This window comes from Thermobia domestica, chromosome 5 (genome assembly GCF_964235325.1).
Source record: "Thermobia domestica chromosome 5, izTheDome1.hap1.1, whole genome shotgun sequence".
In the NCBI taxonomy this organism is placed as follows: domain Eukaryota; kingdom Metazoa; phylum Arthropoda; class Insecta; order Zygentoma; family Lepismatidae; genus Thermobia; species Thermobia domestica.
In genome coordinates this window covers 216,508,380-216,652,558 of record NC_137458.1, presented here as the reverse complement: position 1 = coordinate 216,652,558, position 144,179 = coordinate 216,508,380, and the positions used below count along the sequence as shown (strand labels likewise).

The 144,179-nt window shown below is 35.9% G+C and overlaps 1 protein-coding gene across 1 annotated transcript; it reads right to left on the bottom strand.

The window, feature by feature from the left end:
- Positions 1-27,758: 27,758 nt before the first annotated feature.
- Positions 27,759-133,462, bottom strand: LOC145685388 (uncharacterized). Its single transcript, XM_081757781.1, has 5 exons — positions 133,451-133,462; positions 126,016-126,235; positions 106,863-111,925; positions 62,175-62,318; positions 27,759-29,051 (listed from the first exon to the last, which is right to left on the bottom strand). Exons 1-5 carry the CDS (start codon positions 133,460-133,462, stop codon positions 28,806-28,808), a joined length of 5,685 nt encoding a protein of 1,894 aa, XP_081613907.1. The 3' UTR covers positions 27,759-28,805.
- Positions 133,463-144,179: the final 10,717 nt, after the last annotated feature.

Sequence of the window (144,179 nt, the reverse complement as noted above, 5' to 3'; positions counted from 1 at the left end):
GCCCCCGAAGCCAAATCTGAAATGATCTAAATGACAATCCTGCTTCCTTTTAGTAGCATTTTCCCTTTTCTATTACTACAAAACATGAAAATATTATTTATTTTGATGATACTATTATTATTGTAAAACTACGAAAGACAACAAATACGAAATGAAATTAGATGACAAAAAGAATTACATAAAATTAATCTATATACATTGTACACCAAGATTGTACAGACTACTTCAAAATTTTTGTAGCACAACCTTTCCCAGAGTCCTCTTTTAAAATATTTCTTTTTTTCTCTTGTTACTTAACAAGTCAGTATGACATATGCACTTCGAGTCAAATGGAAATACGTTTTATTCATATAAGAGCAACACGAACTTTTATCAAGGCTGAACAGAAAATTTAAAAGAAAAAAGTATATATTACTTACCAATAGCAGGAGAGACCACATTCAGGATTATCACAATAAAGATCACTATCACTCTGTCAACGGCCTCATATTTGTGGTAACTAAAATCATTTCAGATTTCACTCACACAACTAAATTGTTTACTAAGTTTGATTTGAAGTACGAATTTCTATACTTTATTATTCATTATACGAATCACAGTTAATGAATTACTACTAATGCAGAAATTTTGCATATCTGGGAAGTTTGTTTGATAATGGCTCTTTTCAAAGTCACGTGGTTAAATTAAGAAAAACACTAAATTTGCTTCATCCAAATTACTCTAATAAATATTAAAACAAGATTCACATAGCACACGAATAATAACCAATCAATACTTTACATGCGTTACTTTCTGAACATAAATTGTACACGTCTTGGCTCTTTTCCGAAGGCATCCAACACGGCAGATATAAATTCTGTTTTGTTGTTTTGTACAGTTTCTCGATGGCGACTCATCATGCATAATCCTGTTAATCGTTTTTCAGACATGGTAGATTTTAACCAAATTTTAACTCGCGTTAATGTACTAAAACTTCTTTCAACGGTACAATTTGTAACAGGAAGTGTAATAGAAATTTGAATTGCCCCTTTTATTGCTGGGTAAAATGTAGATTGGTCCATCAAGTTGAAAAGAGTGAGTTTTTCTAAATTGGCAGAATCCAGATTTCTATGTCTCCACAAATCAAACCAGCATTCTGCCTGAGAAATGAAATTTTTTCTATCTTGTGCGCTCGGCTTACTTCTTCCATCTTCTGCAAGAACTGAGACTTAGAAAGATTTCTCATCTCGGATGGATTTAATGGAAACAGAGAAAAACCTGGACTATTATCCTCAGAAAATCTATTTAGTGACTGTAAAAGGGAATCGATTAATGGGACAAAAATTGCTCTACGATAATATTCTTCTGTGCAAGTAGAATTGGGATTAGCACGATGAACTTGTCGAGACGAAGTTCTTGGAACTGTTAAGTGAATATCAAGTTCTTTCGCTGCACTATTGCACTTTTGGAAAATCGCTTGAAAAGTTTCTTCTGCGTTTACTCTGTGATTTCTAAATATACCAATCAACTCATTGATATGAGACTTTGCTGCCATTAAGTTCAATTGGATTCCTTATATAATTTGCGCCACTGACTCAAGATAGGAAGAATAATTACTGATAATTACAAAAGAAACTATGAAACTACCTGTAGATCCTGTACAGAAAATGCGATAAGCATTGCTTCTTATATGTGAAGCAGGAGAATTTATAGGTCGATACTTACTACGAACCTAACTCCTCTTGTAGTTAGTTACTGTGCTAAGCAGTGATCAAGTATTGCAAACGTACTTGTGAGATCAGTGCAGATACCCTACATAGAAGATTGACAGAGGATCTTCATCTTCTGGAGGGTTTATCTTAAATTTTGAAGGTCATTGTTTGTGATCACACTTTGACCAACTCTTTTGTCGCTTTGTTAGGGCTACCTGTAGCACTATCTGAACGGGGTGTTGTTTACATCACTTTATGCGGTGCATATTTTTATCGCACCATGCATAAGCTACCGGGATTAGTTCAAGGTCCCACACCTAAAGCAGTGGATGATGCCAAACGCGATCCTCGAACCAATCGACGTACCCTTCAGCTCTCGGAGGGTAGTTTAGAATCGGCTGATAAGCGTTCCAGATCTCACTCTCCTACGTATATTCGTAAGTCGGAAGAATCGGAATCAATGCAGACGGCCGCTGGGGATCCTAGCACATCTACTGTTGGATTACAACCGTCATATGCAGCCACCCTTGCTCGTCCTAAATTGCATTCTTTCCTTCTAACTAACTTCGACCCAAAGTACAGTAACACCCGCCATATCTTTAATCAGATTATCAAGTATCTTCCAAGGTCCAGTATCCAACAGATAGTTTTCACCAGGGGCAGTGTTATTATTAAATCTCAGGATGAAAATCTTCGCATTACTCTTTGTAATAGGGCCAGTTACGAGATTTTTGGCAAAGCTGCACAACTGTCTAAGCTTCCTGACAAAATCAAGCAAACTCCTCTACCTTCGAGAACACCAATGATGTCAGTAGTTATTCGCGGAGTTTACCTGAAATAACAGATGATGAGGTGCTTGAGGAGCTAAAAACAGAGGGAATTGAAGTGACCAAATTCATACGTATCAGAAATAATAACGGTCCAACATATATGGTGAGAGTTCTGACTACTTCTCAATCCTCCATCGATGCCTTGTTACAAGATGGCGCATACATATTTAAGAAACGTCATAGGGTGGAACCTTCCCGAACAAGCTTCCCTCTTCCAATTAGATGTGAAAAGTGCCAGGTGTACAACCAACATATAACGGCTAAGTGTCCAAATGTCGTAAAATGCGGCTACTGTGCTGGCAACCATGATACTAAAAGAGTGTCCTAATACGGGAAAACCACCTCTATGCTCGACCTGTTCCAGTGACAAGCACCCAACTTATAGTTATAAATGTAAAGGCAAACCGACTCCAACTCCTGACCAACCGGAGATGACGGTACCGCTACGTACCATAGATTCTAACGTGTCTTTGTCACAGTCTATCACCTCTCCTCTTATTGTGGAAACTTGCTCCGCTACATAACACTCATATTACAAAATATTTTCCCATTCCAACGTCAACTTATACTAGATCATGTTATTGCAGCAGCCTCCGCTATATTTCAAGTTAACTTGTATGCTACATATTCTGGACCTTACGTTCACTTCCATATTGCTCCCCGAGACACTGCAGTTTAACTCCGTAATTTTGTGTATGAATATGGCTCTTACACTTCTTTTTCTAAACATTCGTTCTTTAGCGCAACACCGAATACTATTTGAGCAGTTACTGCTTGAGGAAAATATCGATTTATTTGTACTAAATGAGACTGCACTCAAACCTGCTACTTATGTCCGATTTCCTCGCTATCAATTTCTTCGCTGCGAGTACGCAGACAATAACGCACGAGCCCAAGGTGGCGCTGCAATTGGAGTTCGTAATAAACTTACTTATAGATGCAACTTTGTTCCGCAGCATATGCAGTTACCGGAACACCTAGTGACAACAGTTTATCTTCCTCACCTTAAATTAACAGTAGCTACAATATACGTTCGACCAGGTCATATCATTGCTCTTGCCTTCTTCACATATTTGTTTCACCACTTTAAACATCTTGTCATACTAGCCGACGTTAATATTCACAGTCGGTCTGCCCGTGATAAAGCGGAGTTTTTCGATCATATAACTCTTAATTTAAATGGGCATGTCCATCAATTGCCCAAACATACGCGACCGAGCAGTCAGAGTACACCCGATGTTGTTATTAGCACTGCCTCTATGGTCGATAAATGTAATATACATGTACTAGATTCTATCGGCAGCGACCATCTTCCGGTGAAAGTCGTTATCAACCATCAGAGAAGACAACTATCTGAATCAACTATGAGAACTATCATGTTATACGACAAGGCGAAATGGAATCAGTTTCGTACTGATATAGATGTTACTCTTGCCTCCTTTGTATCACCGACATCAGAGACCGATCTTAATAATACCGTCCATAGCATTAGCACAGCTATCACCAGTAGCGCCAACAAAAACATACCTACATATCGAGGCAAAACATATCAACCTATGCTACCTCCGCAGTACTTGGCTCTCGTCAAAAAGTCTCGCACTTACTTTAGAAAATACGAACAAACACGAAATCCAGAGTATTTGACTCAAGCAAGACGATGGCAGAGGACAGTTCATAACTATATTATTGCTCATAAACGGCTTACCTGGAGCAAAGCATGCAATCAATTAAATACAGAGTCACATCCCACGAGATATTGGAAAAAATTTCATCTTCTGACTGGACAGACAGTTAGTTCAGTTTATCCTCTCATACAGGATAATCAATCTCTAGGTACAGACCAAGCTAAAGCAGACGCTTTAGCCACACATCTTCAGTCAGTATTTACGCCCCCGCCTTGCACACATCGATTCAGCCCTAGAGTTTCTGAAGAGGCAATTGCACAATTACTTCAACCTTCTATCCATCACACTTTAGAAGCTGATAATCCTTTGACTCGTGAAATCACCTACGCGGAGATACAGTCCATCATCAAGCGGAAACGTAGTACAGCTCCAGGCTTTGACCAAATAACAGATTACTTAAGGAATGTTCGGTCAATTTTTTCATATTTCTAGCATCGATATATACATTTATCCTTCGAACTGGTTTCTATCCTCTCGATTGGAAGGTATCTAAAGTCTGTATGTTTCTGAAACCCAACAAACCACCGCATTCTGTACAGTCCTATCGTCCAATCCTGTTAACTTCCACGTTGGGTAAAGTCTTTGAAAAAATACTCGTATCTCGTTTACACCCATACATTATGGATCTACAACTTCTACCTCTCCATCAAACTGGATTTCGACCTCATTATAGCATAAATGATCAACTACTTCGTCTAACTACCATTATTACCAATCACTATAATAAGTCTCTTCCGTCCTGTCTCGTTTTAATGGATTTGGAAAAAGCTTTTGATCGGATTTGGCATTATGGATTATTTTATAAACTTCTTAAACTGGGTCTTCCTGTTACATACCTCCGAGTCATATTTTCTTTTATACTCAACCGAATAGCCTACGTCAGCATAAACAACTCATTATCACATCCAGTTTTTTCATACACAGGAGTACCGCAAGGTTCTAGTCTATCTCCTCTTTTATACATACTTTATGCTTCCGATTTACCGTCTCCATCGCCGAACATTTATCTCTTTCAATATGCTGATGATACAGCTTTTCTTACACTGGGAAACACGATACATCAGATTAATACAAACTTACAGACTACAATTACTAGCTTTCTGAATTGGTGTAGTTAATGGAGGCTTTCAGTTAATGAAGACAAAACACAAACACTTGTTATTTTACCTCCTAAATGCCGCAGCAAAGTTAGACGAAATCCAAATTTACTACAGATACGTGTGGGAGATCACTTTCTTCAACCAGCTAAAACGTAACATACTTAGGAATCATTTTTGACGATAAGTTGCGATGGACACCCTAGCTTCAGAAACTTGTTATCAAAGCAAAGAATCGCTTACAACTTCTTCGTTGTCTGGTTGGCCAGACCTGGGGTTTAAATTCCAAATTATTGCTTAAGACATACAAAGTATTTATGCGGAGAATACTTACATTTGGACACATAGCCTGGTGTTCAGCGCCTTCGAAATTTTACAATAGACTTGAAATTCTAGAGAGACATGCCATTCGTCTTGCATTTAGGATCAAACTTCCGTATCATAATACTGACTTGTATGACAAAAATTACCTTTCCCCCGCTTGTTTAACACATAGCACAATTGCGTCATAAGTTCATAACTACCAGTCTCCATGATCGTAAGGATATCTTTCTTGACACCATATTTACTGATTTACAACAAGAATCTCAATATAAGTACTGCTATACACTACTCAGAGTTTTGCTTTCCATATACATCCGCACTCTTCCAGCAGATCACCAGCATGCCACCTTCTTCCGTCACCAACTCATCCGTCAACATCTCCCACATCTTTTTCCATCATAGCACTTGTCTCTCTCCAACACTAATCTGGGCTTACCCCATGTTTCTCATCAGTCCTGAGAAGCCCCAGGACAGAAGATTAATCTGCATTTGTTTGTACTAACATCTATATGTTGTGCTGTGGCGTTACGAGCACCTCACTCATCATCATTTTTCCATTTTCTACGTTATTCATTAGTTTCAGTTTTTTCCGCACCTTTTTGTTATCTTTTGTATGTGCACCTTTCCTTACTAGTTTGTTATTATTCATATATTATTAATATTATTGTTGTTTAATATCTTTATCTTTTGATTTTTGTTAGGGTATAATAACAATAATTGTTTCACAGCTCTTTGACCAGCTATGAGTTTAATAAAGAATAATTGATGCTCCCACACCCCTGGCCAAGAGAGAGGGAGAAACCCTCTAGTGGCCGTTTCTTTACACCCATTCATTCCAAGTTCTTCAGCAATCAATAAATGTTTTACTCAAATTGATGCCCATCACCTTCCAACTCAATAAGTAAAGTACTGTTACTACCCATCACTCTAAAAAAAATATATAGGTAAGTGTTCTAATGCACGCATTATTTGAACAAAGTGTTCAGAAAATATTCTTATGCTATTGTATTTAGAAGTCCATCTAGTATCTGAAAGGAGTGGGATGCTAGGAATAATTTTCCTTTTGAATGGGCTTTCACGAAAGAAAGTAATGATTTCTTTAACAGTGTCGACGGTGTTGCGTATGTTGGAAACGGAACACAATTTGTTAACAACAAGATTTAACTTATGTGAAGCGCAGTGATAAAAAAATGTTTTTGGACATTTTTCTAATAATACTTTGCACTCCATTACTACACCCTGCCATGGTAGAATAGCCATCAAAGCCTTGTCCAACAAGTTCATATTCAGATAAACCTGTCTCTTCTAAAACCTTTAGAATTGTCTTAGCAATGTGTTCGGCACTGAACTCATCTAATGGAATGAATCCGATGAAATTTTCGCGTACCTTACTTTACTGGGGTCAGAAAATCGAATTCCTATCGATAATTGTGCTATACCCGCAATATCGGCTCTCTCGATTGCCAGCACACTGTAGTACTTGGAAGACATAATCTTAGGTTTTATATAATTTCGGAATAAAACATTACCGGCAATTGATATAAGCTCATTCTGAATACGTACTGACACATACTTGGCGTTTTCAGCGACAGTCCAAAGTGCTGTTTTAATAAACCATCCCCAGAATCCACCCTAAATTGGAGATCATCATAGAAATTGCCGGAATTGAAATCTTTCCCTCTCAAAGATAAGTCATGTGTTGCACAAAATACAATTGACTCAATAATAGATGATAGCTTTTTCCTGTTCTCCTCAACGTGTTTCTGAGCTGCTTCGTTTACTTTCTGTTCAACAGGTAAAGTTTTGTTAGTCATAACGTTTGAAAAAGCTTGAACACGTTCTGTGAATGCGATGTGCTATTCAGATTTTTCGTGTGAACGAGCACAGGCAAAAAAGTCATTGTACTTTTGGAATGGAGTTACAATAAAAGACCCCCTGAACCCCCTTTTTATAGGTGGCCGAAATAAAACACAATGCCTACATAGCCCTCCGTATAGCTTTCTAGACTATGAAAGCCAAGGTAACTGACTAAACCATTTTTATAGAAAAGGACGCTTTCCAGTCACAGCATCTTGTTTAAAATTAAAAGTGTGGCTACGCTGCCATGAAGATACTCGATCATACCTGTCAGTGTCCGACAAACATGCCTGGGAATTTAAATCAACATAATTCCCAATATCTTTGGGATCATAGCTGATCACGTCACTTATAACACTGTCAGAAAATGTGGAATCAAATTTTGGACATTTGGAGGAAAATACACTCACTTCGCTGTCATTTGTTAACTCCACTTCTCCACTATCACTTAACTCCACTTTTGCACCAACACTTACTGCAGAAGAAGTATCTTTAGAAAAGGTAGTTTCTTTTGAGAATATATCAATCTTTGTTTTTTTTTCCTTTTCCCGTCCATTGTCGGAGCAGAGTTAATTACACGCACAAATTAAAATTAATTGGAAACAAATATCAACAAACGGTTTGCACACAGTTAAGAACTTAACTGAATTAACTTGACCTCTTTTACTTGAAACTGACTAGCTACCACAAACAGAAATTTATAATGCCTAACTGGCAACAGATGGCGTATTTTGTTAGCATCCCTTCATAATCAGCCGAAAATAACATTCCATACAAAGGAAATTTGGTAGGCAGGTCATTTACCCAACCTTGAAATATGGATTAACGAGTAGTCATTATTGGTGACAAGTAGAAAGTCATAGATTTATGGGTCTTGCTTTGAATACGGTTAAGGGGGAGGAGAGAGGAAGGCAATAAATACCGTCTCTTTCCTAGTTTCAACAAAGAAAAAAAGAGCGAGCCAGTCCCAAGCCAGCGAACTCATGTCCCCCTTTATTTTTCAAGATGTTCCGTTTTGGATGCTTGTCCTTGTTCTCCTGGGAACACACAAACAACGCCTTTGTTCGATTTATAGAGGAAACCGCCCGCTGAGCTCAAATATTTATTTTTAATTGTGCACTTGACCCAACCCAAGTCACATGTTTGTAGGGATTTCATATAAGCAACGCAGAGATTGAGAGAGAGAGAGAGCAATGCATACTTTTAACGATGAGTGTGTCTCCTCCTCTTTCTTCGAAGAAGTTTTGGTCACTTAGGAAGACGGAGTAAGCTACCTTGTTTTCCTGACATTTGACTTGGAAGACCCACCAAGAGGTCTAGCAGGACAAAGTAATCTGTTCTTGAGTGCCAAGAAAATAATTTCAAGATATTGTCATAATAAACATTTTACATCTATAGATATAGATATAGATATATATGTATATAAACTAGCACACAAGTGGAAATGCGTAGATGAGATGTTTTATGTATTTAAGCAATATGAAGCTCCAGTTTTATAAACATCCTTCTTTCTTAAAAAAATACATTTTTCATTTGAAACAATTACTTCTTATTTTAGAGATATTAGCCTGTACTCATTAGATTCCAGGGGGGTCGGTCTACCAGTTCGATCCCCCCTGCGGACGCCCCTGTACACAAATCCAAATCCAAACCGTCACTTGACTCATTATGTTGTGCTTATTCCGTAAAAAATACTGTGAAGTAACCCATAGTTATGTGTACTTCCGTCATAATTTGTTAAATTTAATTATAATGATTTAATTAGCTTGTTTTCATTCTACAAGTAAATTTTAATAGAATTATTGAAATTTTCAAATTAATTGAGACAAAACTCTTACCCATGATGTACATTCACAGACAGTTTAAATATGCATGTATTTCCTCATTACAAAAGCTACTAATAAACATAAGACTAATTTCCCTTCCTGCGTTCATGCATTCCCTTCCGCCTAGCCTGATGCTTCCTAGTTCATTGTACGCAAGAGTCATCGCTTTCTGATTAAACAAAACCGTAGAGGACACGTTTACAAGCGGTATACATAATGAAGATTTGATAGAGGTTACATCGAGTGAAGAAGAGACCATTCTATTGGAGACATTTAGCTCCATGTTCTTTTGAATGCCATTCTGAAGGTTCATCGCCGCAGAAACACTTTGGCAAAACAAATAATTCATTGAGCAAAGATGAAGGAAACGTTCATCGCAGATTTGATTCAAGGCCCCTCGCAGTTTGACAGAATTTGGTTCCAGTTGTCAACTAGCTCCAATTTTTCCAGTCACCATCCAGAAAATGGAAGACGCAGGAAAGAAACATTCGTCATTCCAGACGACGAGGACAACGCCAATCACCCAGGAATTACACAGGCTAGTGCTCATTCTTTCATTCACATAACTTTACTCTTTTCACCTCACTTTTCAAACTAGTCACTTTTTACGAAATTGAATAATTTGAATTTTATTACATTCAAACATAACCCTATACAGTTAAGTTCCGTGCAGGGCATCAGTTTTCATGCCCATATTTTACACCCCAAAGTTTGGTATTAAGTAATCATAATCTGAGTTATTAACTGATGTTCCCATCACGGCACAATACGAAACTTCGATTTAGGGACCGTTCAAAAATTTTGTAGCCCCTGATCCAAAAACTAATTATTGGCCAAGACCGCAGTATTTAGATGCATTTCTTTGGATAATTCCTAAAATTCTTGATCAAGATCGCAATCTTTTGAATCATTTTTTCCGACCATTCTTAAAATTCTTGTTTTCCCTTAAGTTGGACCTAAAGACAGTATATAATACTCACATGTCCACACACGTAAAGACAATAGAACACCAATCAAAAAACTAAAATACTAAGACACTAACACTAAACATCCGAAATAAGCCTATATTATATTTTTATAAGTAATAAGCACTTTAATAGCCCAGTAAATTGCGAAAACTGAGAACTTTTTCGCTTGTAATTAAAAGCTCTCTTATCAGTAAGTTAGTTGTTCCCTCGGGAAGAATAAGGTTTATGAAATCCCTTTCTATCCCTTTGGATATATATTTTAATCAAAGAGAAGGGACAAATACACAAATCAACCCAAGAACTATCTATAATATTTTAAAAATTTCATTTCAAACGGTTCAGTCGTTTCCTCACATTTTATAATCACAAAACAGGAAAGAGACTTGTATAGAAATCACCCCTTTCCCCTTTAGAAGTAGTATTTTCGCAAACACTGAGACACATATTCACTTACTTCTAATTAGGAGTTTGTGTACCAGAGTTCAACTCCCTAACGTGGAGTGCTGGTAAGAATACTTAGTTTTTGGCATTGTAATTGGACCCTCTTTGTGTCATCTTAGGATTTACATATGAATCAAAATAACACGATATGAGCCCGGTTTGAGCTGAGTGATAAATGTATTCAAAAATTCATTTTAATCGGTTCAGCTATTTTCTCCTGAAAAGCGCCCTTTTAATTTTTGTTATACGTAGAACTAGCTGAACCTGCGCTCTCTACACAGCCCATCATTCACGTATGACCATGAATCTACTTGTCATTCCTCACAACATCTGTACATGTCCCTTTACAGAAACAAGTAAAAGACGTCTTGATGAAAAAAAAAAAAAAAAAAAAATAGGCAAAGGGTACCATAAAGTGGAGATTTTTTAATTATATTTTTCGATATCTCGCACCGTTTGTAAGATTGAGCTTACTTCCGGTTGGAGTTTGTAATTCATATATATATATATATATATATATATATATATATATATATATTAGGGATGGCCAATTCCGAAATTTTTACTTTCCGGAATCCGGAAAGTAAAATCGGAAAATTCCGGAATTCGGAAAAATTCCGGAATTCGGAAAAATTCCGGATTTCGGAAAAATTCCGGATTTCGGAAAAATTCCGGAATTCAGAAAAATTCCGGATTTCGGAAAAATTCCGGAATTCAGAAAAATTCCGGAATTCGGAAAAATTCCGGATTTCGGAAAAATTCCGGATTTCGGAAAAATTCCGGAATTCAGAAAAATTCCGGAATTCAGAAAAATTCCGGATTTTAGAAAAAATCCGGAATTCGGAAAAATTCCGGAATTCGGAAAAAATCCGGATTTCGGAAAAATTCCGGAATTCAGAAAAATTCCGGAATTCAGAAAAATTCCGGAATTCGGAAAAAATATTTTTTCTTTTTGTAATCCTAAGAATTTTGTTCAAATGCAAACGAACAAATTTCCTTTTTGTAATCCTAAGAATGTATGATGCAAGTTAAGCTGAAACTTACATCCTAAAGTATACACTACTCAATCTTCCCATGGTTAATGAGATGTAGTCCAAAAGTACGATGCACTCCTAATATTTAATTTTTGTTTTACTGTGATATTGTCCAGAGGTAATACATATATCACACTGAGATAAACAACTTGACAGAATGAAGATATCATACGTAGTTTTCCAGACAATCGTGAGAAACGAATTTTTATGAAGTTAAAATATGCGTCGCTTGTTGCCAGTGTGATGCAATTGATAACTTTTATGCTGGAATAGTCTTATTATTATTATTATTATTATTATTATTATTATTATTATTATTATTATTATTATTATTATTATTATTATTATCATTATTATTATTATTATTATTATTATTATTATTATTATTATTATTATTATTATTATTATTATTATTAATCGTTTGTGTACTGTAAAAGAAAAATATGAACCGTTAAGTAGTAGATTTTATCTGTTGTTTTTTGATATCTTCTAACAGTAATAACAAACTGCTTGTAAATACGCAATGATTATCAAGGACAATGGCAAATTAATGTAAGGACTACTCTGCAGACTAGCAATAAACAATAAACAATAACAGATAAACAATAGTTCCAAAAAAAAAGTAACTAACTTGGGCACGTCAGAATGTTCGCGAGAATATAGGGACCCATTGAGACTATACGTGGTGTAATTATTACTCAATGGGCCGTACAGTGGAGGCATTAACGTTAATGTTAATGGTACTAATGAGCACTTACTTGCTCTAACGGTTAACCTCATTTTTGAGATGATTCTTAGAAGTGGGCGTGTTGGCATGCAGTTAGAAGACATATCCATTATTTAAAAAGCACACGTTATCTGTGGAGTGCTAACGATTTGCGTCACTATCGAACACTAACATAGCACTAGCGACGTTTAAAGTCGAAATTGGAGTCTGACATAAGTGGCTTGTCAACTTCACGGACATTATATTTCCCTTGAATGCGAGAATTTTGCGCCCAGGAAATTTGCGCCCTACCACAAAAATAGGAAAAAATGCGCTCGCAATATATTTGTACTGGGATGTTTGCGCCCTACCGCAAAAAGAGGGGAAAATGCGCCGGCTATATATTTGCACTGGGATGTTAGCGCCCTACAATTCAACTTATTTTTGTACTGTGTAAAGTAACTTCCACTCACACTTGAACTAGGCTTGCCTCTCATCGTCTCAGTGAGTTACTCCATCCGTTATAATATTCCGAACAAATGAAAAAAAAATACAATTTTAGTTCACTGAAGGGCAATCCATACAAATACAATTTTTCAATATACTACAAAATTTACAATAAAAGTATAAATGACTGATATATAATTATTTATTAATATAATCAAAGAGTATAATTTAATCTACAAAAGGCTGTTTGGCTCTACCCAGATATCTCTGTTCACAATCCTTGCGAGTTGTTTGGCTTTTTAGGACACAAAATATAGAAAAGAAAATGTAAAGTGAATGTAAAATCAGTTCAGTAATATTATCAAGAAAACTATGTACAGTGTGTTTACTTGCTGGAATTACACTTTAAACACACAATTGCGTTCAGTCGTTCTTTCAGAAAAAATGTTCCGGGGGGCACACTTAGTATTCCGGAGGGGGTCACTGCTGGTACTATTCTATTTATTATTATATTATAGACGTATTATTTTGGTCTCCTCCGAGGGGGCACTTTGAGAGCTCTGGGGAGGCCAGTGTTCCCCAAAATCATCTCTGGAAGAAGCAGTGATTGCGTTGATCCGTTGTGTTCTTTTGGCTTATATTGAAGTTTATTCTCCCCTTATATAGCCACAATGAAAATAAATCACAAATGGCATGGTTGTGGGGGGAGGATTGTTTATGCTGTAATGTCAGCCCTTCCGAGCAAATGCGTAAGCTCGAATAGGTTCTTTTATTTCGCAGGGCTCAAACTTCCCGGTGGAGGTACATTGCAGGCGCAATTTTCCTTGTTCTTGAGGTAGGGCGCAAATTTCCCAGACGCAAAATTCTCGACACCGTTCGAATGACCTCGGAAGACTATATCTTTTTCAATACTTTTTTATAATTTTTTACTCGAGATATCTTCATAGCTTCTTATTAAAATACTTACTAATATATCCTCATTTTATTGTCCTAACCAATCAATATGGGTATGTTGTCAGTAAAATATTTAGATTGATCGAGCCTCTGGTGTGTAACCACAGTATTTCATATCATCCCTCCATTAGAAATCTTGGCTAAACGAACCAATATATGTTGCCAATAAAATAATTTAGAATGATTGAGCCCCTGGTAAATAACCACAGTATTTCGTGACAGACCCCCCTTCCTATTACCATATTCTAGCTACGTGCCTGACTCAGCTAATTCTCTACATTCTTTACCAAGCACACATTTTCTAAAGCGGAAAATGCTCTCTAAATACCTAAGCTCATTATTTTCAGCAGATGCACAAATTGGGTAACATTCTATCTACATGAATGTTATATATGTCGATTACTGGAAACCGTTTCTCGCTATCTATTACCATATTTACTATATAATGATTAACGTTAAAACCGGAAATGGTTGATTTGTACCGCTTCCGGTTTGAATATTACATTCATCAGGGAACTCGATTCTTAACTATTGACTCTGTACATCGTGGCCAAAATTGATGGTAATCCATCAGATAGTACTTGAGACTGTTTGTTTCACTGACGGACAGAATGAATATATGGCTATAGAGTTTTGATAAACTAAATTTGTTAATGAGTGATGATGGAACAAATATAAGAAAGGGAACCAAGAGTAGGCCTACCACCGAAAAAATTTTCGAACACAAAATTAGCCATCGAAAACCCACATGTCCTGGGTTAGAATACCATAGATGAAAACTCTACCACTGAGTCATCAATCACCCGCTTATTATTTTTATTAATTATTATATTAATATAAATTAATGAATGCCTGCTTATGTTAATTATTGAACAATTACATTGTATACTTCGTAAAGTCAAAAATTATAAATTTGTATTTACTGTACATACAGTGAGCGCAGAAAGTGTTCGTACACCTATGCTATTGAAACGAGAATGCTTGCGAAAAAGAACAGAAAATTTAAGAAGTGTAATAACACACACAATATGAATAATGAAAACTAAGCTTTATGAATATACCAATAAAGAACAAAAAGACAAGTTTAATGATCAGAAAGTAAATAAATTCCGTAGAAAGTGTATAGAGTAGACGCAAAAAGAGATCGTACACCTGACATACGAATACGAAACAAAGATACCACAACTGGGGTTCACTAGTATTCACCTGATTATACACCTCTGTTTATAGCATGACGAATAACAGAATGAGTTTAGTTGTGAATAGGAGTGAAAAAACTGCACGGTGGGCTGTACAACTGGGAAGCAACCGAACAGAAACAAATGAGGAGACAAGAAAAGTAATTATTAAATTGCATAAGAAGGGTAAATCTTTGAGAAAGATAGCAAACCTTGCAGACAGACCTCGTTCAACAGTACAAACAATAATTGCGATGTATAATGTTTCTATCACTGTGCGAAAAAAAAAAAAAAAAAAAAAAAAACTGGAAGACCAAGAGTGTTGAGTGAACAAGATAAACGTTACATTATTAGGGAAAGAAAAAAGGTTCCGAAAAGTAGTGCTGTGCAATTGGCAACGGATCTGGAAACACGCGGTGTTAAAGTATCAGCCAGTACAGTGCGGAATATTTGCAGGGTATCATGCTCGGATAGCCAGGAAAATGTTATGGGTGAACAAGACAAATCGTATAAAGAGATTAAAGTTTGAAAAAGAGTATAAAGATAAGGGATCAGGCTTCTTTCTGGAATAGGGTCATATTTTCGGACGAAAGTAAATTTAATCTTATCGAATCCAATGGGAGGCGTATGGTATGACGCAAGGTGAATACAGAGATGAATCCTCAAAATCTCGTCCCTAAAGTAAGACACGGAGGAGGGTCCGTGCTCGTCTGGGGTTGTATGAGTGCCTCAGGAGTGGGTCGTCTCCACTTTATCGATGGAGTGATGATCCACAAAGTGTATATTAACATATTAAAGGAAAATCTCCATACTAGTGCGCAGAAAACAATTTATTGTTCAGCAAGGCAACACCAAACATACAGTGGAAAATACTCGATTGTGGCTACTCTATAATACCTTGAAACAGCTTCGCACACCTCCCCAATCCCCAGACATGAACCCCATAGAACATCTATGGTCTGTTCTGGTGACAAGAATCAGAAGGCACAGCTTCTCTACTAAAGAAGGCCTGAGAAAAGCTATTCAAGAAGAATGGGACATATTCAGTCCCGAAGCTACTAACTAACTAACTCTATGGCCTATGGAACCCGGAGGTTCAATGCCGCGTTCACAAAAGCTCTCCACTGACTTTTATAGTCCCGAAGCTACAGAACTACGAACTACTACAGGTGAAATCAATGCCACGAAGACTACAGACAATCATTAACGCACAGGGTAATCCCACAAAATAATAAATAACGTAATATACTTTATAAGCATTAATTCAATCATAAGTGTACGGTGACTTTTTGCGTTTACAAAAAAGGAATTCTCTCTTTTCTTCTGAGCAAAACAGTGATTGTCTTTGTTTGGCCTTTCTCTTGTATATAGAAATAAAATGTATGAATATGTAGTCTTAATTCTGGTTATATGTATATTTTCCACCTCCCGTTCTCATGCTAGCTGTTTTCAATATAAAGTATGCATGGTGTACGAGCACTTTCTGCGCTCACTGTAGGTATGTTGACAATAAGCGAATGTTATTAGAATATTTGTTGAGATTTCTTTTCCTTCACTGCCTTTCGCCTGATTAAAAAGTAGTTTGCAGTGCTTTGGAGCAGCTGCAGGTGGGAACGCGATAATGTTTGAGACATACCGGCGACTTTTTTGTGTGTGAAAATAAGACCTTCTCATAAAGCAGTAAATAACTGCAGTAGCAATTGTGTACGTAAGTGATAAAAACATATCCAACTACAAGAAACTAATACAGTATATATATTCATTATTGTGTTTCTCTTTTAACAGCTACTAGCTAGGGATGGCCAATTCCAGAATGTTTACTTTCAGAATCCGGAAAGTAAAATCGGAAAAATTCCGGATCTCGGAAAAATTCCGATTTTTTCTAAATTCCGGATTTTTTCCGAATTCCAGATTTTTTCTGAATTCCGGAATTTTTCCGAAATCCGGAATTTTTCTGAATTCCGGATTTTTTCCGAAATCCGGAATTTTTCCGAATTCCGGATTTTTTCTGAATTCCGAATTTTTTCCGAATTCCGGAATTTTTCCGAATTCCGGATTTTTTCCGAATTCCGGAATTTTTCCGAAATCCGGAATTTTTCCGAATTCCGGAATTTTTCTGAATTCCGGATTTTTTCTGAATTCCGGAATTTTTCCGAATTCCGGAAAGTAAATTTTCCGATTCCGGAAAACAAAATTTCCGGAATCCGGATTCCGGAAAATTTTGGCCATCCCTAATATATATATATATATATATATATATAAATAATCATTGTTTTCTTTCTTCTTGCATGTAGTATGTGTATGTGTAAGTAAATACATTACATACACAATTAATTACAATGTCAGTGATACAGAGTGTTCATTGGACAAAATATTCCAAACAATAAATATTCATCTTAGACTGGAGAAATGATTATCCTTCGTTATTCATTATCATTTGGCTATGGAACAAACGCTTGTATACAAATATGTGTTGGAATGTAGATATAACTCGTAGGATATGATGCTTTACTTTTTTAAAATTTCAACACTTCCAATGTATCCCTAAAAATTGAACTAAAGAAATAAGGTCATGTTTTTAAAATATTCAATTAGAACTGGACAATCTACACAAAATTTGAAATCAACCAGCGAAAACGGCACGTTTCTAGCACTTGTGATTTTCGAGATCTCATTGTTGAAAGGATTAGAGACAAACATGTAAACTTTCCTTGACCACAAACATATAAACCTAGCATATAGATGTTCACCTGGTCTTATCGTGTCGTCATGCATAGCAACATCTTAAAATGGATCTCTGTGTCGCGTTAAGAGCTCCCATTGGCTAGACTACTATTGTGGGCGTACTAGCATTCGAGGTAGAAGTATTTTTCTTTTTTAATTAAAAAAGATGTACATATAGAAAATGCAAACGCTACTCTTTTCCTCTGTGCTGTGACAAACCCAAGAACAAAATTAGTATAAAGTTGATTTTGGTATCATTTGATGCAGAATCCATCCAAAACTGACACATTAAAGCGCATCGCTATTCAATTTGGGATAATGTATACAGGGTGATCCAAAGTTGCTGAAATTACCATGTAAAGTGCATATAATATTGTATAGATTAATATTGAATTGCGTCCATGCGCTAAAGGTGATACAAAATATTACATTGTTGTTTGAATGAAAAAAAAAAAAAACCGACGAGGAGTTAAAATTGTATTGAAATGAACAACACGAAAACCTTTACTATCCCAAAGTGAAAAATAAAGATATTGTCTCTTAATAGTCACTAATGCCTCGAACGCTGCTACGTTCACACTGTCATGTCTAATCACCTAAACTATTTTCATTTTAAGGTTATACGGTGTTTCTCAGGAAAAGGAGAATGTAAAAGAATCAATTTATCATGATTTATAATTAATCTGTTCGTTGATAACCACTTTACTGATTTGTCGGTAAAAATGGCAGATTTCCTCTCAACTTCTACTGATTTTCCTGATATAATCATACTGATGTCATCGGCGAGCCGAGCAGCTTCGGGTTGAGCCACATTGGCTCAGGACGACTCAACATGTACATAAAAAAAAATAACTTTGGCTCTCTTGAAGAAAAATTCCACCAGGAAGCAAAGGAATTTGCATTACAGGGTTTGGTCTTTGACTGTGGCTTCGATTTCCAGGTCGATACTTTAGTACTGAAAGTTTATGACAACCGATACTATTGCAGTAGGTACAGAATTGATTTTTATAGAATCGCTGATTTCATTATTAACAATCGGAGAAGAAGACTACCTTGGAAATTGACAAAGATGAGTTCAACGACAAAAGATTTTAAGACAGCTATTACTTACAATAATTAAAATAATCATAAATGTGTAGATTTTATCTTCTAATGAAATCTTTATTGAAGTTTTCACTTCACTTTACTAATAACACCATTGACATGCATAATGTTATTTAACAAACAAACAACTTTGCTATGCGCTTAATCGTCAATGAATGAAAAGAATCTGCCAAAACAAATCACCACAGCATCAAGAAATTGATTCAAGAACATCGAATATAGACAAAATTCAATATGATACTGTTTCGAAGCATATACATTAACTAGACGAATCATGGTCCGCTTCGAAGGAGTCATTCCGTACCAGTCTTCGCAAAATTCTTCATACAATTACGCAAAAACTGAAAAAAAAAAAATATATCATGCTGCTATCTGATTACTCAAACTAAGTCGTAAATTTTGCGTTGCTTTGACGAAAATCGTTACGTAGTGTACCTATCGGTCTGGTTCAGCACGATTCAGCTCTGGTGATTTCGCAGTAACGAAAATGTGTTGATTTGGGTCAACCCGGGGGGTGACATCCAGAAGTCCTAAAGTGCAGAAGTCCTAAAATGCAGAAGTCCTAAAAATATGGGCACTAGACCTAAATTTTAGGACTTCTGCACTTTAGGACTTCTGCACTTTAGGACTTCTGCATTTTAGGACTTCTGCACTTTAGGACTTCTGCATTTTAGGACTTCTGCACTTTAGGACTTCTGCCTTTTAGGACTTCTGCCGTTTAGGACTTCTGCCATTTAGGACTTGTGCCTTTATCATTCACTTGCTTTAGTTCTGAAATTCGCCACCACCACACGAAATTGGGACGATACAGCAACTAGTTGGCAATAATGTTACGAACGTATCTAATTCCAACAGTAACAGCTATATTTGTACTACTAAGATCGTTATTATCACTATCTGTTCTGCACTTATACACGAATTACATAATACAACCTATTTCATTCTAAGAATTAATTACATAATTTGTTAAGAAATTCGTTTCTTTCGAATGGAGATACGAGAATCCCAAGACAAATTCCTAAAACAAGAATAAATAAATAAATAAATAATAAAAAAATGTTTAAAAAGAATATTTTACCAGACTTCTGAAACCAAGCAAACATTCAGAATTGCAATATATACTGTGCGGAGCGTATTTTATTAAGAGTAGGACAAAAATCCACCAAAGTTTACTTAATTAGGACAAAAGCACACTAGACATTTCACGAGTGAACATTAAATACCAACTGTATACATAAAGAACGCAGTAAATTTAAAATTGAGCAAAGAACATTTATTATGCAATACAGTGGGTGACATTAATAAGTCTTAAATGGCACAAGTCCTAAAAATATAGGCATTAGACCTAAATTTTAGGTCCTGTGCCATTTTTGCAGAAATTACTACATAGTCATTTAGGGGTGTAGCCTGCAAATTTTTCTAGGGGAGCATGATTTTTATATATTAAAAGCAAATCAAAAGTTTATTTCCAGATTACGAAAGCTTCAATAAGACAATAAATTTATACATATTACACATGTACACAAATACATAATATTATTATATTTCCAGTTAGTTCCTTTTTGAAACCTGGACCTTGACAGAGCGTAAATTTAAAATCACAGCTTGTGGGAAATGTACGAATCAGGTAGTTATAAGAAATCGGAAACTGTTCATGGAAATCCATTTGTTTGACTGTATTTATCTTCTGTACTCTTATATAAAAGAGTAAAGATGAGTGATTTTTTGGGCATACTACTACAAGTAGAGTCGTTAAATTTTAATTATAAAATATAATTTTCTTATGAAAGCAGGACATAAGAAAGAATTTTTGGAAATAAGTATCGTAAAACGGGTGGGGCAAGATTTTTTTAAAGGGTAGTGTATCTCGCAAGTTTCTGAAGCTAGTAAAATGAAACTTGGCATATAATCTTTCCTGTTAAAAAAAAAAAAAAAAAAAACTGAAAATTGAACACATAAAAAGGAAAGAGCAAAGGGAGCACTTTTTTAATGTTCGAATTCCCCATTACTTACTCAGAAAATATGTAAATAAATTAAGGAAGGATTTGTTTAAGCTAGATGCGTGAAACTCGGTATTTGAACTTTTAACTAAAAGTAATAAAATACTATATGTTTCAGTATCTTGAAAATTACACTTCTAAGGGGAAGGAGGGTCAATTTCTATAATATTAAAATATCCCACTGCTTATAAGATTTGGGCAGAAAACTCTTTTCCTTTAGGCCTCGGTTATTCCAGTTAAGCAAATGAGAGTACAAAGTGGCTAATTAATTAGGTTCTTTTAATTATTTTAACATGTTGACGTAGTTTAATTCTTTTAAAACTGTATTCTTTCACATTCTATTATAAACATCCTTCATTTGCTGTAATTATTAAACACGTTTAAGAACAAAAGAGTAACTCATAATAGAAACAATTTCTGCAGGAACAACTGGTAGGATTCAGCCTCTTGTTGTGTTCTTTAGGCCATTAAAAATTTTCTTGAGACATTTTTCTGACACTGTCCTTCTCTACAACTATAACATGAATTTACATCTCCGTAATAATATAATTAAGATCTCATCACTGATTCATAATCAGTTTTCTTTTCCTAGATTTGCTAATCTTATTGAGTATGCATGATATAAAAGCGGTTATTGGAAGAAAACCATCTGTGTTTGAAAATTTTCTTTCAAAGATTGTGCAGCATTTTGCGATTTGTGCACAGTTATTGCCGTAATAAGGTGTGTGTGGTGTACACAATGTTTATGCATCACACACTTTTTTACTATATATCATTACCGTAAAACGTTTTCCCAATCAATTAATAATTATAACATTTGAGGATATAAGAAGTTCTGACATAGAGTGAAGCGAGGGGACTCACTATAAATAAGTAACCCTTGCCAATTACAGAAACATTTAATTTTTATTTTATTTATTAACTAGCAGCGTTCACCCCGCTTCGCTGCGGTCACCCCGGAACGCAATAAACTTTGTTACTTAGATAATTTTTACTTTTTCGCTTTCAAATTGCAGTAAATGTTAACATTATAGCGCCTGTCATTTATGTTAACCCGCCGAGTGACACGGTCATGCGGGTTGCATATAAATACGTTTATTTTCATACCTATGATGAACTAACAAAGGATTTGTACGTTATGGACACTTGAATGGTCAATTATCTCAAGACACTGGTAATTAAAAATTAAAGTGATATGATAAAAACCATCTAGGGTCCAAATCCTAATAACCCCCCAAAAATAAAAGAAATTGGTTCAGCCGTATTAGCGTGATGAGGGAACAAAGGATTTGTACGTTCTCTTTTATAATATAGATTTATATATTCTACTTCGTGAATTTATTTCTCCCTAACGAATAATTTTCATTTTGAAGAGTGGACGTTTCGGTGTAAACATTAGAACTTTTACACCGAACCAGCCTCACCTTAACCGGCGAACGTCCTTACACCGAGCAATCCGTACACCGAAACGCCCTGCACCAAAACGTCCTACACCGAAACAGCCGTATCCCAGGAGTAGTTAATTACGAATATGACAATTATTTGCTACAGAAAGACTTCTGTACAAGAAATATATGTGTAAAAATAATTTACTTCAAAACAACACAAGGAAAGCAAGTTACTAATATGAAGTCAATGGTGTGGAAATAGAGAAAAACAGACATTATGAAAGATCTGGGAATCACATTTGGTAGAAAGTTAAAATTTTGTCAACATAGAAATATATCATGGAAAGAGTAAGAAAGGACAATAGGCTTCGTTTATTTATTTATTTATTTATTATTTCAGAACGATAGAATATGTATTTATGCAAATAACTTGTAAGAACTAAGGCTCTGTAATATGAAACAGTATATCTAAAACTTGACTAACAGATTGACAGTATTCTTCTTACGGACGCGATGGTAGCGCCTCAAGAGATTTTTAGGACTTCTGCACTTTAGGACTTCTGGCTTTTAGGACTTCTGCATTTTAGGACTTCTGCACTTTAGGACTTCTGCATTTTAGGACTTCTGCACTTTAGGACTTCTGCACTTTAGGACTTCTGCCATTTAGGACTTGTGCCGCGAAATAATTTTTAGGACTTGTGCATTTTAGGTCTAATGCCGTTTAGGACTTCTGCATTTTAGGACTTCTGCCATTTAGGACTTCTGCCATTTAGGACTTCTGCCGCGTCCCCAACCCGGGATGTAGTCCCAATGTGAAAATGAATATGATGGACCTTTCCTATGATTGCAAACTGTTCAGTCCAAAAACTGTATTGTTGCATTGTGTATATCTACTGGTGTGCAGAGTGTTACATACTGTGAATATGGAAGACAAGCTTATCTGCTGGGAAAGATTATTTCCTAAGTAAACAAACAATACGCAGAAACGACCCATAGGAATAAATCAGCACGGAATATGTCCTGTTCTGATTAAGGACCGATTGGGGTTCAGAGAAGGATGGACATCTTCTCTTCCCGTCTCTCTGAACCACCCCAAGCATGTTTTATCGGATTGTGGTGAGTATCTTATTCCTCAAGGAGGTTAGACACAGCAGCTGTCTGATGTGGCAGATAAAAATGAAATTCGGACCCACAGCGCTATGGAAAAGGCGAACATGATGGAAGATTCGCCACATCAGACTTGTCACAGACCTTCGTTTCTGTAGCAGCAGCTCATTAAGGCCATTGATCATTATGTCGGCCCAGATAACAATGCTGCCAAATGTTTCGTTCCTTTCCACTACGTTTTCGTAGCTGTACCGAGTACCAACTCACATCAGATATACTGACGTCCAGAATTGACACTAGATTAAATCTGCTTTCATTCGTTAACATCACCGCACCTCATTCCTCATTTACCCAGGTAATGAAGCTTTGACATCATCGCAGCGCAGCCTATTTGTGACACACTTTAAAGGGATACATTTCACAAGGTAATCTGCATAAAGCTCTGTGTCATTCAGGCTCTTGTGAGAGTCCGACGCAATACACCTGTCCCAATACTGGCGTACATTAAATTATGCAGATGATCAGCCATGCTTCGACAATTCCATTTCCTTAAAGGTAACACTAAAAAAAAAAAAAAAAAAAAAAAAAAAAAGTTACCTGCTAGAGTGTTATTTCGTGGTCATCCTACTACGATAAATTTCAAATCATTTTCGGTTTTATAGTACTTTGACCACGATCTTAACACTACAATATGGTCAATTTTGATTTCATTTGCAGCACTGATCAGTTCGCTTTGCTTTCCAATTTACCAACAATATGACCACACTTGAATCATCATAAATAATGTCTTTGCGCCATGTCTACAGTACTTAGTAACTATGCGCGAGACCTCTCGAAACAAGCGGATACTGCTTGCCTGATTATAGGCCCTATCACAAATCATAGGAAACCAGAGCTTACGAACTTCACAAACGTTCACCGTCAAGTTTGTTTCTTTCACGAACGGGGTAGATAGATAAGAGTTCTGATTTTTCTCAGAAAATAACGTTTTTGTGTAAGTAGGTGCGGAAAACCTATCCCGTTTTTAAGTTTTGAAATGAAATGAACTTTTTAAGTTTTAAACACCAGCATGTATATACATAGATATGTTCAATCAGTTCTTTCATCCCTACACATGTAAGTTATTTTAAAATGTTTCCAACTGAGTATCAGATTGCAACAGTTAAACAAACCAGTTTTAAAATGTTTCTTCCTCGTATTATTTTTATTATTATGTAGTAATAATAATACTTGTTTTCTTTTACAGATATCAATACGTAACGCCTAGTGTTTGCTTGTGATGAATCAGACAGACATATATGAGATTGTCTCCGCGAATCAGACGGATGAGACAGTAAGATACCCGAAATCCACAACGTTACGTCCTTCACCTGAAGTCCTGGAAGACGGTAATCTGACACTAGTTATTGGACTGGGAATTTTAATTTTATTCATTGTGATTGGTATAGCAGCTAGTGTTTTTCTTTGTATAACACTAAAGAAGGACCCTTTATTGTGGGAAGTTGTGTTTGAAGGAGGTCACCAACAACAGCCTTCAGAAGGAGATGGAGCATCCAATTCTCAACAACACATGGATATATCTAAGCACCCTTCTACAAGTGGAGTTGCTTTCAACAAAACTAAATCGATTACTCTTCAGAAGTGATGGCTAACTTAGGCATATCATTCTTAAATAAAAATCTTAAGTGTAAACAGTTTGTTTTACTTATTTTGTATATTAATTCCATGTTTACTTTTCATGTTTTAGTGCTTTCTGTCACATAATAAAACTAATCTAAATTCCGTCATTAAACCAATAAAAGGATATTTCCAGATAGATGACATTTAATTGGGTGATGTAGGCCAACACATCGTTTCATATCAGTGTTATTGTTATTTATGGCTCTCTAAAACCCGAACTTCAAAATCTAATTTTAAGCAGTGCCTGAATTGCTTTGTTTAAGTAGTTCCTTACTTGCCTCAACATCCAACATTCAAAATCTCTGACCACCGGGAGTTAAACGTGTGACCTCACGTACACAAGCACATTTTCCAACTCCAACCTTTTAGCTACATGAGAGCTTTGTTACACGCGTTTGACACTGGAGACCTGGTTTTGATTCTTCGTGGGAGTTAATGTGGTTCGGACCTCACGTTAAGCTGTAGGAATACGTCTCCCAACCAATCAATGAGAGACGAGAGCCATTCCTTCCACAACATAGTTACACGCATAGCTAAAGTTCAAAATTTAAGCCGAAAATTTTAAATGGTGAAATTTGTGACTTCCCACAAAAAGAAGTTTTTGAATTAGTAGCTTGTGTTACCAAAATGTGGAAAAATCTATACTAGCGAAAATAAATAAAATAAAGATCGAAACAAACAAACAAAATATATGTTTAAATACGATAGATATATATACTCGTATTAAATACTGGTGTATGTAAACTGAGGAAGTGTCGATTCTTCCTGTCTCATTTCTCAAAGAAAGGAACAAACTTAATATATTTTCTAGCCTGGATTTCATACTTTGGTGTCGGTCATTTGTGAATACGAATTCTGTACTTACTAACTATCATAGGCATAACCAGGGGGAGGGGGCTTTAGAATTTTAATTTTGGGTAGGCCCGCTCCCTCGCTTATGGATACATATACACATTTGATTGATTAATACCAGTAGGAAATTACTTCTACAATAGTGGTTGCTACCATTAATATAAATAGTGGAAAATATATTTACTCTTTATTGTATCTTTTAGCGTTTATATATTTTTCAAAAATTTTGGGTGGGCCCGTGCTTACCCAGCCTGCCTGCTAAAGCCGCCACTGAGCATAACTAGGAGGCAAACCCCCTAGAACGCTATTGGCCCCCATAGTATACATTGAAGTAAAATAGAAGTACAAATAAGATTATTTCAATTTTCGGAAATAAAGGGTCATGGCCTACCCTAGCAAAACACCCTAGTTATGCCAATAGATACTGTATTGCCCCTTTAAAATTATATTTCTTTAATCGCAAAGCAGAGTACTAGAGTTTTGAAACTATGCAGTAATTAGATGTTTCTTATAAAACGACGGAAGAAGAGTAACTCTTTCTCATGAGCAACTGCAATAAAATATACGTGTGGAAAGAAGATCGGAAGATCCACCGGATTTCGAATTTCAATACAGTAGAGGAATAAAGAAGGAGACTAAACGCACTCTTGACACTAAATCCGTATCAAAAAAAGCATTTATCTCCAAGCCTTACGGTATTTGTTCTGATATCTGTTGACAGATAGACAGAGTGACGGATGGACAGTCGATGTACCGGTATAACACGTCTCAACTCACATTTATGCATACTAAGTTTGGAAGTTCAAAAAGGAGTTCCATTATCAATATACGTTTCTTAACTCTTGTGAAACAAGGCATTGAAAGTTAATTTTTACTACCTTAGATTCTACCTATGATAAATCCTGAACCGTCAGAATCAAGCACGCAGTCAGAATTTTTTTCGGGGGAGGGGGGGAGAGAACCAAGTTAAAAAGAATATATATATAACTGGGAATGAATGGATAACAATGCAAGTCCTGTAAGTCGTTCACCACCCATCTTGTTTCGGAGATATGATTTGATTCTTTTCAATGAAGAAAAGGATCTTTCTACTGATGCAGTTGAAACGGGCAAGTAAGCGAAAATTCGGAGTAGCTTGCTGATTGACGGAAAGAAGGCTGGATCACATGCATCCAATACATCCCATTGAATAGAGTGATAGGAAACTGTTGTTTACTTTCGAAGCAGCAGCAACGAAATCTTTGACACTGCAAACATATTTGTTGACTCAGTGCTAACGTCGTACATATTTCTATGTGTAAAATCTGTTTTTTTTTTTCCTACAGGCAAATTACAATTTAAATCAGTTATTTTTACCGGTATGCGATACCGGCAGATTTTCTAACTTTCGGATGCATAACCGGCTCACTTTAAGCACTGCTCGTTAGGCGAAAACAGTTGAATAGAAATCAAAACCAAGTAGCAACATCAAATTGACCAATAACAGCTATCACCAATTGGTATTCTTGAGCTTTGTTTTTGCACTCAAATATTTACTTACTGACCGGAGACGTAAACTGACTCTAAGTAAGTAAATAAAAATACAATGAAACAAAATAAAAATTAAAAAAAATAGGACCATGAAATATTAACCATGAGTCGCAACTTTAATAACATTATGTTCTGGGACTTGTTTTAGGCTAGAATTTAATACTAACTAAATTTTTAGTTCTTATACTCAGATGCAGCATTATAGTATCTGGGCAAATAGGAGTATAGAAATCAAAAAGAATCGACACAATTAGTTTGATTCTTGGTTTCTGCCCTGTTATCTTGTGATTTCTTCAGAATCACACAGTGAAGGTAAGATAAATTAAACAATACAATGTTTGGAAAATAATATGGTTTAATTGAAACAATTAACAAAATAGCACCAAATTGTGTTCTACAAATGGCTGAACAGCATGTAGAAAATATTGTTACACGCTCAAATGATGGTATATCTTAATGCCATTCCCTTAATTTATATTACATATAGTTCATATCTGTGTTAAAGATTACCTTTGCAATACTTATTTTATAGACACAAATATGACTTATAGAATAACTCATTGAGAGGCAAGCAATTACTATTTTCGTAATGAATTAGCACCACTTCTTAATTGCGCCAATTATTTTTTTTAATTACCGCTTTAAAAAATGAAAATTTGCTTGACTTGAGTACACGATTTTTGAATACGGAAATAGCTAATTTAACAATAGCCATTTAAGAAAATAAAAGCGATAAAACCATTGCAGAAATGGTGCATAAAATCACTTGTAAATACGTTCTCCGCTTAGGATACTTACAGAGAACAAAAGAGAAATAAAGAAGTACACTAATTTTATTATTTTAACCTAAACAAAATTATTTAAATGATTTTAGTCAAATAATATTAGATATTATGAGTTTCGAACAAGCATACTATTATGCCATTGTCCGATAAATTGAGAAATATGTTTAATAAAATAAATCTTTATCTTGGCTATCTAAAGGACAGCAAAGTATTTGAGTCTAATAATAAATATTAATACTAACGCCATATTTAGAAAATTTTATGTTAATTCATTACGGCATTCAATGTGTTACCTCTGAAGCCCACGTCTTTAAATCAAGTCTTTCCATATCCGGGTATACGTAATTTCTAATTTCACTCTATATTAGAATAATGCACTCGCGTTTTCATGACTAGTTTCTTTCTTACACAGATTATTGTAACTCATTTATGATATAGTTTTCAGTATTCACTTATGGACAATGTTATTTTAGATATGTATGTAATTATTTTTTGGGGAAAACCAACAACATTCCAATTAACAAGCTTGATCTTAGATAACAATACTACAAAACTTCACCTAAGTAAAACTACTTCATTCGTCGGGCCATTCATTCTTCAATCATTTGTTTGCTGGTCACTATTGTTGCCATCATTTGCCCTACTATCATCTAACTTGTCTGAAATGGTTCGACGTCCTCCAACAGTGGTGCTGTATGCCAGGTATTGAAGGGATGGATTTGTTTTAGTTTCGCTAGGACTGCCAGTAATATCAGAAAAAGTTGATTGTCCAAATTGTTCCTCCAACAATTTTGTGAATTTCTTCTCTAAAGCATTTGCATATTTTACCCAAATTGTACCTTCCTGAAATAATAATAATAATAATAATAATAATAATAATAATAATAATAATAATAATAATAATAATAATAATAATAATGGAAGTAATAACATACACAAATTAAATAATTCTACAGAGAAAATACCTAAGAGATAGTCCCGTTTTAATAATTATTTTAAACTGAAACTGCACTGATTTAAATCTAATTCTTGACACTTTTTTTTTTTTTTTTGTTAGAAAGTGAGAAATTGTAATTTACTCAGTTCTGGAAAAGTTATATGAAGTTATTCACATTACCTGATTGTATAATGTAGGATTAGAATATTAGAGATAGAAAATAAACACAAATGATACTAAATAATTTAGAGGACTGATAAATTAGGATAAAATTGAACAGGAGAGATTGGTTTATTTTACCAAATTGCGTTGCAACAATTGTGTGTATACTTGTATGTGGTACAAGTAGAAAAACATACAAAATGTACACACTATCATTATATTCATCATTATATGACACCAACTATGGCGAAAATTTGTGTACATATGGAAGTGTGTAGCCTGTCCAAAGATGTATGAAGTGAAGGTTTATAATTACCACAGTTGCACTTCTTGTTGCCACATAGTTCAGATTGCCTTTTATCTAGGTATACCTATCATGGTAACTTCGATTATTTCACGACCCATTAGAATTCTAATGAGCTGTTAACCTGTATACATTGATTTTTCTTTGGTCTGTTCTCTAAACTTACACAACAAATTTTCTGAGGTACAAGTAATGTCTGATTTCCCTTGTATTCTTTATTTAAAAAATATGCTATTTCGTAGTTTCTGTCACTATTGGAAATTGGATGTTGATATCCTTGATAGTCTTTTATTTTGAGAGCTCATTTTAGTAATTGAGTTTCCAGTCTAGCTGAGAAGAAACTTGGGACAACAGTTCGGTACAGAGTTCGAACCTTACTGATAGTGAAAAGAAATGTCTTGGATTCAAGCTCGAGTATTTGTCCTTATCTCGTCCTATAGAGGCTCGGTGTTGAAAAAGGACATTAAAATCCAATCAGTTAATCAATCCGAAAGCAGAGCGAGTACTCTCGATCTGTTTTGGTTGGTTTATTGTTGAAATGAATCAATCAATCTTAATTTATTTTTGTTCCAAAGAAACAAGGACCATGGGCTATTTTGTCCAATGTTATTTCTTCCTTTTATATTTTATTTTTATTTTTTTAGTTTAACGTGCCATAATAATGTACCGAGGCCATGGGAGACGGGAATGTTGATAACGAATCAAATGATGGAATGATCAAACTGAAGAAAATTCACATACACGGTATTTGTGCACCACAAAGTCAACTTGGCGCGTACTGGGATCAAACTAAGGACTCCAACATCAGAGGTGAGCGATCTACTACTCAGCCACCGCTATTCTATTTTGTGTTTGAAAAAGAGTTATCAACTTCGCAAAACTTGGAACGTATGAACGCGAACAAAAGTGCATTGATACTACCAATTTTCACATACTTCAACGCTAGATAACCAGCTTTGCAGTGATGTTGACTCAGCTGAGAACTAGGAAAGGCGATTCTATAAGTGCTATACTTTGTTCGAAAGATGTCAGTATAGCGAACTGCTAAAATGTAGAATAAAATCCATGCCTCTGCAACGAATAAACAATCGGGAAGAACACATCGTTTAGTATGTACAAAGCGATTTATATCGTGAGGCGGTTACATTATCTTATTTAACCTTAGACATACCAAAGAAAAATCAATGTTGTTCAAACATTCATTCTGTTTCACAGCGTACAATATTTAATAAAATCTTTGAATGTTTTACATTATTTGTTTCAACATTACCTTTATTGCTGTTAGTTTTAACATCTCTACTGAAACTTCATAAAACAATATCACGTCGTTAAGTGTGATTTGACTTCCATTTTTGTTTTGCGAAAATTTCTCGTATGCGCAAAACCATCGTATTTTCCATTTTAAAAATTATTATTATTATTATTATTATTATTATTATTATTATTATTATTATTATTATTATTATTATTATTATTATTATTATTATGTCACTTACACATTAAAGCCAATAAGAATACTTTCCGTTTTTCTACTATTGATTTCCAGGGTGTTCGAAAAATGAAATCGAAAAACCAAAGGACAATCTAAGAAAGTAAAAACGAGATGTGCAGTGTGTGACATTTTAATTTGTGAAAGCCATTGCATCAGTAGAAAACAAATCATACGTTTCAAATATAACAAATAGTAAAAACGTATATCTTTCAGTATTTGTGAGCATATAACACGAGTTTGTTTAATTTAATCTCCAATTAGTAATACATACATGTCTCCATTAGAAGCATTTACGAAATCAAAGGAACACAAGTTTTCTCTTGTAGAACGCCGTAACATATCTTTCACTATCCCTTGCTATATTCCAAGTAAACGAGAACTGTAATTTAGTAAAGAAATAAACAAAAACATAACCAAATATGAATATGGATTACTGTTCCTGATAATATTTCAATAAGATCTATCTCCATTCTCTCGGTTAACATGTGCATGATTATTGCATCTCATCACGAGATGGAGAACATTCAGCAAAGAGAACTTATCATTCACCTTGTAAGTGCAACTTAAATTTTAAAATATTACTGCACAGTAGAGTGGATTTGTACTGAAGATGTTGACATCACCACACCAGCGCCTATAATACATTGACTATTCTTCCATTGCTGGTGAAGTCTCCTAACTTGATAGTTGCCTTTGTAAAATGAAGGCCGGAGAGAGAGAGAGAGAGAGAGAGAGAGAGAGAGAGAGAGAGAGAGAGAGAATGAAATGTTTGTATGGAAAAAAGAACAAAAACAAACACAGATGGGTTTCTGTTCCCGAGTGAAGGTTTAAGTAGCCAAGTCTTGGTCTTCAGAACAACCCCTTGGAAACTAATAACCTAGCAGTAACCGGTTAAATCATACTATTTTTGTGATACTAATACCGAGAAAATTGGCAAAAATGTTTTCACTAACTTACTCGGTTACTTCAACCAAGAAAAATGAGGCGGTAAAATTGGTATGGTAGAAATTGGTATGTAGTGAGGCGGTAAAATTGGTATGGTAAAATTTTCTTCATAAATTGTGTTACATTAAATCACTATAACTATATGATATTGGGAAAATATTTGTAGTCATGCATTATACATGCAGGGGAGTAATTAGCAGGGTCCAATTCTGTTCAGACAAACCTGAAACCTTTTCAAACAATAACTCCAAAAACGATCGTAGATCCATTGCAGATCTGTACTGTGAACGGCACATGAACTGTGTTTTGATTAGATTTGCATAGTTAATTTTTTCATCAATTTATGAATATTTTACCATTTAATTAGGGATTTACATATGTAGTTTATTGGAATTTGCATACGTATCAGCGGGAGCATTTAACTTTTATTGGTATTTTGTGTATATATATTGTTTAATTTTGAGTATGTAAATGAACTTTGACTAACAACAGGACGGGACATCATATTAGAGCAACGATGTTTTAATATTATTTAATATTTACTTCGAAGAAGATAGAACATGCTAAAGCTTAGATACGCTATTTTGCGTGCAGAGAGGCAGAGAAGGCCTCACAGAAAAAAAAACTTAAAGAAAGCATGTGTTCCTAACGTAGCCTTGGTCTACCGCAGCGTGGGAAGAAATAGAGAATCAATGTGGCTATCTTTAGTTGGGTAGAATACCTATGAGCTCCATTCTTAGCATATATGTAGAGATAGTCTCAATTTCTAGTGTAGTTGTAGGTAGGAACATACACTGACACTACAGAGACACTGTGTCCGAAAACACAATGCTTTCAAAGCAATAAAATTTTTAGCGTATCTATGACAAAATTCAGGATACAAAGAGGTGTTAGATTTTCAAGACACGCCTACTTCTAGCATGTTACTCACTGGAAGCGTCCCTTGGTCAACGAACTACCGTCAGAGAGGAGGAAGTTGACAAATTTAAAAGTTTGGACGAGTTCATTATAGTTCTAGTTGTAGTCGTCCACAACCCTGTTGGTAATAGTACAGTGACATCCGCCAGATGTCTCTGTTAAAAGATCATTTTCGTCTGCTCCGCTGGTACATGATTTGTTATAATAGTATGCAATTTTGTTATGTAAATAAACTTTCTGGGTGTTCCCGTAGTATTTAGATATATTTAGCTCGACATATATTTTGATTACTACTAATGGCTTGTACTAATGGCAATTATAGGCCTAGTTGATGGTTGTGAGAAGTACCCAAAAGACTAACACAAACCTCAGTTTTTTTTTAAACATCGACGAGATTCACTACTGTTGAGGGAGAAGAGAACTCTCAAATAGTTTTATAATACTTATTTTGTTGTATCAGGCTACGACAGTCTTGTTTAGGGTTCATTTAACATATTAGTATTTGTGTAACATATTTAAATTGTGTAATTAACATGAGTAATTATATACTAATCAAAATCCTTCAATGCCTCAGTTTCAGTGGTATGCAATATTCAATGTCACTTGGACAAACAGTTACGGGTGTCACCACTAGGTGGCTCCACTTGTCAAGCTGAGTACGTGAACCTGTCGAGTGACCAAGTTCAAATAATTTTGTTGTTTATTTAAATATTGCTAATAAGTACAGCACAGTGTTAGTGAGTGTAATACATTAAATTAAAGCTTGATGAATAAGCTATCAAACTCATATAGTGCCTGTTAACGATGTAATTGGAGTGAGTTATAAAATGCAGAAGAACATGAAAAACTGTTCAATACCGGAAATAAATGGGTCACGGGAAGCCTACAGGTGAGTGATATTCCTTCCCCACCTATTGTGGGTGAAGCGGGCCATAGTGGTTTGGCCCAACTCAAAATTCCAGCAAACAATGAACTGCGAGCTGAATAAAACAGTACGGGACACAACCAGAGAGGCAGTCTTTCTTGAATATTCGAATAGTGAACATCGGCTACAAAACTCATAGTTTGAGTTTTAACCGGCAGTCTTTCTTAAATCTGGGAATCGTGAACATCGGACACGAAAATTCTTAGTGTTTTATTTTAACCAGCTGTTAACTTGAAATATTGAATCGACATTAGTCGCGTTCGGCTCTGTGGTAGAAATGACAGTGTTTTAGTTAAAAGCATATACGTTGAGCGAGTGTTATTCGAAATGAGCACTAAAAGCTAATTTGCCGCCAGTTAATCTTCGTTTACGCTGAACTCATATTCTTAGTGGAATGAGAGCGTAGGAGGTATTCCTAACAATTAATAAGGTGCGGTACTAGGAAATGTCAGCAAACTGATATTACATTTAGTGAAAAACGTACAAAAGTTACAAGTGTGAAGAGACAATGCTTCATCGTATATTTTGTGGAGTGCTTCGCACAAGTATTAACTTTTGCAGGAATACGTCAAGAGCGGTATCCCATGTTTAACGTGATTCACAGTGAATACTGAAGTTAATTTTAGCATTGGCAAAGACAAACTCTATGCCTGATTCTTTAGGCAATGTCTGATGCTAAATTATCGTACAGTTTAGTTAAATAACGTATGGTACAAGAGACAGAGCTTATAACCTTGTACGAATTAGGCGCGTTTAGCGTAATACAATTCCAGTGCGTCTTATAATGTCAGACTAGTGTGAACTTTCCTTACATATTCAACGATAAACTAGTACCATCGCACAGAGGACTACCCCGCTGAACCGCCACTGATGCAGCAGAACTCCAATGTAGGAGAGAATCGCCGGTGCAAGAGCCCAGCAGCACAACAGAGGAAGAAGGAGAATGGTCACCAACTACGGAAGAATCACTACAGTGAAGTGTGAGCCGTGTTGACCTGCAGAGACACTGCAAGAGAGAAGAGGTCAGCGCAATTACCATAACCGTGCACGAACAATTAAAAATGAGATCTCTAACAGTGTGATTGAAAATTTCAAAAGGAAATATTTTTATAAAAATTTTTTTTCTTTCTCTGGTCTCAGTGCGAGACCGCGCGCGCGTGTGCTCTTGTATATTACAATATTCTGTGCATTTGAAATGTGGAAGTGGTGCATTAAAAGGATTACCACCGGAATTTTGGGACACTTTTCTTTCTACAGTGTGGCCGTAAGGTATGTGTTACCCTTTTTGTCTATTTGTTTCCTTTTCAGGCCAGAGGCTGGGTTTATCAATGAATCGTGAATACGATGTACGTATTTTGGGTATCTTTCACATTCAGGATGGGTGTTAAAACTACGGGTTCCTTGAAAATTAGAGTTTCATGCTACTGAGAACCTTGTTTAACTTTTCCAAATTTTAATTTCTTGTAACTTAAGACTCTACCGACTGATCTAAATTTATTAAATTAACTTTGTGAGTGGAGGTTGCATTAAGATAGAGTAACTTTCAGTGTGCATGTGAAGTCTCCTCCCACATTTCCATTCTAGCATATTAATTATTTTGTTAATTTTATTCATCACATGCAGTCATCCTTCCTCCCGTTCACAAAGAACTTGGCTGCCGTGCGCGTGGGGCTCGGCACACACACCATCCTGAATGCAAGTTTTATAGAAACGTCCCTTGCAAAATTTTGTTTTCAGTATTAAATGTTGTGGCAAGAGAATTAAATTAAAGCCTTGTTTTCATTTTGTCTGTTCATCAAAATATGTTGCCACAAGAAATGAAAGTTACCCAACGTTTTCACGATAATTAGTACAAGCCAGACGCGGGTGTCAGTAAATGTTTTTCTTTCAGGTTGTCGCGCTGCCATCCAGAAAGTTTACCATTTATGTGTATGTTATTTTGTGTTATATGCATATATATATTTGAAGTGTGTTGAAAATTTTTAAACCTTTTGGAGGGGAATACTGTTTAGAGAATTCAGTTAGGCATATTAGAGCAAAATTTGTTTATTTATAACGCAGAATCACATTTATGGTAGTAACGCGTAGGCAAGCGAAGGCAATGGAAGGCTCTGCAGGCGACAGTGTAGTAAATGAACAATTTGCGCAAGTCATGGAGTTTCCATCGGAGTCTCAGGACACCGTGAGCGATTCTATAGGCGATGTAAACACCTCTCTCCAGGAAGTAGTTCCGCCTGGAGAAAGTACAGTTAGCAATGAAAGGGCGAATGAATTGGAGCAGGTTAGGGAACCGGTTCCTAGCACCTCAGCGCAAGTCACTACAATTACTGACCCGTGTCTCGCGTCTCTGTTTAGTATGTTAAGATAGATATCAGGCAAGCTAGAAACACAAGAAAAGAAACAAGAGAAGTCGTTAACAGAGATTTCGCATAAGTTAGAACAGCAAGAAAAGAAACAGGAAATATCACTTTTGGAAATTTCGAGTAAATTAGAAACGCAGGAAAAGACACATGAAAGAACGTTAGAGGAGTTAGCGAGTAGGCAGGAGAACTCTAGTAGAGCGATGCTAGAGAAGTTGAAGGCTGTCGAGAAGCAGATTACTGCCAGTTTTAGGCAGGAAATGCTTCAGAATGTAATAGAGCTAGAAGCAAGGATTGATTCCTCAGCGGAAGCTCTGGAATCTAAGATCGCAGCATCCTGCCAAGAGTTAAAGACATCAGTAGAGGCAAAAGAGAATAGAATTAGTGAATTGGAAGTACATACAGAGAATAAGATAGGCGAGATTTCTGAGGTCCTTGGTTCGGATCTCGCTCAGGTCTCTCGGGATGTCAGCAATTTACGTGGTGACATGGAGAGAGTGGGGGAAAATGTAGCCGCCGTTTCAAGTGAAATAGATCGTGTAAAGGCCACCATGGATAGTTCTGTGGGTCATCTGCAATCAAAACTACGTAGAGCAGAAATGAGATGGGAGGAACAGTTGGAACTGTTAAAGGAGTCGGTGAGAGAAAGCAGTTCCAGCTGTCAAAACACAGCCTCTGTCTCGCATGAGAGAGTTGACACGCCGGTCGCTGCACCGAGCCATGCGAGACAGTTCCCTGAGCTCCCCAGGCGTGAGAGTTCAGATGAGCAGGCTGCCCCTCCCCCCAACAACATCAACAACACAAGCAGTAGTAGTGGTAGTGTGTCTACCTGCCAAGTAGCTTCGGCGTTAGGGCTACTACACAGGGATCTTTCTCTTCCTGTATTTACGGGATGTGAAACCGAGGTCCAAGCCCACAACTTCGTAGTGGAATTGGAGAATTATTTTGAGTTAACGGGTGTGCCAGAGGAGAGACGGTTGGCATTTTCATCCCTCTGTTTTCGTGGCATCTCACGTCAGTGGGTGCAGGTCACTCTGAAGAAATGCAACACTTATCAGGATCTCGTGAAGCATTTCAAAGACGCCTATCTTAGTGAGGAGAAGCTCGCTAACCTCCGCGCCTCCATTCTGACGTCACGATTCGAGACACGGGGAAACAAGAAACCAACCGAATACTTGTTGGAGTTGCTACACACCAACAGTATTCTCGACCCCCCTTTGCCTCCCCAGGTACTTTTGAGAGTTTTGCCACGACAATTGCCTTTCTCAATCTATAGATGCATCGTTTCATCGAAACCTCGCACTATAGATGAGTTGTTAAGTATTGTTGGTGAGCTACAGTCCACTTACCAGCCACCAAATAACAATAATAGGAGGGGAATCAATGTTCTCACCGTAGAGGAAGAAGAAGAAGAAACAGGGCGATCTTCCCCCCCTCACGAAACAGTAGGCCGAGTAACCCCACTAGAGACAGAAGGTTCCACAGGGACAATGGGCCTTATCACAATAGGGGTACGAGAAGAGGCAATGGCAATAGGAATAATAATAATCATGGCAATTGGCGTTCGAGAAATTCCAATGGTCACTCTCGTGACACTGGAGGTTCTCGAACGGGAAATCAGAATAATCGGGGGCAAAGACGTGGCAGAAATATGGGTCGTGGTAACGCGCAGCAACGCAACAACAATCATAATAATGACTATGCTACAGAGGTAAACCAGCTCCAGGTTCATAACGAAAGGACTGCACAGTCCGCGAGACAAGTCTCGTCTCGAGGCAACTCTCGTGCGAACAGCCCAGGAACTAGTCAACACCACTGAGAACTGTCCGCATGTTCTCAGAGCGGTGACTTGAATACTTGCGTACTGGATATTCAGGTTCAACCGGCGAAATTTCTTTCTGAGAATATGCGTAATAGTGTTATAGAGCATAACAATGATTTAGAAGAAAAAGAAGAAGATAGTAGTGAGACACTTGTAAAGAGTATAGAGACACTTGAGAATGGGGATTGCGATACTTGTAAACGCATAATAAGCACCACACATTTCGATCGTGGAGGAAACAACGACATTCGTCATCCTGAAATTATGTTGTTACAGAGAAATGGGGACAAAATTAAAATAAACAGGAAATTGTTTGACGAGACGAATGCGATATTTAGGGACCTTTTAGAAACTTCAACCGAAAAACTACCCACTAATAATTTGGTGACACTTCCCGAGGTAGAAGTAGGTTTATTCGATAGTAAAATTCTGGCTTTATTGGATAGTGGAGCTAGCATATCGGCGATTTCGCTCCAATGTTGGGAAGTTATACGTCAGCGAGACACCCCACCAGCGTTCATCAAGTCATCGAATATACGAGTCAGTTCAGCGTTTGGTCGCTCCGTGGCGTCGATCATCGGCCAAGTATTGTTAGAACTAATTATTGCGGGTAAGGAGTTCTATACTTCGGCAATAATTGTGAAAGGGCTCAACCGTGAACTCATTTTGGGTTCACAGTTCTTTGTAGAGAGTAGAGCGATTTTGGATTATGAGAAAAACGTCCTTTTGCTAAATCACCCCCACCACATAGAAGTTTCTTTTCGAGACATAGAAGTAGAGGAAGAAGACCTATTCATAAGAAAATTATCATGGGAGTTCGAAGATGATGTGGTCGATTGTGAGAATCCCACAGTGAGTAGTATGTGCGTGTCAAGGAGAGGACCGCTGACTACGCCGCAGTTCGAGCGAGCGTCAGCAGGTGGAGGCCACCAGCAAGAGTTGGCTACCCTGCGCAGCCAGTTGGATGATGGGAAATTCCCAACTGCAGCCGAACTTGCGAATGTTGTTTACTCGCCACAGGAATGGGCGAAGGTTCGAACCCAGGCTACACCCGACGATATAAGAGATCATGTCGAAAAGTATACGGATTTGAGTGGGGATGAGAAGCAAAGGTTGTACGACGTGCTCTACAGACATCGATCCATATTTAATGAGAAGCCTGGTACAGTAAGGGGCTACTACCATTCAATTGAAGTGACCGATGACCGACCCATGAAGACCAGGATGTATCCTTATCCGCTTCGACATAGAACTGCTGTGAAGAATACTATTAGTCGATGGATGACGTGGGGATTCATAGAGAAGAATACCACTTCGTATAAGAGTCCGCTTGTAAAAGGGGCGCAAAGTAGTTTGGATTACTGCGCAATTGTAATTGAAAATAGCCAGAAATAATTAAGTTTCCTGCACGGTAGTATAGAATAGATAAATGAAGATAATTGAAAATTGCTTGTGAGCATGAAGCAGTGACGTGCTTTGATAGTGTGTGTGCATCTCAACCATCCGGGTTGATGAATAAAGAAAGTCTCAATTAGATATATTGTGAAATTAAGTCCCAGTAGTCTCTCATGCATGAAATAATAATAGCACATTTTGTCGGTACCAAGTAATGTCCAGTACGGAGTATTCAAGATAGCGCTGCCATAAATTAATTAATGATCCTGAGACGAGAGAAGTGATAATGAAGAGAAACGTGTTTCACCTGAAGAAATACGTACAGCGTGAAGCCACGCCTCCTCAGAAATCAGCTGACCTGATGACGTAGGAGAAGATGTATGTAAACACAGCACGTCATGCAGGAAGGAAAGCTGAAGATGTATACACTCACAGACGCACCTCGTTACTTCTGGCATAGTTGTTGCGCTGAGTAGTATTTTGCAGAGAAATAATGTTATAATGCAGAGAGATAATTTTAGTATAGAGAGACAATTGGTGATGTGATTATGACATATTAGTGATTAGTTTTCTATTTTATTATTGTTAGGATATATTCATGTAATTAGGGAAATTTTGTGTAAAGTATAGTATATACGGTGTATGTATGTTATTTACGTAAAGTGTATTGGTACCTCTTCTGAGAAAATGCAACGATTAAGCAATTAACGGTTGCATTTCCTTAGGAGGGGAATAATGTGAACGGCACATGAACTGAGTTTTGATTAGATTTGCATAGTTAATTTTTTCATCAATTTATGAATATTTTACCATTTAATTAGGGATTTACATATGTAGTTTATTGGAATTTGCATACGTATCAGCGGGAGCATTTAACTTTTATTGGTATTTTGTGTATATATATTGTTTAATTTTGAGTATGTAAATGAACTTTGACTAACAACAGGACGGGACATCATATTAGAGCAACGATGTTTTAATATTATTTATTATTTACTTCGAAGAAGATAGAACATGCTAAAGCTTAGATACGCTATTTTCCGTGCAGAGAGGCAGAGAAGGCCTCACAGAAAAAAAACTTAAAGAAAGCTTGTGTTCCTAACGTAGCCTTGGTCTACCGCAGCGTGGGAAGAAATAGAGAATCAATGTGGCTATCTTTAGTTGGGTAGAATACCTATGAGCTCCATTCTTAGCATATATGTAGAGATAGTCTCAATTTCTAGTGTAGTTGTAGGTAGGAACATACACTGACACTACAGAGACACTGTGTCCGAAAACACAATGCTTTCAAAGCAATAAAATTTTTAGCGTATCTATGACAAAATTCAGGATACAAAGAGGTGTTAGATTTTCAAGACACGCCTACTTCTAGCATGTTACTCACTGGAAGCGTCCCTTGGTCAACGAACTACCGTCAGAGAGGAGGAAGTTGACAAATTTAAAAGTTTGGACGAGTTCATTATAGTTCTAGTTGTAGTCGTCCACAACCCTGTTGGTAATAGTACAGTGACATCCGCCAGATGTCTCTGTTAAAAGATCATTTTCGTCTGCTCCGCTGGTACATGATTTGTTATAATAGTATGCAATTTTGTTATGTAAATAAACTTTCTGGGTGTTCCCGTAGTATTTAGATATATTTAGCTCGATATATATTTTGACTACTACTAATGGCTTGTACTAATGGCAATTATAGGCCTAGTTGATGGTTGTGAGAAGTACCCAAAAGACTAACACAAACCTCAGTTTTTTTTAAACATCGACGAGATTCACTACTGTTGAGGGAGAAGAGAACTCTCAAATAGTTTTATAATACTTATTTTGTTGTGTCAGGCTACGACAGTCTTGTTTAGGGTTCATTTAACATATTAGTATTTGTGTAACATATTTAAATTGTGTAATTAACATGAGTAATTATATACTAATTAAAATCCTTCAATGCCTCAGTTTCAGTGGTATGCAATATTCAATGTCACTTGGACAAACAGTTACGGGTGTCACCACTAGGTGGCTCCACTTGTCAAGCTGAGTACGTGAACCTGTCGAGTGACCAAGTTCAAATAATTTTGTTGTTTATTTAAATATTGCTAATAAGTACAGCACAGTGTTAGTGAGTGTAATACATTAAATTAAAGCTTGATGAATAAGCTATCAAACTCATATAGTGCCTGTTAACGATGTAATTGGAGTGAGTTATAAAATGCAGAAGAACATGAAAAACTGTTCAATACCGGAAATAAATGGGTCACGGGAAGCCTACAGGTGAGTGATATTCCTTCCCCACCTATTGTGGGTGAAGCGGGCCATAGTGGTTTGGCCCAACTCAAAATTCCAGCAAACAATGAACTGCGAGCTGAATAAAACAGTACGGGAGACAACCAGAGAGGCAGTCTTTCTTGAATATTCGAATAGTGAACATCGGCTACAAAACTCATAGTTTGAGTTTTAACCGGCAGTCTTTCTTAAATCTGGGAATCGTGAACATCGGACACGAAAATTCTTAGTGTTTTATTTTAACCAGCTGTTAACTTGAAATATTGAATCGACATTAGTCGCGTTCGGCTCTGTGGTAGAAATGACAGTGTTTTAGTTAAAAGCATATACGTTGAGCGAGTGTTATTCGAAATGAGCACTAAAAGCTAATTTGCCGCCAGTTAATCTTCGTTTACGCTGAACTCATATTCTTAGTGGAATGAGAGCGTAGGAGGTATTCCTAACAATTAATAAGGTGCGGTACTAGGAAATGTCAGCAAACTGATATTACATTTAGTGAAAAACGTACAAAAGTTACAAGTGTGAAGAGACAATGCTTCATCGTATATTTTGTGGAGTGCTTCGCACAAGTATTAACTTTTGCAGGAATACGTCAAGAGCGGTATCCCATGTTTAACGTGATTCACAGTGAATACTGAAGTTAATTTTAGCATTGGCAAAGACAAACTCTATGCCTGATTCTTTAGGCAATGTCTGATGCTAAATTATCGTACAGTTTAGTTAAATAACGTATGGTACAAGAGACAGAGCTTATAACCTTGTACGAATTAGGCGCGTTTAGCGTAATACAATTCCAGTGCGTCTTATAATGTCAGACTAGTGTGAACTTTCCTTACATATTCAACGATAAACTAGTACCATCGCACAGAGGACTACCCCGCTGAACCGCCACTGATGCAGCAGAACTCCAATGTAGGAGAGAATCGCCGGTGCAAGAGCCCAGCAGCACAACAGAGGAAGAAGGAGAATGGTCGCCAACTACGGAAGAATCACTACAGTGAAGTGTGAGCCGTGTTGACCTGCAGAGACACTGCAAGAGAGAAGAGGTCAGCGCAATTACCATAACCGTGCACGAACAATTAAAAATGAGATCTCTAACAGTGTGATTGAAAATTTCAAAAGGAAATATTTTTATAAAAATTTTTTTTCTTTCTCTGGTCTCAGTGCGAGACCGCGCGCGCGTGTGCTCTTGTATATTACAATATTCTGTGCATTTGAAATGTGGAAGTGGTGCATTAAAAGGATTACCACCGGAATTTTGGGACACTCTTTTCTTTCTACAGTGTGGCCGTAAGGTATGTGTTACCCTTTTTGTCTATTTGTTTCCTTTTCAGGCCAGAGGCTGGGTTTATCAATGAATCGTGAATACGATGTACGTATTTTGGGTATCTTTCACATTCAGGATGGGTGTTAAAACTACGGGTTCCTTGAAAATTAGAGTTTCATGCTACTGAGAACCTTGTTTAACTTTTCCAAATTTTAATTTTTTGTAACTTAAGACTCTACCGACTGATCTAAATTTATTAAATTAACTTTGTGAGTGGAGGTTGCATTAAGATAGAGTAACTTTCAGTGTGCATGTGAAGTCTCCTCCCACATTTCCATTCTAGCATATTAATTATTTTGTTAATTTTATTCATCACATGCAGTCATCCTTCCTCCCGTTCACAGTACAAAGGGAATTGCATTTTACCTTCGTTCCTATATAAATACTAGCTGCAATATGTACTTGGGCCTAGGTAGTTGAGTGTGATGAGGCACTAAGTCTTCGTAAACAACTTGTGAAACTTGAAGATCGAGGGTTCGAAACTCGGTGTCAGATACTTTTTTATTTTTTAAAAACATAAAGATATGATTGAATTAAAAGTGTAATATTTGTTACACTTATAAATTTCAAAGTTAATGCTTTGTTGTTAAAATATTTGTTTATTGCTATATTGCATTCTTCTTCTTCTTATTATTATTATTATTATTATTTATTTATTTCTTTTACTTTTAGTACCGAAACAAATACTTACAATACTACTCGATTTAAAACCTCTAGAATAATCAATGATACTTGGATATGTGTGAAATTAGACGAATATAAACATAAAGAAGCATGTTTACAAAATTAATACACCAAACTAATTTTATATCTGATAAAACACATTCCCACAGCAAACATTTTTGATAACCAATTAATCATACAATGTTGACAAATTGTAAAGAAATATAGACCAATTTATATATAAAATTGAAAATGACTACGTTTCTGACTTCGTTACTCTCGAACCACTTAATCGATCACGATCAAATTTTAAATATAGATGAGGGTTTTTATCTGGATCCCTGGAATGGATTTATCTCTTCACTCTCATGGTACAACTTAGGGAAGGGGGAAGTGGTGATGAAATGCATAAAAAAGATCGAAAATGACCGATATAAATATCGAATTCATAGTTTTGGGGTGGCTAAAATAAACAGTGACACTTCCAATGCCGTTCAAATCCAAATTGGTCCCCGCAACTAGGGGAAGGGGGGAGATAAATATATAGAAGTATAAGTAAAAATGAAAGTGACTACGTTCGCGACTTAGTAACTCTTGAACCACCTGACCGATCTCGATCAAATTTTCGATGTAAATGAGGTTCGAGCTTGGGATGGTTTTATCACTTCACTTTGATAGTGCAACTTACGGGAGAAAGTGGGGAGGGAGAGATACTTAAAAATGATCGAAAAGGACCGATATTGGTGTCGATCCCATAGTTTTCGGGGTCGCAGAGATGAACAGTGACAATTTTGATGGCGTTTAAATCCAAATTGAGCCTTATTGGTATTCCTAACGGAGATGGGGAAGTGGAAAAACAATTGAAGATGACCGACATATATGTTGAATTCATAGTTTTTGGGGCCCTAAGTTGATTGGTGACAGTTTTAATGCCTTTTATGTCCAAAACGAAATATATTCTCTTCCTGTGAAGAATGGGGATTCTGCTGGGTTTAGCTAAAATAACGCCCTTTCTTTATGTAAAAGAGTTAGGATTATTTACGAGTTCTAACGATATTTTAACGAAATATATAAATATATACAAAAATAGTAAGTGTAACGTGTTTAACAAACAATTGATGAATACATAAGGCACATACAAACGTTATTGTTTCCTAGCAATTGTGGAATTTTTGATAAGCTTCTACTTCTTCAACTACTAGAAATAATAATAATAATAATAATAATAATAATAATAATAATAATAATAATAATAATAATAATAATAATAATAATAATAATAATATTTTCGTTTGTCATTTCCAACACGTTCCATATATCCATTCTACCAAAATCTGTAAATCGGAATAACCCTTTACTATATTTGTATGTATATTTCGTTAAAACATCGTTATAACGCGTAAATAATCCTTAGTCTTTTACATAAAGAAAGGACGTTATTTTAAAACTAGAAGAATCACTGTTCTTCACAGGAAGAGAATACATTTCATTTTGGACATAAAGGGTATTGAAACTGTAACCAACCAAATTAGGGGTCCCTAAAACAATGAATTAAACACTAATGTTGGTCATCTATTATTTTCATGTCACCTTTTCCTTTTAGGAGTACCAATAGGGCTCAATTTGGAATTAAACGACATCGAAATTGTAACTGTTCATTTCAGTGATCCCAAAACTATGGATTCGACACTAATATCAATCATTTCCGATCATTTTTATAAATTTCTCCCGCCCCACCTCCCCCTTCCCTAACTTGCATCATGATAATATATCGATAAAAATCTTCCCAGGCCTGAACCTCATTCATGTTGAAGACTTGATGGAGTTCGGTAAAGTGGTTCAAGAGATATTTGATTTTACATTCCTTTTATGTATATAGGAGTGAAATTAAGCCTATATTTTTCAAATTTGTCAGTATCGAATGATTAATTGGTTATTGAATATGTTTGTAGTAGGAATGTATTTTATCGGGTATAAAATTAGCTTGGTGTATAAATTTCTAATTATGCTTCTTTATGTTTATTTCACTTTAATTTCTTACCCATCCAAGTTCACTGATTACTCTATAGATTTTAAACCGAGAAGTCTTGTATTTGATTTGGAACTAAAGGTAAAAAAACAAAGAAAGAATTGCGATATAGCAGTAAACAAATATTTTAACATCAAAACATTAAATTTGAAATTTACAAGTGTAACAAATATTACACTTTTAATTATTCAATCATATCTCCATGTTTAAAAAATAAATAAAACAACTGAGACGGATTTTCGAACCCTTGATCTTCAAGTTTCACAAGTTCCATACGAAGACTCAGACCCTCACCACGCTCGGGGAACGTCAGCACAAGTACGTCTTACAGCTAGTATTTATATAGGAACGAAGGTAAAATGCAATTCCATCTCTACAGATCTGCGATGAATCTACGCTCGTTTTTGGAGTTATTGTTTGAAAGGGTTTCAGGTTAGTCTGAACAGAATTGCCCTGCTAATTACTTCCCTGCATGTATAATGTATGATTACAAATACTTTCCCAATATCATATAGTGATTTAATGTAACACAATTTATTTATAAAGAAAATTTTAACATACCACGACTTGCCAAAAGTTACTTTGCTAATTTAACCAGTGGATGACCAAATACCTTTGAACTGAGAACTAAAACCTTAACGCCTCATTTTTTTTTTGGGGGGGGGGTTGAAGTAACCGAGTAAGTTAGTGAAAACATTTTCGCCAATTTTCTCGGTACTAGTATCACAAAAGTAGTATGATTTAACCGGTTACTGCTAGGTTATTAGTTTCCACGGGGTTGTTCTGAAGACCAAGACTTGGTTACTTAAACCTTCACTCGGGAACAGAAACCCATCTGTGTTTGTTTTTGTTCTTTTTTTCATACAAACATTTCATTCTCTCTCTCTCTCTGGCCTTCATTGTACAAAGCCAACTATCAAGTTAGGAGACTTTGCCAGCAATGGAAGAATAGTCGACGTATTAGAGGCGCCGGTTGTAGAGGGCCGATGCCCGTCTACATCATCTGCATATCAAAATGCAGATGAGAGGCACATTTGCATATGTATATGTAAATAGGATAATTTGTGATTTAATTATTTGCTTAATATTAGCATATTCTGTGCATATTTATTGGATATTATTAGTATTGATGTGTGAAACACCTAGCATAGTACGTAAATATTAATACAATATTGTAATATATTGTATTTATTTCATTGTGTTTTACTCCATTTATAAGCTTATATAATGTACTAATGGGTTGCAGATAATTACTTCATTGTTGCATAATGCATAACTAACAGGGGATGATGGAAGATAATGAATATAAAAGCAGAGATAAAGAATTAATTAAAGAGGAAATGAGGAGAATCTATAAGTTTCATACTTGATTTTCAGAACGCTTGGATGAGAGCTAGAGCTGAAAAAAAGTTTTTTTTTTCTTTCCCGACTGACTGTCGCCTATACTACAGGTTGGGAGGTCTATCTCAACTCAGCACGGAAAGAAAGACCCAGAATAGAAACAAAATAAGTATTGTATACACAGGAAGTAGCCGAGAGACTTCTGTTGGTGAATTTACACTGGGTTTGATACAATGTGTTGAAACACGGAGTTCTTATTGTTTAAAATGCCATAAACTTTTTCACGTCTACATGTGAAAATATTGGTTTCTATACGTGTGACTTCCACTGCATCCAGCGTCAGCGTCTCTTCCTCCCCCCCTGTTCACCAAAAACCAGTAACCTGGCTAGCGAGCCTCTTGCTAGGTTCCCAGTAGGCAACACCAATTTGAAAATGTATACTTTAATTTGACTCATTTTCTGTGTTTAATATTAATATTTACGTACTAAGCTATAATCGTTCTTGGAAAGACCGCATAAAATTCTGTTTATTTTTAACAACGTGTTTCCCTTATCGAGCAAGACACTTAGATCTTGTATTTGTGAAAATTAAATAATTATCAAAGATGTTTCCTTCAATCTCTCTCCAAGAAAGCATGGCTGCATTAGTAAGCAGACGGTTTGAACGACTGCCACAGTAATTGGGTAGAATGCTGCTTCTGGGAGAGATGTCAGTTAATAAATTGTATCAATATGTAATCCTTGTATGTTAAACTTTATTTTTATGTGTAATATCATATGTTTCTGTATTTCATTCATATGTAACTAGCAAAGGAAAACAAATGTAGGCGGAAATCATCCATAGTTTCTGCTGTGAGCATTAAGCTTCCGTGTTGTCCGCTATCAGGGAGGGGCAGCACGTATCAGCCGAGAAAGGTAAAGTTGGCTACGGATGGTAGCTGGAAGAAGGGCATTGACACGGGAGACCACCCGCAATATTCGCCGCAAGGCATGAACCCTTTGTCAAAGGGTGGTGGAAGAAGCGAGTTTCTTCGTTTCCTGTGTTTTGCCCGAAACATATACTCGTTTTCCGTGGAGAACGAGGTAGTTGAAGCTAGACTCGTGAAGTAACAAGAGGTAGTTTTGCAGTGTTAAAGGGAGTCATCCGACTTCCAGTACAGAGTTCAAGACCCAGGACGCGGTGAGAACAGTTTCGGTTCCCCGGGATTTGTCCTGTGAACTACAGTATCGCGAGTGAGTTGTACAAAATTACTCAAAAGCACATGAAATAGTACAGTGACAGACAGTGTATAACTTAACCTATTATTTTAGTTATACGTCAGTGGTGCTATTCTCTTCAGTGATAATGGAAATTTAATTTCTAAATCATTCTTAACATTCATCTATCTCTGAGTTCTTAGGACTCTCAGTGGAGATCATTTACTTTAAAATCTCTTCACAACCCCAGAGTTAATATGGGACAATTGCAGTTTCCCCAATATGGGAGAAAGATAGATCGTTACATATCTCAAATAGAGATACAACATAGAGGCCAGTAACGCCATTACACTGAGCCTGTCCTTGGACATTTTAGCACAAGGCTTACAAGTAACCATTTGCTTGTTTAAAATTGGAGCTACTGAACATTCCTTCATAGAATGCTTAACATTCAGTGTACCTTATCTTCTAGCAGAACATTTTCACGTGGTGGAATGATCATCTTGGAGGAGACTGTGTCAGTGAATTGGAACTTTGAGTACGTCGAGTAACATTTTGGAACAGTGCGTCAGAATTTAAAATTCTCTTTATTTTTTATCTTCACTCTGTGGTTTAAGTAACAAATAATAGTGAAATAGTTGTCATCAACAGTTTAATACATCTCTCCTCTAGAACTGTTAGAGACGAGAAACTAGATAAGTATGAGGAGATAAAATAATTCTGTAAACTCTTCTATATAAGTTTTTTTTTTATTTTTTTAAGGTCAGACAGACCTTTGCAGTTTATCAGTTTATTCTCATTCATTTTATTTTTTTTTTTAGTGTGTTAAATATCAAATATATCAAATATTAAGTATCGTGTCTCATGTGATAGTGCACTACAAAGGTGATAAGAATTAGTGTATAATGAGTGATATTATCTCATCTACTATGGTTGAGATGCCTGTTTTCGTCATGGAAAATAAATCTGTCAACTCTTACCGGAACAACTGTGTATTCAATTGCTGTAGGGTGAGTACCTGCACTAATGTCAATTTTGTTTCAGGAGTGTGATTCAAGGAGACAGTTTCCCCTTGATTGTGTATGTTGACCATCTCTCTGCATGGGGCTCAGAGAGAGAATACTGCCCAAAAGAACAACTAACAACCATGAAATAGTGAGATCATTTACAGGCTGCTACCTGTAAAATTTAAATTATAGATTGTTTTTTTTTTTTTTTTTAACATAACTTTGAAACTTATTACAGACTCACTATTTATAGCATCCTTGAACATGGTTGTTATGCAGATGGCCCTGAGATCTGCTGTTCTACATGAATACTAATATTTGCTCTACCGAATTCATAAGGGAGTGGCGGCCCTAACTGGAGAGAATCAAATCTCCAAGAGGGAATAAATAACTACGTTTATAGTATTTTTGATATTTGCATTTTATGTAAATCTTCAGTTAATTAAATATTCCCAGCCACTCACCTTCAACATTTTTTTTTTTTATTTATTGTGTTGGTGTCGTTAGGTAAATAGTAGCTTCGGCTCTGGCCACCTAGCACCTCACAAAAATAAGTGGCGACCCAGCTATCGGGCTGGAACTTCACGTGCTGTGTTAGCCACAAATATAAGTGGCTACCCAGCTGCAGGGCACGATTCTTCACGCTTCTGCGCCACATAATAAGTGGCGCCTTCAGCGTTAAGGGCAAGTGAGTATAATCCCATATACTCAAATGGTCAACATACGGCTTGTGTAAAATTTCGGTATATGTGTTGTTTTTCTCTCCCCGTTTCCAAGAACGTAGGTGTCTTGTGTTTTGGAATTTATTTATGTTTGAATATTTGTGTCTGAACATTACTAGAGAATTCAGTTTATTTAGAACTTTGGGGGGAAGAAACATTGTAATTCCGTTTTTCTCGTAAATGGTGATAACGCGAGCACAGGCTCGAAGAGTTAGAAACATGGATAACGAGTTCGTTTTTGAAGAGTTCGCTCAGAGAGCTGGGGAGCTCTCAGAGGAGAGTAATGGTATTGACGCGCAGAGCGCTAGCGAGCGTCCCATCAGCGTTGTGGGAGACGCTGATGCGGTAGAAACGGTTCCACCAGGCCCCAGTAGAGAACCGGAAGTACCATTGCGGGAGGACAGGGAAGAAACCGCAGAAATTACAGAACGAGGTGTTAGCCCAGCCATTAATGCATGTAGCTCTAAGGGAAGTAACGATCATTTAGCCGCAATGCTAAGTGAACTTTTTCAGGGATTAGAGAAAAAGTTAGAGTTGAAACTAGAGGAGAGTACAAGACGACAAGAAGAAAATAATCGAAGTTTAAAGGAGGATTTGAATTTAAAGTTAGTAGAAAGTTCTAAGGGTCTGGAAAAGCTAGAAAAGAAAATCGAGGAAAGTAATAGCACGCTAGAAACTAGTTATCTGAGACTAGAACAGGCGGTTGAGTCCAGTAATGCTCGTCTTGAACTCCAGATGGAGGCTGTGAGTTCAAGACTGGAGCAAAGTGAGCGTCAGCTGACGGAGCGCCTTGAGCTCACGACTGCAGAGCTTAGGGGGGAAATACACCAGGCCAGAGAAGAACTGTCTGCGCGTGTAACCGAAACTTCGAGCAGGATTGACGAAGTTCAAGAGAACGCTTCTAGCTTAGCCAGACAGTTAGATGAGAATTACACTGAACTAGCTGAGAGTGTTAGACAGGTCTCGTCTCGCGTCGAACAGACCACTCTTACCTTAAATAATCAGGTCAGGCGAGTGGAGGTGAATTTCACTTCCCAACTAGCTAGGATCCGGGGGGAACTAGAGCAGGAAACGCCACTCGATGAGATAAGGTCAGAATGTAACGGCAGCATCCAACAGATGCAAGAGACCGTTCATGACGTGTGTGCTCAGCTCGAGAAGAAAATGGAGGAGTGGAAGAGCTCCATCCAGAAGGAGACCAGTGAAGTGATAGAGGGGAGACTCGCTAACATCTCTGTCTCCGGCACACAGGAAAGGCCAACGTCACCAAATGACATCTCGAGTCGCGATCTGCCTGGTTCTCAACCTGGGAACCTTGCTATTTCCCGCGAGACAGAACCTGTCCCGTCGACGTCTCGCTCATGCAATCATGAGACGAGACAACACTTAGCAACAGCCTTTGGACTAATACACAGGGATGTCACCTTACCAGTGTATTCAGGGAACGAATCTGAGACAGAAACATACAACTTTCTCCAAGATCTCGACCGGTACTTTGAGGTCACTGGAGTACCAGACGAGATGAGGCTCAGCTTCATACCGCAAGCGATCCGTAATACTTGCTACCAATGGTTTCAAGTTAACCGGAGCAAGATCCATACATACGAAGACTTTGTACACAACTTCAAACAGTGCTATCTGAGTGAAGAACGACTGGCAAATCTTAGGGCAACGATCCTCACCTCCCACTTTGACACTCGTGTACACAAATCCCCAGCAGAGTATCTGCTGGATTTGTTACACAAAAACAGTATATTAGAGCCGAGGATGTCCGACGCGACATTGTTAAAGGTACTTCCGCGTCATTTCCCAAACTGGCTGTTTAGGGCGATAGTCTCTTCTCGCCCAAAGACAATAGCCGAGCTTTTAAATCTTGTGCAGGAACTGCAGTCGTCGATGACGAATCGCGACCAGTTCTTTCAGGGTAACCAGAGGAAAGGGGTCAACATGCTCCAAGTGAGCATCGAAAACGAGGACAATAACCCCTCTGGCCACAGTGGTAAACACGCTGCTCGTAAAAAGAATAGAACGAGAGAAAACCAGCGTCCTTACCAGAGAAAGAGACAGCAAAACACGAACCAAAACAACAACCACCAGCGATCCCCGCCTCGCCACCAGAGCAGCGGAAGTGGGTCGTCTGGCTGGTCACGTGGGGGGAACTCCCACTCCTCTCACAACAACAACGTTCGTGGAGCCCGAGGTAGGAGGGGAGGGATGCGCCAAACGGATAGACAGCAGGGAAATTCCTTCCGTCACGAGGACCAGGAAATCCAGCTGTTGGAGCACTATGACCGAGCACCTCCTCCTACCAGTCAGAATCATAACATGACCAGGAATAACCAATCCTCTTCTTCTGCTCCCAGAGAATGAGGATTGTCCGCATGTACTTTGGACAACGGTAGGATGACTATGGAGAACACGAGTACATCTGAGTTGACAAATAAAAATTCCAAGTATGTGCGTAACTTAGAAGAAAATGTAGAAAATATTCATTTATATGATAATACGTGTGAAACCGCAGTGAAAGAGATTTTTGACAATGTAGTAGAAAAAGAAGAAGAAAATTGTAATATTTGTTCAGATATAATAGCAAAGAAGCATTTTAGTGAAGGCATGTTCAAAAATAAGTTAACCTTGTTAAGTAGGACAGGAGAACACATCGATTTAGATAGGGCTGTATATGAAGAGGCCAATGGCATTTTTAAGAATTTATTTGATTCAAGTGATGAAGAACTACCCAGTAATAACGTCATCTCACTACCAGAGATTAATGTACTTTTGTTTGGAAAGGAAGTTAATTCATTATTAGATACAGGAGCTACTTGTTCTGCTATCTCTAAAGAAATTTGGGACTCCGTCTCAAATAGCCACCCCACACCCGCATTTTTGAGTGCTAAGAATATACGGGTTACGTCTGCTTTCGGAAGTAAATCAGCGACGATCATAGGCCAGACGCTGTTAGTCATTCAGATACATGGGAAGGAATTTCATACATTAGGCATCATTATATCAGGTCTGAACAGATCATTGATTTTAGGTTCCAACTTCTTTACAGAATCTCGTGCCGTGTTAGATTATGATACTGGCCTTCTACATCTCAAACATCCTCATGATGTAGAAGTCAAATTTAGATCTGTAGATTGCGAGACTGAGGATCTAGTAGTTCGATGTTTAGAATTGAATGGTGAGTGCGAGAAACCATATAGTTTCATTGAGGAGTTAGATAATTTTGAGTGTAATTTTTCCCCGTCAGATGAAGGACGGAAGGCCATACGGGTTAGCGCACAGGATGAGCATAAGACCTGCAGAGAAAAGGCTGCTCGTGCCCCGAACTTGGATGATGGGAGATTCCCAAGTGCCCAAGAAATGGCAGTTCATGTTTTCCCACCAGAAGAGTGGCGTAAAGTGAACACACGTGCCTCCCATTCAGATATTGAAGATTTTGTCGCGAACTACTCAGATCTCTCAGCCTCACAAAGAGAGAGTTTGAAAGCTGTTCTTTTAAAGCACCAGGCGCTTTTTGATATCAAGCCAGGTTGCATAACTAACTACGAGCACGAGGTTGGAGTAACGGACGAACGTCCTATAAAAACTAAATTGTATCCTTACCCAAAGAAATTCAGAAATTTAGTATCGAATGAAATTTCGCGTTGGGAGGCCTGGGGTGTGATCAAGAAGATGCCTACCGCTTTCATAAACCCTCTGGTAGTGACACCGAAGAGTGATGGACGTATTCGTGTCTGTATAGATGGCCGAGCTTTGGCTAAAATTTCAGGGGATCTCTCCGACAGACCTATGCCACCCCTATCTGTTCTCCAAGATATTTGCGACAACTCTTGGTTCAGCTGCGTGGATGCAACTGAGATGTTTTTACAAATTAAGGTCAAGGAAAGTGACCAGAAGTATCTTGGGTTCCTACATGAAGGCATTTCATATGTTTTTCAAAAACTACCGTTTGGGACAAAACAGAGCCTTGCTTCTTGCGTAAGAGCATTAGATATGATAATTGGATCAGAGGCTAGAGAGTACTGCGGCGCTTATGTAGATGATTTAATTCTAGCCGACAGGAGCTTCGAAGATCATTTGGTACACCTCGACAGAGTGTTGGGTTTACTCACTGCGGGCGGCCTAACTCTCAGGCTGAAAAAGTGTAATTTTGCGAGAAAATCACTTAACATACTTGGTTTCCATCTTTCGCAATCCGGTATCGGTAAAGATCCGGCGAAAGTGAAGGCGGTGTTAGATTTTAGGACACCACGGAACGTGAAGGAACTGCGTTCCTTCATTGGCTACTGCCAGTACTATCGTTGCTTTAGTAGGAAGTACTCGGAAGTTCTCCATCCGTTGTTCCAACTGCTAAAGAAGAATGTTAGATTCAAATGGGAGCCAGTACATCAGGCAGCGATGGACAGGATTAAGCAGATCTTCCAGGAGGAAGTAGTTCTGAAAACCGTCCTGCCTGACAAGCAACTGATTCTCGAATGTGATGCGTGTGATATTGCGTGTTCTTCGCTATTGTACCAGCGTGATGACAATGATGACATCCGTGTCATTGCCTTTACATCACGTGTGTTCAATGCCGCACAACGCAACTATTCTATAACGGAGAAGGAATTTTATGGACTCATAGATGGCGTTGTTAAGTTTAAGCAGTACTTAGTTGGTACTAAGTTCATAGTACGCAGTGACCACCTTGCTCTTAAATTTATTCTCTATTGTAGACTTACAAACCAGCGTATCACCCGGTGGGCGATGTTACTCTCAAATTTTAATTTTGAATTCCAGTTTGTCAAGTCCAATGAGAATCTGAGTGATTATCACTCTAGGTACCCTCCTCACACAGAAGAAGACCTCAGTGTTGCACGGAAGCCTATCCTCCAGGAGTCGCTGATGTCCATCCTGACAGAAATTCCATGTGAGTTGAGGAAGATGATAGCCATACTACCGGAGATGCAGTCTTCAGATCCTGTCTATGGCAAGATCAAGAAAGACGTCGAAGAGAAGACGGACTCACCAAAGGTGAACGGTGCTTGTCACCGTTTTGAAGTTTTGAACGGGCGCTTATGCAAGCGTGACCGGGAAGGAGTCCGAATTTGCATCCCAGAAGTGTTAGTAGTTCCACTGCTCGATTATTACCATTCAGATCGAGGGCACCTGTCGGCCAGTAAACTACTTCCGCTTCTAACAGAATTCTTCGTATGGCCAAAGATGAGAGCAAGTGTGAGGCGTTTTTGTGCTTCCTGCGAACTGTGCCAGAAAAGCAACCCCCCTCAATGTTATCGTCCGGGACCACTGAATCCCGTCGTAGTTGAGAAGCCAGGCTACTTGGTCTGCGCTGACTGGTTAGGGCCTCTAACCAAGGGAATTGGGGGAGTCCACTACGTATTAGTATTTTATGATGCTTTCTCCAAACTAATAGGATTGTATGCATGCAGAAAGGCAAACACTACCACTGCCATAAGGAAACTCAAGGAGTATCTGAAGGTTAATCCTAGTGTGGAACTAGTCTTAACAGACAGAGGGTCACCTTTCCAGTCTAACCGCTGGAAAACAGAATTAGCAGATCTTGGTATCAGGCACATCACTTCGACGCCATATTATCCGCAAGGAGAAATGGCAGAGGTAGCTGTCAAGGCTACAGTACGTTTGCTACGTAAATTGTGCCATGATAACCAAAGATTGTGGCCCAAATACTTGGAAAAGATAGAGAAGTGCTTGAATTCCGCCAAACACCTGACCACTGGCGTGTCAGCCTTTGAGTGCCACTTTGGGCAGTCTATGTCAAGAGACATAGCCAGGCTGTTTGATATCCCAGAAGTGGATAAGCGCCATGACGTGCAGTACTATGTAGAACTTGCTAGAAAGAACCATAAAAGGAATGCTGCTGCACGAAAACGCAATTTTGACAAGTCACACCGTACTGTAGAGTACAAAGTGGGTGATCTTGTTCTAACTAGAGTTTTCCCCAAGTCGGATGCTCTAGCAGGTGTATCGAAGAAGCTCTTGCTCTTGTACTCGGGACCGTGGCAGATTGTCGCCGCCACTGGTCGAAACATGTACACACTAGGGGATCCAGCGACTAAAGAAGTTAAGATGACAAGGAATGCGTTTCTATTGAAACCATACATCTCTAGAGACGAGAAGGACCAAAGTGGTACTGGTACATAGAGAAGACACAGATCACACAGTGATAGGCATCACGCAACCGGAAGTGACAACTAGTGTATATAGTGATAGTGTAAGTGTATATTTCAGTGTATTAGTGTAAGTGTATGTATTGGGAACTTATGTCATTTATTTTCATGTAATTCAGGGAACACTGAATTCTCTTATTTAGCTTTTGATTATTGATTTGCATTTATTATGTTTATTGTGTGTTTATATTGATTTTTTTTTTATTTTAAACCTTGGATGTATTGTGAAATTCTAATATTTCAGGAACGAAAATGTGCCCTCCGTATGATCTACGTCCTGTACTAGAAAGTACAGCACCTAGAATCATAGGGGGGAAATTTATGTAGAGGGCCGATGCCCGTCTACATCATCTGCATATCAAAATGCAGATGAGAGGCACATTTGCATATGTATATGTAAATAGGATAATTTGTGATTTAATTATTTGCTTAATATTAGCATATTCTGTGCATATTTATTGGATATTATTAGTATTGATGTGTGAAACACCTAGCATAGTACGTAAATATTAATACAATATTGTAATATATTGTATTTATTTCATTGTGTTTTACTCCATTTATAAGCTTATATAATGTACTAATGGGTTGCAGATAATTACTTCATTGTTGCATAATGCATAACTAACAGGGGATGATGGAAGATAATGAATATAAAAGCAGAGATAAAGAATTAATTAAAGAGGAAATGAGGAGAATCTATAAGTTTCATACTTGATTTTCAGAACGCTTGGATGAGAGCTAGAGCTGAAAAAAAGTTTTTTTTTTCTTTCCCGACTGACTGTCGCCTATACTACAGGTTGGGAGGTCTATCTCAACTCAGCACGGAAAGAAAGACCCAGAATAGAAACAAAATAAGTATTGTATACACAGGAAGTAGCCGAGAGACTTCTGTTGGTGAATTTACACTGGGTTTGATACAATGTGTTGAAACACGCAGTTCTTATTGTTTAAAATGCCATAAACTTTTTCACGTCTACATGTGAAAATATTGGTTTCTATACGTGTGACTTCCACTGCATCCAGCGTCAGCGTCTCTTCCTCCCCCCCTGTTCACCAAAAACCAGTAACCTGGCTAGCGAGCCTCTTGCTAGGTTCCCAGTAGGCAACACCAATTTGAAAATGTATACTTTAATTTGACTCATTTTCTGTGTTTAATATTAATATTTACGTACTAAGCTATAATCGTTCTTGGAAAGACCGCATAAAATTCTGTTTATTTTTAACAACGTGTTTCCCTTATCGAGCAAGACACTTAGATCTTGTATTTGTGAAAATTAAATAATTATCAAAGATGTTTCCTTCAATCTCTCTCCAAGAAAGCATGGCTGCATTAGTAAGCAGACGGTTTGAACGACTGCCACAGTAATTGGGTAGAATGCTGCTTCTGGGAGAGATGTCAGTTAATAAATTGTATCAATATGTAATCCTTGTATGTTAAACTTTATTTTTATGTGTAATATCATATGTTTCTGTATTTCATTCATATGTAACTAGCAAAGGAAAACAAATGTAGGCGGAAATCATCCATAGTTTCTGCTGTGAGCATTAAGCTTCCGTGTTGTCCGCTATCAGGGAGGGGCAGCACGTATCAGCCGAGAAAGGTAAAGTTGGCTACGGATGGTAGCTGGAAGAAGGGCATTGACACGGGAGACCACCCGCAATATTCGCCGCAAGGCATGAACCCTTTGTCAAAGGGTGGTGGAAGAAGCGAGTTTCTTCGTTTCCTGTGTTTTGCCCGAAACATATACTCGTTTTCCGTGGAGAACGAGGTAGTTGAAGCTAGACTCGTGAAGTAACAAGAGGTAGTTTTGCAGTGTTAAAGGGAGTCATCCGACTTCCAGTACAGAGTTCAAGACCCAGGACGCGGTGAGAACAGTTTCGGTTCCCCGGGATTTGTCCTGTGAACTACAGTATCGCGAGTGAGTTGTACAAAATTACTCAAAAGCACATGAAATAGTACAGTGACAGACAGTGTATAACTTAACCTATTATTTTAGTTATACGTCAGTGGTGCTATTCTCTTCAGTGATAATGGAAATTTAATTTCTAAATCATTCTTAACATTCATCTATCTCTGAGTTCTTAGGACTCTCAGTGGAGATCATTTACTTTAAAATCTCTTCACAACCCCAGAGTTAATATGGGACAATTGCAGTTTCCCCAATATGGGAGAAAGATAGATCGTTACATATCTCAAATAGAGATACAACATAGAGGCCAGTAACGCCATTACACTGAGCCTGTCCTTGGACATTTTAGCACAAGGCTTACAAGTAACCATTTGCTTGTTTAAAATTGGAGCTACTGAACATTCCTTCATAGAATGCTTAACATTCAGTGTACCTTATCTTCTAGCAGAACATTTTCACGTGGTGGAATGATCATCTTGGAGGAGACTGTGTCAGTGAATTGGAACTTTGAGTACGTCGAGTAACATTTTGGAACAGTGCGTCAGAATTTAAAATTCTCTTTATTTTTTATCTTCACTCTGTGGTTTAAGTAACAAATAATAGTGAAATAGTTGTCATCAACAGTTTAATACATCTCTCCTCTAGAACTGTTAGAGACGAGAAACTAGATAAGTATGAGGAGATAAAATAATTCTGTAAACTCTTCTATATAAGTTTTTTTTTTTATTTTTTTAAGGTCAGACAGACCTTTGCAGTTTATCAGTTTATTCTCATTCATTTTATTTTTTTTTTTAGTGTGTTAAATATCAAATATATCAAATATTAAGTATCGTGTCTCATGTGATAGTGCACTACAAAGGTGATAAGAATTAGTGTATAATGAGTGATATTATCTCATCTACTATGGTTGAGATGCCTGTTTTCGTCATGGAAAATAAATCTGTCAACTCTTACCGGAACAACTGTGTATTCAATTGCTGTAGGGTGAGTACCTGCACTAATGTCAATTTTGTTTCAGGAGTGTGATTCAAGGAGACAGTTTCCCCTTGATTGTGTATGTTGACCATCTCTCTGCATGGGGCTCAGAGAGAGAATACTGCCCAAAAGAACAACTAACAACCATGAAATAGTGAGATCATTTACAGGCTGCTACCTGTAAAATTTAAATTATAGATTGTTTTTTTTTTTTAACATAACTTTGAAACTTATTACAGACTCACTATTTATAGCATCCTTGAACATGGTTGTTATGCAGATGGCCCTGAGATCTGCTGTTCTACATGAATACTAATATTTGCTCTACCGAATTCATAAGGGAGTGGCGGCCCTAACTGGAGAGAATCAAATCTCCAAGAGGGAATAAATAACTACGTTTATAGTATTTTTGATATTTGCATTTTATGTAAATCTTCAGTTAATTAAATATTCCCAGCCACTCACCTTCAACATTTTTTTTTTATTTATTGTGTTGGTGTCGTTAGGTAAATAGTAGCTTCGGCTCTGGCCACCTAGCACCTCACACGGTGTGGTGATGTCAACATCTTCAGTACAAATCCACTCTACTGTGCAGTAATATTTTAAAATTTAAGTTGCACTTACAAGGTGAATGATAAGTTCTCTTTGCTGAATGTTCTCCATCTCGTGATGAGATGCAATAATCATGCACATGTTAACCGAGAGAATGGAGATAGATCTTATTAAAATATTATCAGGAACAGTTATTCATATTTATATTTGATTATGTTTTTGTTTATTTCTTTACTAAATTACAGTTCTCGTTTACTTGGAATATAGCAAGGGATAGTGAAAGATATGTTACGGCGTTCTACAAGAGAAAACTTGTGTTCCTTTGATTTCGTAAATGCTTCTAATGGAGACATGTATGTATTTCTAATTGGAGATTAAATTAAACAAACTCGTGTTATATGCTCACAAATACTGAAAGATATACGTTTTTACTATTTGTTATATTTGAAACGTATGATTTGTTTTCTACTGATACAATGGTTTTCACAAATTAAAATGTCACACACTGCACATCTCGTTTTTACTTTATTAGATTTTCCTTTTGTTTTCTAGATTTCATTTTTCGAAACTAATAATGTAAAAATGGAAAATATTCTTATTACCTTATGTGTAAATGACATAATAATAATAATAATAATAATAATAATAATAATAATAATAATAATAATAATAATAATAATAATAATAATAATAATAGTTTTTACAAAATGAAAAATACGATGGTTTTGCGTATAGAAGAAATTTTCGTGAAACAAAGGTGGAACTCGAATCACCCGAACACTTCACAAGGTGATATTTTCTCATAAAATTTCAGTAGAGATATTAAAACTTAAAACTAACAAAAGTGAAGGTAATGTTGAAACAAATAATGTAAAACACTCAAAGATTTCATTAGATATTGTATGCTGTAAAAAAGAATGAAAGTTTGGACAACGTTGATTTTCCTTGGTATGTCTAAGGGTAAATAGATCACTTTGTAACTTCCTCCGGATATCAATCGCTCTTTACATATTAAACGATGTGTTCTTCCGGATTGTTTATTCATTACAGAGGCATGGATTTTATTTTATATTTTAGTAGTTATCTACACTGACATCTTTCGAACAAAGTATAGCACTTATAGAATCGCCTTACCTAGTTCTCAACCCAGCCAACATCACTGCAAAGTTGGTTATCTAACGTTGAAGCACGTGAAAATTGTAAGTGTGAATGCACTTTTGTTCGCGTGTATACATATGACTTGGAATATACGTTAAATTATAGGTTTGTATCTCATACGGCCTTAGTGCAGAAAATTGACGTTAAGTTCCAAATAATTAATCATGCATCCTTTTACGATTATAAATACCGTAGATTGGGTTAGGTTAGGTAGATTATCTAATGCTATGAGTTTTAATACTATATTTAAGCTCCAAACCGGAAGTGGGCTTGTAATCCACATGAGAATGACTCATGACAATACCAATCAAATATGATGAGTCTATACTCAACGTTTTATTAATAACCTTTCTATAAGATGCATGGGACTTAAACTCAGCTCAATTAGTCTCCAGTACGTACAACATATAGAATTTAACCTTAACTTAAAAATTATCTTAATACTATACGTTATACAATTACCAAGGTTAGGATTTCTAAGGGAAGTTTTCATAGGAAAGAAGGAAGGGAAAGATACTACGGTTAAAAAGGAAGCAATAATGGCACTATCAATTATTTTCACAACTCGCTTCTTTCTAATTGAAAACAATATAAATTATGCACCTGTTTTTATTATACAGATATATTGAACAGATTACATGGATATATTAGGAAGGAAGATCATAAAGATATGTACTTATCAACGTTAAACATTTAAGTATCTAGACGTTGTTAAACACAAGTGAGTTTATACCTGGAGATAAAACGCATTTGTTGATGCTAAACTTCATTCTGCAATCACAGAGACCAGCAAGAAAAAATTCGTATTCAATCTGAATGGCAACTCTGTAGATGCTGCACATTACACAATAACCTCAAGCATTTCTTTTGTAAAATCATTTAACTGTTGTCTCATGAAAGAAGAAACTGTAGTCAATTTGTCTAATAGTTGTTCCTAGCTGTCACATACAAGTAACCGTAAATACAAAACAATTTTGTCTATAAATCATCCATGGCTGAAGAAATTGGTTTGCTTTGGATCCAGAGAAGTCATAAACTATTTGATATCGTTAAGAAGCTGATCTCAATCCACGATCATCAGGAAATTTAGAACAAATTTTGAAAAATAGCAGTAGAAGGAGAGGAAAGGAGATAAAAGAGGATTGGAGGAAGATTAAGGAAACGAAGGAATAAAAGGCCCAAAAATTGCGAAAAGATACTGGAAAATTATGTTTATTCCCAATCGGAGGCAGCATTTGATACCTCGGGTACTTTCGGAGGACTTGATTTTACTCTAAAAGAAAAAGTGCGCATCTAAAAATCCTAACCTTAGTAAATCATATATTCTATCATTCTTCACTTATAATAATACTCTTGCCTTGTTGTAAAGCCGACAGTTGTAAAAGATGCGCCTAAAATCATGAACAAATTGCTCAATGGTCTCATAAATTCTATTCTTTAGCTTGTATGCCACAGTATCAAGGAACATAGGATTTTTTACTATTTGGTAATAATCCTGAACCTGGAAAAATACAAGAAATATTTCCTACTACGTTTCCTAATACGTAAAATATTAACATATAAATACATAGAAAAAAGCATAGGTTCAAAACGCTTAACTTGGCAAAATTAAATTGTGCAGTAATCAACTACTAAAGAATGCTTAATTTCTAGAAAATAAGAATTTCGTAATAAAGCTCAGCAAGCTGGAAATTCTTTCTGCCACGACTTACTCTCGTGGAAGAAATTATTTGAGTTCTGCTTTAATCGGAATGTTGTTCCCTATTTTATGTCTAGAATATTAGAGCATAAATAATGCAAATTATAAAACTCAAACGTCTAGAACTACTTAAATTAATGAGCTTTCGGCGATGGTCCGTTTAGTGCAAACATAATACCAGATGATGTAAGGAGTATTGAGCCTATGGGCACGAGATCATGTTACTATCCAAATCTGAGGGTATCAAAATTGTGCTCTTTATGGACAAGATACATTATCAGAAGTAACATCAAACGATGGTTCATCCCTTTCCTTCTGGATTTCAATGTCCAAGATATTCCTCACAATAATAGTATAAAGCAAATGACATTCTATCAAGATTCGAGAAAGACCGCATGTAAGCACTCATGACATCACCACTGACCTAAACAGCCGCCACTAAACAGTATTAAACCATTTGGGGAAAGCTGACTACAAAAAAGTTCGACGTTTGTGTGCCACATGATTCAACTAAAAGAAATTAGTCTACCGAATTTCTATCTGCGAATATCTAGTGAAACGTAACGAACTCGAGCCATTTCTGAACCCGTTTATCACTAGTGATGAACATGGATGTACTATGACAACAATGCCCGAAAAAGATCGTGGTGAAAGCCAGAAGAAGCTCTACAGTTTGTGACAAAGCCCACACTAATGCCCAGGAAATATGTGGGTTTGCCGATATTGGAAGAGGATTGTCCATCACGAACTACTGCTGCTGGATGGAACGATAGACTCGGATCTGTACGGTCGGTGATTAGCGGGAATGCAACTAGCAAGGCAAACTAAACTGCCAGAACTGATCAAAAAAGGATATCATTCACAACGCCAGACAGCATACATATTTAACGACCTGCCAGATATCGAGAGAACTTTGTTTGGAGATTTAATGCATTCAGTGTATATCCCGAATCTGGCACCATCAGACTATAATTTGTTTCGTTCTCCGCCGAGCCTCCTGAATGGTGTTAGGTTATTTTCGGAGAAAAGACACTTGGTATCACATTTTTTAACCAGAAACCACAGAAGTTCCATAGCGACGGAATTGTGGTATTGCCGGAAAAAATGCAAAGGATCAGCAAATAAAATGGTGCATATATGATGTTATTTCATCATGATGTGATTTTACTTCATGATGCTATTTCTAAATCACAACAAATGCATTCTCAATTTTGAACTCCAAAGAATTAATGCTTTTTGGACAGCCTGATATTAGCATAAACACCATCTTTACGGAGATACTTATGCGTCGAGCGGGGAAGACTGCGTGCTATAGTGGGTTACTACCATAAGTGTCATCCCAACCAAAATGTTCTCAACGGAGTAGGAAAAGTGTTCTGGAAGTAGGTAGCAGTTTTCCAGCAGTAAAGTTGGTAGAAATAATAGTAATTGGTACTGAAACTTGGACATTAGTCCTAGGTGTGGTCAGAGTGACTTAGGAGATACCGAGGGCAAAAGGCAAAGGGAAACCACCACTCTATTTTTCCCTAGTTTACTGACAGCAGAAAGAGAACATCTGTTGATGGTGTTTTGCAGGTCCAAATATATTTCCAGAGTTAAAATATCCGATCCTCCTATTCGTATCTCCAAGGGTAGATTTCTTGGAAAGGACTATCGGACTAGAAAGTAACAGTGTGAGGAAGATCGTTAGAGAAAGGAAGGCAAGCAATAGCAAGAGGTTTACGATAGGGACCTGGAATGTATCATACATACCAAAGTAGTATAGATTTAGTATCATGACCATAAAAGAGATGCCGCGCCTTGATAAGAGATAGCACATATCTACTGTTTAACTATGGATAAGGGGACTATCGAAGGAGGTGATGAAATAGGGTCAGGTTTTTTTTTTTTTTTTTTTTTTTTTTTTCCTGGAGATAGATGACGAAAGGAAAGGTTGAATGACCACTACGAAGGTCACAGTGGATGGTCCCTGTGCAGGACCACAATGGATGACCCCTGGAAATGGCCCCCAGGACCCATAGCCCCTATGCAGGACCCACACGAACAGTATGTGAGCATATATAATTTAATAGAAGCTACCTATTAAAAAGCAAATAAAAGGAAATGGTTTCCTTCCCTGCTTGCAGCTTATGTAATGGTTCGTAATATGTAAAATATTACTCATTGGTAAAAATATGGTCCCTGGAAATGACCCCAACCCATGGCCCCTGAAGATTGCCCCCCTGTGCAGGAACCATGGCCCCTATGCAGCACCCATACAAACAGTATGTGAGCATATATAATTGATTAGAAACTACATGCTAAAAAGGTGGGAGTAGATAAAAGGAAATGGTCCCTGGTTTCCAGGACCCATGGCCCCTGGAAATGGCCCCCATACAGGACCACTGTGGATGACCCTAGGCCCCATACGATTAGTATGTGAGAATATTTTTATTGTTTTGTATGGCAAGCCATACTCCTTGCTAAAAAGGTGGGAGCAGATAAAAGGAAATGGTTCCCTTCCCTGCTTGCAGGGACAGTGAATGACAGCAGGACCCATGGCCCCTGGAAATGACCCCAACCCATGGCCCCTATGCTTCATTAGAAGCTACATGCTAAAAAGGTGGGAGTAGATAAAAGGAAATGGTTCCCTTCCCTGGCCCCTGGAAATGACTCCCAGGACCCATGGCCCCTATGCAGGACCCACACGAACAGTATGTGAGCATATATAATTTATTAGAAGCTACCTGTTAAAAAGATGTGAGAAATCTAAAATAAGCCCCTCCCCTCCTACAAGTATACTATGAAAAGGGTAATATTTATTATAGCATTTTTCTTACTTGCGAGTTGAAGACTGATGTACATAGACATCCTTCCTTGAGAGCCGTTGAAATTGAAATGAACGAGAGAAAATTCGTTTGGCGTGGCTTTAGTGACGTCAAGATTAACTTTGTACCGTATCAGAATGATAAAAGTGATTATAGACTTTACTTATTTACATGAATTACAGATTACTGGCAATCATCTACAAACATTTGTATGATTTGAACTTAATCAGAACTCTGAATAACAATCACGTGCAAGGTTAAAAACCTTTATTATTGACAACCATGAGTGATATCTAACAGAGTTAATCATAGATGGATCACGAGTTTATGTGTTTAAGTTTAAATGATATTGACGATAGAAAAAAATAAACCGATAATCACGAGAACTGATGGGTTATTGAACGCTTGCCCTATTACAAACTGAACTTGTATTTGTAATATATATATATATATATAAACAATTTGGAAACGTTATTACTTAGAGATAACCAGAGAATGGCGAAAACATTTATTTTGTTATTAGAATTTAATACTAAAAAAATAAAATAAACTGCAACTTTAGAGATTAATGCCCCGAACTGAACAATTATTATTATTGTATAGATTTAATGTTCACGGTGAGAACATTGACCATGCACCACCTATATGCAATAAAGCACACGGACTTATGGAAAAAAAAATGGTTCCGCCTATACTAAATAAAGTACTTATATATAAATCCCTATGTTTTCTTTTTTATATATTATAATTGTTGCTACTGAAAGTGTCTTTTATAGTAATTAATTGTGTGATTTTACGTGTGTGTGTGTGTGTGTGTGTGTGTGTTTGCGATTTCTAAAAAGTTTGGACGACCAGCGAAAACTGTAAGTTATTATTGTAGTTGATACATATATTCACACATATTCACTGACGCGCCTTTTGTACATTAATATTTAAACCTAGGGCTAACGAACAAATGTAAAATTGTAATTTACTTTAAAAGTATAACACATAATCGTTAACGTGCCACCACAGGCATTCATATTGAAACGTGAGAAAAAGTGATTAATTGTAAAATATTTTAACATTAATGCCGCACCTTTGTTTAAAATGCTATTTATGTTGTGCGCTTACACAAAGATTTATTTTTATTATAGCAAGCATTTACGGAAATAATTTTAAAATACTATTGCACCTAACACATGTTGGTTACGCCTTTTGTTAAAATTGCATTTACGCGAAAGCGAAATAAAAATTACTGTGTGCCCCTAACACATTTTGGTTGCACTTTTTAAAATTGCACTAACGCAAAAGCGAAATAAAAATTACTGTGTTCACCTAGCACAAGCTGTTTGCACTTTTAAAATTGCACGTACGCGAACATGAAATAAAAAATTACTGTGTGCACCTAGCACAAGCTGTTTGCACTTTTTACAATTGCACGAACGCGAAAGCGAAATAAAAATTACTGTGTTTACCTAACACATGTTGGTTGCACTTTTTACAATTTTACGTACGCGAAAGCGAAATAAAAATTACTGTGTGCACCTAGCACATACTGGTTGTACTTTTTAAAATTGCACGTACGCGAACATAAAATAAAAATTAATGTGTTCACCTAGCACATACTGGTTGCACTTTTTAAAATTGTATGTACGCCCACCAACTTACATTTGAGAACGCGTTATAAAATAGTTTGTGTTATATAACTTTTGCGGACAAATTAGTTGCCTAGCACAAAAATTAAATTGCCTATTTATTATTAAGCTAAGCTAAGATGGCTATACTTCCTAATGCGCCTTTACTTGAAAACCACATTTTTTTTTACTAAGCTATTGTAACGTAACCGTCGCTAACGCGCCTTTACTTGAAAACCATATGGTTCCTTAATAAACTAACCTAAGCTGGATATATTTGCTAACGCCACCTATGGTATCGTGACCGTCGGTAACGCGCCTTTATTTTAATGGAGCATTATTCACTTTTGATAATAATGTATAAAATAATTATTATTTTGTTTTAACTTGTTGCTACGCGTTTGCTAATACTGAATAAATGCTTGGAAATGCACACCGGCTTTGCCCTCCCCCTGAACCACATGGTTGCGCGTATGCTTTACCCTGCCCCGACCACATAAACGCACCAACGTTTTTCACATGTACACCGACTGCTACATGTTTAGAACTAATAAATGTAATTATTGTACGCATGCTTTCGTATAAATGCAAGTATTTTTCCCGAATGGACTTGCACTGCTACACATTAATATTAATAATTGTATGAATGCTTCCGTATAAATGCAAGTATTTTTCCCAAATGGACTTTTACTGCTACATGTTTAAAACTAATAAATATACGTATGCTTTTGTATAAATCCACGCACGTTTTTTTTTCACGAATGGACACCGACTGTTACACATTAATATTAATAAATGTATGAATGCTTCCGTATAAATGCAAGTATTTTTCCCAAATGGACTTTTACTGCCACGGCTTTAAAAACTAATAAATGTAATTAATGCACGCATGCTTCCGTATAAATGCACGCACGCATGGACACCAATTGCCACGCTTTTAAAATTAATTACTGCTATATTTTTATGCACCTACATCAACAAATACGCAATATAATTGATTTTAAAACACGGAAAACAATAACAACCTGCGATTGGCTAATATTCATATGTTGGAAATACCTTTAAATAGTGTGGGCCACCATCATTTGCTTAACGCACATAGTGACGAATATATTTTCATAAGTATTCATAAAATAAATGTATAAAAAAACATTACCAATTTGAAATATATCATTTCTAGTACACACTAAATAATTTAATGCTAAAAATGATATTAAAATTACCTTTATATATAATCTTCTTTTGAATTCCATCTCGAAACCACATTTTGAACTTTACGTATTCTAATAAACGCGTGGACAGGAAGTGACTCAACTTCCTGTAGCAGTGTTGGTAAATCTTAATACTTGGTGTTTAGTTAGAGAATGGTAATGGAAGATTTTTGATTTAAAGAGATTAATAAATAAGAAATTATTATGAAATGGGGAATTGTTTTTGGTATACTTTATTTACAAGTGCGGAAAAAGTATATGTATTGCCTAGTTTGTAAAATAAAAATAAATGAAAATGCTTTAGGTCATTTTGTATTGTAGCCTGTAGGAATATGAGCCGATTCACTACCCTTTATGATATTTAGACTGCAAAACACAGATTATAATGTAGCACATTTGCTTATTTTATGGATTTTGCGATGGATTATTTACGCAAACTAGAATGCGAAGACAATTTAGTAAGACATATTGTGTTAGTAACAGACAACTTACTAAGACACATTGTATTAGTCAAAGACTATGCAATAAGACACAATGTGTTAATGAAAGACTATTTAGGTGGTAATCAGGGGTTAGTTACGGAAGACTAAAGATAGGCAGGGGGTAATTAGAGTATACTAAAGATAGTCAAGGGGGGATATTAAAGATGGTCAGGGACTATTTAGGGGATAATTAAAGGCTAGTTAGCCCATAGTAAGGTTAATCATGGAATAATTAGGGGATATTAAGAATGCTTAAAGGGTAGTTACCCCTTAGTAAGGATATTTAAGGACTATTAGGGGATATTTCAAGGGTAGTTAGCCCTTAGTAAGGATATTTAAGGACTATTAGGGGATAATTAAAGGGTAGTTAGCCCTTACTAAGGATATTCAAGGACTATTTAGGGGATACTAAAGGTAGTCAAGGGGTATACTAAGAATAAAAAAGGATATTCAAGGAATATTCAAAGAATATTCAAGGAATATTTAGGGGATATTCAAGGAATATTCAGGGGATATTAAAGGAATATTTATGGTATATTGAAGGAATATTTAGGGGAAGCTTAATTATAGAGTGCGGAATGAGGATTTTTTTTGCGATACTTAGTTTCAGAATAAATATTACGGTGGGGGGGAGCAGTACAGAATGAGGACCTTTTATATTGGTATATTTAGTTTGAGAATAAATATTGTTGTAGGCTGCAGTACAGAATGGGGTCCATTTGTTTTGGTATATTTAGTTTCAGAATAAATTTTGCGGTTGGCCGCAGTACAGAATGAGGGCCTTTTTTTTTGGTATATATAGTTTGAGAATGAATATTGCTGTAGGCTGCAGTACAGAATGAGACCCTTTTCTTTTGTTATATATAGTTACAGAATAAATTTCGCGCTTGGCCGCAGTACAGAATGAGGGCCTTTTCTTTTGGTATATTTAGTTTGAGAATGAATATTGCTGTAGGCTGCAGTACAGAATGAGGGCCTTTTCTTTTGTTATATATATATATAGTTTCAGAATAAATTTTGCGCTTGGCCGCAGTACAGAATGAGACCCTTTTCTTTTGGTATATATAGTTACAGAATAAATTTTGCGCTTGGCCGCAGTACAGAATGAGACCCTTTTCTTATGGTATATATAGTTACAGAATAAATTTTGCGATGAGCAGCAGTATAGAATGAGGGCCTTTTCTTTTTACTATAATTAGATTAAGAATAAATTTTACGATGGGGCAGAATGGTCCTTAGCTTATTTCAGAATTGGAATAAGGCTACATAGATATGTACTGTTAACGCAAATGCGTATAAAATGGGCTTTAGGGTATTTTACAATTGGAATAAGGTCACATAGATGTGTACTGTTAACGCAAAAAACGTATAGATTGGGCTTTAGGATATTTTAGGATTTGGAATAAGCCTACATAGATATGTACTGTTAACGCAAATACGTATAGAATGTACCTTATGATATTTTAGGATTGGAATAAGCCTACATAGATATGTACTGTTATTGCAAAGGGATATAGAATGGGAATTGGAAAAAAAAATGCGCAGAGACATATTGTTTTATAATTTCGTTTGCAGACGAACTAATACCATACTGAATGCTTTTGAATAAGACCGCTAAGTGGTAATTTTTAACATATGACTGCGTGAAAACATGGGTGAACTTGTTGAATATAATGATATATATATATATATATATATATATATATATATTATCATAATATTTTATTTGGCATTATTTTGTATGTCTAGACATATATGATTACAGTACTAAAGACGGAGTTTTGTTTTTGTACATCCATTAACGAAGAACTTAAGACATGAACTGAGGTTTTGCACGCGTTGAAAACCCGGATGAATTGACCTTTGTACGATTAGATAAACTTATTGAACGATGAAACATCATGTGACGATGTGTAATTTTGAACATTGATACATGACTAAACACCATGTGACGATGAGTAATTTTGTTCCTTGATACATGATTAAACATCATGTGATAAGTAATTGGGGTTATTGACGTATGACTAAACATTATGTGATAAGTAATTTGGGGCTACAACAGATGAATAAGCATCATATGACATTGCCACAAGTAATGTTGATTTTACATATTGTGAACATGTGATGGGGACGCTATGATAAGATATTATAAAAGAAACTGTTAACGTACTACGAAATAAGATAGATAGGATATTGAACTTATATGATTAAAAATCCTTGTAACTAATTAAGATTGGTAGAGCGTTGAATACACAAGCGAGAGATTACCATTGATAAATAAAACTGAATTTATCATTATAGATGTTTTGAACTTTGAAAACTTGTTGTTTTGGAAATAATATTTGTTTAGGATGGTTTAAAATATCATGTGGTTTGACTACAACATGATAGCATATTGTTTACGTGTTTTTTGTATATCATGTGCTTATGATTACGGGTTGTTTTTGAAATTATATTTTGAAAAAAATATAATGCTCATGTGATATGACGTTGGTGATAAAATGTTTCCTTATATATTGGGGTTGAAGAGAAGTTGTTCATAGAGTGCATCAAAGCTGTAGAGTCGATTAAAAGTTAAGTAGAGAGGCAGATTTGAGATGGATTCTAATATTGAACCGGCATTGAAGAAGTTTAAGTCTTTAGACGCTCCGGAATCTCCAGAAATAATTAATTGAGGAGGAGATTATTCATCTTAGAGATGAACCGGTTTTAATTCCAACATCACCAGTGGGATCACCTTCATTATTGAGAGCATCAAATACTGGACCATTGTTTGGTACAACATTAAAAGTACCAGCAATGAAATGGACGCTGGATGCTGAGAAAGAAGAAGAAGCAAGACAATTACCACCATTGATATATGTGGAGAATGAGGAAGCAAGACCCCCATCACCAGATTTATTTATTGAAGAGGAGGAAGAAGAAGAAGGAAGACCACCGGAACAACAACATCCATTGATACATGTGGAGGAGGAGGAAGCAAGACCCCCATCACCAGATTTATTTATTGAAGAGGATGAAGAAGCAAGGTTTCCATCATTATATGTGGATGCGGAGGAAGCAAGACCACTAGCACCAGATTTATTTATTGAAGAGGAGGAAGAAGTAAACCCCCCATCGCCAGACTTATTTATTGATGTGGAGGAAGAAGAAATTCTTCGTTTATTTGAGGAATTGGACGAATGTAAACCTGATACACCAATTGCAAGTGTTACACCGTCACCACAAAAGGAACCAATGGATTTATCAGTGCGACGAAAAGAAAAGTGTGAGTGCGGTTTTGATATTGTGGACAAAAACTGTGTACATAAAAGTATTTTAAATTGGAAACCTGAAAGTGCATTATTATGTTATGGCTGCCACTTTAATTATTACAATCAGCTTGAACATCATTGTTTGCTGGCTAACCAACTGTCATTAGAAGCGGAAGCATGGCTTATTATGGCAAGTGAAAATGTAAGAAACGATGTATATATTATTTATCTGATTTCACATGCTAATATGTATGTTAATGAACAATTGTTTAAGAAACAATATAATGAATTATTGCAAAATCCGAATTATATTGAGGAATTACCCAATATATTATTAGAGAAAGACAGAAATGTAACATTTAAAGCATGATTTTTGTATATATATATATTGTTTTGTACATATATTATTTTTTGTATTATTATTATTTTGCTTGTATATATTTTTTGTTAGTGAAATAAATATTTAACCAAAATTTTATTTTTGATTTTTTATTTATTATTAAAAACTTTCCTGAATAATAAAAATAGGTAATATACTAATATTGGATATAAGATTTGGTATTTACAATGAGCTTTAATTCGAAGAAACTTATTTTTCAAATACACAAATTGTAAATTATAAAAAGTTATACGTTAATTAGAAATGCAATATGAAAACTAAAAAAACTTTTGGCATATACATATGGTATAAAACTTTTAAAACAAGTTTAAAACAAAATGAAAATATAAGTTTAAAAACAAAACGCAAACGAAAAAAAAAGTTTAAAAACAAAATGCAAAAACGCAAACGAAAAAAAAAGTTTTTTACTTGCATGCATTATAAAATGCACAAGTAAATTTTATGACATGTGAATTTTGTCTTGTTATATGCACATGTTAAAGTTTTTTTTACTTGCATGAATTAATTTTCACAGAATACTTTAAGTATAATAATATTGTAAAACGCATTTACACAAAACAAAAAAACACATTTAAGGAAATAATAATAATCAAAAAATGAAAACAAGTAATATACACTGATAAAATTTTATTCACAATAACATATACACACAGATACATTTGTATTTTTTAATAATGTTAACATTCTTTGATATATTGTTTAATACATTCAAGATTTATATTAGTATATGCACAATTACATATTGGACAGTTTTCTGATAATTTATACACAATGTTTTTATTATTTACTAATTGAATAACAGAAGAGTTTCCATTACAACTTTTTAAAATGCGGATTATATAGTAAATCTTTTTGTAAAAATAATTTGGTAATTAATTCAATGTTGTCTTTGTTTAATAACATGTTATATAATGTCCATGTAAATTCCCAATCATCAATTTCAGTATCAGAATGCACTGTTGCAAATTCTTTATATAAATCATCAAAAGTTTGTGCGCTTACCATTGTACGCCATGCATTATAGCATAACATATTATAGTCCGAAGTAATACAATCATGTTCTTCTATTTTGCTCCTGTTTTGAAAACATCCGTAACACAAAAGTTCTCGATGTGGTTTCCAACGGGCAACACACATTAACACACAGTGTTCTTTTATAGAAAAAGAAGAACAATGATATTCGCATTCCTCGTATCTATTTAGGAAAATACACCGATGTTTACAATAACGATTCTTGAAACACATTTTTGTCCTTTTCCAGGTATGCTTCTCTTAAATCAAAAATATGATAATCATTAAATGTAATTTCCTGGTATGTATAGTTAAATTTGTTTATAAGATTTAGAATATTGTTGGTATTTATATATTTTACATGAATTTTCAAATATTGTTTTAATATTTGATCACGTGTTGATTTTTTAATTAGGAAATTCCACACAACAGTATTTAATTCCTCATCGGTTTCAGTTAAACATTTATGCACAGTTTTATTTTCACTACGATTTGCACAACCTTCACAAAGTAAAGGTTCAGAAAGTTTATAATTTACTAGTAATTGTTTTACACAAATTTCACTTACGTTATTAGGAGTACAATTACACTTTACTTCGTTGAATATAAGATTATCATTAGAAATTGTATCTTGAGTTGTTACTTCATCTTGAAATGGTATTTCAGTTGATTCTCTGAAACTTCTTCTATACACTTGTTCGGGTATTGGCTCCTGTGTTGGAAATATTATGCGACATGTATCATCTTCTTCAGGAATTTCAGAATCATTTGGATTGACAAGTATAATTTTCTTTTGTTTTTCAAGTTGAAACTGTTTTTCACGTGGTGAAATATACTTAGAGTTTACAGTATTACTTTTGGATAATAAAAGATTAGTTTGAATTTCACCTTTTTGTTTTTTATTATGAGAAGTTGAAAATGGTTTTATATGTAGTGATGTATTTCTTTTACGTTTTGCACTAGCGGAAACAGACGGGCTTTGACTGTACATCTTATTACGGTAGAATCCGCTTTATATCAGTATGAACCATGACCTCATTTATAATCACAAACCTGCGCAGAAGATTGAGCATAAGCCTTTTCACATAAGATTTCCTACAGGAAATCTAGAAAAAGAAGCATATGCTCAATCTTCTGCGCAGGTTTGTGATTATAAATGAGGTCATGGTTCATACTGATATAAAGCGGATTCTACCGTAATAAGATGTACAGTCAAAGCCCGTCTGTTTCCGCTAGTGCAAAACGTAAAAGAAATACATCACTACATATAAAACCATTTTCAACTTCTCATAATAAAAAACAAAAAGGTGAAATTCAAACTAATCTTTTATTATCCAAAAGTAATACTGTAAACTCTAAGTATATTTCACCACGTGAAAAACAGTTTCAACTTGAAAAACAAAAGAAAATTATACTTGTCAATCCAAATGATTCTGAAATTCCTGAAGAAGATGATACATGTCGCATAATATTTCCAACACAGGAGCCAATACCCGAACAAGTGTATAGAAGAAGTTTCAGAGAATCAACTGAAATACCATTTCAAGATGAAGTAACAACTCAAGATACAATTTCTAATGATAATCTTATATTCAACGAAGTAAAGTGTAATTGTACTCCTAATAACGTAAGTGAAATTTGTGTAAAACAATTACTAGTAAATTATAAACTTTCTGAACCTTTACTTTGTGAAGGTTGTGCAAATCGTAGTGAAAATAAAACTGTGCATAAATGTTTAACTGAAACCGATGAGGAATTAAATACTGTTGTGTGGAATTTCCTAATTAAAAAATCAACACGTGATCAAATATTAAAACAATATTTGAAAATTCATGTAAAATATATAAATACCAACAATATTCTAAATCTTATAAACAAATTTAACTATACATACCAGGAAATTACATTTAATGATTATCATATTTTTGATTTAAGAGAAGCATACCTGGAAAAGGACAAAAATGTGTTTCAAGAATCGTTATTGTAAACATCGGTGTATTTTCCTAAATAGATACGAGGAATGCGAATATCATTGTTCTTCTTTTTCTATAAAAGAACACTGTGTGTTAATGTGTGTTGCCCGTTGGAAACCACATCGAGAACTTTTGTGTTACGGATGTTTTCAAAACAGGAGCAAAATAGAAGAACATGATTGTATTACTTCGGACTATAATATGTTATGCTATAATGCATGGCGTACAATGGTAAGCGCACAAACTTTTGATGATTTATATAAAGAATTTGCAACAGTGCATTCTGATACTGAAATTGATGATTGGGAATTTACATGGACATTATATAACATGTTATTAAACAAAGACAACATTGAATTAATTACCAAATTATTTTTACAAAAAGATTTACTATATAATCCGCATTTTAAAAAGTTGTAATGGAAACTCTTCTGTTATTCAATTAGTAAATAATAAAAACATTGTGTATAAATTATCAGAAAACTGTCCAATATGTAATTGTGCATATACTAATATAAATCTTGAATGTATTAAACAATATATCAAAGAATGTTAACATTATTAAAAAATACAAATGTATCTGTGTGTATATGTTATTGTGAATAAAATTTTATCAGTGTATATTACTTGTTTTCATTTTTTGATTATTATTATTTCCTTAAATGTGTTTTTTTGTTTTGTGTAAATGCGTTTTACAATATTATTATACTTAAAGTATTCTGTGAAAATTAATTCATGCAAGTAAAAAAAACTTTAACATGTGCATATAACAAGACAAAATTCACATGTCATAAAATTTACTTGTGCATTTTATAATGCATGCAAGTAAAAAACTTTTTTTTTCGTTTGCGTTTTTGCATTTTGTTTTTAAACTTTTTTTTTTCGTTTGCGTTTTGTTTTTAAACTTATATTTTCATTTTGTTTTAAACTTGTTTTAAAAGTTTTATACCATATGTATATGCCAAAAGTTTTTTTAGTTTTCATATTGCATTTCTAATTAACGTATAACTTTTTATAATTTACAATTTGTGTATTTGAAAAATAAGTTTCTTCGAATTAAAGCTCATTGTAAATACCAAATCTTATATCCAATATTAGTATATTACCTATTTTTATTATTCAGGAAAGTTTTTAATAATAAATAAAAAATCAAAAATAAAATTTTGGTTAAATATTTATTTCACTAACAAAAAATATATACAAGCAAAATAATAATAATACAAAAAATAATATATGTACAAAACAAAATATATATATACAAAAATCATGCTTTAAATGTTACATTTCTGTCTTTCTCTAATAATATATTGGGTAATTCCTCAATATAATTCGGATTTTGCAATAATTCATTATATTGTTTCTTAAACAATTGTTCATTAACATACATATTAGCATGTGAAATCAGATAAATAATATATACATCGTTTCTTACATTTTCACTTGCCATAATAAGCCATGCTTCCGCTTCTAATGACAGTTGGTTAGCCAGCAAACAATGATGTTCAAGCTGATTGTAATAATTAAAGTGGCAGCCATAACATAATAATGCACTTTCAGGTTTCCAATTTAAAATACTTTTATGTACACAGTTTTTGTCCACAATATCAAAACCGCACTCACACTTTTCTTTTCGTCGCACTGATAAATCCATTGGTTCCTTTTGTGGTGACGGTGTAACACTTGCAATTGGTGTATCAGGTTTACATTCGTCCAATTCCTCAAATAAACGAAGAATTTCTTCTTCCTCCACATCAATAAATAAGTCTGGCGATGGGGGGTTTACTTCTTCCTCCTCTTCAATAAATAAATCTGGTGCTAGTGGTCTTGCTTCCTCCGCATCCACATATAATGATGGAAACCTTGCTTCTTCATCCTCTTCAATAAATAAATCTGGTGATGGGGGTCTTGCTTCCTCCTCCTCCACATGTATCAATGGATGTTGTTGTTCCGGTGGTCTTCCTTCTTCTTCTTCCTCCTCTTCAATAAATAAATCTGGTGATGGGGGTCTTGCTTCCTCATTCTCCACATATATCAATGGTGGTAATTGTCTTGCTTCTTCTTCTTTCTCAGCATCCAGCGTCCATTTCATTGCTGGTACTTTTAATGTTGTACCAAACAATGGTCCAGTATTTGATGCTCTCAATAATAAAGGTGATCCCACTGGTGATGTTGGAATTAAAACCGGTTCATCTCTAAGATGAATAATCTCCTCCTCAATAATTATTTCTGGAGATTCCGGAGCGTCTAAAGACTTAAACTTCTTCAATGCCGGTTCAATATTAGAATCCATCTCAAATCTGCCTCTCTACTTAACTTTTAATCGACTCTACAGCTTTGATGCCTCTATGAACAACTTCTCTTCAAACCCCAATATATAAGGAAACATTTTATCACCAACGTCATATCACATGAGCATTATATTTTTTCAAATATAATTTCAAAAACAACCCGTAATCATAAGCACATGATATACAAAAAACACGTAAACAATATGCTATCATGTTGTAGTCAAACCACATGATATTTTAAACCATCCTATTAAACAAATATTATTTCCAAAACAACAAGTTTTCAAAGTTCAAAACATCTATAATGATAAATTCAGTTTTATTTATCAATGGTAATATCTCGCTTGTGTATTCAACGCTCTACCAATCTTAATTAGTTACAAGGATTTTTAATCATATAAGTTCAATATCCTATCTATCTTATTTCGTAGTACGTTAACAGTTTCTTTTATAATATCTTATCATAGCGTCCCCATCACATGTTCACAATATGTAAAATCAACATTACTTGTGGCAATGTCATATGATGCTTATTCATCTGTTGTAGCCCCAAATTACTTATCACATAATGTTTAGTCATACGTCAATAACCCCAATTACTTATCACATGATGTTTAATCATGTATCAAGGAACAAAATTACTCATCGTCACATGGTGTTTAGTCATGTATCAATGTTCAAAATTACACATCGTCACATGATGTTTCATCGTTCAATAAGTTTATCTAATCGTACAAAGGTCAATTCATCCGGGTTTTCAACGCGTGCAAAACCTCAGTTCATGTCTTAAGTTCTTCGTTAATGGATGTACAAAAACAAAACTCCGTCTTTAGTACTGTAATCATATATGTCTAGACATACAAAATAATGCCAAATAAAATATTATGATAATATATATATATATATATATATATATATATATATATATCATTATATTCAACAAGTTCACCCATGTTTTCACGCAGTCATATGTTAAAAATTACCACTTAGCGGTCTTATTCAAAAGCATTCAGTATGGTATTAGTTCGTCTGCAAACGAAATTATAAAACAATATGTCTCTGCGCATTTTTTTTTCCAATTCCCATTCTATATCCCTTTGCAATAACAGTACATATCTATGTAGGCTTATTCCAATCCTAAAATATCATAAGGTACATTCTATACGTATTTGCGTTAACAGTACATATCTATGTAGGCTTATTCCAAATCCTAAAATATCCTAAAGCCCAATCTATACGTTTTTTGCGTTAACAGTACACATCTATGTGACCTTATTCCAATTGTAAAATACCCTAAAGCCCATTTTATACGCATTTGCGTTAACAGTACATATCTATGTAGCCTTATTCCAATTCTGAAATAAGCTAAGGACCATTCTGCCCCATCGTAAAATTTATTCTTAATCTAATTATAGTAAAAAGAAAAGGCCCTCATTCTATACTGCTGCTCATCGCAAAATTTATTCTGTAACTATATATACCATAAGAAAAGGGTCTCATTCTGTACTGCGGCCAAGCGCAAAATTTATTCTGTAACTATATATACCAAAAGAAAAGGGTCTCATTCTGTACTGCGGCCAAGCGCAAAATTTATTCTGAAACTATATATATATATAACAAAAGAAAAGGCCCTCATTCTGTACTGCAGCCTACAGCAATATTCATTCTCAAACTAAATATACCAAAAGAAAAGGCCCTCATTCTGTACTGCGGCCAAGCGCGAAATTTATTCTGTAACTATATATAACAAAAGAAAAGGGTCTCATTCTGTACTGCAGCCTACAGCAATATTCATTCTCAAACTATATATACCAAAAAAAAGGCCCTCATTCTGTACTGCGGCCAACCGCAAAATTTATTCTGAAACTAAATATACCAAAACAAATGGACCCCATTCTGTACTGCAGCCTACAACAATATTTATTCTCAAACTAAATATACCAATATAAAAGGTCCTCATTCTGTACTGCTCCCCCCCACCGTAATATTTATTCTGAAACTAAGTATCGCAAAAAAAAATCCTCATTCCGCACTCTATAATTAAGCTTCCCCTAAATATTCCTTCAATATACCATAAATATTCCTTTAATATCCCCTGAATATTCCTTGAATATCCCCTAAATATTCCTTGAATATTCTTTGAATATTCCTTGAATATCCTTTTTTATTCTTAGTATACCCCTTGACTACCTTTAGTATCCCCTAAATAGTCCTTGAATATCCTTAGTAAGGGCTAACTACCCTTTAATTATCCCCTAATAGTCCTTAAATATCCTTACTAAGGGCTAACTACCCTTGAAATATCCCCTAATAGTCCTTAAATATCCTTACTAAGGGGTAACTACCCTTTAAGCATTCTTAATATCCCCTAATTATTCCATGATTAACCTTACTATGGGCTAACTAGCCTTTAATTATCCCCTAAATAGTCCCTGACCATCTTTAATATCCCCCCTTGACTATCTTTAGTATACTCTAATTACCCCCTGCCTATCTTTAGTCTTCCGTAACTAACCCCTGATTACCACCTAAATAGTCTTTCATTAACACATTGTGTCTTATTGCATAGTCTTTGACTAATACAATGTGTCTTAGTAAGTTGTCTGTTACTAACACAATATGTCTTACTAAATTGTCTTCGCATTCTAGTTTGCGTAAATAATCCATCGCAAAATCCATAAAATAAGCAAATGTGCTACATTATAATCTGTGTTTTGCAGTCTAAATATCATAAAGGGTAGTGAATCGGCTCATATTCCTACAGGCTACAATACAAAATGACCTAAAGCATTTTCATTTATTTTTATTTTACAAACTAGGCAATACATATACTTTTTCCGCACTTGTAAATAAAGTATACCAAAAACAATTCCCCATTTCATAATAATTTCTTATTTATTAATCTCTTTAAATCAAAAATCTTCCATTACCATTCTCTAACTAAACACCAAGTATTAAGATTTACCAACACTGCTACAGGAAGTTGAGTCACTTCCTGTCCACGCGTTTATTAGAATACGTAAAGTTCAAAATGTGGTTTCGAGATGGAATTCAAAAGAAGATTATATATAAAGGTAATTTTAATATCATTTTTAGCATTAAATTATTTAGTGTGTACTAGAAATGATATATTTCAAATTGGTAATGTTTTTTTATACATTTATTTTATGAATACTTATGAAAATATATTCGTCACTATGTGCGTTAAGCAAATGATGGTGGCCCACACTATTTAAAGGTATTTCCAACATATGAATATTAGCCAATCGCAGGTTGTTATTGTTTTCCGTGTTTTAAAATCAATTATATTGCGTATTTGTTGATGTAGGTGCATAAAAATATAGCAGTAATTAATTTTAAAAGCGTGGCAATTGGTGTCCATGCGTGCGTGCATTTATACGGAAGCATGCGTGCATTAATTACATTTATTAGTTTTTAAAGCCGTGGCAGTAAAAGTCCATTTGGGAAAAATACTTGCATTTATACGGAAGCATTCATACATTTATTAATATTAATGTGTAACAGTCGGTGTCCATTCGTGAAAAAAAAACGTGCGTGGATTTATACAAAAGCATACGTATATTTATTAGTTTTAAACATGTAGCAGTAAAAGTCCATTTGGGAAAAATACTTGCATTTATACGGAAGCATTCATACAATTATTAATATTAATGTGTAGCAGTGCAAGTCCATTCGGGAAAAATACTTGCATTTATACGAAAGCATGCGTACAATAATTACATTTATTAGTTCTAAACATGTAGCAGTCGGTGTACATGTGAAAAACGTTGGTGCGTTTATGTGGTCGGGGCAGGGTAAAGCATACGCGCAACCATGTGGTTCAGGGGGAGGGCAAAGCCGGTGTGCATTTCCAAGCATTTATTCAGTATTAGCAAACGCGTAGCAACAAGTTAAAACAAAATAATAATTATTTTATACATTATTATCAAAAGTGAATAATGCTCCATTAAAATAAAGGCGCGTTACCGACGGTCACGATACCATAGGTGGCGTTAGCAAATATATCCAGCTTAGGTTAGTTTATTAAGGAACCATATGGTTTTCAAGTAAAGGCGCGTTAGCGACGGTTACGTTACAATAGCTTAGTAAAAAAAAATGTGGTTTTCAAGTAAAGGCGCATTAGGAAGTATAGCCATCTTAGCTTAGCTTAATAATAAATAGGCAATTTAATTTTTGTGCTAGGCAACTAATTTGTCCGCAAAAGTTATATAACACAAACTATTTTATAACGCGTTCTCAAATGTAAGTTGGTGGGCGTACATACAATTTTAAAAAGTGCAACCAGTATGTGCTAGGTGAACACATTAATTTTTATTTTATGTTCGCGTACGTGCAATTTTAAAAAGTACAACCAGTATGTGCTAGGTGCACACAGTAATTTTTATTTCGCTTTCGCGTACGTAAAATTGTAAAAAGTGCAACCAACATGTGTTAGGTAAACACAGTAATTTTTATTTCGCTTTCGCGTTCGTGCAATTGTAAAAAGTGCAAACAGCTTGTGCTAGGTGCACACAGTAATTTTTTATTTCATGTTCGCGTACGTGCAATTTTAAAAGTGCAAACAGCTTGTGCTAGGTGAACACAGTAATTTTTATTTCGCTTTTGCGTTAGTGCAATTTTAAAAAGTGCAACCAAAATGTGTTAGGGGCACACAGTAATTTTTATTTCGCTTTCGCGTAAATGCAATTTTAACAAAAGGCGTAACCAACATGTGTTAGGTGCAATAGTATTTTAAAATTATTTCCGTAAATGCTTGCTATAATAAAAATAAATCTTTGTGTAAGCGCACAACATAAATAGCATTTTAAACAAAGGTGCGGCATTAATGTTAAAATATTTTACAATTAATCACTTTTTCTCACGTTTCAATATGAATGCCTGTGGTGGCACGTTAACGATTATGTGTTATACTTTTAAAGTAAATTACAATTTTACATTTGTTCGTTAGCCCTAGGTTTAAATATTAATGTACAAAAGGCGCGTCAGTGAATATGTGTGAATATATGTATCAACTACAATAATAACTTACAGTTTTCGCTGGTCGTCCAAACTTTTTAGAAATCGCAAACACACACACACACACACACACACACACGTAAAATCACACAATTAATTACTATAAAAGACACTTTCAGTAGCAACAATTATAATATATAAAAAAGAAAACATAGGGATTTATATATAAGTACTTTATTTAGTATAGGCGGAACCATTTTTTTTTCCATAAGTCCGTGTGCTTTATTGCATATAGGTGGTGCATGGTCAATGTTCTCACCGTGAACATTAAATCTATACAATAATAATAATTGTTCAGTTCGGGGCATTAATCTCTAAAGTTGCAGTTTATTTTATTTTTTTAGTATTAAATTCTAATAACAAAATAAATGTTTTCGCCATTCTCTGGTTATCTCTAAGTAATAACGTTTCCAAATTGTTTATATATATATATATATATTTACAAATACAAGTTCAGTTTGTAATAGGGCAAGCGTTCAATAACCCATCAGTTCTCGTGATTATCGGTTTATTTTTTTCTATCGTCAATATCATTTAAACTTAAACACATAAACTCGTGATCCATCTATGATTAACTCTGTTAGATATCACTCATGGTTGTCAATAATAAAGGTTTTTAACCTTGCACGTGATTGTTATTCAGAGTTCTGATTAAGTTCAAATCATACAAATGTTTGTAGATGATTGCCAGTAATCTGTAATTCATGTAAATAAGTAAAGTCTATAATCACTTTTATCATTCTGATACGGTACAAAGTTAATCTTGACGTCACTAAAGCCACGCCAAACGAATTTTCTCTCGTTCATTTCAATTTCAACGGCTCTCAAGGAAGGATGTCTATGTACATCAGTCTTCAACTCGCAAGTAAGAAAAATGCTATAATAAATATTACCCTTTTCATAGTATACTTGTAGGAGGGGAAGGGGCTTATTTTAGATTTCTCACATCTTTTTAACAGGTAGCTTCTAATAAATTATATATGCTCACATACTGTTCGTGTGGGTCCTGCATAGGGGCCATGGGTCCTGGGAGTCATTTCCAGGGGCCAGGGAAGGGAACCATTTCCTTTTATCTACTCCCACCTTTTTAGCATGTAGCTTCTAATGAAGCATAGGGGCCATGGGTTGGGGTCATTTCCAGGGGCCATGGGTCCTGCTGTCATTCACTGTCCCTGCAAGCAGGGAAGGGAACCATTTCCTTTTATCTGCTCCCACCTTTTTAGCAAGGAGTATGGCTTGCCATACAAAACAATAAAAATATTCTCACATACTAATCGTATGGGGCCTAGGGTCATCCACAGTGGTCCTGTATGGGGGCCATTTCCAGGGGCCATGGGTCCTGGAAACCAGGGACCATTTCCTTTTATCTACTCCCACCTTTTTAGCATGTAGTTTCTAATCAATTATATATGCTCACATACTGTTTGTATGGGTGCTGCATAGGGGCCATGGTTCCTGCACAGGGGGGCAATCTTCAGGGGCCATGGGTTGGGGTCATTTCCAGGGACCATATTTTTACCAATGAGTAATATTTTACATATTACGAACCATTACATAAGCTGCAAGCAGGGAAGGAAACCATTTCCTTTTATTTGCTTTTTAATAGGTAGCTTCTATTAAATTATATATGCTCACATACTGTTCGTGTGGGTCCTGCATAGGGGCTATGGGTCCTGGGGGCCATTTCCAGGGGTCATCCATTGTGGTCCTGCACAGGGACCATCCACTGTGACCTTCGTAGTGGTCATTCAACCTTTCCTTTCGTCATCTATCTCCAGGAAAAAAAAAAAAAAAAACTGACCCTATTTCATCACCTCCTTCGATAGTCCCCTTATCCATAGTTAAACAGTAGATATGTGCTATCTCTTATCAAGGCGCGGCATCTCTTTTATGGTCATGATACTAAATCTATACTACTTACCAATTACAGGGAGGAAAATTAGAAAATCTTAAAGAAGAAATAAAACAAACTTTGTAGGAGTTTGGAGTTAAATTAGAAAGTAATGAGGAGTTGAAAAACGAAGGACGTAGAATGATTTACTCAGGTAATGACAATGGTGGTCATAATGATGTGGGAATAATTTTTCTAAGCGCTTGAAAGATAAGGTAGTGAAAGTAGAATTTATTGAAAACAGAGTTATGGTGTTAAGACTTAAAGGAAAGAAGATCTATCGGTGACAAATATACGCACCAACCACTTTGCATACAACTGTAGAAGTAGAAGAGAATTATGAGAAAATAGAATAAATTATAGACAGGGAGAAGAGGGTATAGGTGTAGCTCCAATGGGAGATTTCAATGCAGATGTGGAAGAAGGACAGAAAGATAGTGTTATAGACAAATATGGTTTAGGCGAAAGAAATGAAAGGGCAGACTGGTCAATTTCTGTAGACATAATTCAATAGAAATTGGGAACACTTGGTTGACTCAGCACAAGAAGAGAAGACATGTGTGGAAATCCTCAATTAGTGCAGTCAAATTACAAAAAGTAAGGACAATTAGTAACAAGCTGAAAATTGATACAGATGTTGGGAACGATGTTCTAAATAACATACTAAAAGTCCCCTGAAATCCCCGGTGACCTTCTTCACCATATTGGAAAATGACCGCTGGGAGTGACAAATGAACAATACCTAGATAAAAATAGCAATATCTTCTCTATGGTTGAACATAAAGAGATAAACTTAGTGTCGTTTTATATAACATAGAGAACACAATATTTTAAAAGAGAAACAATTCTTCATAAAACACATACTTTTAGAAATATTTAGCTCTAAATTCTAAAATTCCGAAAATTAAACTCGAACTGATTTAAAATTTTATTGAACTTAGGAAGTAATTATTAACAAGTTAAAATTTGACATAGATGTTGATAAAGATTATTTAAATGGCATACTAAAATCCCACAACTTCTTCGTTCGCCATATTTGAAAATGTCCAAATGTCCGAAGTAATTGAAAGATAAGTAAAATACAAAATCTGGACCGGGCTAAATATTTGAGAAACTGTAAATACAGTCAATCCGAAGTCAATTGAGATCAATGGTACTGAAAGAGGGAAACATTATGCCGTGTTTAAGGTTATCCTCCGCCATCATGGTGACCGCCATCTTGGAATCAACTTGTTTCTTTTAAATGGCAACATGGTCGTGTGACATATTAAACAACATCCTCATTCGAAGAGAAATCCAATGGTAAGGTTATTTTTCTATAACCTGCAACAGTTTTGAAGTTCTGAATAGATTAAGGATATGTTATATGTGAAATGCTGTGAAATGTGCTCTGTGAAGTTTCGAATTGAAGAATAAAGTAAAAAATAAGCTTTGTAACATCTCACATTACGTATTCTTTAATAACCAGGAAAAGAGAGAACTAACACACATGAAACAATTATAATCACATGATGTGTTCAGCATGCCCACCGTTCTGTTCTATGCATATCCTTAACCGTGAGACCCAGTGCTTGTGCACTCTGCGAAGCATAGTTGGTGATATTTGTTCACAGACAGTAATGTTTCTCCTTTTCAGGAAGCCAATGTCAATATTTTTACACTGGTAGACAATAGCTTTAAAGTGCCCCCAAAGATAGAAATCCAATGGAGGTAGGTCAATGAATCTTGCTGGCCACTCAACTGGCCCATGCCGACCTATCCAACAATCGGAAAGGTGTTCATTGAGCCATCGATTACATTACGACCATAATGCGACGGTGCCCCATCTTGTTGCCAATATTGATGAAATCACCCTTCTTCTTCCAACAAAAGTTGCATAACAGTGTTTTCAAACATATCTCCATATTGTGCAGTATCCCAGGTCCCATCAATGAAACCAGCTTCAATAATTTTTCGCCCCATATTCCACATCACACCATTACCTTACCTGCATCTCGCATCTTTGATGCATCCATCTAATTAAAATTTGTATTAGCCCTGTACCGAACATTTTGCCCAATACCGAGAAATCCTATGGTAAAGCTTTTTTTCAAAATCTGCAACGGTTTTGAAGTTGTGAATGGATTTAGGCTAGAATATTATCATTTAGACTTCAGTTTTATATGTGGAACATTGTATAGACGGGAACCGACTCTCTTTTTCTTTTTTTTTAGGTAGGACAGGATGCTAACTCGAGAGGAAAGAATCGAAATTTTCCTTTTGGCTGAGGGATGCAGTTCAGCAATAACATTCATCTTCAAAGGGCGTCATCTTAATCGCAAGCCGGTGATAGACAGTGCTGTACGAAAACTAATCCCCAAATTCATGGCAAAGGGAAATGTTGATGATTTACCTCGATCAGTACGACCACGAAATGCAACTAATCCAGACACATCAGCAACTGTGTTGGGATTAGAGATGCACGGGCTCGTAAAAAAGCCGACTTAAAAAAAAAAACTCGGTTTTCTCTGCTTCGCTTTTTTGCTTGGGAAAGTTTGGGCTTTTTTGAAAAATTTGCTTTAAACTGATAAAGCAGACTTTGTTTCGCTTCTCTACAACCAAAAAACTCATTTAATTAGTGGTTGATGCAGGTAGTAATATAAAACCTCGAAAATAAACCATGAATTTCAAAAAGATTTTTCAAAATTCTTAACATATTTACATTATGAATTCCAAAGGATTAATCAATATATGTAATAATATTTTAACCTCTTATATACAATAAGTACTTTAAAAAATGATACACAATTGAACTAGCAAAATTGTATGTAGTATTTTTACTTCAATATATCACACTTCCTCTTTTTGAAGCAAAATAAAGAAAAACATGAGAGAAATCTGCACATCAAGAGCTTCATTTCGGGTGGTTTTGTACATTCTTGAAAATTTTCAGTTAAGTTTTAACTTTCATATACATTGTATGAATATTTCGAACAAATTTTTCACGGATTGATCACATACGTAATAATCTGTTACCACCTATCAGGTGCTTCGGATCTGCAAAATCCGTAAAGCTCCAAATTCTGTAATGCACTGACTGTTCCTTAAGCTTGTCCAGAATCGGGAAAGTATCGAATTTTCTGTTCATGGACCATATACGTAATAGACGGTTCATCTGAGCGTATGGTTTCGTAGGCTGTAGAATATATAACCACCATCACGGTTTACCTAGTCCTGAAGGTTTCTGAATTTTTAACAAGAAAATTTAACATATCGTTACGAAACTTTTTTTCACAAAAAAGAAAAAATATGGAATACATTTAAAAAGAGTGGAAGAATCAATCACTGTTCCAATTCACGAGAAAGACGACAAAATTGATTGTAATAATTATCGAAGCATTTCTCTTAACATTCTATTAATAAATAAGATTGACCCCATACGCAGATGAAATTATTGGAGATTATCAGTGTGGATTTAGTCGAAATCGACCAGATATTTACCATTCGACAAATACTGGAAAAGAAGTTGGGATATAATACCCAGTACCATTGGCGTCTCTGGCATGTAAAATTTGAGGGGGACATAAAAGGAAATGATCTAGTCTGCTAGTGAGTATCTAAATAAATTAAATTAAAATAAAATATTGAATATTTCGTATTTCAAAATATTGGGGGGGGACGCGTCCTCCCCGTCCCCCCCCCCCGCCAGAGACGCCCATGCCCAGTACATCAACTGTTTATTAATTTTAGAAAGGACCGGGAACGCTCGGTTAGGAGGGAAACATTGTACAACATTCTTACAGAATTTGGAATACCGAAAAAGCTAGATTTATTAAGTGTTTAAATGAATCCCAGAGTAAAGTCCGAGTAGAAAAATGCGAACTTCCACGTCGAGATTGGCTTGAAACAAGGATATGCGTTATTGCCGTTATTATTCAGCTTTGTTCCGGAGTAGGCTATAAGAAAAATCAAAGATAGGAACCAGGGCCTAGAGTTGAATGGTATTCACCAGGTTATAGTGTATGCTGATGATGTAAATCTGATAGAACAATCGAAAGAAATGCAGAGGCCTTATTAAACGCTTGCAGTGACATGAGTAAATGCAGAGAAATCTAAAAACAAGGAAGTTCACAAGGATCGTAATACGGCAAATTATGAATGCGTTAAAATATCAATTAATGAAATCTCTGAGTTTTACGTCCCACGGTTATGCCGGTTAGGCTAGAGACGGTGATGATGAGAGATGAGTGAAATGGTGGAATGAAGAAAGTGGGAGGAAACGGGAGAACCCCGAGAAAACCCACGAGCACGGTGTTTGTCCACCACAAAGTTCACTTGGCGGGGGCTGGGATCGAACCCGGGACCCCAAGCACCAGAGGTGAACGCTCTACCACTGAGCCACCGCGCCCCCCAAAATATCAATTAATACTTTCGACACAGTGGATACTTTCAAATATCTTGGATCAGTATTACCAGACCAAAATCATACCTACAAAGAAATTAAATGTCGACTGAAATCATTAAATTCTTATTATTCAGTTCAAAATATTTTGTCGTCGCGAATTCTGTCAAGGAATTTAAAGCTTAAAATATATAAAATGATAATCATGCCTGTTATGCTTTATGGTTGTGAAACATGGTCACTTACGCTGAGGGAAGCACACAGACTGAAATTATTTGAGTATAAAATTCTGAGACGAATATTTGGACCCAAGAGGAACGGGAATGGGGAATGGCGGAAACTTCATAAGGAGGAACTACATAATTTATACGGTTTACCAAACATCGTTAGAGACATCAAGTCTAGGAGGCTCAGGTGGGCAGGTCATGTAGCCAGAATGGAAGAAAGTAGGAACGCTTTCAAAGTTTTAACTGGAAATCCAATCGGGAAACGTCCATTAGGAAAACCTAAGCCAAGATGGAAGGACAATATTAAGATGAATCTAGCAGAAATAGGAATACATAGTAGAAAATGGATTGAATTGGATAAGGAAAGAAGTCAATGGAGAGCTTTTGTAGCCATAGAGAAAGAGAGAGAGAGAATACATTTATGTTAAGCACAACTGCACAACAAACATGAGTGAGTTGTTAGCTATTGCGCTTCTATCGTTAAGTCCGGGATTCAACCCCGCATTCGACCATTTTGACAGTTTTTCTTAATTCCATATGTGAATGTAGAGATAGTGCGTGTACTGTGAGTTCTGGCCGACTTCCTTTCTAATCGTTTTTAAATCTGTTATTACTAATTACCAGCAGTGGTGGATTTGCGAAGAACGTTAGGGTGGGGATGTCTTTTGGATTGAAGCCTCTACCCCGAAATTACGGAATTTCTAAAACAAACTAAATATTAGTTTTGCCTTTACTCATAACCTTCAAGCTGTCCTCAAATAAAAAATTAGGAATTTTTAGAAAAACTAAGCATTAATAAGAAAATCCCCTCCCAAAGTACTTTTCTAAATCCGCCACTGATTATCAGTATAAAATGGTCTTCAAGGTTGTATCTGGAAGATTATAGCTGAATATACAAACCAAGCGGAATATTTGTTATGCCTGTACTTATAAACTTAAGCTCCTCTTAAATAAAAATTAGGAATTTTAGAAAAAAAAAACAAGCATTATTCAGAAAAAACCCTCCCAAATATTTTTCTAAATCCGATACTGATTATATCTATCAAATGGTATTCAAGGTTGTGTCCGGAAGATTATTGTTAAATCATTGCACAGCTACAGTATAACTGAAATGTGGAAGTACGCTCTGGCAGATATATTGAAAAACGTACGCTCTGATGGATATATTGAAAAACATAAGTTTAATTATGTGCTGGAAGCTAGAGTACTAAGCTCTACGAAGTGAAACACGGATGACTAAAAAGAAATGATCTAGAGAAGAAAAAATGTCGATAATTCAGAAGTTAAAATAAAGTTAAATAGCTTCTAAAATTGCCCTCAAATACTACGTACTTTATGTTTACTTTAATTCATAAACCATGTGCTCCATCCATCATGATGGTGAATTCCAGAGTGAAATGTGGTATTTAGGTCATGGAATCTTATTTAACTTTAGAGTATACTATAAGAAAGCTATTTAAACAGAAAAATCATGAAAATGAAAAAAGCCAAAATTTTCAAAATTCTCGTCCCCCCCCCAAAAAAAAGCCGGCTTTTTATCTGCAAAATACCATCGATTCAAAAAAGCCGGCTTTTTTGCATCTCTAGTTGGGATGTATTGCTGAAAAGTCCTACGAAGAGTGTGCGACGTCTATCAAATGAACATAATGTTAGTGTCAAAAGTGTTCAAAGAATATTACAAAGGGAAGGCACACTTAAAAATTAAAGTTGAAAAAAAAAAAACATCCAGAGGATGATTTAGATAGTTCAATGGAGTTTTGTGAGTAGGCGTTGGCCCAGATAGCTCGCGACCCAGTGTTTCCTCATAACATTATTTTTAGTGATGAGGCAAATATTTATGTAACAGGTGAGATTAAAAACCAAAATATCAGGTACTGGGCTAATACAAAACTTAATTGGATAGATGCACCAAAGATGCAAGATACAGGTAAGGTAATGGTGTGGTGGAGAATATGGGCGAAAAATTATTGGACCTGTTTTCATTGATGGGACCTGGGATGCTGCACAATATGGAGATATGCTTGAAAACACTGTTATGCAACTTTTGTTGAAAGAGGAATTGTGATTTCATCAATTTTGGTAACAAGATGGGGTTAGCTCTTTCTTTTCCTGGTTATTAAAGAATACGTAATGTGAGATGTTACAAAGCTTATTTTTTACTTTATCCTTCAATTCGAAAATTCGCACAGCACATTTTACAGCATTTCACATTGTAACATATTCTTAATCTATTCAGAACTTCAAAACTGTTGCAGGTTTTAGAAAAATAACCTTATCATTTTGTTTCTCTTCGAATGAGAATGTTGTTTAATACATTACACGACCATATTGTCATTTAAAAGAAACAAGTTGATTCCAAGATGGCGGTCACCATGATGGCGGAGGACAACCTTAAAAACGGCATAATGTTTCCCCCTTTCTGTACCATTGTTCTCAATTGACTTCGGATTGACTGTATTTACAGTTTCTCAAATATTTAGCCCGGTCCAGATTTTGTATTTTACTTATCTTTCAATTACTTCGGACATTTGGACATTTTCAAATATGGCGAACGAAGAAGTTGTGGGATTTTAGTATGCCACTTAAATAATCTTTATCAACATCTATGTCAAATTTTAACTTGTTAATAATTACTTCCTAAGTTCAATAAAATTTTAAATCAGTTCGAGTTTAATTTTCGGAATTTTAGAATTTAGAGCTAAATATTTCTAAAAGTATGTGTTTTATGAAGAATTGTTTCTCTTTTAAAATATTGTGTTCTCTATGTTATATAAAACGACACTAAGTTTATCTCTTTATGTTCAACCATAGAGAAGATATTGCTATTTTTATCTAGGTATTGTTCATTTGTCACTCCCAGCGGTCATTTTCCAATATCCAAGAAGGTCACCAGGGATTTCAGGGGACTTTTAGTATGTTATTTAGAACATCGTTCCCAACATCTGTACCAATTTTCAGCTTGTTACTAATTTGTCCCTTTCTTCATTAAAATTTGAGCTTCATTTACTGCACTAAATAGACGGCGGTAGATATCAGATACACTATGTTATGATTCAGGAGAAATATTGAAATAGTCGGAAGAAGGGGCGAACACCCTTTCTGAGGCCGATATTTTTTCTTTTTGTAACCTTGTGCTGGTCGAAATGGACATTCAATTGAAAAATGCAGCCAGAAGAAAAGTACGCAACAGGAAATTGAACACTGAAAATTTGATAAATGAGGAATTAAGAAATCTTTTCGTATAAAACATAGAGCTCAAACGAAGAATGGATAGGTGCATGTAGTTACAGACGGTGGAAGCATCTTAAACTTTGCATACTGTGAACTGCAGAAGAAGTAGTATGTACCGAGCACAAAGAGCTAAGAAACATTGGTTTCAGAACAGATGTTGTAGATGTTGAGGGAAAGGAGAATGTGGAAACAGATTAATAAAGAAGAGAACAGAAATATGTACCAAATTTCACAAAATTAAATCCCCACGTTAAGCGGGTTTGCATATCCAGGCTCCTAACTATGAAAACATTTACGCTCACTCCAACCTCAATCATTTCACGAATTCAACCTGTTTTACGTATGTTATTAGGACATAATATCGATTGTGATTTATTCTAAAAACACTTTTATACATTGCAAGGGCTGTAACGTCCAAATATTTACTGAGAACTCATAGTCGTATCGGAATAAACAAAAGCGAGTATGGAACAGTAAACTGCTTTCACAAGAGGCAAAAGAAGATGTGCAAAGGCATACAAAACGGTCGAGTGGTTTGGGTCGACACACTATCAATCACATGTTTGTGTGTTCAAACCCGGTAGTAAGTTGTTTCTTTTTTAAGTGTCTTCCTATTTTCATCCGGAGGCTGAAAATATTTCTTTGAGTAACTCATTGAAAACTTCTTTTGTTTCAAATTCGATTAGAACGGAACATTATATGAATTGCGAATCTTAAATCCATAGCTAAAAAAAAAGAAGAAGTATACTCACTACTCCATTATCCTCTGATTTGTAACGAAAAACTATTTATAAACAGTGGTGACTTCAGAAAATTATCCTCGGGGGGAATTTCAATATGCGGGTGGAGGGCAAACATTGGTAGTCCACATTGAGCACGATCGAATATATGGTCCTGAAGGCGGAAATTTCTTAGCTCGAAAGGGGTCTCAAATTCTCCGTCAAATCACGTCCTGAAAGTATCATTGCTTAAAAGCTTTTCGTAGTAAATATAATATTACACTTGTTTCTCGTTCTACATTTAGAATTGGTAAAATCATAACTTACAGAGGATTATAATAAAAGCATAAAATTACAATACCAATCATGTATAAATTATCATGTAAGTTACCAACTTTGGGTCAGATTAAAACTCAAATATTTGTTTTCGGATTGCACTTAGAAGTAAGTCCTCTCTATATAATCCTGATTGGAAAGCCATGTATAACTCTAATTAATTAATCAATATTTATACAAATATTTTTTTATTTTACTATTTTTACTATTCAATATTATATAGGCTACACTTCATTTCCAAAATCAAAATCTCGAAAATGTATATTGTACGAGTGCAGATTCGGAAATAAATGATTATTTATCATATATATTGGTCTCTATTCGAAATTCTATTTAATCGAATCCGACAAGAACACAGACAGAAACATTGAGAACAGGTGAAAAAAAAGAGAGAAAAAGGTGCTGTACCCGGCGGAGACTCGAACTTAGTTCGAATAGTGCTTTATAAGCCGAACGCCTTAGACCACGCGGCTATAGTAACAACTAGTGATTGTAGCAAAGGCTTCGAGTAGTAGTTCTTATTACAGAATAACGTTTTCTATTGCCTAAAATTTAAACCTAATTTACTTTGATATAATATGTCTATTAATTTGTTTCATGAACACGTTTTCATTACTTTGATGAATGATGTATGTTGTTGATATAGATTCAATTACATGTTCTTTCGTAAATATTATAGAAAGTATCAGGGTTATTTATGATCTTTCATGGAAATTGACTGACGCATGCGCAGTACACAGACAGTTCAATTGGAAGGCGAGGAAGGAAACGCTAACACACTGTTAGAATGTTTCCCTCACAAGCAGTAGTTCCGAACCGAGGGACGGCAGGACGCACTTCCTCCTCCTGGGGTGGCGTGAAGGGTTTACGAAGTCCCTTCGTTGTGTTATATTTTTGAATGATTATGCACAATATACAGTCACATCTTCGACACATGTGGAAGTGATAAATCGCAGTATAAATAAATCGTCCTCCACACACAGTGATTGTTGCTTTTCCAAGATTATAAACTGGAACACTTTTTATTTCAATAGAATATAAAAGTTTCCATGGGAGGGGTTACAACCCCCTGGGTCTTTGATATGTCATCGCCTAAACTGTAACTTTCAAGTTAGAATCGAAAAATGGAGACATGTGACCTACTAAATATATTTTTAGTTCATTATACATTTTCATAAATAAAATATCCACAATTACAATGACAGTAAATGCTAAGTAATTACTGTAAATGTTTGTACTTTCATTTTCCCTCTTTCTTCTCAACTGAGCTTGAAAAATGTAAAAATGGGAGATTAAGAATTTCAAATATTACGTATATTTTAGCGTATTACGAAATTATAATTAATAGAATCCGGCAGGATCACAAACAGAAACGTCAAGAAGAGGTAAAACCAAATTGTACTGTGGTGGGATTCTAACTACTCTTGAATGGTGCCTCAGAATATCTAGCCGAATGCCTTAGTCCACTCGGCTAATGTCACAAGTTGAAAATATAGTAAGCGTGTTTCGTGTTCAATCTTTTGTTACAGTATGAAATTTATTTTGTATTCTCTGAAGTTTAAGCTTATTTTGGCCTGATGTAATAGTCTGTTGAAATTGTTTTATGTTTACGGTATTCTTTGCTTTGACGAATGATGTTGTTAATATAGGTTCTATTACGTATTCGTTCATAAATATTACAACAATTGTCAGGATTATTTATGATCTTTCATGAAAACTGACTGGTGCATGCGCAGTAGAAACAGAAATATGCACTTTACCGACATTTGTCATACACGCCAGAACGCAAATTTCTAACAGGTTTTGAAAATGCCTCGCTCTAAAGGTTGTGGAGAACTGTCTGTTGCTCTGAGAGGAGAAATCATAGGCCGAGCAAAAATGGGACAAACTGTGCCTCAGATTGCTAGAGATCTGGGATGTGACAAGAAAACGGTCAAGAAATGGGTTCAGCGACATGAAGAAGGTGGTGAATGGTTCAGGTCTCGGTCAAGAAGTGGAAGGCCAAAAGTGACAACTGCAGCTCAAGATCAAGCTTTAGTTACAGAAGTAATGAACAGACCTCTACGCCACACGTCAATCCTCTTGGACAAAGCCAGAGAATATAATTGTTCTCACGAAACAATAAGAAGAAGATTATTGGGGGCTGGTCTACACTGTTCAAGACCCGCTAGGAAGACTCTCCTGACTGAAACTCACAAGGCCAGACGAATGGAATGGGCACAGAATAACATAACCCAACCTCAGTCATATTGGGACTTAGTCATCTGGACCGACTAGAAGGTTTTCAAGTCTAACCAACAAGGCAGAGTTGTATAGACCGCGCGGAACCAGGTATGCTGAACAAAATATTATCAGAACTTCTTGTTCAGGACGAATATCAGCACACTTTTGGGGATACATGACGGCTGCTGGTCCTGGAGATTTGGTTGCGGTGCCTGAGAGAATGAACAGCAGTGTTTACATTAATATCCTCGAAAATACGTTGTTACCGTCCTTAGAAAGAAACTTCCCCGAACAGGAAGAATATATATTTATGCACGACAACAGTGCTCTTCACACTTCCCGGCAAACACGAGAGTGACTAAGTGAACATCCAGAGTTAATTTGTATTGAGTGGCCCCCTCTGTCCCCAGATTTGAACCCAATTGAACATCTCTGGGCCTACATGGTGCAAGAATGGGAAGAGAGACGTGAAGACAGAGACCAAACGCTTCTTCAAAATCATGTTATGGAACTGTGGCAACATTTTCGTGACACACCGTCGTATTGCTCGAGACTTGTATCTAGTATCCCCTCCAGACTTCAAGAAGTTATTGACTCTGGAGGTGATTACACGAAGTACTAGTGTGTTATTTTTTGTGTAAACATTTATTTAAGTTTCATTTATTTATTATATTTTTTCAAGAGCAATACTTTCGTTCTTCATTCTTTTCCTTTGCTTGTTTACTTATTAGTTCGTTAAAACGTTAAGGAAGAGTAGTATATCTTCAAAAAGTATTTGTGAATTTACTTTGAACGTTTCTAAGAATACATTTACTTTTTTTTCTTACTCTATATCATGCCCAATATTTACTTTCATTTCAGTTAATTAATAACTTTATTTTACATCTCGGATAAAAGTATTATTGCCTTTTTAACGATGTTTTTCCTTTTGATTGTGTAATTTCTAGTTTCATTGAATTATCTCAATTCGAATGAATAAATCACATTTTGTTTATTGTCCCTTCCTTAGCTAGGTTCGAATTCGAGAACAATGTGGTGTAATTTACGTTCTTTATTCTTCATATTGTGCAGTAATGACAATATTAATTATTTTTCATGAGTCCAGTTGATCAGTGAGAACTTGGACAAACATTAACCTGGTGATTCTTTACGCAATGACAAGAGTAAAATTCATTTTAGCTGTTCTTTATACTTCACAGCGATGAAACATTCTAACAGTGTGTTAGCGTTTCCTTCCTCGCCTTCCAATTGAACTGTCTGTGTACTGCGCATGCGTCAGTCAATTTCCATGAAAGATCATAAATAACCCTGATACTTTCTATAATATTTACGAAAGAACATGTAATAGAATCTATATCAACAACATACATCATTCATCAAAGTAATGAAAACGTGTTCATGAAACAAATTAATAGACATATTATATCAAAGTAAATTAGGTTTAAGTTTTAGGCAATAGAAAACGTTATTCTGTAATAAGAACTACTACTCGAAGCCTTTGCCACGATCACTAGTTGTTACTATAGCCGCGTGGTCTAAGGCGTTCGGCTTATAAAGCACTATTCGAACTAAGTTCGAGTCTCCGCCGGGTACAGCACCTTTTTCTCTCTTTTTTTTCACCTGTTCTCAATGTTTCTGTCTGTGTTCTTGTCAGATTCGATTAAATAGAATTTCGAATAGAGACCAATATATATGATAAATAATCATTTATTTCCGAATCTGCACTCGTACAATATACATTTTCGAGATTTTGATTTTGGAAATGAAGTGTAGCCTATATAATATTGAATAGTAAAAATAGTAAAATAAAAAAATATTTGTATAAATATTGATTAATTAATTAGAGTTAGACATGGCTTTCCAATCAGGATTATATAGAGAGGACTTACTTCTAAGTGCAATCCGAAAAAAAATATTTGAGTTTTAATCTGACCCAAAGTTGGTAACTTACATGATAATTTATACATGATTGGTATTGTAATTTTTATGCTTTTATTATAATCCTCTGTAAGTTATGATTTTACCAATTCTAAATGTAGAACGAGAAACAAGTGTAATATTATGTTTACTACGAAAAGCTTTTAAGCAATGATACTTTCAGGACGTGATTTGACGGAGAATTTGAGACCCCTTTCGAGCTAAGAAATTTCCGCCTTCAGGACCATATATTCGATCGTGTTCAATGTGGACTACCAATGTTTGCCCTCCACCCGCATATTGAAATTCCCCCCGAGGATAATTTTCTGAAGTCACCACTGTTTATAAATAGTTTTTCGTTACAAATCAGAGGATAATGGAGTAGTGAGTATACTTCTTCTTTTTTTTTTTAGCTATGGATTTAAGATTCGCAATTCATATAATGTTCCGTTCTAATCGAATTTGAAACAAAAGAAGTTTTCAATGAGTTACTCAAAGAAATATTTTCAGCCTCCGGATGAAAATAGGAAGACACTTAAAAAAGAAACAATTTGCTACCGGGTTTGAACACACAAACATGTGATTGATAGTGTATCGATCCAAACCACTCGACCGTTTTGTATGCCTTTGCATATCTTCTTTTGCCTCTTGTGAAAGCAGTTTACTGTTCCATACTCGCTTTTGTTTATTCCGATACGACTATGAGTTCTCAGTAAATATTTGGACGTTACAGCCCTTGCAATGTATAAAAGTGTTTTTAGAATAAATCACAATCGATATTATGTCCTAATAACATACGTAAAACAGGTTGAATTCGTGAAATGATTGAGGTTGGAGTGAGCGTAAATGTTTTCATAGTTAGGAGCCTGGATATGCAAACCCGCTTAACGTGGGGATTTAATTTTGTGAAATTTGGTACAGAAAGTTAAACAATGAGCTATGAAGGAAAACAAACACAGCAAGAGACGAGTTTTACAGAAGAAAATTCGAGGATATAAAAGAGTTAGCAAGAATTGGGAAATATGAGGAAATGTATGTACAAGGAGCTGAAATCTATGGAACCGGGGTGGAAACAAGAGGCTATTACGATGATAGTAGAAAATAAGAACGGGAAGGTAGTCCGCGAGTGGACAGAAGTCTTAGGAAGATATAAAGAATATGTTTAGGACTTGTATGAGAGTAGGCCTAGATGTTAAAGGTGAAAATGAAGTACGCGAGGATGATAAAGAGGTTAATATTCTTCGAGATGAGTTTGAAAAAAGTATATACTACTGTATGAAATTAGAAATGGAAAGTCAACCGGGACAGACAATATGCCAATCAAATTTATTAGGAAATGGGAAACAAGGGCAAGAAAGAATTGTTCCGATTCTGTAATGAAATATATGAAAAACGAAAGTGGTAAAAAAAACTCTTGAAGACAATCATGATACTATTGGCTAAGAAATCGCACCCACAGAGATGTGAGCACTATAGAACTATTAGTCTCATATCGTGTACAGCAAAAATTTCGCTTCTAATACTGAACAGCAGGTTCAATTGAAGAACAAAGGAAGAAGTTGAGAAGGAACAGTTTGAATTTATGAGAGGTAAGTACAGAAGAGATGCTATTGGCTTATTATTGGTAATCGGTGAAAGGTTTATAGGAAACGGAAAGAAGCGTATTATATTTATCGATCTTGAAAACGCTTTTGACTGCGTGAACTGGGAAGCGTTGTTGGAAGCTGTAAAAAAGAGTGAGTTGGAATGGGTAGATCAAAGATTCGTAAGAAACGTGTATATGGATCAACATGTAAATATTAGAATAATGGAAGGAATGATGAGGAGAGTGCAATTAGAAGATGAGTTCGACATGGATGTTGTTTGTCTCTACGATTAGTTAATATCTGTCTAGAAGAAAAAGTTAAAAAGACCTACATAATGAAGACGGCATTTCAGTAGAAGGTAGAATGCTTAGATGTATATGGTTTGAATATGATATGGAGCTTGTTGCGAAATCTTAAAAGAAAATCAATAAGATGTTAGAAAACTTGGGGAAGAGCTGTGCAGAATGTGGGATGGAAATAAATATCACAACATTAATTCCATGATAATTGGAACGAGGCATTCGGTTTTAAACATAAAAGTAGGAGGGCAGAAAATGGAAAAGGTGACTAGTTTTCGATATCTGGAAAGTATTATTTAGAAAACTTACAGGTATCTAATGTACCAAGGCCAGTATTTATAAATCTCCTTTAAATTCCTTCCTTAAGTGTTATCCAACCAGGGGATACCCAAAACAACATTAATTAAACTACAATATCACGCCTCTAGGTAGCACGTACCTCGGTGATTACAGAATTGAGATGTGAATGTAAGCTCTGGTGTGGAGGCTGGCCAATGTAACAATATTTTCTTTTTAATATTACACAATTAATAAACAGTTTTGAAATGCTATATTTTTTTGTTTAGTCGAGCAAAATATCACATGGTATGAGAATCAATTACTGTAAATTTCCTTAATATGCTATGTACGAACAACTATTTGCATTCACAATTTACGTTAAAACTTCCAAGTGTTAGGAGTAAAGAGTAAACAATTGAAATAGGTAAGCTGCCTTTGTGGATTATAAACTGCAATTCTTTGCATCAAGTTCGTGTCTGGCCCGCTAGAATGCACATCATCTTGTGTCCAAAGAAGCGTTGCAACCATATGACTTCTCAGGATATATTCTGAATTTTTAACTTACCTACTAATGTACTGATGGATTTTGAAATACTAATAATAATATCCTGATATTTACGCTATAGCAGCCATGGAGGATACGTTTCTGATTCAGAAATAATCCTTTAAGGACTAATAGATCTTTACAACAGACTCTACATTACATATAAAATCTTGATTTTGTATTGTTCATTTTAAGTAATACAAATAGATGCAGGGTTAAGTTCCACATCTTTTCTGTCACGCACAAATATTACTATTAACTTCTCTGTAAAGCATTCTTGAAACCCTGAGTTCTTACAGTGCAGGGGTTGAAAGAGTGGACTATCGAAATTTTTGTCCTCTTACCTCTAGCCCTTTTAGGATTTCCACTTTTTGACTAAAATTGTAGACTTTCACTCAAACAGCTACTGCTTCCTTACTGTTTATCGTAGGATCTTAGTTCATACCTCGTGTTTTTTTTTTTTTTTTTTTGAAAGGATAGAGCGTACTTTCCAACGGTACCACTCGCTTGTCCGTATTATACACCAGAAACGTGAAAATCAAGAAATTTTTCGAAAAAAAAATCGACATTTTTGCGCCCCTCTGGCCCGAGCCTGGGTTGACATAGGGATCAGATTTCTTTTTAAAAATACGTTGTTATGTACATAATGCGTGTGCAAAATTTCAATTTTGTATCTTGGAAACTAAGGTCGGGAGAAATTTTTGAAAGTTCGAAGGTGACCCATTTTTAAATATATATACATACATACACCCACCCACCCACACGTATATATATATATATATATATATATATATATATATATATATATATATATGTGTGTGTGTGTGTGTGTGTAGATATAGATATATAGTTCAAAAATTTACTGTGTCATTACTATTTGACCATGAGTCAAGGTTCAAACACAACTTTCTTCATTATAACGAATCCTTTCCAACGATACCACTCACATGTCCGTGTCATACACCTAAATTGGAAAAATCGGGGAAAACCGGAAATTTTTCTAAAAAATCACCCCCTCGGGCCCGGCTCCAGGTTCATGTAAGGATCTTAAAAAAAAAAAGAGAGAGAGAGAGAGTGAGAAATACCCAAAAGTGCACACAATCCATATGAAAAGTTTCAATCTGACATCTTGAAAACTAAAGGCGTGAAAAAATTTTGAAATTTGCCTTAAGAAAAAAAGGTCCGCCTCGACTTGGCGCCCCCAAATTGACCATCCGGTTCCAAAATGCATCTGGGGTGTTCTTTGGTCCATCCTTGACTTGACCAATAAAAAAACGGTTTCAATACCTGTTATAGAACCTAAATAAGCGGTCAAAGACGATACTACGCCATGGTAACAAAAGTTACCATAAATCCGAAAAGGGCTAGAGCAAGTTTATTTTAGTGCGAAGGTCTTCTCTACAGTCAATAAACCTCCCGACGCGTGATACAGTAAAACCTGTCTTCAACGGACCCTTTATTAAACGGAAAACTGTCTTAAACGGAAATATTTTACGGTCCCATGAATTTTGGAGAACAAAACGTGTAAATCTCCCTTCATTAAGCGGAAACTGTGTTACGCGGACAACGGAAAGAAAAATAAACATTTAACGGGAAATTCTGAGTTCCGGACTACAGCGTTTAAAAGATGTTTAGACATTCTGTGAGACATATACATTACACTGTCTGCGATAAAATGTTCGTTCTTATGTTAAATATTTTTGGACAGTGTTGACCTTCCCCAACCACTACTCATATTGACCCTCCATAAATTGTCCTTAATCCCCGCAACTTAATCAAGAATCATACGGAATGTCGGAAAGAAGAAAACGAGATAGAGGAAGAAGAGAAATACGATACCGAGTTCCAAAAAGAGTGTAGAATAAATACATATCAAGATTCTCTCAGAAGTTTAAAGGAACTGCAAAAATTTGCCTTACGAAAAAATGATTCTGATTCACTTAGTTTTATTTCTCAGGCTAAAGTGAATGCGGAAAGTCAAGCAGCCAAGCAGCAGTGTACACAGAAAACCCTGCTTGGCTATTAGAAAAATAAAGAAAACGTGTGCATAGCATATTTTGTTTTCATTTTAATTTGTGTGTGTGTGTGTATTTATTCGTAGAAGAAAGAAGTACTGTAATCGAACAATGTACGTACAGCAATATATTTTCCCAGTATGCCCCTTTATAAGCATGTATTTTTTTTAAAAGAAAGAAAAGGTCTATCTCCACTAAGCGGAAACCTGACTTTAACGGAAATTTTTGCAAGTCCCGCTCGATTCCGCTAAAGACAGGTTTCACTGTATAAGTATTTTCAAAATAAGACGTTTGGACATATTCACTGAAAAAAAAAAAATATTCCAGTGGAATCATTGAGGAAAGCAGGGGCAAAACTCCTCCCCCGACTTTGAGAAACACATACTTTTTAATAAATTGTATACTAATATACTAACAAAAAAAAAAAAAACAAAAAAAAAACGTGGAACTGTTATGTATATTTTTATAATTTTTGCCTTAGCTTGACATTTCCTTCCTTGAAGCGATAAAACTTTAGTTTTTAACGGTGTGATTTCCCTTACGTGCCTTCCCTGGAAACTTTAATGCTTACACATATGAAAGGATAAAATTCAGGATGATACACGAGGACACCCTTGAATATAGAATTAGCGGACTGCGGCCCAAAAAAGCCAGAAGAAAAATAATTGTGTTGACAGGCAACGTACCGTATTCACTATATAGCACTAAGTTAAACGAGTGCCATGTTGTTTTCTTAGAGCTGCGGATCCATAGTCTATTTTAATTTCATGTTTGAATGAGTAAGTAATAGTTAAGGAAAGAAAAGGAGAAGGAAAACATGAAGATCTATCCTTTAGTTATTTATATTAATGTATGATAACTTTTTATTTATTTTGTGTCATGTACACTTTCACTCACATTAAAGAGGAATTACTGGAACGTCTCCGAGTTCTGTAAGTACTGCGTTTCGTCAACTTTTGTGTGTCTTTCTAAGAAACTGCTATATTGTAATTATATTGTAATTTTCGAGATTTGTTACGGAATTGCGAACTGAAATAAGTTGAGGATTGCTGCATTACCTTCTGTAATCAATATAAAGTTCTTGTTATATATAGGGAAAAGATCATTTCGTCGATTGGAAGTTTAAAGTGTTTACGATGTAGTTGAGAGTTCAAGTTCAGATAATGATGGACATATGTGATTTTTCACAATTATTTGGATTGTAATATTTCTTGTAAGGTACGAGACATATAACGCTTAAAGGAACAAATGAAGCTATTATGCATATTTTTAACGAATTATATGTCTAACTATAATGTAAATGTGTTCTAGTTAGAGATAGAGATAAATGTGCAATTTTAAAATTCATTAATGCATGAAGTTGTAATTATTTGTAACAGTGCACTTCAGAGTTGGCGTGGGTCAATAAAAACTTGACCCACGACCTGCTGACCCACCACGACCCACCATGACCCACTCTGACCCACCACCCACCATGATCCACCGTGACCCACCACCCACCATAAACCACCGTGACCCACCACCCACGGTGACCTACTCTGACCCACCACCCACCATGAACCACTCTCACATCACTTTGACCTACTCTGACTCACCAAAATCCATCGTCATCAACTCTGAACACGATCCACGGCCTCTTCTGAACTGACTAAAGAGTTTACAGTTGCAATAAAACAAGACTGTGAAATTGTCACTAATCGGAGTTTGAATTTCTAGTCAATCGCTCAAGCACCACTCTGTTACAATAACGGTGGATCTAACCTTTACGATATAAAATGGTAAAGTGTTTGTCAGTAAGAAGATTGAAACAGTTTGAGGTGGGGGGAAATTAGTGTGTGCCTAAAATATACTTGTACTAAGAGAGTACTCTTGCAAGTGTTAATTTGTGAACGCATTCCACAAGAAACTTGTATTCGCAGGAAAATATCCCTGTACAATATGGAAAAGGTTATGGTTTTTCAGTTCACAGTATTTTTCTCACAAAAGACGAAAAATCAGTTGTTCATAGGGTATAAAGGTGCTCGGGTACTTTATGTGAGAGCATCTCCATAAAGTATGCACATAATTGTAATTTGTGTAATCACTAAAACACCACGTTAAATTTAAGTTACAAATATGCATAATTGCAATTATTATGAATATTTATTTAAAAGTAGTTTACCTAAAGCAAAGAAGAGAGTTACTATAAAGTAGGTACAAAGTTAATAACACAAATAAGCCATTAGTAATACAAGTATACATTTTCCGTAACTCGTAATTTTCCATCTTAAAACAAATCTGAAATCGTGAAACTTTTTCGTGGTAAATCATCCGCAGTGGAATGAATTCCATCCTTCAGCCAATAAATAACTAGCTCTTCTACTTTGAGCTTGTCTAGCGGTGGGCCATTAATATTGATGAACAACAAGTTAGACAATGTTTGAGCACTTAATCTTTTTCTAATATCAGTCATCTGTAAATTCATAAGGGGAAATCCCCTTTCGCACTCTGTCGTGGAAATTGATAATACTTCTACCCGATTTCTGCAACTTCTCATTGACAATCTACTTGTTAGTCTTAAATCTGATAACGATTTTTCTCGATCAGTTTTGAAATACTCAGCAACAAGTATCATCTCTCTATCACAATACATCTTTTCCATATCGACCATGTCAGTAGGCAATGCCGACCCATGTAGAACAGAAACTTCATCTACCACGCCTTTGATAGGGAATCTTGTGAATAAATTAACAATTAAAGCCTGATAAACTGATGATTTCTTATTTGTTTATAAACGTAATTTTTGTAATTACACATGAAGGTTTGATACCACTACCAAGTTCCCTCCCCCGTCTAGAAAGCGAAAGGAAACGAGGTTTCTGGAAAGTATTCAGAGGTGAATGGGAATTTCCCTCCTTCTTCAACTTCATTTACCACACTGCTGTTTGCCATGTGCCAAATTACGATGAATTTCAATTAAATTATCATAGTATAATTATTTCCTTGTTGAATTATCAATACCTTTCAGTGGGAAAAAGGATGAAATTTGAAAGTCCCAAATCAAGGTAAGTAGACCAACGTAAAGGGGGAAAAAGTGTAAAATTTTCCATATAATTATGCTTACAATCCAAACTTCAAATTTCCGTGTAATTAAATTTACAGTACAAATTTTATGCTTATTTTTCTCACAACTTTATGGGTTGATTGCCCTGTGCTGTGAGCGCTCCATATAATAAACATAGGCTTCAGCAATTATTATAGCAGAAACCAATGGATATATGAAGGCAAGGACTGTATTTTTTGTTTATGATTTTTTTTCTGAAATAACATCGATCGTTTTCGATCATTTTTACAAACCAACTCACTACCAATTTTCCATATATAGAAAGTGCCCCCTTCCCCACATAAAGAAGAATTTAAAAAAATGCTAGGACACATTCTGTTTATTTTCAATAAAGAGTTAATACACTGAATTTCAGCTCCGTAAGTTTAACGGCTTGCGAGATACTCATTTTTTTTTTCGCAAAAATTCGGATCCTCACTACCTCCTTAGGATATTATGCATTATAATAAAAGCAATATAACATCCCAATTTGGATTAAGGCCTAACTATATACCAAAAGTAATTTCATTTGACTTTGCAATTTGACCGTGATGATCAGCACACATAGTTACATTCAATTTTTTATAAATAATTTATATATTACAGTGATTCAAAAATGTATTTTTTCCAGTAGTTAGCTCTAAAATCCCACTGGTCTCGAAAGCCAAGTTGTAGTGTAAGTCCTATTGCTATTATTACCATTAAAAATATCAATATCCAAAAGTGCCCGAAGTTCTTTTTTCACTTGGTTAGATATACTCACCTCAGGTAAGTAGACAGAAACAAGTGGAAAAGAAAGGGAAATGAAGGTCTTGAAAGTAAAACGGAGACAAATTTACCAGGCTTCAGAAGATACTCTCTACAATGCAGTGAGCAGAGAGGGTCGGTAGATCATACTGAGTCGATGGGTCGCAGTGGGTCACGGTGGGTGGTGGGTCGCAGTGGGTCACAGTGGGTCATGGTGGGTGGTGGGTTATAGTGGGTCATGGTGGGTGGGGGTCGCAGTGGGTCACGGTGGGTGGTGGGTCACAGTGGTCACATGCTGTTGACCCACGACCCACTGACCTACTCAGAAAACTTGACCCACCGACCCACTCCATCTCTGGTGCACTTACACTAATATACGGATTAATTACTTGAATAGGTATTGAGAGACTATAATTGGGAAGAAGGGTAGTATATGATAATGAAATAAACGTGAACAATGATGAAATAATGAATGAAAATATTAATCAAGTATAGGAAACAAGAAAGACCCGAAAAATACAGAAGAATGTTGTCCATCAAGCTCACATAGCCTGGGTTCGAACCTGTGGCCTTGTACACAGGACATTATCCCTCTATTATCGAGCCACCTTCCTTTAGTGAGTGTTTTTTAATTGGCTAAAGCAGATCTACAGCCCACTAATTAACAGTGTTAGTAAACAACTATTATCGCAACATAGATTTCACAGGTATTAGGAGAAACTATTTATTACAAATGCTGTTCAAATGATTGCAATTAAAATGAGTTATTTGCTTTTAATATTTTGCTTACCTCTTTGGAATCCACTGAAGTTTTGATGAAGTCCGAGTGCTCTGTATTCCAAATCGCATTCAGGATTTCCTCTAATTTCACTACTGCTAAGTGGCTCAGTCCACGTCGCCTTCTCGTGCTGTACCATACAGTCCAGGAGCCTTTGTTCTTAAGATCCGCTTTGCGATGAGAACTATTCTGAACATCAGAGGATGAAGGCGATTGTGGTCGACTGTCTGGTGCAGCACCATTTTCATTAGGAGACCGTTCATGTAATTTTCTTTTCCTGGAAGAAGAAGAGCTTCTTACCATACCTTTATCTGAGCGGGGTTTACGAGGTTTGTCATTGTTAGTACTTGTAATGTCTTCTGTGGATGACATTTCTGATCGTTGTGGCGTTTGATCTTCAAACGATGGTTTTGAAATGTTTGGTTTATTTTCCCTCGTTGATTTTTTAGATTTTCCTCCTCCACTAACAACCGGTTTAATATGACTTGATGAGCTATCTGGGGACTCCTGATCTGGCACTTGTGGACTAACTCCAAGATCTTGTTCATTTTCCGCAGCAGGTGTTTTATTTGATTCAACTGCTGCACTAGATTTAGCTTCGTTCTTCTGTTTTGCTGCTTTATTTAGTGTGTGAATCAACCAGTGATCCGTTTTAATTGATCTTGTATGTTTTTCACGTGTTGAACGTTTGTGATTTGTGGATATTTCACTTCCACTCTCATTCTTTTCATCTAAGTCATGTTTGTCTTTATCTCTTTCCCCAGGTTTACCTGGTATATTTTCACCATTTAAATCAAGATCTCCTGAATTCATAGTAATACGACGGACAAATGGCACAGACTTCGAGCGTGCAGTCTTCCATGCAGTGTCCGAATCAACGAGGCGCTGTCTAGATTCATCATTTTCTCTCTGTTCTAAATGTTGTAAAGCATATATTTTGGGACCACTTGATTCCAGAGAACCTCCATTTTTTGTTCGTAGGTCCCGTTTCAGGATCTGTGGATTCTCTTCATTAGCTTGAATTATTGCCTGGAGGTTTGCTGTGGAAGGTATGGTAGCAATGATGTTTGTATTTAAATGAAGTGAACTGACATGGCGCTTTGGTACTTCATAACTACCTGGCTTCATGTATACTGTTTCTTGCTGATCCTCTACACTGTCTGAATCATCTGCACGACTTGGGCAATACGAATAACTATTAACATCACTATTGAAGTAGGATGTATGCCCATATGTGTGATGCTGATTGCCGTTTGTCTTTGAGTAGTAAGTTCGTTTGTTCCACGTTTTACTATCCCTTACTTTTCCTTGATTGCGGCTTTCTTGATAACTGTGTCGTCGGCTGGACGATGGTTTGACAGTATCCTGTCTGGAACTTTCTGATGATTGTTTCCACAGAACTACTGGCTCTGGATATTCCAATCTGGTACAAGCGTTTGTTTCACCGGAATAACGCATTGGACCTTGTGCCTGAATATCGCGATTTGGAAAACGACTTTCTGGATTTTCTGACGTGTTGTACTGCATAGAGAAACTTTGAATACTTGCTGAACCTACAGAGGATATGTGACTATCAACTGACTTTCGTATTCCTAAATGTTCCATTAAAGCAGCACTTTTGTCATCATTTCTATTAGTGTTAATAGGCCTAATTTCATTTTGCTCAGAAATCAGCTGTCCAGTTCCTTGATTTCTAGGCAGTCCATATTCAGGTTGAAATTCACTTCTTTCACCTATGCTTTCTAGAGAAACTTTAGATGACGAATATTGATGCTGACGTCTATTGGATTGTCTTCCATCACTAGTTCTTTGAGTTGTAGTATGACCACCGGAATATCCGCTTGAGTATTTGCTAATATAGCTAGGAGAACTTCTAGGTCGTTGACTTTGACTTCCTTCATACATATTTGGGTTTCTGTGTCTTTGTGACCGAACACTTGTCGCACTATATACATTAGACACGAACTTCTGATCCTCCATGTGCGGTTTATATGAATGATAATTTGAAGACGTGTTTGGTTGTTGCATTGTAAACTTTTGACGATTATTGTCTTTTTGATAACTACGTGGTCTTCGTTGATTAGATGTTTGAGATCTTACGTACAGAAAATCTTGGCCGTCTGTAAATCTACGCTGGTTCCAGTGAATATATGAAGTATTGTTGTTTACAGTAACTGGATCAATTATGGTCGTTTTCTTAATTCCTGAGGCAGAATCAGATACATCATAAGGAGTTGTGGGGTTTGCATAAATATCTCTTTTATACCTACTACTATCATTGCTTGAATTCTGAGGTGATATTTTATACTTACATTGATTTGTATCTCTGGTATCACTGCTGTGATAAGACTCTGGACAAATATTCAATTTTGAATTAACACTTGATGGCTCTTTGTCATAATCTCTTAATTTGTTGTGGCTGAATGAATAAGGAACACTTTCGTAAGCATATGACGGAACAACAATTCTATGATCACCATCATTATCATCACCTTGATCACTATAAACTGTACTTCTGTCATCACTTATTCTATCATCTAATAGTCTGCAAGCATCCAAAGCTACTTTTATCATATTTCCGGATTCGTGTTCCCAGTGACGACCGGCTTGCACAAGCGGAGGAAAACCAGTTTCTTTCATATTTCTAAATATATCTAAACAAATGTCCAATGATATCCAAGCCTGAGCAACAGAGAAAAAGAAAGTTGCAAGCTCCCGTATGACAAATTCTTTCGGGGAACTAACCTCGAATAAGGAATGCAAAGCATTAGGCTTTGAGAATCTTTGCATTATTTTTCCGCATAATATCATTATTTCATCAGTTCCTCCAATTGCATGTTTGGACAAGATCTCTTGAAATTCCATTCCGCAGTTTTTAATAAGATGAGCAAATGAAGTAATGTTTCTTTCTCTTTCTTCTTCAGAAGCATCTCCTGATAGACCAATGTAAGTTGAATTTTGATATCCTTGTTCAGCTGAAAAGTGTTTTTCTTTCTCACTCATGTTCTCCTCCATGTTTACTTGCGTGGAAATAGTTTTTGCATTTCTTTTCGCATCATTTTTCGTTTGATTAATATAAGAATTTGTACTTTCTCCGGTTATCGGATCAACATCATAGTCCTCATCTGAATAGCTGTCGTGTTTATTATTTTCTTCAAGTCTTTCTTTTCGCCTTTCGTCAGAACTTGAACTCGAATGTGAGAACTTGAGAGGTGGTATCATATTCCCATTTTCCACCACTATATTATCATTACCATTATTTGTAACAATCTTAGGTGAAGGAGTAGATAATATTGAATTAGTAGACATAATGTCTTCAGGAGAAGCAGGAATGAATGACGAAGTTTCACTCCTTCTTGTCGCTTCGCTAGAATTATTTTGTCGGTCTTGTTGAAGACACGAATCTAAACGATCTTTCTTTAATTGAGATTTGTCAACACATACACTTTTTGTTCTTTCACTAACGGAACACTGCTTTCCTTCGCCTTCCCTCTTCTCATTTTGTGACCTAACAGCATTCTGACTTTTCTCTTGTTTCATTCCTTCTCGTATGTTTCTGTGACTTGAACTATTTCCAGTGTTTATTTCTTTATTATTTTGTGTATTAACTTCTGGCGATATCCACTCTTCTTTTAATGGTGTGGAACTACATATATTTGATACCATTTTCTCTCCTTCTACAGTAAAATCAAAACTGGTTTGCGATCCTGAGTTTGAGTTATCGTTGAGTTTCACATCAGCTTGTGACCCATCAATACAATGAGACACTTCAGTGACGCAATCATAATGAGTCCGTGATGATTTTGTACAACTTTCTGAAGATTTAATTGTTGCATATTTCTTTGTAATGTTTCCTGCAGCTAGTCCCATAACGAGATGAACATTTCCTAAAGGTTGTTCTGCAAGCCATTCAGACTGAATAGGAGACAAGAGCTGGAAAGTAGATGTACAAGACTTCCTAGTTTTAGACTCTGAAGATACTACATGTCGTTCACTGGTATTTCCTTTTCTGCCACTTCCACAAGATTGACCATGGTAGCTAGGTGATTTAGGGTAACCTTCATTCGAACGGGAAGTTGAAAATGTAGGTGGTCTTAACGGTGAACGAATAATCTGATGAGTAAGCCCATGGTTTACTTTATTGGAATCTGATGTATTAACATACTGCGACGTTGCACTTTCAGAATTGCTTCCACAATTTAATTGATGCACTGTTGAGTTCAAGATATCACTACTTTGAGCAGCTACCGTTTGTAGAAGAGCTTGAACAACTTCATTTCCTTCTGTAAGACCACTTGACCCATCTTGATGGCTTTCATTGTCTTCTTTCTCTTCTGCAGAAGCCATTACAGAATGATGACTTATTGTATGAAGCGTATTAATGCTAGGAACTGCTGTATCAAGTGCATCAGGTGCGGGACTTTGACTAGTTCTAGGATCTCTTTCAGGAGCTAGCATCACTATTTGTTGTGGCTGTTGAAATCTTTGCTGTCTCAGTAATTGTGAATGTTGAGATTGTGACATTTGCTGTTGTGGATATCTAATGCTATACTGATGTTGGTTATGATATTGATGGGGAGTTTGCGGAGGTTTAACACCCTGAAGACTTGTCAAAATGGGATATGTTTGCTGTTGCTGAGGCGTTCCCGGTGGAGCCGATACAACACAAGGCATACTTGCAGATGCAGCATTTTCAAACATGCAATACGTTACCTGTCCATTCGAAGAATCCAAACAAGGATTCAAAACAACAGGAAATAGAGACTGCGGTGATCGACTCATAAAAGTCATATTATTTTGTGGCACAGACTTAAAGCTGGTTTGTTCTTGACGAAATGAATTTTGGGGAACTGATTGAGTTAATACAAGTGTCGGAGGCGATGATGCTATTATGGGACCAGGAGTGGGCCCAGCAATTACTTGAGCTGTACAATTTGGATCTATCACAACAACGTTAGCACTCAAGGATGTACCAGTTGTTGAACCAATAGCAGCAAGAGAAGCTTGACTCTGATGGAAAGATTTATCTGTGGGATTTAGTTTTGTACGAGATTGCCATTTAGGTGTGTTTCTTCCTGTAATAAGAAAACAGTTTGGTGTTAATACAAATTATATGGCGAATCTTAAGCCAACAAAGTTAAGACAGAAAATATAAATATATTCTGAAGACAGAAAGTGTATATGCTCTGAACTAAGATTAGACACATTTACCTAACACTTTACGCACCATGTGCATATATTTTATGTATACTTGGACCGTGTGCATTAGAGTGGGGCGAGAAAAGGGAATTTCAAATATCGAATTCTAATAATGTAAAAAAGTTGTGTGTTCGGATACTAATGAAGGGAAAAAGTGAAAAAATTCTATCTTTTATCTTCAGTTTACGCAAAGGGCCCGAAGTTTGAAAAATACGACCGAGATTGCCAATTATTGCTTTAAAGATCAAATGTTAAAGTTTAAGTTTTTCGATTTCTAATAGCACGAAATTACTTCATTTTAGATGCTTGATTGGATATATATTACAACGATATGTTTAGAGTTCCCGCATATAGCCTAAAGTTAGTGAATTTCGGAGAAAATTTGATTTTTTAGTAGTATTACAAACATACATACTTCTGTATTTAAAGTATATGCAAGACCATTTTTTTACGCCTTTGTTCCAGAGGGGGGGTCATATATTCAAATTGGAGGTCTTCTCCCATTTCGCAAGATTATTCTTGTTAAAATGACTCAAATTCTACCACGTGGAGGCGCCTAGAAAGCAAGCTCATACGCATCTATCCAATGCATGTTAAATTACATTTTTGTACTACCATTATCAGTCAAGGGCGCATCTTGAAATCTCATTCCGATCGAACTGCAGCATATTAATCTAATTACGGGTGGATTGATTTAAATCAGTCTGATTTAAATCAAGATTTAAATCACTTGATTTTTTAAATAAAAATCGTTAATTTAAATCAAATTCCGAAATAAATTAATTTAAAGTGTAAATAAGTAATATCCCGTTTCTGTTCTGTTATTTCGATTATGGAAGTTAATAATCATAATACAATGAGACTCAAATGTACAGTATAGTATGAAAACAAGTGTCATGCAGAGGATGATTAGGGAAAATCCCGTTTTGAATAGGTAACGGAGCAATCCTGATTTCTTCTTTTCGTAACATTGGGTTTGGGTTTTAAAATCGTTAACTATTCCAACGGGGAAATCACCATCGACATTTAAGACGAGAATTCTTTTTTGTGCGTGTCTGTTTGTTTCTAGATAATAGGGCGTATTTAGAGGGATCATATCCCCTCTCCATTTTTTTTGTTAATTTTATAACTTTAGGCGAAATTTATGTATTTCATGCCGCAAGCTAATTCTGAGTTTTTTAAAATAGGCTCCTGCCAAATATAAGTAACTTTTGTGAAAAAAGTGTCATTTTGATAAACGTTGCTGTATTTTTTCCTTAGTACTTAACCTTTTAAATTATATCATCTATTTTAGGTGATAGGGTAGAATCTTCATTATTCGATTAAAAAGTACCAACATAGCTTTTTACTTCGTTTTCTTCAAGACTAGAGGCATTTTCAGTCTTGATATGCTTTCACGTCTTTCTGCGTTGAGACATAGTGTGTGATGACCTCATAAATTTAAAAAGATATTTTTTGTTATGCGTATTGTTATTATTATTTTTTGGCGGGTTACATTTTGCATTCAGAAGACTAAAATTTTACACACTCGTTCAGTGCACCCCTTAATAATTTTCAGATGTTTTCAGATCTCTGCGTGGAAACAGCGAGGTCCAGAGGGGCAAAATTGTTTTTAAAAAAGGATATTTTTAACAAAAGTAACTTTTTTCGTGATATTCCCGCCTCAGATGGAGACATATGAATGGTACCGTTTGAAAGGCTGTTCTTTCTGAAGAATATGATATACGTACTATGCTCTTAGGATAAATAGGGATGCCTCGGGAAACTGTTACCTGAGATCCTGTTTCATACGGGAATCTGGGGTATTTGGGGAATATTATTTTTCGCGGGCTTACTTTTGTACCCACAAGATTGAAATTTTGCACATTTACTCAGTGCGCCCCTCAGTATTTTGCAGATTTGTTTCAAATCTCTGCCTTAAAACAGGGCGAGTGTCCACAGAGGTAAAAATTAAAAAAAAAAAAGGTATTTTTAACAGAAAATTTCTTTTTTCGTGATTTGCCCGCCCCAGATACATGATGGAGACATTTGAAGGGTACCGTTGAAAATTTGTTTTATTCTGAAGAGAATAATGTACAAATCATGATCCTAGGATAAATAGGGATGTCTGAGGAAATTTTTATATTACATCCGGGTCATCTGGGGCATTGTGGGAATGTTCTTAGCTCATTGTTAAATAGTTTCCTCACCCTTACTACTCAAGATAGAAGGTTGAAATTGTGTACACACATTTAGTACACTCCTTAGTATTGCCCAGTTGATTTTGAGATCTGTGCGTGAACACAGGGGAATCCAGAGGGAATCAAATTTTTTTTTTAAAGAAAAGTAAAAAAAAAAAATGACAATTTCTCTCAAAATTTCCCGCACAGGGACATGATAGAGAAATGTGAATGTTACCGTTTCAGAAGTTGTTCTATTCTAAAGAGAGTGATGTATGTACCATGATCCTAGAATAAATAGGGATGATGCTATAGCTGCTTGACTGAAAGTCTATAATTTACCTTTAAAAAGTGCCATAACTTAAAAGGGTTAAGATACATTGTTTGGGATTGATATAGGTTAATGGTTTGCGATAATTCAAATTTTAACCCCAATACTTCACTTAAATGGCATAATTAGCATTTATTACTAATTCCTAATGCTTTTTCTTCAGTTCGCGACTTGTATTATACGAGGAGAAAAATTTGATTTAAATCAAAAAAATCAACAAAAATGACAAGCTGCAAGCTAACGATTTCATATCAAATTTGAATATATAAAATCCCTCTCTAGAACAAATTAGTGAAAAATGGCCTTAATTATCTATCTATTTAACACAACAGTGCGTCTCTTTATAATAATGAACAAAAACGAAATTTTCATTAGAATCCACTAATTTTAGGACGTATACAGGAACTTGAAACGTAACGCAGTAATTTTAGAAATATTTTTACAACTAATAACCTGTTAAAATAAAGTAACATCATATTAATAGAAATCGAAAACCTTTTAAAATTTCAGCGTTAAAGCAATAATTGATAATTTTGGTCATATTTTTAAAACTTTAATCCCCTAATAAGTATCCGAACACACAACTTCTCCGCACTATTAGAATTCGTTTTTCATCAATTCACTTTTTCCGACCACCCTAATGTGCATAGCTATATGTGATGTACTCTTCATGTTTTATTCAACAGGCCAGTGAACGCTGCTGCCCCCGGAGTAAAACATCTGATTTTGGGGCTTGAAACTTAAAAGTGTTAAAATATTTCCTGATTATGATGTTCAGCTTGTTCCAATAATAATAATAATAATAATAATAATAATAATAATAATAATAATAATAATAATAATAATAATAATAATAATAATAATAATAATAATAATTGTAGGTCTCTCATAAAACTTACATTCTTAGAAAACAAACACGAAAAGATAATGTCCCTTTATTTGATTAATCAAACAAAGAAATGGAAATTAGAGCCATACCGATTATGAAAATTCTGGGTTGCCTAATTGGAACCTGAGAACAGGCTACTGCTTACAAAACTATTTTGCAGGGCTAAAGAGGAAAGTGGATGAATATCGCGCAGGAGGGTAAAATCGCGCATCAAAGTTTTTCTATGATATCGCAGAGCATAATATTTGTAATGGCGAGTGACAGGTAGCGAACAAGGAGTGAAACAATACAACATGTAACAGTTGGCTGTGCGTGCCATAATAACTGCGCAGTTCATGTTGAAAGACAAAGTAGGAAGGTGCTTATAATTTGAGCAGAGACATTAAAACGTTATGTGTTGGATGTTTTGAAGAAGAACGAAATTATGTTGCTAAGGTAAGTAGAATATTATGTTCCTTTATAATATAAAACAACTACACGACAATATTAGCATGTTCTATTTTCAATTATTTTTTTTCTGTGTGAAGGTGCATATGGGGTAATGGCGCGCAATGTATTCTATTAGTGCGCGGTTTCCCCCTCATTGCTTTTTAGGGGACAAAATATACTCAAAATATTCTTCCTCTCTTATTTTCGCAGATGCCGAGAAAGTACTTAAAGAAAACCAAACGCAAAAGCTAGACAGAATAAACATTGTGCAAGTAGACTTGACAATAGTTTGTGTTAATGTTTGCAGTAGACCCTATTTCAAGTTTTACTTCAAATATTTCATTTCAAGTATAGTACTTCAAGTTTATTGTCTCTGTTTTCAATATTTCAAGTTTATAGTACGTAGTAGATTATTAAATACATAAACATATATTTGGTTTCTATGTTACATTGGATCATTTAATACTAGAAAATTATCTGCGCGCTATTACCCTACGCGGGTGGTGAATACCGCGCGTTTGCCTCACTCACTTTCTCGCTTGTTTTTTCATGACGTAATGCAGTTGACATAATAGCTCATACATACGTTCAAAGTTAAAGGACGTGATTATAACCTGAGTTCTTAGTCATTTTCATCCCAAAATGTCTGGGTAATTCGCGATTAAACCTTAAGTGCGCGATTAAACTTTCCTCTAAGGTTAAACCTGTCGAAACATTTATACGTCAAACTCAAAATAATGCTCCTAAGTGACACATTCTATTTTTTATCAATGTACTATTTATTTTATAGTACGTCGTGTAAACATGAGGCAAGCAATAGTAACGCTTTCAAGTTTTAAACCCTCCAACAATGTCGTAAGAGTAGCTCGCTCTAACCTTATCTTTAGGACATGAGAATGGGCGGAGACGACTACTTCGTCATCGCTCCCAGCAAAAGAAACTATTTAGAGCAAACTTTCGGCAGACGATAGCGACAGTAAGGCACAGCGTTTAGAAGAGAAACTGTAATTTCGCACTATTTTCACCGTAGATTAGCTTCCGGAGTGAGCTTTACGCCAAGTCACACTATAGTGCCTATTTGCCGAAGTACGAACGATCTTGAGTGGAAAGAAATCAGAACGACATACCTTGCAACCATAGGCGGAGCTAGGAATTATCTGCTGGGGGAGCAGTGGGGGCAGATCTTTTGGTCCGTCTCGGAGGTCTGATAGTAGCCATCTTATAAGTGGCATTTTAATTTTTTGTCAAAAAGTTGGAGGGCAATGCCCCCATGCCCTCCATAACTCTGTCCATGCGTGCAACACTGAATAACGAAGTGATATTGTATGTTTTCCATTTACATGTAGATTTGAAATATGTAATAATAATCTAACGTAGTGTCATTTGAAAAATATAACTTTACGTTGGGTTGGCAACACTATTAACCGCACAGTATTACAAAGTATGAAAAAACAATGTCTCTCTTGCCGATATTTGCTTGATAAAATTCAGATTTTTTTTTGTTTATTAGTTTAAAAGTTACAAAGGCGTTCAAGATAAATATTCCATATTCTTGAAGCTTTTAAAATGCCTTCTTAGTTTTCTTACAAATGTCGGGATGTCAAAGAAGAAAGAATCTAAAAGCACAAACGAAGTCCATTACATTATAATAGCCTTACTATTTCAACTTTAAGTATACATATGTGTACTCTTCATGGGTCAATTAAAAATGCAATATAGTGCAATTAAAATGTAAAATAAGTGAGTAAATATATTATTAAAATGTTCATACTAATTGAATAAACGAGAATTTACAAGAGAGATTCCTACAGAATATTTACAGATGTTTGCACATGATATATCCGAAAAAAAGAAAAGAAAGGATTCAGAAAATAAAACAGCTCTAAACTCAGTGAGCAGCACATTTAAGTTCTTTAAATCACTGAAATGGTTAGGTAATCACCAAAATCAAAACACTCGAAGTCTGAAAATATTACGTTGTTAACATAATATTCAATTTGAAAGTTGGTTTCAAATTTTTGGACCTTGACCGCGGTGACTCAGTCGTAGAGCGTTCACCTCCAGTGCTAGGGGTCGCGGCTTCGATCTCAGCCCTCGCCAAGTGAACTTTGTGGTGGACAAACACCGTGTGCGTGGGTTTCCTCAGGGTCCTCCCGTTTCCTCCCACTTTCTTCATTCCACCATTTCATTCATTTCTCATCATCATCGTCTCCTTTAGCCTAGCCGGCATAACCGTGGGACATAAAACTAAAAAAAATAGACCAATACGTTTCTCCACTTGACTCTTCAAATATTATTGTTGGCAGTAGGGATAGCCAATTCCCGAATCTTTATTTTTCGGAATTTGAAAAGTAAAATCAGAAAAACTCCGGAATTTTCTAAATTCCAGATTTTCCCGAATTCCGGAATTTTTCTAAAATCCAGGAAGTTAAATTCCCGGAATCCGGATCCCGGAAAATTTTGGCTATCCCTAGTTTGCACCATACAGAGCAGAGGAAGTTAAACAGAGGACGAGCAGAGGAAGAGAGTTTATATTCTGTCTGATGTACAATGCAGCAAGTTTAAAGTTTAGCGATAGAAATATAAATGAAATCTGAGTTTTACATCCTACGGTTATGCCGTTAGGCTAAAGGAGACGGTGATTATGAGAAATGAATGAAATGGTGGAATGAAGAAGGTGGGAGGAAACGGGAGAACCCCGAGAAAACCCACGAGCATGGTGTTTGTCCACCACAAAGTCCACACGGCGTGAGCTGGGATCGAACCAGGCACCCCAAGCACCGGAGATGAACGCTCTACCACTGAGCCACCGCGCCCCCTAGCGATATAAATAGTTTGAATAACCCCGAAAATTTTAGTTTGAGCTGAATAGTTAATAGAATAATGGAGGAAATGTTTATCATTAGTCACATTTAATTATTTTGATTACTATTGAGCGATAATTTTAAGATTTTTGAGCATACTTATATACGTATATACTATAATATAAATCCAAGCATATGCACATAAATATTTATATACTGGTAGTATGTAGAACGTGAAGTAATATTCCTATAACAGCGATAATTTTTTCGTTTGGATTGAAACAGGTTTTTCAAAATAGTATACGATGATCTTGAAAGTAATCGATTGTAAATGAATGGGCTCAGCATCGTACACATCCATGTACCCCTATGCGCAAAGAAAAATTGCGCGTATACTGTAACTCACGATTTTTCGCATTTATTCCATTTTCCTTACATTTATGAGTAAAAGTCAGTTATTAGTATGTGGAGATAATAGAAAGCTATCCATCTAAGGAGATATTTCCAGAAATATAATAAAATAATAAAAATATAAGCAAAAACCAAATTATGCTCTGTTTTGCGTATGCTGGTAATCATGCTTTTAAGGGATATTCAGTAGCAGAGCATGATGCGATGGGAAATTGACAATAGGCAGTGAACGAGATTTCGGAAGGAACTGGAAAGTGGAATAAAATATTGAATATATTGGTATAAACCTAACGTCTAGATTGTCTGCCAAATATAAATTAGCTTCTGTAAGCAAGATGTCGTACGAAAATATAGAACCAAACATAAAATCTCTTAAGGTTCAACGCGATACGCACCATGGTTATGAGCATTATTAGTTAAGAAAAAGAGAACAAACAGAAATTAGTCTGCGTGATTGGGTGGGTAGAGTGGCGGACTAGTAGTTCTTATACTATTTTGACACCAGATCGAATCCCATGCCATCCCATCCCCTCTTTTTTTTACAAAACATTATAGGAAGTGTATAATTTTGATGTTAATAAGAACGGAAACAATATAATAAGGAAATAACTTATTGATATTATCCTTTAATCGACGTATTTATTCAGAACTTTAATACTATTTATAACAGCGATTGTTTTCAGTTTATGGTATTGTATGTTCACTTCTCCCCTGTCCGTTCTTGAACAGCCGACCAACTCACTTCGGATTTGTGTGTTAGGAATAGGAAAAAGAACATACGCGACCTTCACAGTCTTTCCAGTGTTACCGCTTGTTAGCACCAAACATGATGTTATCGAATAGCTTGTCATGAAAAAAGGAAGAAAGAAAAAAGATTATGTCAAATTATCATTTGTATGTGTGTGTGTGTGTGCTTGTGTTGTTTTTTTCTTTTTAGGGTATTGACTTTCTCTTTTTTTCATATCCACAAGTGCGAGAAATGCAATCATAAGTCTGCGTAAGGAATAAAGAATGCTTTCGTTAAACAAAACTAAATTATACAGATCTGTGAATGCGGAACACGAATTTTTCCAAGCCAATTTCTATATTATACAGTAGCATGAAAAACTGATATTAAAACGATATAACAAACAAGCATAAGCTTTTTTACTATACATTGAGATTTACTTCACGATAACGCATTAAACGTAACTCATTAATTTTTGGGGATTAAAATTATCACCTTACTTGTCGGTGTCACGTTCGAGCGACGAAAGAAGAAATTGTAGTGATAGTGATAAAATCGATTTCGAGATTTCAATAAATTCAAGTTTCACGCCGCCACATATCGAAAAATTGATTTTTGGATGTCTGTCTATCTATTCGTCTGTAGGTTCGTCACGCTTTTACATGCACTCAAATAGAGGCCATACTGTTCAACGTATCTGGACCGAATTCTACACATATATTTTTTATAACACTTTATCGTTTCAAATCCTATATCCTCCGATACCTAAAAATAAGGGTAGTTTACTGAAGGATGAACATTTAAAATAATTAAATTGTCTCAAAAACAGCTGTAAAGATTTTGCTTATGTTTTACAAATATGTATATTTTATTAATAACCCTTCACCGTAGTATGAATCATTGCTCTGAAAAAAATACATAAGATGTAATTTACTGTATGGGATGCGTTTTTTCGAACAATTTTCTCAATCACATATAAATAAATGTATCATTATCGTCATGTAAACATTCAGAAGGAATAGCACTCTTAAAGTGAGCTTATCTCCGACGATTTTTCCATTAACGCCTGACGCAATTTTGTTCATATTTACATAAATAACCCAACGATATGGTATAATTCCATCATCCTGAAAATCTAGAAGTAGTATATTACATTTCGGAGGAAGTTTTGCCCTAAGATTTTGTTGAGAACGACTCGGGCAATTTTGTTTGTGTTTCATAAATAGCATAACTAGTTTGTCCTGAAAAGATCCACAAGAGAGAGTTTACTCTTGGCTTTTGACTTCTGACTTTTTGACGGTTTTCTCAGAGAGTACTCAGACGCTTTTGCTCATAGTTCACATACAATTATTTCCTTAATAATTCTAATATATGGCATAAGCTATTTCTAACGGAAATATTACCGATGGTTACTTTACATTTGGACCTAAGTTGCTTCGAACAAAGTTTTCCAAATCACATTACTTTATTCGCATTTCCCAAATAAATGTTTGAGTAATAGCTGCAGTCTAACACGAGTCAATTTGGGAAATTCGAGCGAGAAAAGTCAGTGCGTTTCATAGGTACCCTTTTTTAAATATATATTTTTTAAATGTTACACCTAATGACAATTTACCTAACAAAATCGAAACTTCTTTTTAAATGTGCCTTGTTGTAGCCAAATGGTTCAAATGCATTGGTTCTGGATTTGATTCCCGGTGAGAGCTAGTGTATTTTTATACAACGTTAAGGTATAGGTGATACGTCGGTGGAAAGAAAAAAGTGCTTAAACAAGCCTAACCAAGCAAATCAATAATACAAAGAAATAATACAATATTGCGCAATTATCGAAGAAACGTTGTTATTAGATATTTGCAAGTGAAATGTCCAACCGATGACTGTCAACTCCAAAAGTAAAAAAGTGAAACATACAATACCAGGTTAATCAGTGGTCTCTAGGTAAAACTATCCTACTAGGAAGTGATTGAGATACCAAAGAATGTTGCAATCGCTGGGAGACATGTTGGGAGAATACAGTGGGTAAGAGTGTTTAATACTGCAAATCATGGATAGTCTGCACATTCGTTGAGTATTGAAGTGCGTAGGCCTATATCGGTTTGCATTGAAATGAACATTAGAACACAATATCTGTTAAACATTACGGGGGGCTTGCGAACAGGTTTACAGTGCATTTCACGGGATTCGATATTGTAACGATCCTAGTGAACTCTTGAGCCTTCCTCACTGTACGCTATAAGTTAAATTCATGCTTAATTAAAACTTTGTTTAAATTTAAAACCGTTAACCGTTATCACCTGTGCACCACGGGCAACAATCCAAAACCGTGAGTTGCAGTATACGCGCAATTTCTTTTGCGCATAGGGGTACTTCAAATTTCGTGATGCTGAGAAGAGTTATTTCCCAAATTCCGATAAATAAATATATGCAGGGTGTATCTTTAATGATGGGTCAAACTTCAAGAGATGAAGGAGAATGACAAAAGAAGTGATTTAAGATAAGAAATTGTTATCCGAAAATGTATCAGTTCTGAGCTATAGCCCGCCGAAAATGTACCAAAATAGAAGAAAAATAAATAGAACTAGAGAACGAATTGTCGGAGAAAGGTTGGGTCAAAGGAAATAGTGCATTATTTGACCTGGAGATTCGATTCAAGTACAAATCGATTAGGAACAGTAGCGGTGCAAGGGGGCTCATATAACAGCACTGCTTGGGATCGGAAACATTGGGTAAAACTTACCGGAAGGATGGAAAAAGACACAGAAAGCAATTCGAGAGACGGATCCCTATTTCGGAAATGCAGCAGTTCCGAGCTATAGCCCACCGGAACAGCGATTGATTAATCCAAACGAGCGAGAACGAGAAAACGAATTGCCGGAGAAAGGTCGGGTCAAAGGAAATGGTGCATTATTAGACCTGGAGATTTGATTCATGTACAAATCGATGAGGGACAGTGGCGGCGTAAGAGTATGTTCACAGCGAAATGGACATACTTTTCGTGCCGGAGCCAATATCCGACGTGGAAGCTGAGTTGTTGTAATTCTCGTACGTAGAACCGTTTGAAATATCGGGAGCGAACAACATAAATACTGGATGTATACAGTGGTACTTGTTTGGTGAGGTGATTTTGAGTTTAACGTCCAGTTCAGCAGCGAGGCTATATGAGACGTGGACCTACTGATTAACGTGGAATCCGAACCACATGAGTTCCCGCCGGGAATCGAACCCGGGTCTCCCACGCCAAAGGCGCGTACGCTAACCGCTTAGCCACGGAGGAGCTCATGGTACTTGTTTGGAAAATACATGGTTGCACTAGTATCGAAGTAGGTTAAACTAGCTACCGATAGTACAAATGGAGGTGAGTTATCATCATAATCATAATTGGTCTACTAGACTTGAGCACTAGCCAAGAAAGCCCCTATACCCCACAGCTCGAAGATTGTTGATACATAAACATTGCCTTTTAATATCATCCTTGATGCATCGTGGTTGGGTGGTAAAGCACTCAGATTTGAATCCAGGAGTTCTGGAGTCGATCCCAAATCATGTAAGGTTTCATGTTCGACGACATCATTGTACTGGTGTTTCCAGGTTTCTCCTACTTCCGTATTCCACCAATTATTGTAAATATCAGCAGGCCTGACTTTCAATAGCTTCAAGTTGCGTTTTATTTATCTTTCGTGACACTGTGGCAAGAACAATGCTCCAAACGCAATCTTGCATAAATCTTTTCTTGAAAGCCCTATTTAGTAATCTAAAACAAAATACGTATCATCTTGTTAAAAGCTTCATTCGACACCTATCTTTGCTTGAATATCATACGTTACCTACATTGTTTGTTGCATACCAACAGAGGAAACAGCAAGTCTCTGTAGCTGTACGCTCGCTGCATTACAATACTCGGAGGTCATGGATGTGAAGAAGGCGTGTTTCTATTCTGTGAGTAGCCTCTCAGTATTTGTACCTACGCGTTTTCTGCGCTCTTCATTGGTAGCGGGATTAGTGCGGGAGTGAAATGGAGTTCACGTTTGAAAACCTTGCAGATATGGTGTTTGTGTATGGGCTAGCTAATGAAAATAGTGCAGCTGTAAGGTTATATCATAACAGGTATCCAGACAGGCGACATCCAAGATACTCTATGTTTCCGAGGCTATTTCGCCGTTTACGGGAAACGAGACATTTGTGCCCATTACGTGATGGCCGTGGATGCAGAGGAACAACCAGGACTCCAGACCTTGTAGAAGAGGTTCTTGATCGTGTGACAGAACAACCTTCGATAATCACTAGAGCATTAGCACATGGAATGGGAGTTGATCACAGTGCTGTTTGGAGAGTACTCCGTGAACAACTACACCCCTATAATCCACAGAAAGTTCAAGACCTGAATCCTACAGACGTCGCACCCCTTGTGGTGTTTAGTAAATGGCTTGTGAAGCGCTGTTTGCACGACCCACAGTTTGATGCCGCGATACTGTTTCACATGAAGCCTGTTTTACCAGAGAGGGTGTATTCAATAGCCGGAAAAGTCATGTGTGGGCCGAGGAAACTCCCCATGGTACCATTGTGCATGAACATGAACAAGAGATTTGGGGTAAACATCTGGGCAGTCATCATCGGTGACAAGCTTATAAAACCATATCTCTTACCATTTCGCTTAACTGCACCAAAGTACGCATTGTTCGGCAAGAAACACTCCCTGAATTATTAGAATATTGACTTCTTGATGTCCGTCAACGTATGTGAGTTCAGCACCACAAGGCCCCACCACACTTTGGAGTAGATGCTCGTCAATGTCTTGACTATTCCTTCCCGCATAGGTGGATAGAAAGGTGAGATCCTATTTCTTGACCGGCACGATCCACTGATCTGCACCCAATTAATTTCTTCTTGTGGGGTTATCTAAAATCTCTCGACTACGACACACCTGTACAGAACGAAGAAACCCTCCTCGCACGAATCCTCGCTGTCTTTGATATTATTACACGAAACTAGGCATCTTCGAGAGGACGAGACAAAACTTGTTACGGCGATGCCATGTCTGCATCGAAAGCAGGGAACGCTATTTTGAGCATCTGTGAATATAAGTACATTTACTCTTCTTACTAGTATAATTTCCAGTCTTATCTAGTCTTACTATGTGTCGTCCTCCTTACCATACACACACTGTACGATTGTTGCACTTGACCTCCAACGTCACTCCGTTATCGTTTATGCCGTGCGTATTTCTTGCTTCAAGGATCCTGCTTTCTAGAATCGCTCTCAGCCTTCGGTTATATTGGGGCTTTGAGATCCCACATTCTGCCACATTCCTGTCAACTGCCTCAATTTATACAGCTTTCGTGACGCCGGCAAATCGCCCCCTGTTTTGTTATGGCCTCTTGAATCACTGTTAATTCTTCCTGGCCCTTTTCGCAACGCTTCGATAGTAATACAGTACATTTCTGTAATTCTCTTGCGCCGCCACTGTTTCTCATCAATTTGTACATGAATCGAATCTCCAGGTCTAATAATGCACCATCTCCTTTGACCCGACCTTTCTCCGGTACTTCGTTCTCTAGTTCTCGCTCGTTTGCATTAATCAATCGCTGTTCCGGCGGGCTATAGCTTGGGACTGCTGCATTTCCGAAATAGGGATCCGTCTCTCGAATTGCTTTCTGTGTCTTTCTCCACCCTTCCGGTAAGTTTATCCAATGTTTCCGATCCCAAGCAGTGCTGTTATATGAGCCCCCTTGCGCCGCTACTGTTCCTAATCGATTTGTACCTGAATCGAATCTCCAGGTCAAATAATGCACTATTTCCTTTGACCCAATCTTTCTCCGACAATTCGTTCTCTAGTTCTATTCATTTTTCTTCTATTTTGGTACATTTTCGTTGGTCTATGGCTTAGAACTGACGCATTTTTAGAAAACTTCTTATCTTAAATCACTTCTTTTGTCATTCTCCTTCATCCGTTGAAGTTTGACCCATCATTAAAGATACACCATGTATAGATGAAGTAATGTTGCTTGTAACCATACAGACTTTAATCTGAGTTCGATTCAACTACAGTTGCTCACAGTTAGAATTACTCGTTTTCTAACGATTTTTTAAAAAAGTTCAACGTTTCTGTCTTGAGATAATTAATAATTAATAAAATTAAAATAACAACAAAGGTAAATTAACTTCGTAAAAAACTAACAGATGTAGTGAAATTCAGAAAATGAATTGATTTAATACTACCTGAATTAATGCTTCTCTGATTATGGTATGTTGGCATAGCAGGACAAACCAAATGTGGGCTCTGGCTTGCAATTAGTTGCGGGTTACATGAAGTTCCTGCATAAGAGACTGTATTTCCAGAGCCGGTGAAGGATTGACATGGACCTGCTAAACTTGGAGACTGGAAACTACCCTCAGAGTAGGGCAAGGCACTCTGTTGTCCCGTTAGATGAAAAGTTTCCTATATTAATTAAATATTGAGAATGATTAGCACGCACTAAACTAGTGTTTAATAGTTTATGGCTGATTTAGTATTGTAATTAATACAGGGTATATTTCTTTGAAAAAGAGGTCCTTAGAACACACACACATATATACGTATTTATATGTACAAAGTCTTTCTCCTACAGAAAGAAAGAAATATGCGTAGGTAACGCAAGGTCAATTCCAACCATAACTTTTATGAAATATAGTAGTTTCTTGTATGATTTCCACTGTTTCTCGTAGTCCACTGAAACAAGTGACCAACTAACAGAAATATTTTCAATTTTCAGTATTATTTACCTTTTGACAAGAAGAAGTCTGCTACTTACTTCAATTTATTGACTAATACGTGAATGAGTAATAAACATGCAATAAGTGAGATAATTTTCCTGGTTATTGTTAAAATTTAGCGCTCATTTTCAGCACCGAGGCTATGTAGCTCATGGACATATACTTTAAGATGGAAACCGAATAACTGTTGTACGTTCAGTGTTCTCCCACTGGATATCGAAACGGGAACCACGTACACCAAACACATATGCCAGCCACTAGACCAACGGAGAGGGCATAAATGAGAGAAGAAATAGATAATAGAATATAGTGTGTTCTAATGCAGCATACATTTGCAGTCGAAACAAGATGGGGTGTCAAGATGACAAGTTCAACATTCTCGCTACATTCTACTCTCCGAGTTTAACCCAGGATCAGATGCAGCAAGAATGGCGAAGAAACTTGTATTGTGTATGGAGCTATTGCTATTGCTGAAAATATAGTAATGAAATGGTTTTCTCGTTTTTAGGAAAAGTAATGTAATCAAAACGATCGATAGACTTAGCTTCTTCACGAGAATCCTGTTTAATAGCACAGAAATTGACGTCTCATTTGCATAAGGTACAAACATTAAGTGCATGAGTACCACATGTATTAAGTGACGAAAACAAAAATTTACGTTTAACTGTATGTGCTTCACATTTCACTGACCTTATGGTTACAGAGTTTAATCTTTTCCAGTCTTTTTCCAACTACATTCAGAGAGAAGTCTATCCTCATGAAGCTGTTCTTGGAACTTGGCTCACTGATTCCTTGAACTCAAAACCACAGTAGGTCTATAGGCGTGGCATTGAACTTTTCCCGTAACATTATCAGATTGTCATTGAGTTTTCCAGGAATATGGTATTTCAAAGCAGTATTATAGAAATGACGTGCGGAAACAGAAATGACATACATTCAAATTGCAACTTCAACAGCACTTGTCGGAGGGCAGTCCAAGTAAGAAAGTCCAGTTCTGTGCATGAATGTTAGCATAACATTGATTCCAATATTTTCTAAAACAATTTTTACTGGCAGGGCCAATTTTTATACCAAACAGGAACTAAATAAACAAAATACTCGATATTGATCTGATAAGAACCCATGACGGACTGATCCTGTAAGGTTCACGGATCTGAAATTGACAGTATGATACAAAATCTGAGAAGCACGTTGTCGATTGATCAATGTAATATTTCTCTTAACAGAATTGCTTCTTTTGTATTTGTAAGAGTCGTGAATTACAATCAGTTATACACAGTGATGATTTAAGATTCCTCCGAGGGGAATTTCAACAGTAAGGGAGAGAAAATATTACTGCGAATATATGACAGTCCTCCTTGAGAACGAACGGAGAAATGGTCTGGGGAAAATATCATTGTTCCGGGGAGAAATTTCCGCCCCAGATTACACTCTGAAATTATCACTGTTGTTCTAATAAAATCAGAACGTTGCTAAGTTACATAAAGGAGAGCTAACCTTAACAGATTTTTCAAACAGAATAATAGGAGAACTGAACTAATAACTCAGCAAACTCCAATTCTAAAACTTATATTATTCTGTTTTCATTTGAAAAATAAAATAATTTCAATATGGCGAACAATATTGAATATGCATTATCCATGTTCAGAATTTCTACCTTACAACCATGCTTAGCCTGATTAGGTTAGGTTAGGTTAGATTCCTTTTTATGTCATTCAAAGTTATCAGCTTATAAAGCAGAATTGGAAAATTTTCAAATTCAATAAAGCGAAAATGAACTGACTGACGGATATTTTCTGAGGAAATTAAGGGCAATTTGTCAACTCATGTTAAAGGCCACGGAACATTCATTTTCTGTCATTAGGATAACAGCGAAATTTCATATATAAGATAGCTCTCGAAACCTTCCAGACAGTACTGAAGTTGCAAGAGCGTCTCCTTTCTCTAGAAGCGGCCCAGAACCTAATGAAGAAAAGAGACTTCGTGGAATTATTCGCAAGAACACTAAATATACGACTTTTGAGCTAAATCATACAAGCAAAATGTATACATTCGAAAGGAGCGTCATGGTGCACAAGACGAGCATTCAGGTGTTACCTATAGCAACTAAAATGGTTCTATACAATTTACCGAAATGCATCACTTCTTTTACTGATGAGTAGGGACGTGAAGTTTTAGTTTTATTTTATCCTTGAAATCGGTGTTATTTTTGCCCAAAATCAGTGTTATTTTCCGCGACTTAATACAATCAAATAGGGATTCTTGCTTTATTTTGTAATGGTTTCGAAAAGCAAGTATACTATAAACATAGAGCGAGTGATCTGAAATCTAATTAACATGAAATATAATTTTAAAATTAATCGAATAGTTTTACATTTTGATATCTTAAATTTTAAAAAAAATATATTTTTGGATTTATCATCTGAGACAAAATGGCTCGATATTTCTCCTAAACTTGGGTTTATTTAATACATATATCGACTAAAACCACACTGCAGTGTTTCTTAACATTTTTTTCATTTCAAAAATCAATTCACAATACACTTATCTAAAACGCAATTCATATCATAGTGTTTCTTAATATTTTCTGCACTTCAAAAAATCAATTCACAATATATTTATTTAAAGAGCATTTCATATGATTATCAACACACATTTTCACTTAATGGCGAATTTATAGTTTCTTCAATGTTTCTTATTTTCCAAAGGACAAAATTGTCAATATTTCCACATTTTCTTCTTTAAGGTTTTGCCTCTTTACAGTGACTACGGAGTTGCACTCTGAATCTTTCAGAATCAATGTTGAAAGCTGGCAAAGATATTGCTGCAAGAGCACAGGCAGGAAAATATTTGTGTTCACTTTGCATTACAAGGAGGGTTTCCCAGAGATTCACTTCTTTCCCGTTATCTACCGATCTTTTCACCTAGCTTTCAAGCATAAGTAGACTTTAGCGAGATCTGAAGGTGACAGTTTATACAACTCGTTTACACGTTTCAGTTGCTTTAAAATCTCAGGAGTCGCATTATTTTCAAGAATATACTGAGGGTTGAACACTGGTGTAGGAACTGGAACGCGTCTTTAGAAAGGCAGTTTCCACGAAATCTTTCAGTTTCTGTCAGGGGCGTCATTTAGGGGAGGCAGGGAGGGGCAATTGCCCCCCCTGAGTTTGAGATTTATATAGATTTGTCAATAAAATAGTAGTAAATCAGTGAAATACGCGAAATTTTACTTATATCAAGGGGTTTTGCCCCCCCCAAGCAAAATCTGAAATGACGCTCCTGGTTTCTGTGAATCACATTTTGTTGCAAAAGAAACTTGTGCTAGTTTATTAGTATTACCGGCCAACATGGCAATTTCGCAAATCTATCGCTTTATGCATGCAGCGCATTTCGGTGTTATTTTCAAAAAGTACCAAATTCGCTTTATTTTGCGATTTAAAAACACCAAATATCACCTTCTATCAAATATTTTTGCTGGCAGCAAAAATAGAACATATGAACAATGGTCTTTCGCAGGTCAAAATGTAGTTCCGGAGGTAAAATATCCCCCTTTCAGATCTCCGGGAGGGGAATGGCTTGGAAAGGACTATTGGACGAGGAAGTAATAATGGGGGAAGACAGACGGAGAAAGAAAGACAGGGAAGAGCAAAAGGTTTAGGATAGGGACATGGAACGTACGTATTATGTTACAGGGAGAAAAATTAGAAAATCTTAAAGAAGAAATGAAACAAAATAATTTAGATTTGGTAGGCGTTTGTGAAGTTAGATGAGAAGATAATACGGTATTGAACAGCGAAGGATATAGAATGTTTTACTAAGGTAATGAAAAGGCTGGTCATAATGACGTAGGAATAATTCTTGGAAAGCGCTTAAAGGAGAAGGTAGTGAAAGTAGAATTTATTGATGATAGAGTTATGATGGGACTTAAAGGGAAAACGAAGGATCTAGTGGTGATACAGACATATACACCGACGACTTCGCATGCAACTGAAGAAGTAGAGGAAAATTATGAGAAAATAGAAGAAATTATAGATAGGGAGAAGAAGGGTGCATGCATAATTCTAATGGGAGATTTCAATGCAGTTGTGGGAGAAAAACAGGAAGGTAGTATCGTAGGCAAAATATGGTTTAGGCGAAAGAAATGAAAGAGGAGACGGACTGGTGAATTTCTGTAGACAGAATTCACTAGTAATTGGGAACACTTGGTTTAATCAGCAGAAGAGAAGAAGATATACATGGAAATCACCAATAGACAGCGGAAGATATCAGATAGACTATGTTATGATTCAGGACAGGTATTGGAATAGCTTAAAGAACGCGAAGACCCTTCCCGGGGCTGATATTTTCTCTGATCATAATCTTGTGCTGGCCGAAGTAGATATTCAATTGAAAAATGTAGGCAGAAGAAAAGTAGGTAACAAAGTGTTGAATACTGAAAAGTTGAAAAACGAGGAAATAAGAAATCTTTTCGTTGAAAACTTCGAAGAAAAATATTCAAACGAGGAAAGGATAGGCGCAGGTAGTAACACACGGTGGGAACATATTAAACGTTGCTTACAGCAGGTTACAGAAGAAGCAGTAGGTTACCGCGAACACAAAACTGTTAAGAAACCGTGGGTTACAAAGCAGATGTTGCAGAAAATGAGGTAGAGGAAGATGTGGAAACAGGTTGATACAGAAGAGGGCAGAAAGATGTGCAGAAAGTTAAATAATGAATTACGAAGAGAAACAGACAGAGCGAGGGAAGAGTTTTACTAAAGAAAATGCGAGGACATAGAAGAATTAGAAAGAGTTGGGAAATAGAGGAAATGTACAAGGAGGTGAAATCTATGGAATTTCGGAGGAAACAAGGAGGTATTATGATGGCAGTAGAAAATAAGAATGGGAAGGTAGTCAGCGAGAGAAATGAGGACATAGGAAGGTGAAAAGAATACATTGAAGACATATGAGAGTAGGGATAGACCGTGTAGCCTAAATGTTGAAGTAGAAAATGAAGTAGGTGAGGATGATAAAGGATTTAGTATTCTTCGGGATAAGTTTGAAAAGGCTATATCCGAGATTAGGAATGGAAAGGCAACCGGAATAGATAACATACCAATCGAATTTATTAAAAATATAGGAGACAAGGGAAAGAAGGAATTGTAGCGACTATGCAATGAAATATATGAAACAGGAGTATGGCCAAAAGACTTTCTGAAGACGATCATGATACCGATGGCTAAGAAATCGAACCCAAAGAGATGTGAGGATTATAGAACTATTAGTCTCATACCTCATGCAGCTAAAATTCTGCTCCGAATACTGAACAGAAGGTTATATGAAAGAACAAATAAAGATGTTGAGGAGGAGCAGTTCGGGTTCAGAAGAGACAAGGGCGCAAGAGATGCAATTGGATTATTAAGGGCGATCGGTGAAATATTTATAGAAAAAGGGAAAGAGGTGTATGTTGTATTTATTGATCTAGAAAAGGCTTTTGACCGCGTGGATTGGGAATTGTTGTTGGGAGTTCTAACGGAGATAGGGTTGGAATGGAAAGATAGAAAACTCATAAGAAACTTATATATGAACCAACAAATAAGTGTTAGGATAGGGGAAGAATTGACGGAAGAGAGTGCAATGGGAAGGGGAGTTCGACAAGGATGCTGCCTCTCGCCAACACTATTCAACGTCTATCTAGAAGAGATAGTGAAAAAGAACCTACATGATGATGATGGCATTTCGGTAGGAGGTAGAATGATTAGATGCATAAGATTTGCAGACATATGGCGCTTCTTGCCAAATCTGAAAAGAAAATTAATAAAATGTTAGTAAAAATGAGAAAGGGTTTTGAAGAATATGGGATGAAAATAAATGTTAGAAAGACAAAAGCCATGGTGATTGGAACGAAGGGGTCTGTGTCAAATATAAAAGTAGGAGGGGAGAAAATAGAACAAGTGAATAGTTTTCGATATCTGGGTAGTATTCTTAGTAATAACATGAAGTGCGAACGTGAAATAAAAGCAAGGATAGGGATGGCGAAAGAAGCCTTTAGGAGGAAGAAAAGTGTTTTGTGGGACCTTGAATAAAGAGTTGAGAAAAAGACTCATAAAATGCTTCGTGTGGAGTGTTGTAATGTATGGGGCGGAAACGTGGACATTACGTAAAGGTGACGAAAATCGCCTGGAAACCTTTGAAATGTGGGTGTGGAGAAGAATGGAAAGAATTAGTTTGGTCGAGCGGAAAACGAATGAGAGAGTGTTAGAAATGGTGGGTGAGAAAAGAACATTTTTAGATATTATTAAGAAGAGGAAGAGAAACGGGGCATTGCCTAAGAAGAGATTGTATCATGAGAGACGTCCTAGAGAGTATAGTGGCGGGAAAGAGAAGGAGGGGGCGAAGGAGACTACAATTAATGGATGATATTAAAACAGAAAGATCATACGCGAAGACGAAGAGGTTAGCGGAGGACCGTGAAGCATGGAGGCTTCTCAGCTGCGGCAAGTGATCTGCCAATAAAGGCAGAATACTTATGAATGAATCATATATTTAGGCATATATATATATATATATATATATATATATATATATATATATATATATATATATATATATATTACTTTTCCTTTTTCGTTTTCGATATTATCGTTAAAACGAAAACTTCACGTCCCTAATGATGAGTTAGTTATTGGCTCATATACATGGAAAGAGCAACTCTCCAATTTGGAACAATTATTCCAAACGACGACGAAAACACGATTTTCGTGTTAATCCGAAGATTAATGTACTATACAATGAATTAGAAGTATTAGGATTCCGAGCTTCTGAGGACAAAATTAACATTTCGCCGAGCTAACAAAATTAAAAATGTCAAGAAACCAACTACTAAAAGAATTCTTAAATTTTCATAAGACTTTGTTCATACCTCTGAAGCCATATTGGGGACTTTGCTATGAAAGTGGAATCATTCCAGCATTCACAAATTCAAAATTTAAATGAAATCCAACACAAAATGAATTAATCAAAAAATAAAAAGGAAATTTTGAATGCACAATCACTTTATCATTTTGACGATAAATTAAAAATTATAGTATACTCAGATGCCAGTACATTTCAGATCTGAGAACTTTTGGCTTGTTACAACCCACGAACAGCCAAAGGAAACGTTTTATATTGCAACCGCCGTCTTACATCAGCTGAAATTAAAAGTGCTGTTTGGCAAAAAGAGTTGTACGGAATCATCTATGTTTTACGCAAATATAGATACTTTCTACTTACCGGAAATTTAAATCATTCATAAGCGCCAAATATTGAACATCTCAAAACACGGAACCTGACAAAGTTGGCAAATATACACGCTATAAACTTTTTTTTTTAGCTGACTATAATTTCGACATTTGTTATATAGAACATGAGAAGTACCCAGCCGATATTATTAGCCGTTTGGAGCTGCACAAAACTATTAAGAAGGATAAAAACAATCAAGACGACACGGACGCAAAAGAAACACCTGTAAATTTGCGTGCTTACCGCTCAAATACGTTAGAAAATCTTATTCTTCAAATACATCACCGACTACTGTTTAATTTGCGAGAGGAACAACGTAAGAATGATCCATACTTAATAATTTCAGTTTTAGAAGGTCAAGAACCTACAAAAAATCTACGCTAAGAGCTATTGAATGCTTTCGCTTAAAAGACAACTTACTTTACCGTATACAAAAGCATCCAGAATTAGGATTACTCCATCTCTTATGTATACCCAAAAGCTTATCAGTTCAATGGTTTAATTCACAAACATCCATCAGCACCTCATTTTGGTTTTGTCAAAACATACAAGACTATTCTCAAGTATTATATGTTTTAGTAACTACAGAAACAAATACTCACTACGTAATGACGAAACCTGTAAATAACATCACAGTAGATACAATTGAACATTTATTACTCAGAGACATTATATTACGCTTGGAAACCTGCTGTTACCTATATCTGGAGCAACACCCAGTGCATAAAGCGAAGAAACTTCAAAACTTTACAATTTTGAATTCAAATTCTACCATGCTTTTAATCATCGATACATGGGCCTGTTGGAAGTCCGTAACAAAACTCTACAGAACCCATTAAAATACTTTGTTCAACAAAATCATGACATATACCCAAAACTATTATATTGCCGCACGTCACATTTGCTCTAAATACATTTGCACACTCGGGAACGAAGAAATCAAGCTTCTTTTTATTACATAGTTACGAGCCACGCACAATTTCAGATCACCATCTTTAAGTAACTCCAGAATTACATATTGAAGAGACCACTTACCTAGAGTAAGAGAAAAAGTGAAATAGAATTTATTGAAAGCTCACGAAAAGGAAAACGACTTTAACGATTTTGATTGTATTTCATACCTGAATATTTTATTAACAACCCTATACTGTAGTATATGCCTTTTTTCTGGGAAAAGTCCAGAAGTAGTAGTTAATCCTGAGGATGAATTTTTTGGACGTTTTTCTAGAAAACGAATAAGACGATTTCATTCAGTAAATATTTGATAAAATTTTAATTAATAATCTGAAAAGATGATAACACATTTGTCCTGAGGGTAATTTGATCTTGGGGTGAGTTTTCCAGACAATTTTCTCAGAAGCGACTAAGGCGATTTTTTTCGTATTTCATAAAGAAATATTTCATTAGGAACTTGTCAACATGGTGTAACTCATTTATCCTTTTAAGATCCAGAAAATGTAGCTTATTTTTTTGGAAGAGAGTATTTCAAGACGATTTTCTAGAAAATGACAAGCGTTTTTGCCCATATTTCATAAATTCTACAATATTATTAGAATTTAACGAATACGAAATGTCCAAAGGCGAGACATATATCAATCGATATATTTTATTGAATTGAACAAAATAACATTCATGAGTGGTTTCCGAAAAAATGGAGAAAAAACCAATAAATTTATAAACCTAAAAATTGATCCTGTACGAGAACCATCCCACTTATTAATGTAAAATTGATGCTGGATCATACTCTCATTAAATTCTTATTATACTAGGAAGACAACAGCACAGTGTGGCTATTGAGATATAGCCTAACATTATCATAAAATCTGAATTTTTAATTTCCGTTGAACTAAAATAGTGTGCAGATATAAAGTATATACAGTTGATAGATTACATCTAGTGAACAAGATAACACACTTAACGGTAAATTCTAATATGCAGTTTTCAAGAAAAGAGAAAAAGCAACTTTTGTGGTGCTAAAAAGCTTCGTTCGTTTCCAATAATAATTAAGAATTTTGATTTTACTAAAAGAAATTGTTATATAGGCTTATTTGTGTACTGTAAATGTAACAAAATACAGTGTTAACTAACAGATTGTTGTCTTTTCCTAACGATGACATCCATACTTTTTACGTATACACTACTAAATGTTTCACTAATGAACTGACAATTGCATAACTCATTTTTTCTTGAAAAATCCATAAGAAATAATTTACTCGTGGAAGTGAGTTTTTCCCGAATGATTTTCTCGAAACGAATCAGATGATTTTGTGCATACTTCACAAATAAATATTTTATTTTTAACCCTATAAAGATGCATAAGCCACTTGTCATGAAAATATTAACAAAAGGCAATTTACTCTTCTTTTATTTTCTTTAGACAATTTCCCGAGATGTGACTTATAAAATATTATTGATAGTTTATAAACAAATATTTCATTCACAGCTCTACTAAATGTCTTAAATAATATGTTGAAAAGATCCAGAAGGGGTAGTTTATATTTGGGTGAATTTTCTTCTGACGAAGCTTTCAGAAAAATCTTATAATTTTGTTCGTGTGAAATAAACAAATGCCTCAATAATAACTGAGGCAAACTTGATTTAGTTTAACCCTACAATGCATGATTTTTTTAATTTTCTGTGAAAAAGTAGTTTTGCAAATGGAAACAAAAATAAGTAACGGAGTACCAGTACGCTTAATAGTGCCATCTATGCGGAAATTGTGGACTTAAAACTAGCTTCAAACGTTCCCAATCTCGTTCAACATGCATTAGCAACTACATACCGTCATGTAGGAAAGCACAGATCATTTACCACTATGATCCCTATCTGTCCCACTATGCATTGTAGGGTTAAGAATTTGGAGTGAGAAAGTTTAGTGCAGGAGCCTTTATCTTTCACTTTTTAAGTTTTTTTTACTGTTTCTTAATACTTTTCTAATTGGTCGTTTTATAAGCCGATCTTATACGTTATTAAAATATTATTTTAACTCAACACACTGGACAATGTAACTAAAATTCTAACCATTTTTGTAAATTAACCCCTTACCGCATGCCGTGCCATATATAGCACATCCCATGTTTTTCACTTTAGCTTTTGTGTAAATTATCAAAGGCGCCAAATGTTTCGTCTGCAGTGTGAAATATTGACGTGTATGAATAAGAGATTTTGGTGTCATCTGCGATGTTCTTTGTGAGTTGTATTAGGCGGGGAAACGTTGACATGTGGTTTTCGTGAGGCAGTGAATTTTTATCAGTGAAAATAATTTTTTGACGAAACATTATGCGCACTTTTCCAAACAAAAAATATTACATTCAAGATAAGTACTTTGAAATGTATTTCCAACAATACGATCTTCGTTTTGTATGTTCGTATTGGAGGAATGTGAAAAAAATAACGCATGTGCCATATATGCCGCCACACCATGCGTTTACAGGTACTTTTATGTTCTTGAAGTGTGGAATTGACAACTACTATAGTCGTTCTGCAATTCTGTTACATCAATTGATCCAGGGCTTTTTTATGATGGACGTAGCTGTTAGAGAACTTCCAAATGGTGAAGAGAGTGAATTATCAGATTTATCTGAAGATAAACCAGCACTAGATCCAAGAAATACCAATATTTTGTTATCGGACTTGGATGAAGATTCTGTTGTTCCTTCCCCTGAGAAATCGTCATACCCAATTCTGATGAAGCAATGAATTCAGGTGTTGATGATGTCCCTCTCTGACTCATAAATAATTCTCAGGATAGAAGGTCTACGTCATCGAGCGATTTGGAAAACATTAAGACCTAGAAACATGAAAAAGCCCCAAGAATGTAAACTTTCAAAGACCTCAGGACTTATCTGAAGAACTAAAACAGCAATAAACGCCTATTGAATATTTCAAGTACTTTTTCCATTGATGAGATTCCTCATTACGCAGTCAAACAGTCAAAGCTATATTCGACGCATTTTCGGCCAACAAATGACTACAAATGAACTTGAACAACTTATTGTGTGGTTTTCTACATGTCAATTATTCAACTCGCAGCTACTAGACATTACTCGAACGGAAGGCTTGTTCATGATGCGGTAAATCAGGTGATGAGTTGTGATTGGTTTGAAGAGATCAAACAATTTATTCCCTTCAATGCCAATTCAACTTTTATTCCTGCAGAAGAACTTGCCCACGGCATACTTCATAAGATTAGGCCTTTTCTTAAACAGATACTAGAACGTCTCAGAGAAGTCTCCAAAGAAGAATTCTTGGCAGTGGATGAGCAAATCACTCCCATAAAGTGTAGATCATCGATAAAACAATATCATGCAAAGAAAATTCGTAAATAAAGCATTTGTTCTGAGTGGAATTTCAGGTTTCAGTTATGTTTTCGAAATATTTACTGGAGCCCAAAGTAATGTTGTTCCTCTGCAGCTCCAGACTTAGGCGATAGTAGTAACGTTGATGTTTGGTTGACTCAGTCTGTACCTCGAAATATAATCCACAAAATATTCTTCGAAATTGATTTACAAGTGTACCCTTAGAATTGTGTCCCTGTGCACTTCTAGGGAAGTTTACATTACTGCATAGTGTGCCATATACGGCACGTACTCATTTCTCGTCGGAATTAAGTGAAAAATCTAAAATTGCAATATTAACATCGTTTGCAACTTGAGTTAATTTATTAATTAATGTTCTGATGTTTCGGTCACCGACCGACGTTACGAAAGAAATTTTATTTGTTCTTAGGAAAAATCAACAATATGAAAGCACAGTGATTTGATAGTAGAGTGCTAACTTCTTATATACAAGTTCGTCGTTGATTCGATAGATATGGTTCAGGGAGAAGCCCGAGGATATTAACACATGAAAAAAAAAACATTTCCCTAAGTAAAAAGAAACTGAATTCTTTACTGAGTTCAACACAAGGACGCACAAACTCAAGATGATAATCATGTCCATGAGCTTTCTGAGAATTCACCAGTGCTATTATCAAACTACTTTACACTTTAACAATATTATTTCACCATAATGTCTTCGCGCTTACTGTCGTTTTCTTTAGCCCATGGAACATACTCGTGTCCATGGAACATAGTCCATGTGAACATTTACAAATCGGCTCAAGTGTTTTGAACACATGATTTAACATTTAAACCAAAAAATAAACAGATATGGTAACACAGTAATGATAACAAGCTCATTGCTGAATAAAATAAAATGAAATTTCTACTTTTATGTTCCACAAATATGCTCTGTAGGAAAAGGGAGGCAGATGATTCATGAGAGTGAATGATTATAAAAGAATCGGTGGAATGGTCACGTGGGAACAAACATCAGAATCGCGAGAAATACACGGACACGATATTCTCCACCAAAACTCACATGACCTGGATTCGAATCAGAATCTTTCACACTGGAGGTGGGCGCACCACTACTGATCCATCTTGACTTCTGGTATAGTGAATTTGGAAAACAAACAAAGGGCTCTGACAACTACTGGAAAAGTGAATAACGTAAATTCATGTCGTTGAGCAATGTATTACGTCCCTTTCACATTAGGCGGCAGTTTGCCGCGATCAGCGACGGCGAACTGCCGCTCAGGGTAGAAAAAAATTGCAAGCAATGAAGATTTTCACATACGCGATGTAGTCACTGCTCGTTTACGTGGCGAGCAAAAACAGCCGCCTCTTCCTGCTAGAAAGGCGGTCTTATATTAGGAGCTCGTTTGTATCTGCATTTTTGTATTCATAAAGCAGTCTCTTAGACTTAGTCCTGTATATAGAGTCAGTGATTTCGTTGGCATTGTACTGTTATTTTCGACACATTTCTTCTCATTTGGTACATATTTGAACATTAAAAGAAGTGATCAAAAGTCGTTGCAGTTTATGCGCACAAAAAGTGTAAAATTTTACAGTGCGTATGTTCTAAAATTGAAGAAAGTGAGTTAGATTGAAAGCGTAACGTTTTATGTTTTTGTGCCATCACAGAATTTGGTTTAAAGACAGTGTTGAATGGTGAATTAATAAAAGAAATCTCTTAAGAGTACACAAAAAACCGGGGTCTCTTATTAGGTACCCCTCATTAAAATGGCAGTGCAGCAACTTTGGTTACATTTTTCAATATAATTTTTAATTGTTATATTTTTATGTATTGCAACAGTTTGGATCGTAAATTAGACATTCCACAGAATATATTAAAGTAACAACAGTGCTTGTTTATGCCATAATTAACCAGTACATAGCATCTTAACTTTTAGGGTCTTATATTTGGGGTTAATATATATATATATATATATATATATATATATATATATATATATATATATATATATATATATATATATATATATATGAGAGCTTCCGAAGTTGGACCGCCTTATATTTTGAAAAGTAGATATATTTGAAATATAAGAGTTAGCTACACTGTTTACAGATAAGAGAAGGAACTCTTTGTTTACATTTTCGCGCCACCTGCACTCAGTGAACCTGAGAACGAAGAACGTGTATGTTATGCAGATCTGTTAGTGCTGGAATCGCAAGTGAACTTACATCATTAACAGGTAACTATACATGCGTGAAAGGTGTTGTTTTAATTACAACGTGATGCATGTGCTTTAATATTTCAATGTAATGGAAAATTTGAGAACACGTCTTTTTGTTTCAACGTAGCAGTTGCCCAGATTGAACCAACACGTGTTGCCTGGATTGGACCGGTTGATTGCAGGCAACCATTTTAAAATAATGTCGTGTAGAGTCTACGAATAATTTTAAATAAATTGTATTACCTTAGGTAACTGAAAGTATATTAAAGACGTGTTTCTCCATTATTTCAGCTCAAGAATGGCCCAAAGAGGACAATATGGCCAATAGACGGAAGAGGAATTACAAATGGCCATTGCTGCTTATCGAAATGGAGATTATGGTTTAAATGAATGCAACAGAGTATGGAGTTCCTAAAGCAACGATTAGGCGGCATGCTCTTCAGAAAAATAGTATCGTTAATGGAACCAAAGGACTAGGAAGGCAGGCTACTTTCAACTCAGACATGGAGAGGACTCTTGCGGAGCACACGATAGCATTAGAAGAGTGTTGTTTTGGACTGACGATTACAGAAGTTCGGCGATTAGCGTTTGACTTAGCAGAAAAATGTGGTGTTTCTTCACGTTCAATCAGGAAAAAGGTTTGGCTAGAAAAAAGTGGTTCTATGCATTTATGAGAAGAAATCCTGAACTTTCTGTGCGTCGACGAGAAGCTACCTGATTACAAAGAGCAAAGGGATTTAGCAGAGAAAATGTAGGACATTTTTTGATCTTTTGGAACGCAATGTTGACCAATTCCAAATCACAGCAGAGAAAATTTACAACGTGGATGAATCAGGATTCACTTCTGTCTAGAAATATCTACCGAAAATAGTTGCTCAAAAAGGAAAACGTCAGGTAGGTGCTGTTACAAGTAGAGAGCGCGGAGTGAATACTACAATGGTTTGTGCAGTGAGTACGGAAGGTGTCTGCATACCCCCATGATAATATTTAAAGCCAAACAGTGGAATAGTGATTTTTGAGATTGGTGCCCTTGCAGGAAGCATTGTCAAGATTTCGGATACAGGATACATAAACTCTGATTTGTTTGTGGTATGACTTGAACATTTTGGAAAGAATACAAACTGCAATAAAGAAAATAAGGTCCTTCTTTTGCTTGATGGACATACCACACACAGCAAGAACCTAGCGGCTCGGGAATTTGCAAGAGAAAACGTCGTTATTTTACTGCAGCTACCTGGTCACACTACGCACCGTTTGCAACCGCTTGATGTTGCATTCTTTGGACCTTTGCGGACGTATTTCGTCCAAGCTCAACAAAAGTTTTTAAACACCTACAAAGGACCTCAAATCAACCAATCAAATATTTCAGCTCTTTTGAATGAAGCATACGGTAGAGCAGCTACAGTCACTAATGTCCACAGTGCACTTCGTGCAGAGGGGATTTGGCCGGTTAATCGTCACGTTTTTGCAGACCATCTCTTTGCTCCATCCAATGCTTTATATTCTGATGGCAGTTCTCAACCAGGATGTGGGTCTCCCAAAGAAGATCTTACAAAACAACAAAGCAAGTTATCAGCCATGCGAAGTCTAGAGACAGAGCTCGAATCAGAAGACGACAGTGATCAGAACAAGGATTACGTGCCACCTGCCAAGAAACTAAAGAGCTTCAAAAACACCTTATTACAGATATCCCCTTTACCAAAAACAGTAGATCAACCAGGACCAGCCGGATCGCGAAGAGGACAAAGTAAAGCACAGAAGGCTGTGTAATCACAAGTACTGCTTACAAACTAGAGCTTGAACGTTCAGCCACGAGAAGAAATAAGATGATCCAGCTGAAGAAGCAGTTGTTCCGAATCAATGAAAAACAAACCAGTTGGTTTTGCTCACTATGTAAGAAAAACAGACAAGAAGATATGATTCGGTGTTTGAAGTGCTGCCGTTGGGTCCACACTCGTTGTGCAAACGTGAAACCAAGTGAAAAATGTTCAACATGTAACGTTCCTTCCACTTCTTAAACACGCAAAGCAGATGCAACTTTTCATTTTGTACACAATAGCAAATTGTGTTAAGACTTATTTCAGTTTCGTAATTGAGCAGTGAATATTACTTTTGTTAGTTCTTATTTCTTCATCACTTAAAGGTTCTGTAAAGGTAATAAATTTATCCTAACATTTATATTAATTGCACAAATACTTCTGCGTTTCAATTGTCAAGTATTTTCTTTCTTGTTTGAAAGTAAATTTATTTTATTCGTTAAAGTCTCTGCGAGGTCCATTCTAAGAAACTCATGGTTCAACGTAAGAAATTAGTTTCCTTAAATGAACCGATGTCAATAATTTAATTTTTTTGTAATAAATATGTCAATAATTAGTTTTTTGTTACAATATGCACACCATTTTAACCCTTAACAGTTCACTACTTTTGAAAATTATCAAAAAATTATGATATTTGCAGTATGTCGTCTATTTGGTTTGTACATCATTTGAAAGTAGTTTTCTAAATTTTCCAGCCAATAGTTTTCGAGAACTGAGTTGTGTCCAAATGGTTACTTTGCACAGTTTTCCGTAAATTGATTTTGAGTACTTGTAGCCATATAGTAATAAAGAAAAGTAGTCTCATAAGAAAGGAGAAATAAATGAAACATGGTAAGAGTTGTTTACTTTATAGGATTTAATATCTAAATCTGGAATGTTAATTTATAAGAAAATGTAAGGTACTATCTATGAGTCCACATAGAAAAAAAAACAATAATATTTAAATTTCGCTGAAAATACAGATTGAATAAATATGATATTCAAGTATATGCGTAGTTTTATAGAATATTCTTCTTTTTATTTCATTTTTTATATTTTTAAATTTGAATATATCAACATAGTGTAACAGTGACTTAGGGGTCTAGAAAGGATATCAATTACCAAGTGACAAAAACATTCCTTATCGTGATACATATACTTACAGATGGAACTGCATAAAGGAATTCTTTAGTGAGCTTGTTACTCCCGACTTACAAAAACGACATCTTCCCTTAGATGTGTGGGCTGGCCAGTGTGCCACAAACTCTTTCCATGTATAATCACATGGTCACGTAGCAACAGGTCGACATATTTTCACTTGAGGTTCGCCCAAGCTTTCTAAAGATGGTCTGTCTTGTTTAGGTTTTCTGCATGATACTAGTGCAGATGCAGTATCAGCCCGAAACACTTTAAGATGTCTGGATAATTTCCCAAGTACGTTACACTCTCTTTTGTAAGGTAACCAGCTGTTTACAACAACTAAATCTAGCATGTACCCAAAAATTCTAAGACACCATCGTTTTGATTTCATTGGTGTACGGTAGAGTTCTATGAACATGTTTGACTTGTCTACACTTCTCATGTGTTTGCCTCAGAAGATAAGAAAAACAATCTTATCTTCTGCCTCCTAAACGATTTTGTCTTATTGTTGGAAGAGTTGAGATTTTCATTACATCCTTCAAATATTGCATTAATTTCACATTCGTAAAAAGTTATCAATGTACACGACTAAAAACTCAAGACTCCTCTCTTGAATGAGGACGGTGATTTCCCATAATTTTTCAGCAAGACGGAGCTCCACATCACTATGCCTTATGTTCACGCCAATGGCTCGATAGACCATTTCTGGGACATTGTAATGGGCGACGGACACGGATAGAGTGGCCCAGATTTTACGCCACTAGAGCTCTTCCTCTGCTATTATCTGAGGAACCTTATTTATCAAGAACCCACCCATGATATCCACCATCTGATGAAGAGAATTTTGCAATGTTGTGAAACCGTTGACATGCTGTTGCGAATCCATGCGGATTGGCAGAGGCGCTTTGCAG

Bases quoted from the DNA above. Each gene is read 5' to 3' on its own strand.
- LOC145685388 (XM_081757781.1), bottom strand. The intron at 62,319-106,862 runs GTAAGCAAAATA...GTATTTTTCCAG, and splicing joins CTTCAGTGGATTCCAAAGAG to GTTCAGGATTATTACCAAAT. The intron at 29,052-62,174 runs GCAAGAGTATTA...TTATTATTTCAG, and splicing joins ACTGTCGGCTTTACAACAAG to GAAGGTACAATTTGGGTAAA.